Source organism: Dasypus novemcinctus, unplaced genomic scaffold, assembly GCF_030445035.2.
Source record: "Dasypus novemcinctus isolate mDasNov1 unplaced genomic scaffold, mDasNov1.1.hap2 scaffold_189, whole genome shotgun sequence".
Classification (NCBI taxonomy): Eukaryota; Metazoa; Chordata; class Mammalia; order Cingulata; family Dasypodidae; genus Dasypus; species Dasypus novemcinctus.
The window spans coordinates 332,331-476,509 of NW_026688167.1; the positions used below are offsets into that span (position 1 = coordinate 332,331).

General features: G+C 42.5%; 1 protein-coding gene across 2 annotated transcripts; it reads right to left on the reverse strand.

Annotated features, from left to right (window-relative positions):
* Positions 1 to 2,403: 2,403 nt before the first annotated feature.
* GLRA1 (glycine receptor alpha 1) lies at positions 2,404 to 95,776 on the reverse strand. 2 transcript variants are annotated; one of them, XM_004453452.3, is made up of 9 exons: positions 94,802 to 95,776; positions 63,549 to 63,676; positions 56,786 to 56,853; positions 35,185 to 35,408; positions 32,055 to 32,137; positions 30,847 to 30,984; positions 28,561 to 28,775; positions 15,736 to 15,882; positions 2,404 to 6,469 (listed from the first exon to the last, which is right to left on the reverse strand). In XM_004453452.3, the coding sequence occupies exons 1-9, from the start codon at positions 94,855 to 94,857 to the stop codon at positions 6,179 to 6,181; spliced, it is 1,350 nt and encodes a 449-aa protein (XP_004453509.1). In that variant the 5' UTR covers positions 94,858 to 95,776; the 3' UTR covers positions 2,404 to 6,178. The 2 variants fall into 2 exon arrangements, with proteins under 2 accessions (XP_004453509.1, XP_004453508.1); XM_004453451.2 differs by having other exon boundaries at positions 2,404 to 6,493; positions 94,802 to 95,697.
* Between the last annotated feature and the right edge of the window lie 48,403 nt (positions 95,777 to 144,179).

Genomic DNA, 144,179 nt, shown 5'->3' on the forward strand with positions numbered 1-144,179 from the left:
TTCACACCTTTCAGGGGTAAAGAAGGAAGTGACTACATGGTGGTGGGGGCTAGGAGTGGGAAACAACCTAACTGATGAATATGGTTTCCACTTTATTATCTTAGGGGGAAATCTAAAATTGGAGATTTTAAAAATCTATTTTTATTAATTTTTACACTTGAGAAAGAGAAGCGCATTTCGCTTGAAATATTTTCATTAATTCCAGGTCCACATGAGGAGCAAGTGAAGATGATTTGTCATAATCTTACCCTATAAACATTGAAGAGATTTCTTGACATAAAACATAAAATATATACCCTTTCAGAAAAAAACAGGAGCAGTGTTTTCTGATTGTAAGGAAAGTTTGTTGGCGCTCCAGGAGTGCAAAGCAATTTCGGAAACATTGCCAGGGTGAGGTTTTGTTTGGAGTGAGGTGGAGAGATCTGGCTCAACTCCAGCCTCACTTGCTATAATATTTCTTGTTTTTATTAGTGCATCTTAGCTGATGGTATGAATTTAGATGAACCCCCAGTGGTCTGCAGCATTCCCACTTTTTCTGCCTGTACCTGGAACTAGAGGTACAGGAACAAACAGGAAAATATTAAATCTCAGTGGAAGTTTCCTGCTATGATTAAATTATATGTGTGGGAGGAGGAGGGAGGGAAACTAGGCTGGGAGGGAACTTGGAGTTACTGTAGTTATTCCCCCCAGGAATATTTCACAAATTCTCTGATGCCTTTCTCTGATTTTTCCAGAGAGGTTCTGGAAGAGAATTCAAGTAACAGCCATGGGAAATGGGTTTCAGCATTTACAGGATACACAAGCTAAAATACCACAGGAATTTTGTCCTGATGTTTGATGGAATTCTCAGGTTAGAAGGTAGCCTCAGGGGCAAGTCCATCAGTGCTGTGAAATAACTTGATCTTCATGGAAAAGGACTAAGATTGTGATCTCCTTGAGGGCTAGACTTTGCTCTCAATCTTTTAACAATGAGAAACGTTTACAATATACTATGCCCTTTCTTCTTCAGTCTATCAAAATATCCAAGGTTGGGACTTGAAAAATCTCCTTCAGCTCCCCCCACATTTTTTTTTAAATGTGTGTGTGTGTGGTAAACAGGCCCAGAAAATCTAAGTAGCTTACCTATGTTCCCATGGTGAGCCTGAGGTAGTGCCAGATCAAGGGCCCACCTCCCTTTGATCTCTGTTTCCACTTCAGAAGGCAGATGTGTTAAAATAGAATACTGGACAATCTGAAGTTGATAAGAAAACACTGGAATCTGAAGAAAGGTGGAAAAAAATGGTAACAGTGAATTGTAGAGCAGGGCAGGGGTGGGAATGGGAGATCCATTATGCTTAGAGTTGGTATGTAGCCTGCAATATGTTGCTCATCCCCAGCTTAGTTAGCTGGTACTGTTCTGTAGCTGGTTGATGGTCTTATGTAGAATATAATTTTCATCACTGGGCTTTCCAAAGGTTATATTTTTGGCTTGCCATTCTCTACATTCTGACTTCTGGACCCAGTGTTTCAATGGAAATATTCCAGAACCATGAAGCACATGGGCAAGAGGAGGAATAGAAATTGGAACCCTAAAACAAATGAGATTGGAGCTACTGTGTGTGTCCATTCTAGCCCCATCCCATGAAAATAAATCAGTATGTTCTGAAAGTGTTTGGTTTCACAAAATGAGATACACAAACTGATGAAACAGGAAAGGCCAACAGAGATGGAGGTAATGGGGAGGGGAGAGAGGAAAAGAGGGAGAAATAATGGTTTGGATGCTAGCTGAAGAAGCCTTAATGATCTTAAAAATTATTGGGCAATAATTTCTGCTTTGCAACTCATTTTGCTGTTCCAAAGAATGATATAGCACCTTAATTATTGCTTTAAATAACCCCACAGCTCCATCAAAACAGCATGAAATAGCACCCATGTATTTGCAAACCTATCTCCTGCCATTCCTGTCTCTACAGTTTGAGAAATCCTTAAGGAAGCAACAGGATAATAATTTGTCAGTGGCATTATCTAGTCCAGGCCCTCAGGATTCTAAATTACTCAGGCCTAGAGGAGATGTTTGCAGAATGCCCTTGTCCTTGACATTCTGGGATCCTCATCTGGGACAAAGTCATCTCTTTCATTCTCTTAATACTAGGCTGGGCTGGGGAGGGGAGGGCATCAGTTCAGATTTTTAAAAAGTTTTTTATACCTATAGGTACTTCATCTTGCCCAAGGATGTTCTCCCTATACTTTGGGATTTCAGGATACTGTGAGACCAAAGCCTTGCTAACATATGTTTTACCTTACACTGATGCAAGTAACTTAAAAGAAAGCTCACTTTAAACAATGTGTATTTCTTTTACTCCTACCTTTGGCAAGCTTCTGTTTCTGGCTTCAAGAAAGATCTGTAGAAAAACAGAAGGGTTCTTTTTTTTTTTTTTTTTTTTAATTAGAGAAGTTGTAGGTTTACAGAAAAATCATGCAGAAAATGAAAACAGTTTCCATATTACATTTTACCCCCCTCCCCCAAGCATTCTTAATTAATTTCTAGAGCTGGTTTCTGAGAGAAGACTTAGTTAAGGGGAAGAAAAAAGCTAAATTATATTTTAAGAACATGCTTCCTGCTTGCCTGTTTAGAGAATTTTTGGTCTGGTTGGTTTATGAATTAAAGATGCTGCATTTCAGATCGAGGTCCCTTCCCCCTTTCTTAACAGACCCTACCAGGCCTTCAGAGTGCAAACCTTCTAGCCAATCAGGGAAATACAAGCCACAGAGAAAACTCAATTTTGCCTGACGCTTCAGAGTTGGGGTGGAGAATGTGCGGAAGGTACTTGTTGAAGAAATATCATGGCTTCCAGAGATGTATTAGCCCTGGGCTGGCCTTCCAACTGGGCTGGGAAATAGCTGTTAGTCTCAGATCTGACCCCCAATCCTAAAGCTGATTTAGACTGTACCATGACCAAGCCCTGCTTACCAGCTTCTAGTAAGGAGGCAGTCACAGTGATGGTATTTTTAACTTTATGATGATTGATGTCCTTTCTCCACTACTGTTTACCTTTAATAAAATGGAACAGAGGGAAAAACGAGTCTGCAAATTTTCCAAAGAAGAAAGGCAATAAGAATTGTGCATCACTGTGCACACCCAAAAGTGGGTTTAGTCCTCAAAGTGATATTAAACTTTGAGCTGTATGAACTTCCTATAGACGAGTCCAAGCATAGATTCACAGAGTAGTTAAAGCTAGGAGGGATTTGAGATTACTTATACCATTCTCCCTGTTGTGTATTTAGAGAAACTAAAGCTTAGTAATTTACCCAAGGTCACCACGGATACTGGTGGCAAGACTAAAATGCAGGTCCTCCTTTTCACTGCTATATGTGCCTCCACTCATTTATTTTCCTTTAGGGTCACTAAGTTTGAAAGAGTCTAAGAGAAGAGTCCAGTGACAATCTCTTTCTTCTTAAAGAGATTCCATTGTCTATTAGATGCTGTCAACTAAACCTGGCAGTTCCCAGTGGGCCCAGAAACTGAATATGGTGGCAGAAGTTTAAGGACCCAGCAGAGGCTGGGCAAATGGCCCAGTGATTCCTCTGTCTCAGAGTGATCCCAGCCACCTCGGATAAGGAGGCCGGTTTGGAATTTGTTGATTTTGCTGTTTGAGTGGAGACAGAATATCTTAGAATAATTGGTATGACTTTAGTCCCTGATGGAGGCCTTGGACCTCTGTTGTCTGAGTCACCTAAACTTCAGACATTCTCAAGTAAAGTAATGAGTAAAGTGTAGGGAAGGGTTTGCTTTTTTAAAATTTTTATTTAAAAAAAGTTTTTCTGCTTAAATAAAGTACCAGTGACATGAGCTAATAGCAACTCCAAAGACTCAGGCACCACCTTAGAACTGAGGGTTTTTTCTGCCTTAATTAAAGTGAATATAGTGCTTATGAAAAGTGCTAATAACAGTTCAGAAACTGATGCTCTACTTTTGTACTAGTTGGTAGTGATCGTTCAAGTCCCTCTTTTTAAACTTTTTCTCCTTTGGGCACATGTTTGTGGTAGGGAAAAGGAAAGTTTTAGATGAAAGACGACTACCCACTTGGCCCCCATCCCCTAAGTTTTCTTAGGAAAAAAGAATACCAGATTCTATCCTACATCATCCAAGGCTGGAAAAGCAACTTAAATTTCTGGTTTACAGATCAATAGAAGGGAAGGCAATGATTCATTGGCTTTGGAACCTGGATGTAAACAGTTTTTTCATTCAAGCCTCAAAGCCAAATCCATTTTTGGCTGGATTGTGCATTTTATTTGCCTAAATCACTCTAGACCCTTGTCTTGGCCTGCTTTTTTGGGGCCTGTTTAAGCATTAGCTATTTTGCCACGTGGAATGGGAGAAATTTCTCTGGGGGTAGGTCCTTTAGGGAGGAACTAGGCTTCCAGTGTCTCATCACTTCACTCCCTCTCCACCTTGCCCCAAGTCAGAGGTGCTCTAAAGACACAAATGAAGCTCCGGGCTTCAGTATGAAGTGATCGTCAGCTGTCTTGCCATCCTACCTACCTACCAAAGCCAAGATACTAAAGTGCCAAGAAAGAAATGGGTCCCAGCGTGCTGGTCAGGAGACCAAAGCAGGGAGAATGTCACAGACAATGGTGCTATCTTTCAGCACACCTATTTCAGGTGTAGTGGTGTTGGCAGAGAGTGGACAGAGGCCTGCTGGAGGCAGCTCCCCTCGAATTCTACCACCTTGGTTCACCTTGAAGACCACCCATCTATAAATAGTCATGTCCTTCAGGAGCCCCCTCACACACACACACACACACACACACACACACACACACACACACTTCCTCTCCTAGCCCCTCTCCTTTTATTCTGGAGTGTCCTTGCTATTTTGGAACATACAGTCCTGGCTCTTCAGAGTTAGAAGGAAAGAAAAATATTTGTCTAACTTTCCTAAATATTAAAGCTAAACTAAGCCTCACAAAAGGGGGAAAAAAGACATATAAAAATATAATGGGGTCATTTAGAATTCCCCCAAGTTTCTCACATATTTATTATGATATATGAAGTGTCAAAATATAATGGACAGACTTGCTGAACATTACTCTCTTCCCACCCATATATACCTAACTGCAGCAGCCTCAGCACTACCCTTTCACCTCTTAAACCTTCACTGTGTAGTGTCATTATATAATAAATCTATTTCATTCTATTGGCCCCATCTTCCCAAACATACACCCACTTGCAATTCCCAAAAAATAGACATTTTTAAAAAGTGCATCTGTTTACACAGTCTATCTGCATATTATTTTCTTGATATTATTACTCTTTGTTTTAACCATAAAAAAGATTGCATATTGGCAATATAATGAGGAAACCACGGCGGCCTTTTCTGGGTGGTGGTGGGGGGCAGGTGTCGAAGCACAGAAGCGAGAAGGCAGAGAGGGGCAAGTGCGGTTCTTTGCCTTGAGACATGAGGATTGAGGGGGAGCAACTTTGATTCTCAATCCTTGAATCTCTGAATTGTCCCATCTCCTTAGTCACTGCCTTCTCTCCAACTTTCCCCATTTCCACTGCCCATGCCCCATGCAACCCTCTTAAAGCAGAGGTGGAATGGCTTTTTGACATGTGTCCACCTGGGCTAGTACGAAGATAGGTATGGCAACTGGAGGGGTGTGATGTGGGACACACACCGGATCAAGTTTATTTGTGACAGTTTCCACTCTGGGAAAAATTGTTCATCACGTCTGTGACTTTAAAAATTTAAGCAGTTACTAGGCTGATAGGTTAAGAAACAAATCTTTTGTTCTTGTGGTTTTGCATTAGTATTAAGCATGAATATATATCATATATTACATTGCTTTCCTTCTGCTCTGGGGCAGACTGCAATCTCCTTCGAAACAGGAAAACTGCATAACCCATGGACTCAAATTTTTGAAAGCTGTTATCCCCCCACCCCTTCCTCCCAGCCTTCAGTTCCTATATTAGAAAAGTCCCTCCCTCCCCACCTCCCACCAGCCCACCCGAGGTTAAATAGATATTGCCACATTCTAAAATTCATGCATCGCTGCATTTTGCTATTGCACATATTGCAGAGAAAGAGAGAGTTGTGTATGTGTGGCCCTCCCTTTCTCCTCCTTCTTGTCCTTAGGCTCAGATTCCTGTGCTCTTCCCACCCTGCCCTCTCCCAGCCTCCCCCCGCATCCAGACACTTCACTGGTTGTGGACATCCTCTCTACGGACGATCTTGTAGATGATCCAGTAGAACATGTTGAAGATGAGGAAGGCCATGGGGAAGCCAATGCGAGATATTTTGTCGATCTTCTTGGCCCTCTGGATGAAGAGTTTTCGCATCTCCTCCGGGGACTTGGATGGCACAGGAGGGGGGTTGGTGGTGGTGTTGTTATTGGCACCCTTGACCGAGATGCCGTCCTTGGCCTGCAGACAGGCTGGGCCCATCCCATAGGCAGAGAAGTTGAAGCGGCCCTCTCCAGCCTCATCCTCCTGGAATAGATTCAACATGGGGCTCTACTTAAAATAAGACAGCGTCTGGGCACCCTCCCTGCAAGGCACTCCCCTGGGGACCAGGCCATGCCCATCTAGTTCTTTCTGCCACCCAGACCGCACCAGGCTCCTGAAGGCTATTGGCTGGCTGGGGAGTTCTGCCTTATAGAGGGGCGCCACTTGCAAGCTGAAACAGATGCAAACCAGGGGATAGGAATGTGGTTTAGAGCCCGGAGACCTTTGCTGCTCAAGCCTGGGCTCTATCGCATGCTGACTGTATCACCTTAGGCAATTCACTTCCTTCTCTGAGTCTCAGGGTTTTTTCCCATCCTGGTAAGTGGAGGATAAGATTCACCCCACTACCTCACAAGCTTCTCTTGACGATCTGGGGAGATTCTAGATGAGCAGATACTCTGGATGCTGTACTGGATTTCTGTTAGCTATTCAGAGGACAATTTGGAGAGATCCCCTGCTTTGCCTCTGTTACCTCCATGCCCTCTTCCCCCACCCCACACCCCAATTAATGACACCCCCTGGGTGAAGAGGAGGTGAATAGCCCAGGAAGGAGCAGGAGCTCTGGGCCTCACCTCCATCTCTCAAGCCAGGAGTTCACAGCTTCTTTTGGAAGTTCCCTCTGTGTTCCCATATCCCTGGTAGTTGTGACCTCAGACAGAGCTCTGGATTTTCAGACAAGTTATCTTTCAAGGCCCTTTATCGTTTGGCTCCAACTTACCTTTCTAGGCTCCCCCCAACCCCCCCGTACCAATGCTTTGCATCCCTGCCAAATTTTTTGCACCTTCTCAATCACCCCCTGGACATTTCCACCTCCTTGACTTATGTCCACTACCATAATACCTTCTACCTCTATCCTTCTAGTGCATCCTTTTCCCAACTCATGGCAACCTTGCCTGGTCTGAGTCCTCGAGGTACTATTGCCTGCTCTTATCATGTGCAGCCTTGTTATCCTCCCATGTGAGCTCCAGGGGGTGGGGCAGTGTTTTGGTCCTAGCTGAGCTGTTGACTCACTATGTGGCCCTGGGCAGGTTTCATCAGCTAACTCTGCCCTCCCGGATAAAGCTTTCAGGATAGGGACCCTATCTTCTCCTTATTCCTTGTTCCTGTGCAGGACAGGGCCAAAAAAGAACAAGGAACTCAGTATAGAAGCCACTGATGCCTCCACATCTCCACTCTTGCCACCCTCGCTTGGGCCACCATCTCTCGGCTGGACTTACTGTGACAACCTCTAGTTTCCCTGCTGCCACCAGTCTGGTCCCCAACTCATCTGAGTTGTTATAGCACAGATCTTACAGTTCTATTTCTCTTTTAATAGGCTGCTGTTGTCTTCAGGATAATTAATATGCTGAACATGGTGAACAGGTCTTGTAAGGCTGACCCTGTCTACTTCTCCATCCTCATCTTGTACCACTCTCTGCCTGGCATTCTATTCTCCAGTCAGCCTGAAATATTTCCATTCCTTGAAGGTGCCATGTTCCTTCTCTTTATCTCTGGGCCTCTGTTCAAGTTGTTCTTTCTACTTGCAACTCCTCTTTCTCCTAAATAATTTTTTTTTAAAAAAAAGATTTATTTATTTATTTAATTTCCCCCCCCTCCCCTGGTTGTCTGTTCTTGGTGTCTATTTGCTGCGTCTTGTTTCTTTGTCCGCTTCTGTTGTCGTCAGCGGCACGGGAAGTGTGGGCGGCGCCATTCCTGGGCAGGCTGCTCTTTCTTTTCACGCTGGGCGGCTTTCCTCACGGGCGCACTCCTTGCGCGTGGGGCTCCCCCACGCGGGGGACACCCTTGCGTGGCACGGCACTCCTTGCGCGCATCAGCACTGCGCATGGCCAGCTCCACACGGGTCAAGGAGGCCCGGGGTTTGAACCGGCGGACCTCCCGTATGGTAGACGGACGCCCTAACCACTGGGCCAAAGTCCGTTTTCCCTTCCTAAATAATTTTTACTCAGAAAACCTTCCCTGACCTCCCAAGCATAGGCTTAGTGTCCCTACTATGTGCTCTAAAAACTCCCTGTACATCTCTCTCTCTTTTTACTATTTTTATTTTAAAGGTCTTATCTCTCCCATTAGACTGGAAGCTCTCTGAAGGCAGAAGCAAAGTGGCATGTGTGCCAACTGCATCTCAACACTGCACATATGAACATAGTGCCTGGCACATAAGCGCAAAACACAGTAAATATTTGTTAAATCAATAAATGTTTATTTCTATCTTTACCAGCCCCAGCCTCCCCCACATTTTATTTTAGAGGGCTGTATCCCTATCATCAGAATGGTGTGAGATATATGATAAATGCTCAGGAAATTTTTGGCAAATGAATGCATTTGGACCAACACTTATTGCAGAAGTGGCAGAAGAGAGGGGAAAAGTTGTACTACAGTGCCTGGCAAATAGATGCTCAATAAATGTATATGGGGAGGCGAGTAGTAGTGAGCCTGTGCCAGGGCCAAAGAGAGGAGTAGGGAAACTAGCCAAATAACTGGACCCAGTGTCGAAAGGAGCCTGGGTCTGCCTATCAATACAAAACTGCTCTTGCTGGAGTGGAGCGGATGAGGGGACTGAACATGTTTTTTCACTGGGCCCTTGTTATACAGGGGGAGATACCATATTAAATTTCCTTATGGCTTTGGACAAATTGTCTGCCTCCCTCATCTGTTAAACGAAGGACTGGAAGGGGGTAGAGTTGTGGACTAGAAGGACTACAAGCAGGCTAGAATATCAATTTTAGTGTAGCTGGGAAAAAGGAAAAAGGTTTGCTATTCATATTCCACCCAGCAGGTGGCAGGAAATGAATGCCCAACTCCCTCTGGAGCTGTCTTGGGGTGGAGTGGGGAAATCTGGTAGTGTACTCTAGAACCCAGGGATGGTGGTGCTGGGCCTGCTGAGTCTGGGGCTCACAGGGGCTGCCTAATAATCTGCCTAATGAGGCCGGCCAGCTGAAGACCAGGTGCTTTCTGCCCAACAAATGAGGTAACATGGGAAAGGTGGTGGGAGCTGGGGGAGCCTGGCCAAGCTCGCAGGCTCTGAAAAACTCAGGTATCTAGCTAGTTCCTCTCCACTCACCATCTGGGCCTTAAAATTCCCTTTGTAACCTTTCTGCCAAGGAGGTTTCAGCAGCTCAAGCTTGCCCACTTCAGTGTAAAAGCTACAGCCAGGGTGGCTTACTCCAAGGAAGCTCTTCTTTGTGGTGAGCCCTATTCTGTGCTCTTGTAGTTCCTGATATTTGGGCTAAATTCAGAGCCCTTAAGAAAGAGGTCACAAATTCAAATGCATACCAGGGGCCAAGCAGGAGAAATGAGAGTATTGAAATGAGCTGGGGCTGAAAAATATCTCCAGCTAGAAGAGACAGCAGGGAATGTTGGGGAATGAGGTAAACTGGAGAATGCCTGCCAGTGCACTGAACTCAGTGGAGATGTGAATCCAGTTTGGCCAGATGCTGTGATTTTTCAAGTAAAGCCATTTTTAAATGTTCTTACCTTATTTCAGATTTTTGAAACACTGACCTGGCCAAACTAAAGATGTTTGCTGCCAAATCTAGTTCCTGACTACTAGGTTTTTTTGGTTTGGTTTTGTTTTTGATGTACTTGGGGATTGAACCCAGGACCCCGTACATGTGAAACAGGTGCTCAACCGCTGGGCTACACCCTCTCCATGACTACTAATTTTTTACTTCTGCCTTGGGATAAACCTTAGTTTTATTTAAGCTCTAAAAAAGGCAATTTTATTTTTTGCCTGATTTAGTATGGAAACTTTGACTAGCAGATAAGCAGTTTGTGGTGTATGGTCGATGCCATCAGAGCTCTTGGGGACCCTGGTGACTTTCTCGACCTCTCTGGCATCAGCCTCCTCCATCCGTTGCATGGGAGGAGCAGACAGGATGATCTCTGAGATCTCCAGAAGATGGTGTTGGAGAGTGAAGAGGGAACTGAGCAGGGAGCATCTCTCTGATCATTTGATACTGACAAAACTAGAACAGATTTGTCAAGAGGCCCTAATGGACTTACTTTACCTGGCCAGGGAGAAAGCTTTCATTTCCCTTCAGTGGGTAAGCAGGCCTTTGGTAGTACTAAAGGCCCACCATACTTCACATCTGCAGAGGTCTCCATTCACTTTATAGGCTGTGCAAATGGCGCCCCCTGGAGTTGTGCAGCAGATAATATGGTATTATAAACATGGCAGCCTACTAACCAAATATTTTGGACATAGCGTTCCCAAAGACATTTCTCCCTGACAAATGTATTAACCTTCTAGCAGAGTGTAGCAGTTTGATATGGTTATGAATTCCAAAGATAGATACTGGATTGTGTTTATAATCTGGTCTCTACCTGGGTGTGATTAAGTTATGATTAGGGCTTTTATTGGGCCATGTCATTAGGGCATTGAGTCCCCACCCCTTGGTGGGTAGGGACTCACAGATAGAAGGCATGGCAAAGGACAGATTTGAGGGTTTTTGATGTTAGAATTTTGATGTTGGAGTTTGATGCTGAAGCCTTAAGTTAGAGGCCCAGGAAGTAAGCTCACAGAGGAAAGAGAAGTGAGCCCCAGGAAGAGAGGAAACCTGAGCCCAGGAAGAAGCAAGCCCTGGGAAGAGAGGAACCCTGAACCCAGAGAGAAGCATGATCCTGGAAGGGAGGAACCCAGGAAGCCTGAAGCCTCACAGATGTTGGCAGTCATATTGTTCCAACATGGGAAAATAGACTTTGGTGAGGGAAGTAACTTTTATCCTTTATGGCCTGGTATCTGTAAGCTCCTATCCCAAATAAATACCCTTTATAAAAACCAATCAATTTCTGGTATTTTGCATCAGCACCTCTTTGGCTGACTAATACACTGAGGAAATGTAAAAAACAGTTAATCCATGAGGAAAAAAGGAAAAGTAAAAAAATAAACCCCAGATATAGTTGTGTTTGGCAGTTTCTTGCTTGGATTTTTTTTTAAAGCTAGGTATTCAAAGGACAATATAGAAGAACCATAACCAGGGATCCTTTAAGAAGTCCTGTCTAGCTTGCTATACCCAAGGTAGTTTCTTCTTCCAGTGCAGGTTTAGAAGGATGATGATAGATTGTTTTAACACCCATGGACATCTTCTTTATGGAACAATCTGCCTCCTATCTATGGTAAATTGCCACAAGTTAGTTGAATTAGATTGCTGCTCCTTGGGAAACATACTGATGGAAATCTGTGCATATATGATCAATTTAATTTTTGGCACTTTGTGGCAAGAGTAAAACTTCATGCTACTTTCACATTTGTAATTTAATCCTCACCAGAGCCAACAGTATGCCCATTTTACAGATGAGAAACTGGGCCCAGAAAACAGCTAGCTTGAAATCACATACCAAAGAGGGCTAAAGAAGCAGAGTCCTTTGTAATAGTGTATTGTAGCTGGAGAGACAGCTATTTTTTTTTTTTAAGACAGCTATTTTAAATAGGTTAATCTAAAGCTTTAAGGACCTTGGTGTGTGGCAGGTGTATGGCGGTGGTGTGCCTGACAGTTCATACTGTATGGTTATAAGTTGCTCTAATCTTCACTGGAAAGACTTGAGGCCAGACTCTGCGGGGGGAAGACCTTCTCTTTGTTCATTAGTTTGTTCATTTTTGTGTCCATTTGTTCAACAAAAGTCTATTGCATTTTTACTATATGTCAGACATCATGTTAGGCACAAGAAATACAGCACTGAGCAAAAATAGAGATGGTCTTTGACCTTATGGAGCTTATAATTCATTGGAAGTCACGAGCAGTAAACAATCACATCACTGAATGCATAATTATAAGCCAAGGCAAATGTTCAGATGGAAAGAAACCTAGTTCAATTAGAACATGGCCTTTGCCAGCACCCACAGTGCCTTTGTGGAAATTAGGAAAGGGCATCCCCCTCTCTGAGCATATGAATTAGAAAAAAGAACCCCTTCCCTTGGGTTTATGCAGCCCTTGCAAGGGAATGGCTTACTGAGAAGAGTGTCCCTTAAGCCAGGTGCTCTTGTAGGTTAGAATCTGCAAAACCAGACCTGACAACCTTGCATGAGAACTGTAATAAAGGTCTTAGACCTCAACTAGAAAGATGTCTCAGCTGAGAAATGGAAAATAATGGGTTATACTAATCGAATTGTACTGGAAGAGCAATCCAGGAAGAGAGAACAAGATATCTTAAGTCCCGTGTGTGTTTCAGGAACTATGAAAAACACTAACGTGGCTGGTGTTCTGAGAGCCAAGGGGAAAGTGATGTGAAGATGAGGCTGGAAAGGAAAGTAGGGTCTCTGATCTCCAGGAGAAAGAGCTCCTGCGCAAGCACAAATGTGCCAGGCTGTGGAGCCTCCTTGCTTTCACAGGCTGGACACCTCCAATGGCATGTTTTGGTTGGAACACAGCCTCTGAGTTAACAGAGGTCAGTGACTTTTCAGAGATGGCCTGCCAAATATTCCTTTATTCAACCCCTTCATTAGGTGAGACAGCTCACTTTGGGAGAAGATCTTTCTTATCCCTTTCCTAGGGGAGGGAAGCAAGAAGACCAGGAACCTGGAGATTCTACTTTAAGATCCCATCTTTAGTGGTGAAATTCTCTCTTTTAATCTCTAGGATGCTAAAACAAATACCATATATTGGGTTGACTTAAATAATGAGAATGTGTTGGCTCTTGATTTTGAGGCTAGGAGAAGTCCAAAACCAAGGCATCAACAAGATGAGGCCTTCTCCCTGAACACTGTGGCATTCTGGGGCTCTGGCTATCAGAGATCCTTGGTTGTTGGCTTGCCCATTCCATGGCAATGCACAAGGCAGCGTCTTCCCCTTTCTCTTCTGATTTCTGTTGACTTCCAGCTCTGGACTGTTCCCCGTGGCTTCTCTCCTGCATCCAATTTCCTTTGCTTATAAGGACTTCTGGTATATTGGATTAAGGCCCACTCTCATTCATTTTGGGCACGTCTTAACTAATAACAGCTGCAAACGTCCTATTTACAAATGGGTTCATACTCACAGGACTAGGGTTGGGGTCTGAACACATTCATTCCATCACAGCATTCTAAAAGCCTAAAGTCATTTCAGTAACAATACTAAGTTCATCAAAATCAGATACGGGTGTAGTCCATCCTGGAGCAAAATTCCTCTGTCTGATGGACCTGTGAAACCTAGAAAACAAGTGATCTGCTTCTAGTATACAATGGTGCGACAGGTGTAGGATAAATATTCCTACTCCAGAAGGGAAATATTGGGGATGAAAATAGGTGTCACCAGTCCCAAACAAGTCCAAACCCAGCAGAGCAAACTCCATTAGCTTTCAAGGTATGAGAGATACCTGTGGTTTGTGGCTTTGTTCTATAGGCCTGCTGGAGGCAGCCTCACCCCTTCCAAGTGCTTGTGCAGTGGCTATGTTCTCCCTGAATACTGGGGAGTAGCCCCCACCTCTGAGCAACGGAATGGCAGCTAGGTTTCTACCAATGCCAGGACACAGGACTCACCATCCACGCACAGAGGCAGACCTGCCCTTTCCACACACATGGGTGGCCTGCCCTTTTGGCCCAAGATCTTTTTAGTCCAGATGTCTGATTTCATGGTTTTGTCCTTGAAGGACATTCTTCCTTCAATTCATCCCTCTTCTGTCCCTTTCAGTAATGTCTGACAGTGGTTCTACTCATACAAATTTTCCAAAAATCTTGTCAGATTTGCGTGAAGTTCAATTGGGCCTAAGCCATCAGACAACAGAATTTTTATAGATTCTTATTGAATGACTGCATTTCCAATCCTTACTTCCACTGAAAGAGTTGAATGAATGCATGAGTCATATTCCTATTCTCCTAAGCAAAGGGCTGTTCAGCTAAACCCTTGCATAGAGCCACATTCTCTGGGGGCTCACTTTTTAGAAGCTCAGGGAAGTTCCTGACAGAGTTTCTTTGGGCCCTAGTCTCAGAACACACCATCTGGATAGTCTCTGGATTTTCAAAGTCATTAATTTTTGGTTTCTTTTTGCTAAAGAGTTTAATTTGCTGCTTATACCTTTCCTCTTATAATCTATTATGAGATTCAAGGAGAAACCAGGATATACATAGGAATATAAATTCTGTTGCTTCCACAGTTAGCTTGGAAATTGCCTCATCTGAGTATCCAAGTTCATCACTTTCAAGTTCTGCATTCCATCTGACATCAGAACACAGTTTGCCAAGTTCTCTGCATTTTATAACAAGGATCACCTTTCCTCTAGTTTCCAATAATACATTCATCATTTCCTTCTAAGCCTCATTGGAAGTACCTTTAATGTCTATATTCTTCCCAACAATCTCTTCAAAGTACTCTAGGGTTTGTTTATCAAGAACCTTATAATTCTTCCAGCCTCTACTCATTAACCAATTCCAAAGACATGTCTACATTTTTAGGTATTTATAACAGCAGTACCTCACTTTCTGGTACCAAAAATTGCTTTAGTTTCTCAGTTGGTAAAACATACACCTTGCAATGGGTTGGTTTAAACAATGGGAATTTACTGGCTCTTGGCTTCGAGGCTTGGAGAAGTCCAAAATTGTGATGTCAGCAAGGCGATGCTTTCTCCCTGAAGACTGTGGCATTCTGGGGCTGGCTGCCAGAGATCTTTGATTTTTGGCTTTTCCTTCCCATGGCTATACACATGAGAGTGTCTTCTCCTTTCTCTTCTGGTTTCCGTTTATGTCCAGTGTCTGGTTTCTTCCTATGGCTTCTCCTTCTATATCTGGTTTCTTTTGCTTAAAGGACTTCAGCCCTATTGGATTAAGGCCCACCCTCATTCAGTTTGGGCACATCTTAACTAATCACAGCTCCAAAGGTCCTATTTACAAGTGGGTTCATGGCCACAGGGCCAGGGATTGGGACTTGAACATGCCTTTTGTGGGGGACATGATTTTACCCCCAATATTTTCTTTTGGAATCAAGCCTATTGATATAATGTAGCCTTGCAGAAAAAAATGATTGATATCTTTCAGCCTTCCATTTTTGGATTTATCAGCTAGTTATTATCTTGGTCCCACCAACATTTGTTTCATCAGTTTTGTCTTTAGTTGTAACCTGTTAATTACTGTAGTGTTGTTAATGTTGGAAGAGTGACCACCTATAGATCCATCCAAGACATTATTTATAGGAGGGGAAGCTAGGACTTTAATCCCTATTTTTTTTTGTCGGCTTTATCCACTGAGAAGGATGATCCAGTAAAACAAGAATCACAAGAGAATGTTGCTTGGAATGCTCTCATTTACCATCAGCTCTCCCATCTTAGGCAGCGACCCAATGACTTACCTTATGATGTCTCCGCTTCCTCCTGAATCGAAGCAGCTCTTTGTGCTGCCGAGACACAAAGTTTACAGCAGCATATTCAAGCAGGGCTGAAAACACGAAGAGCAGGCACACTGCCATCCAGATGTCGATAGCTTTCACATAGGAAACCTGAGGTGGGGGTGGGGGTGACGAAGGTGAGGACAGGAAAGAAGAGTGAAATATTGAGTATGGTGGAATGTTTTCCACTTTTCATTACAACCCCATCACCACTGCTGCCCCTCTCCTGAGTTGACATGTGGGGAGGTGTGGGGAAAAGGGGAGGAAAATGGAAGAGAAGTGCATCAAGCAGACTAGGTAGATTATTGGGGAAAACAGAACGTGGTATCTAGAAGAGCACTAAAGAGGGAAGGATGAATTGTCTAGAATTATCAGTTAATGGAACAGAATATTGTGTTTAGTTGAAGGGTGATAGGAGCATACTGTTGCCCCTCGTACTAAAAGGAAAAGGAGGATGTCTGCAGTAATGGCAGAGAAAGGACTTCTGAAGATTCTCTTCTCCAAAAAGAAATGAGAACATTGGTAAAAGTCAGAATCCACTTTTTCAGAATTCTGTAGTTAACCAAAGACTTACAGCTGTCTGGTGAGTGTTTATTGAAGAAATACGGCTGAATCTCTGTGTGGTGTTTTAACTTGTCCTATTTACATCCTCGCCTTTCTAGCTCTGTGGTAGTCTTGAAAACCAACATCACACAATTGCAGTGAAAACCAGTGGCCTGGAAGCCACTGGGTAGGGCAGAACAGAGTTGGAGCTCCTTCAATGCCCAGTCCCAGAGAATGTCATCATTTGACCTGTCTGGGGATTCCCTGGAAGACCCCCTCCTAAGGTTGTATTTATTTAACCTGACTTGGAGTTGATTCAGTGCTAACAGTGTTTTCTCCAAGGGTGTTTGTTGAACACCATCAGCAACAATTGTTGAACATTAATCTACCCGAGGTAGTAGATAAGAGCTAAGGCAAACAATAGGTTAACCATAAAGCTTAAAAGGAAGAACTGTAGAATGAGATATCCATAAGTGGCTTTGAAAAGCTCCATCTTCTTGAGATCTAGAAGTCTACACACAGTTAGGGCTGTGTGCATGCCCATAAATACCTGAGAAGGCCATAAGTTCTCACCTCTGGTTAAACTTGAGACTTTCAGTAAACAGAAAGTGAAGGCTAAGGTGGAGTTGTAAACTGCCTAGCTGACAGCTGAATGTGTATCCAAACATGTACACAAGGGCCTGGAAGATTTAGTTCCATGCATCTAAGGAAATCTCTGTCTGCTCATTGACTGACTACTACGCTAACTAGCAGAGACTTCAGTGGCCCCACTCAACAAAGAATACAGACTGCACATATTAGTTCAGAAAAGCCACTAAATAATCGATAAGAACAATAGCAAATCCACAGGTGTGTGTGTATGTCCGTGTGAGAATCTGATTGCCAGAGTTGACTCATTAAATTATGTAAATACCCAGTTTTCAACAAAGAATTTACAAGACATGCAAAGAAACAAAAGTCTGACCCATACATAGGACAAAAAAAACCACAGTTAAAAGAAACTGTTACTGAGGAAATTCTGACATGAGATTTACTAGAGAAAGACCTTTAATCAACTCTTTAAAACATGCTCAAAGAGTTAAAGGAAACCATGAGCAAAGAACTACTGGCAACCTTGAGAATAATATCTCACCATGTACAGACTGTCAACAAAGAGGTAGAAATTGTAAACAGGAACAAAATAGAAATTCTAGAGTCAAAAGTATAATAACTGAAATGAAAAGAGACTGAACAGCAGGTCTGAGCAAGGAGGAAAAAAGAGCCAGTGAAAATGAAGAATAAAGAATCAGCAAACTTGAGATGATCCAGTCTGAGGAATAGAATGAAGAAAAATGATCAGAGCTTCAGAGACTTGTGAGAAACCAATATGTACCAACATATGCATAATGAGTCCCCGAGTAGAAGGGAGAAAGGCTCAGAAAGAACATTTGAAAAAATAATGGCCAAAAGCTTTCCCCACACTAAAACGTTAATGAAAACCATTAATTTACACATCTCAGAAGCTCAACGAGCTCCAAGTAGGATAAACTCAAAAGCAATCCATACATGGAGACATTACAATAAAACTGATGAAAGATAAAGACAGAGAATCTCGAAAGCATTATGTACAAGGGAGCCTCAATAAGATTAACATCTTGGTTCTTATTATAAACCGTGGGGCCAGAAGGCAGTGGGATGGATGGCATATTTAAAGTGCAGAAAGAAAGACTTTAACCAAGAATTCTGTATTCAGCAAAATTGCACTTTAAAAATGAAGGGAAAATTAAGACATTCCAGATAAACTCAGAGACTTCACTTGCAGACCTAGACTACATGAAAAACAAAGGGAGTCTTCCAGGCTAAATGCAAGGACACTTGAGAATAACTCAAAATCTCATGAAAAAATAAAAGGTACAGTAAAGGTAACTACATAGGTCAACAGGTATGACAGTATATATTTTTGTTTGTAACCTTTTTTGTCATTTCAGATTTAAAAGACAACTGCATAAAACAATAATTGTAAATCTGTGTTGATGGGCATACAATGAATAAAGATGTAATTTTTGTGACAATAACAGCACCAAGAAGGAGGGCAGAGATGGAGTACAAATTCTACATAGGAGCAAAATGGGTATAGTATTGTAATGAAGTTGGTATTAATCCAAATTAGATGATTATAAATCAACTGTTATTTGTAATCCCCAGGGCAACCACTAAAGGAAATAACAAAAATATAGCAAAAGAAATGACAGGGAAAAAAATGGTAGACTAGAAAATAACTAACACAAAAGAAGGTAATGGAGGAACAGAGACATAAAAAAGACATAAGTTATATAGAAAACAAACAGAAAAATGGCAGACATAAATTGTACCTCACCAGTAATTCTATTAAATAATGGGCTTGGGAAGAATGTGGAGTGACTGTCAATGGGCACAGGATTTCTTTCTGGGATAATAAAAGTGTTCTGTAATTAAGTAGTGGTGATGGTTGCACACCTTTGTGAATATACTAAAATCCACTGAATTATACATTTTAAAAAAGTGAATGGAGGTGAGTTTGGATTGAGTGTTATGATAATAGTAAGGGGAACAGAATGTTGAGTCTAAAGGGAGGGAATGTGGCATCGACTTTTAATAGTGTGTGGAGCAGAATGTTTAGTCTAGTTAAGAGTAGAGTAGAATGTAGATTCTAGCAGAAGAAAAAGAATCAGTCTATTGTGTCTACTGTTAATAAGTAAACAGAGCTGAATGTGTTGTCAGGTGCTAACAGTGAACAGAGCAGAATTGATTTCAAAAGTTTATAGTGAATGCAACAGAATGTGAGGTCTAGTGTTAATAGTGTAAAGAGAAGGCAGTTAAGTTTTGTCTTAAGGGTGAATGGAGGTACTAGGATTGATGGTGAATGAAACAGAACATCTTGTCTTACATTAAATGTTAGTGGAACAGTCAAGGTCATGAAAAACAAAGTACAGTGGGGAGGCTACACTAGATTAAAAGAGACAAAACAGAGAAATCATATGCAATATGAATCTTGATCGGATCCTACTCTGGATTCCCGTACCATAACTGTAAAAGACAGTTTTTTTTTCCGACAAATGGGAAAATTTAAATATGAACTGCATATTAGATATTATTTAATTAATATCACTTTTTAGATGTGGTAACGTCATCGTGGTCTTTATTCCTTTTTCAGAGGTGGAGTATCATGAAGTCTGTATCCTTCAGCAATAATTGCATATATTTATATCTGGCTATCTATCTATCTGTCTATCTATATCTATCAAATATGGCAAAATGGTAGCAACCTAGGTGAAGGGTATTTGGGTGTTTATTAGATATTCTTTCAACCTTTCTGTATCAAAATAAAAATGAATGGAACAGGATGGCAAGTGCAGTATTAATTGGAAATGGTTTAGAAATAGCTATGTTTAGTATAGAGAGTGAAGTAAAATATGTTAAGAGAAAATGGAGCAGAATGCTGAGTCTAGTTTCTAGTGAATGGAAAATAATGTGGGTCAAATAATAATAGTGAATGTAGTAGAATTCAGTGTCTAGCATTAAAAGCAAATAAAGGGGAATGAGGTACCAAGCATTAATAGCAAGAGGAATAGAATGTTGTGCCTTAAATATTAGTGAATGGAAAAGTATGTTGTCTCTGGCATTAATAGTAAAGAGAGCAGAATATTATGTCTAGTGTTAAAATCAAATATAACAGACGAGACCTAGGAATAAAATGTTACATTTATTGTAAGGATGACTGGATGAGAAGTAGTGTCTAGTATTAGTAATGAGTGAAATGAAATGCCGTGGCTGGTGTTAGAAGTGAATGGAACAGAATGATGTGTCTAGTTACAGTATAATCGTGAACGAAGCAGGGTGTGGGACCTGATTAGTGAATAAGGCTGTATCTAGCATTAATGATGAAAGGAGCAGAATATGGTTCAAGAGTTGATAGTGAAGCTAGCATTGAAAGTGACAGAATCAGGAGAGAACCAGCAAGATGATGGTGGAGTAAGTAGCTCCTAGAGTCAGCTCCTGCTACAGGGCAGTTAGCAAACACCCAGAGCTCTCTGGAGCTAGCTGAAGCACCTGTTTGGGGGCTCCAGGAGACCAGAAGAGCATCCTGCAATGTCCTTGAAGGAGTAGAAGAAGACTGTCCATCTGCAGAGAAGACTTGTAAGTAGAGCGCTCCATGCCCCTGAGGCTGGTGCCCATCCTCCACGGGAGGCACAAGTCACCACCAGAGCAGTTCCATGGCTGGAATTAAAAGCTCCACTTCCCCAAAATGGGAGAGGAAGAGACAGTTGGGCACCAATTTCAGCTACTGATGAGTAAATTCAGTGGCCTGCAGTAGGATCCTGAGAACAGCTAAGGTTTGAGCCTGTTCAAGTCAGAAAGAGGCTGGGAGCCACCATTTTAACTTTGTGCCTGGGACAAGGGGAAGTGGGGCGGACTGAAAATCCCAGGGCTGGTGGGGACTGACTTCTTTCCATCCAGATCAGATTGCAGCTCTATCTTAGGCCCCATTGCCACCTCCAGCAGGGAGGAAGTTGCGGGGACCTGCGCCAGCATCTCTAGGAAATTACCAGCCTGGTCAGGGAGGCCAGTGATTGTCCTATTCTGGCGGTATGAGCCGACCCAGGGGCTATTCTGTGGCTGGCGTTGGAGGTTCCATTTCCCAGAAACAGGGGAGGAGTAGATGGTTGGCTGCTGATTTCGGCTACTGATTAGTAGACTCAGCTAGCTAAGAGATACCCCTGGGAACAGTTGGGGTGAGAACCAGCCCAAGTCAGATAGAGGCCAGTCGCTGCCATTCTGACTCTGCCCCCCAGCCTGAGGGGATGCCAGACTGACTGAAACTCTCAGTGTCAGCAAGAACCAGTTTCTTTCATGCAGATCAGCCTGCAGCCCTAGCCTAGGCTTCAGCCCCGCCTCTGGTGGGGAGGAGCCCAAGGAGTCCTGCACCAGCCTATACAGGTAACTGCAGGTAACTTTGGCTGGCATAGACTGAAAATCAGAAGTCTACCAGGGCAACTGCGGTTATATTGGACCCACACTGCCTAGATTGCTACCCACATCTGCAGCTCCATTCCCACCCCAGGCAGAGTAGAAACGGATGTGAAGCTTCATCAGTCTCTCTCCACAACTACTAAGCCTGCACTTGGGTTATTCCACATAGCTGTGACTCTGTCCCTACCCCTGGCAAAGGAGAAAGTTAGAAGAAGCTTCACTGGTCACTGACTCAATGAGGGCAGCTTGAGCCTCCACAGTTTATAGCACCAACTATATGCTTGGCTCCTACTGCACAACCAGCAAGGGAAAAAGGGTAGGAAGCCCCAAACTAAAGAGAAAAACTGTACCCAGAATAAATACTCTAGTAAGCCAGATGCAAAGACACCAATAAAAAATTACAATGCACACCAAGAAACAGGAAGCTATGGCCCAGCTAAAGGAACAAGATAAGCCTCCAGTTAACATAAAGGAGTTGAGACAACTAATTATAGATGTTCAGACAAACCTCTTTAATAAATTCAATGAGATGGCTAAAGAGATTAAGGATATTAAGAAGACATTGGATGAGCACAAAGAAGAATTTGAAAGCATACATAGAAAAATAGCAGCTCTTGTGGGAATGAAAGGTACAATCAATGAAATTAAAAAAAACATTGGAATCATATAGTAGCAGATTTGAGGAGGCAGAAGAAAGGATGGGTGAACTTGAAGAAATGGCCTCTGAAAGTGAACATACAAAAGAACAGATGAAGAAAAGAATGGGAAAAATTAAACAAGGTCTCAGGGAACTAAATGACAGCAAAAGGCATGCAAACATACATGACATGGGTGTCCCAGAAGGAGAAGAGAAGGGAAAAGGGGCAGAAGGAATATTTGAAGAAATAATGGTAGAAAATTTCCCAGCCCTACTGAAGGACATAGATATCCATGTCCAAGAAGCACATCATACTCCCATCTGAAAAAATCCAAATAGACCAACTCCAAGACACATACTCACCAGAATAGGCCAAAGACAAATAGAGAATTCTGAGAGCAGCAAGAGAAAAGCAGTGCATAACAAATAAGGGATATCCAATAAGATTAAGTGCTAATTTCTTACCAGAAACCATAGAGGCAAGAAGACAGTGGTCTGATATATTTAAGATATTACAAGAGAAAAACTTCCAGCCAAAAATCTTATATCCAGCAAGACTGTCTGTCAAAAATGTGGGTGAAATTAGAATATTTACAGATAAACAGAAACTGAGAGAATTTCTAAGCAAGAGACCAGATATTCAGGAAATACTAAAGGGTGTGCTAGAGCCTGAAAAGAAAAGACAGGAAAGAGGGACTGGAGGAGGATCTAGAAATGAAGATTATATCAATAAAAGTAACTGAAAGTGTCAAAAGAGTGGTGAAAATAAAATATGACAGATTAAGCTCAAGTAGTCAGGAATAAACTTAACCAAAGATGTAAAGCACTTGTATTCAGAAAACTGCAACTCAATGTTAAAACAAATAAAAAAAGCCCTAAATAACTGGAAGAACATTCCATGCTCATGGATTGGAAGACTAAATATCATCAAGATGTCAATTCTACTCAAATTGATAACACCGATTTAATGCAATCCTGATAAAAATTCCACCAGCATTAAATAAAAATATTGAAAACACGATCACTAAATTTATTTGGAAGGATAAGGAGTCCTGAATAGCCAGAAACATCATAAAAAGGAAAAGTGAACCCTCACCTCCAGACTTTAAATCATAATACCTACCTATAGTGGTAAAAACAGCATGGTATTAGCCTAAAGACAGACACAATAGACTAATGGAACCAAATTTATGGTTCAGAAACAGACCCTCACAGGTATGGTCAAGTGATTTTTGACTAGCTTGTCAAACTCACACAGCTTGGGCAGAACAATCCATTCAACAAAAGATGCTGAAAGAATTGGACATCCATAGCTGAAAGAAGGAAAGAGGACCCCTATCTCATATCTTATCCAAAAATTAACTCAAAATGGATCAAAAAACTAAAACTAAAAGCAAGAACCATAAAATTCTAGAAGAAATTGGAGGAACATATCTTCAACCCCTGGTGGTGGGTGGTAGATTCTTAAAGGAAATAAGCAAAGGACTGAGTGGACTACTGATGTTTAATATATGTAGAAGTTTTAATTAGCTTTACTGTAAAGGTATGGAAATGTGTAGAGTGGATGGTAACACAGAAAAATGAACAAACAAAAGAACAGATGAAGAAAAGAACAGAAAAAATTGAACAGGTTCTCAGAGAACTAAATGACAGCAAAAGCCATGCAAATATATGTGTCACGGGTGTCCCAGAAGGAGAAGAGAAGGGAAAAGGGGCAGAAGGACTATTTGAAGAAATAATGGTAGAAAATTTCCCAGCCCAATTGAAGAACATAGATATCCATGTCCAAGAAACACAACGTACTTCCATCCGAAAAAATCCAAATAGACCAAGTCCAAGACTCCAAGTGAGTAACAGCTAGTTTATAAATGGGGATATGACTGAAAATGGTAGTCTAGTTATGTAAATGACAATTGACAGAATGCTAGAGAATAATCTAGGAAATGGATAGCACAGTAAACCAAGAGGTGGATGAGAATTGTGGTTGATGGTACAGATGCAAGAGGGTCCTTTGTTAGCTAGAACAAATATATATCACTATTGCAGGGTGTTGGGAATGTGGAAAAGCATGGGAAAAATACAGCTGGAGTGACCTATGGGTGGTGGCTAGTAGTAATAATATAATATTCTTGCATCTATGTGAAAGATGTACTATGTTGATATTGAGGTAGTATGGAAAATGTGAGCCAAATGTACACTATGGACATGGTAACAATCAGATGATATTTTATCTATAGCAAATGACACACCACATTGTGGTATGTTGATGAAGGGGTGTTGTTTGGGAATTCTGCACATGTACATGATTGTTTTATAAGTTTACAACTTCTGTCATAAAAAATATATTTAAAAAATAATAATAGGGGGAAACGGACTTTGGCCCAGTGGTTAGGGCGTCCGTCTACCATATGGGAGGTCCGCGGTTCAAACCCCGGGCCTCCTTGACCGGTGTGGAGCTGGCCATGCGCAGTGCTGATGCGCGCAAGGAGTGCCGTGCCACGCAAGGGTGTCCCCTGCGTGGGGGAGCCCCATGCGCAAGGAGTGCGCCCGTGAGGAAAAGCCGCCCAGCGTGAAAAGAAAGAGCAGCCTGCCCAGGAATGGCGCCGCCCACACTTCCCGTGCCGCTGACGACAACAGAAGCGGACAAAGAAACAAGACGCAGCAAATAGACACCAAGAACAGACAACCAGGGGAAGGGGGGAAATTAAATAAATAAATAAATCTTTAAAAAATAATAATAATAATAGGGTGGGTTGGGGGAAAAACACCAAATGTAAGATAAGGACTATGATTAGTAGTACGATTTTGAAAATATTCTTTTATAATTTGTAACAAACGTCTCATGACAATGCAAGGTGTTGGTGAAGGGTTGATGTATGAGACCCCTGTATAATGTTATTCATGTTTACTTTGTAAGTTCACAACTTTTACTATACACTTAATTGTTCATATATGTTCATATATAAATGATAAAAGGATAATAATAGGATTGATTAGGGGAAAAATACTTTGTTTAGTAGTAATATTTTGACAATGCTCTAATTATTAGTTAAAAAGGTTTAAAAACAATGCAAGTTATTGGTGGTAGGGTGAGATGTTATATATGTTTGATGTTATATATATTTATTTTGTAAGTTTCACAACTATTATACACTTGTTTAAGTATGTTTATGTATGAGTGATATATTTCAATAAATTTTAAAAAACTGAAAGAATCAGATGGAGGTATGTGCAGAAAAGGATAAAGATAGCAGGCAGGAGGCTGCTCTTTTTTGTAAGGGCCTTCTTGCTGGCATCCAGGAACTTGGATTTTGGGAGGTGTTTCCACCCTTCCCTAACTAATAACGTGTCACTCACTGTGCCTAAACTGTGTAAACAATATGGTTTATGCTGAATATCTGCTTGCCTTCAAGGAGTCTGGAGTTTTGGTCCATGCTAAGGAGAAGATGCCTATGTGACCAGCCCCAGTAAAAACCCCGGGTGCTGAGTCTCTAATGGGTTTTCCTTGGCTGGAACATCACACTTATCTGGCTGCATTTTCATTGATGGGGTAAGACTGTATGACTCCTTTATGACCCCTCATGGGGGTGCCCTGTATGACCCCCTCATGGGGGTTGGAAGAACAAGGAAGCCTGAACATGGATTCTTTCGGTCTCTGCTGTTTCTTTTCCCCTTATGATCTATTGTATATCCTTAATATGTCACTGTAATGAATCTTTACTATAAGTACAACCATATGCTGAGTTCCATGAGCCCCTTTAGTGAGCCTCCAACCATGGGGATGGATTGGAGTCCTCTAACACAAGGCATCAACCATTAATGGTGAAGGGAGCAAGACTGTAGCTAACATTAGAAATGAAAAGAAGATATGGTCAATTAATTTTTGACAAGTCTATCAAATCCACCCAGCTCAGGCAGAACAGTCTGTTCAACAAAATAATATTGGGAGAACTGGATATCCATAGCCTAAAGAAAGAAAGAGGACCCCTCTCTCACACATTATACAAAAATTAACTTAAAATGGATCAAAGACCTAAATATAAAAGCAAGAACCATAAAGCTCCTAGAAGAAAATGTAGGAAAACATCTTCAAGACCTGGTGGTAGCTGGTGGGTTCTTAAGCCTTACATTGAAAGCATGAGCCATGAAAGAAAACATGGATAAATGGGACCTCCTCAAGCTTAAACACTTTTGTGATTCAAAGGACTTCATCAAGAAGGTGAAAAGGCAGCCCACTCATTGGAAGTAAATATTTGGAAACCACATATTCAATAAAGGTTTGATTTCCATTCTATATACAGAGATCATACAACTCAACAGTAAAATGGGGAAGTGGAGTTGGCCCAATGGATAGGGCATCTGTCTACCACATGGGAGGTCTAGGGTTCAAATCCAGAGCCTCCTGACCTGTGTGATGAGCTGACCCATGCACAGTGCTGATGCGCGCAAGGAGTGCCCTGCCATGCAGGGGTGTCCCCCGTGTAGGTGAACCCCATGCACAAGGAGTGCGCCCTGTAAGGAGAGCCGCCCAGTGCAAAAGAAAGTGCAGCCTGCCCAGGAGTGGTGCTGTTTAAACGGAGAGCTGACACAGCAAGATGACGCAACAAAATGCGACACAGATTCCGGGTGCCACTGACAAGAATACAAGGAAACACAGAAGAACACACAGTGAATGGACAAAGAGAGCAGACAACTGGGGTGGGGAGGAAGGAGAAGGGGAGAGAAATAAATAAAAAATAAATCTTTAAAAAAACAAAACAAAACAGTAAAAGGGCAAGCAATCCAATCTAAAAATGGGCAAAAGATTTAAATAGGTATTTCTCTAAAGAGGAAATACAAATGGCCAAAAAGCAGATAAAAAAATGTTCCATATCACTAGCTACTAGGGAAATGCTAATCAAAATGACAATGAGATATCATCTCACACGGCACAGAATGGCCATTATTTAAAAAAACAGAAAACAATAAGTGCTGGAGAGGGTGCGGAGAAATAGGAACACTCCTTCACTGTTGGGATTGTGAAATGATGACACCTTTGTGGAGGACAGTTTGGCGGTTCCTCAGGAAGCTAAATATAGAACTACCATATGATCTAGCAATTCCTCTACTAGGAATATATCCAGAAGAACTGAAAAAGGTGACACAAACAGGCACCAATGCACACCAATGTTCATAGCAGCATTATTCACAATTATCAAAAGATGGAAACAACCTAAGTGTCCATCAACCAATGAATGGATAAGTAAAATGTGATATATACATATGAAGGAATATTATGCTGCAGTAAGAAGAAATGAAATTGGGACACATATGATAACATGGATGAATCTTGAAGACATGATGCTAAGTAAGATAAGCCAGACACAAAAGAAAAAATATTGCATGCTCTCATTAATATGAACTAAATATGAAGAATAAACACATGGAGTTAGAACATAGAGTATAGGTTTTTAGGAGATAGGAGGAGGGCTGAGATGGACTACTGATGCTTAATGTATGTAGAAATTTTAATTAACTTTACTGTAAAAGTTTGGAAATGGATGGAGTTAATGGTAATATATTACAGTGAACAATAGCTGGTTTATAAATGGCAATGTGGCTGGAAAGGGTAGTCTAGGATGCAAATGCCAGTTGATAGAAAGTAAAGAATAATCTAGGGACTGAATAACACAATGAACCCAGAGGTGGATGAGAATTGTGGTTGATGATACAGATACAAGAGTGTCCTTCTGTGAGCTGGAGCAGATGTATCACTATTACAGGGTGCTGGGAATGTGGAGAAGCATGGGAAAAATACAATTGGTGTGACCTATGGACTGTGTTTAACAGTAATACTGTAAGACTCATGCATCTATGCCAACGATGTACTGTTTTGATAATGGGGGAGTATGGAAAAAGTGTGCCAAATGTATGCTATGGACCATGGTTGGTGGTAACAGTCTGATGGTATTATTTCATAATCTGTATCAAATGTTCCACCATGGTGTGGTGTGTTGATGAAGGGGTGATGTATGGGAATTCTATACATATGCATGATTATTTTGAAGTTCACAACCTCTGTAATAAAAATGTTTAAAAAATAATAATGGGGTGGGTTGGGGGAGAAATGCAGCAGGTGTGGAATGTGGACTATGGTTGGTAGTGGGATTTTGACAATGTTCTTTCCTACTTTGTAGCAAGTGTTTTGCAGCAGTGCAAGATGTTGGTTGTGGGTTGATATGTGGGACCCTGTGTGATATGCATGTTTGTTTTGTGGGTTCACAACTTTTACTATATACTTATTGTTTATGTATGTTCATGGATGAATGTTATACTGCAATAAAAAATATAAGAAGCAAAAAAACATGAAAGGAAGAAAATGTACAATTGAATGTTAACAGTAAATGAAGCAGAATGTGCATCTACTATTGGTAGAGAATGGAGCAGAATGTGGTGTTTGGAAGCCTGTGGAGAACATAATGTTAAGCTTGGTGGAAGGTTTGATAACACAGAATGCTGGACCCTGCAAAGTGTAGATAAATAATGGCTAATTCTTGTGCTCCTCTTACCCCAGACAGGGTGGGGAGATGGGTGCCTTCCTTTCTGTCCAGTGCTCTGTGTTCTTGGGTGGTGGAACTTACCTTGGGCAGAGATGCTCGAGAGCCAGAGCTCTGGGTGGTCATGGTGAGCACAGTGGTGATGCCCAGGCCCACGCGGGCTGGTGCAGCATCCATGTTGATCCAGAAGGAAATCCAGGAGAGGATGACAATGAGCAGGCTGGGAATATACATCTGGATCAGGTAGTAGCCCATCTGTCGCTCCAGGTGGAAACGGGCCTCAATGCAGGTAAATTTACCTGCAAGAAATTACAATTAGATGGTGAAGTAGCCTTGTGGATGGAAACAAGGGCTTTGAGTTCAGGACAACCGTGGCTCAAGTCCAGTTCAGCTTCATGCTAGCTGTGTTTTGTACTGCTCTGTATCTCATTTTCCTTATCTATGTTAAACTGGGGATAAAAATAACATCTACCTCATGTGGCTACTGTGAGATGATGCTTAGAAAGCACTTAGCAACATACCTCACACAGAATAAATGCTCAGGAATGTTAGTTGATACCATAATCATCATCACCATCACTATTATGTTGACAAGAGTGGGCCTAAATGGACCTTTACTCTTCTGGCAGTTATCATCCCAAAGCCTAATTTGATTCTTGAAAAACTGTTCTTTTTTTCCTTCTTTCTTCATATAAGGATGTCCCCATTACCCACAGGGAAAAGTTCAAACTCCTTAGTCTGCCCTTCACACTTGAGCTCTAAACTATCTTTCCATCCTCTTATCCCTTCTTTTTCCATTCTAATCATGACCTCCTACACACCATCTCACCAAACTGTGTCCCTTGCCCTTTCACGCTTCTGAGCTTTTGGTCCTACTAATCCCTGTGCCTGGAATGCCCTTATTTCTTCCCACAACCAGCCAAAGAAATCCTCCTCCTCCATGGGTGTTTAGATGTGAAATCTCCCCCAGGCGGATGGCCTCTTTTTCTTTGTTCATGTGACCCTCAGAGCCTTTGAAGAATAACACAGTGAAAGCTTGGCAAGTTGGTCTCTTACTTTCCTTCCCTCCCTCCCTCCTCCTTCCTCTGTCCTCCTTCTCTCCTATCTAGATGCACTTGATTGTGAGCATCTTGTCTCCCCGCGCATCTGTGAATCCCTGTCCACTATGCTTCATCCTGTCCACTGGAACAGTTACTAGGGGATTTCCTAGTGCTCCCTGAATTATAAAGGCCAGGTGGGCAGCGGCTGGTCTTTCTTTTCTCCGTGTGTACCATGGGGCCTGGCAGAGAGCTCAGCTCTTACGAAATATGAATGGTGAAGAGCAAATGACATAATAAAGGAGGAATCGCTGCGTAAACAATAACAGGTGGTGCTATGTGAAGGTCGGTGGTGATTATTTGATTGAGGTGGAGCTATTACTCTCATGGCTGCTAATGGAAGTACCACTATTTCTCTGTGTCACAGCTTGTCCCAGGGATGAGGAGAGTAACTTTGGAGGTCTGAGACATCTCTTAGGTCACCCAGAAAGGGAAAGCTATTTCAGACAGACCAGAGCCCAGGCTGCCTGACCTTTCCCTGGCTCTTCTATTTCCATCAGCGCCTACAATGGTTTCTCTCAATCCCTTTCCCTCACCTCCTCCTCTCCTTGGCGCCTATCACCAATATAGTTCATGCCTCTACTCACACAACTAGGTGTAGACTTCCGCTTCCTTCCCAACTGGCATAACAGTCAACTGACTTCCACAGTGCTTCCATGAGCTCTTGCCCAGCCTGAGACAGGGTATTCAAAGCTTATCTTGATTAGTCCCAGGTAATTCAAGTATTAAATCACCCAGCAAATACTATGCAAGCCTTGGAAAAGAGAGTGTTGAGTTAAACAATTGTGGTTTCCCCAAATTGTAGCTTAGAGTCTAGCAGATTCTTTCCAACTTTACTAGTTGCTAATCTTCAGTGCTGCCTCTCAGCAACATTTTGCTGAAGTCTAATGTGAACATTCTCTTCTCCATTTTTGCCCTTACAGAAATGCCAGTTTCTCTTTGGCAGAGACTGCTAGGTGGCCTCCCAATATCGGTTCTTCCTTTCTGCCTTTAAGAACCCTGCTTTAGTCCTATTGGGCATATTGCTACCTAGAATAAAACCTATAACTTCCCATCTACCCTTATAATTAGTTATGACCTAAGCTTAAGTTACTCACCCCAGGACTCACAGGAGAAAGTATCAGAGCCACGTTTTAGTTTCTCTGAACCGCTAGGTAGTAAATACAAAGCTGTGCTCATCATGGGTACTTCATAAGATCTGTTGAATCCTTGATTGAATGAATGTTAGAAGTGGCCTCTGGCCCTGTTTTGCAGGGATCTGAGTTGTACCTACCTGTGTTGTAGTGCTTGGTGCAGTATCTCAAGTCCTTCTCCTCCTTGAGGATAAACTGGGGGAGAGTTAGTCCATCTGCCACCTGCACAGCTCCCTGCTCCTGCCACTCAAAGATGAGGTCATTCATGGTGTATCCGACTGGGATAAGATCAGTAGAAGGAGTAATCAGTACCCTGAGCACTTAGGTAAGCATATTGGTTAGGGTTAGGGACTCAGGGGAAATCATGGAATCATGTTGCTCCCCTTGTCCCTTCCCAAATGAGATGAGAACTGCTTTAATTGCTTAACTTATCCTGTTCCCCCCACCTGCTTCCTCCATGCTCAAATGCACTTGACACCAGCTCTTTTTGCTTGCACATCATCCACGAGAGCCTCCTCTTTTGCTTACAGCAGGTTTTTCTCTGGGGAACTACTCTGTTATGTGCTAGCTCGGTGAGAGTAACAGCTGGAGGTCAAGGTGTGGGATAGTGACTCAAGCTAGGCCAGTCAGACTCTCTTCCCTAGGACTTTGCCCTTTGAGTGAAGTGACAGGAGGTTCAGGATTGGTTTCTGCGATTCTCCTTAGAGATGATGCTCCAAGGAAATGGTCCATTACTGTTCCTGCTGCTTAAAGCTCCTCCCCTCGTTCCTGTCCTTTAGCTTTTCCTCTCGGTTCCCTAAGTAAGCCCTAGGTCCTTCCATTTAATTCCATTTTCAAGTTAGATTGATTTCAGTGTTTGTCATAAAAAAATTCAGCTACCCATCTGTTAAAATCTCAGTGTTCATGTGATCTCTATAAACCTTCTCAATACTCTCTCTCCTTCCTAACCAGGAAAAAGCATACCTTCTGCCAAGAGACCACTTGCTGCCCTAGTTTGAGTTCTTTGTGCAGTTGTATGTCTCTCCGGCTAAGGTGATCATCTCTATGAGTACAAGGACCATGACTTATCCAAGCTATTTCTTATAAGATATTGTGAGGACATTCAAAGGACCATGAACAGTGCTTCTTTGGAGAATGCCGCAAGCTTCCCAGCTTGGGCCTCAGTTTGACAAAGCAAGGGGAGTTACATTTCTAATGCATTAAAGCAAAGTCCCTCATCTAATATTTTGGGCTATTACAGTAATCCCCTGGGGTCCAGCAGTTAGGAACAGCTGAGTGGGAATTCATCCCAGTCCTGTGGGTTAATGGGAACCTGGATCTTTCTAGAGGCCTGGTGCAGGGGACTCACAGCTTTCAAGTTGCATGATACATGTCTGGACGTCCATGGGGAAATTCTTCAAGTCCATGGGGCAGGCCAATGTCAGAGTGATTCTGGGAAGAGAAGGGAGTTGAGTAATACTAGATCCACAAACCAGGGAGTCTGTCTGCATTCTAATTACTGTCAGAATTAGAAAATCAATTGTCCAGGAGAGGTCAAAAGATTGGGGAACAAATATTTATTGAATATCTATCTATCTATCTATCTATCTATCTATCTATCTATATATAGAATATATACATATATATATATTTCCATGTTTAGGATATGGAATGGAGGCTCAGAGAGGTAAAGTAAGTTGCCTAAGGTCACGAAAGGTCCACGGAATTTCTGGTTTCTTTGGAGTCTGGCTACTAGAGACCTGTCTTTGTGAGTTCCTGAAGGCCTGGAGCTCCCCAGGCCAGCTCTTCTACAGAGTCCTCAGGTAGGGCCAGAGCCTGAATGTTCGGTTGAGCAGAACCAGGCCTCAGGCATCCCCACGTGCCCCTGCAGCAATTCGGCAAGGGCTTCTTGGCTGCCTCCCTTCACAAACTGGGCTCATCAAAAGCTATCTCAAAGGGGGTCCCTGCCTCTTTGAGTATGCAAACACAGCTGATTCACATCTGTGGGCTCAAAGCCTGGGTCATTTGGGAAGTTGTAGGTGCCCCAGGCTTCTGGGCTGGCTGTTTATTTTGGATTGTTCAACTCTTGCAGAGGCCACAGTCTCAGAACCAAAGGAAGCCTCCTTAACAGAATTCAATGCCTGCTGCTCAGGCCGGGAGCCAGGTTTCAGCTTGAAGGGATTTACCAACATCCAAGTGCCTATTTCAGAGAATGGAGAAGAAAGGCTCTCAGAGTCACAAACTCTCAGAGCCCAGAGAACATTCAGACGGCTCCCTCACTTGACAGGTGAGGAAACGGGGGTGTGATGAGGGATAAGTAGGGACTTGCCTAAAGTCACACAGTAGGTTGACAGATCAGTGGGGATCAAAACCATGTCTTTTGGCCTTTGGATTCTGACTGCCAAGGGGGCTGGCTCACGTGCTTGCTGGCTGGCTCTCCAGCACTGCTATCTGGAAAAGCCAGCCCCTATGCCCTAAGGGGCGCCGAGCTGCTGGCACCTTGGCTGCACATGATGAGGCATGCGACCCTCCAGCTCTGGATTTGGGCCCCTTTAGCACGAGGAAGAAAGGAAGGGAGGGGGAGGGCATAGAGGAGGGGAAGCATGAAGGGAAAGTGAACGCAGTTGAGTTTCTGAAGATAAAAGCTCCAAAGTGGGGCATCTGTCACACCAGGTTAATTTCCTGAAGCTGAATGACCTTGGGAACGTCACTTTCTGCTGATTTGTCCTTCTGTCATGCTGCACTGGGGTTTAGCGTCCTGGAGATATGAAACTAGTTTGGCAGCAGCAAAATCCAAGCAGGGTGACCCCCCCTTCCCCGGCCAGCCAGGGCCTTGGTGAATGTTTCCTGAGCCCATCCCCATCCCCAACACCCTTCATTCTTCAGGTGCACTGACGGGGGAGGAGGCGGGCTCCAGGGTGAGGAAGGTCGCCACAGTCTGGCTGCTCCACATCAGCCTGTCCGCGGTGCCTCCTCTTCCCTGCCGTGGTCCCTAAGGCTCACCCCCACCCCAGCCTGCTGTCAGGAGAGTACTGACTAAATTTCATCACATCTGAGAGTGAGGACCTGAACAGCCTCTCCCCTGGGCCTGGGTGTCTAAGGCTCATCTCCCAATGGGAAATAAAAGGACTTATTGGGAAGCGGGCTTGGCCCAGTGGTTAGGGCGTCCGTCTACCACATGGGAGGTCTGTGGTTCAAACCCTGGGCCTCCTTGACCTGTGCGGAGCTGGCCCACGCACAGTGCTGATGTGTGCAAGGAGTGCCCTGCCACGCACAGGTGCCGCCCATGTAGGGGAGCCCCACGGGCAAGTAGTACACCCTGTAAGGAGAGCTGCCCAGTGCAAAAAAAAGTCTAGCCTGCCCAGGAATGGCGCCGCCCACACGGAGAGCTGACACAGCAAGATGATGCAATAAAAAGAGACACAGATTCTCATGCCGCTGACACAACAGAAGCAGACAAAGAAGAACATGCAGCAAATAGACACAGAGAACAGATAACTGGGGTGGGGCAAGGAAGGGGAGAGAAATAAATCTTAAAAAAAAAAAAGGATCTATTATTCCCCTGAGAAAGGAGTAGTGGGGGAAGAGGATAATTTTGGTCCCGTGCTCTTTTCTAGTCCTTTGTAATCAAAACATTCATTCGTTCGTTAAACATTTGAGTGCTTATCGAAAGCTGTGCATGGTTCTTTAGGCTCTGAACAGGCATCAGGTCCACACTAACAAGGATTTGAGTCTGGACTCAGCAGCTCACTAGCTCCGGGAACTTCGTTAAGCTAAACTTTCAGATCCTCACTTGTAGCATCGGCAAAAAAGGGCATAATAAAACTGGATCAGGGATGTTAGGAAGCACTCGAAGTAATATATGGGAAGTGCCCAGCCTAGCAGATAAATTCTTAATGAATGGTGGCTGTTATCATTCCATGGGTAAGCCCACTTCTTCACCTCAGGGACACTGTCATTTCCCCCTTGCCACTGGGGAGGACACTGGGAATTAGGTGAGGAGGGGTAGCTAGAGACCCTGAAAGCTTTGCCCCCCAGCAGGAAGGGGGACTCAGCCTTCTAGACTCCTGCAGAGCAAGTATGGGGCATAGAAAGGGTAACGGAAGGGACTGAGCAGCCCTGGCTGGTTACCTGTGGCCAGCACCGTCCACCTGGAAGGCCCGTTTGCTTCCTGAGGTAGCCGTGGTCTTGCAGGCTTTGTGCTTTTGCTCCTGCCGCTGGCCATCGCCTTTGAATTTCCTTTCTTCACCTTATTTTCTTGAAATGCTAGATCACCTTAGGGGCCTAGCTTAAACCCCACCTTCTCCAGGGAGGGTCCCTTGCTACAATGAACCGCTCCCTCCTTGCACTTCCTATAGTATTTATTCTTACTTGCTGAGAGTCAGTCACAGAGCTGGGCCAGCCTGAAGGCAAAGGTGTTGGGCCAGGGCCCGCTCACCTGAAGGCGATGGGCAAGGTCTGTTCTGAGGCTGAAGGGGACGAACCTGCACGGGACTCACCTGATGCTGTAGAGGACATTTCCATTGCGGGAGATCCTCAGCAGCTTGTTGTCTGTGGTGATCTCATGGAAGTGGGCCCCCTTCTCGTTGGCGAAGAACAGGTCGGGTTTCCAGATGGAATCCAACATGGATGGGTCCAGGTCCAGAGAGTCATCGGGGTATTCATTGTACGCCAGCCGGGGGTCGTTCCACTGCTGCCGCAGGAAGATGTTGACCCTATAGTCCTACGGCCAGGAGACAAGGAGTGGACCCAGGTGAGGCCCTGGGATGTCAACGCGGGCAGGTACTTTCCAAAGCCCTTCTGGAGGGTGCTATTGGAGTGTGGTGTATCTTACATGGGGGACCAGGGCGAGAATCACAATTACCCTCCAGAATCCCCCAAATGCCCCATAAAGGTCATTTAATTCTAAATTGGGGTTATTCGAGTTATTCTTTCTTTTGAAAAAGCAAAACTAGAGAAAAATTCAACGTTTGACCTAAGAAACACCTGCTTTCACCACCCTGTTAACATTTTGCCAGGTTTGCTTCATTTTTCTAAGATAAAAAGAATAAAACATTACGGATAAAGCTGAAGTCCACCTTTTATTATGAACCCCATCTGTGGAGAAATTCCTTTGCATACCAAGTTCCAGAGCCAATGTCTAGAAAGATTGAAGGGACAAAGGGAAAGACAAAAGCTGATTCCTGAGCATTCAAACCATTCTGCCTAATAGTGACGGGAGAATGGAGGGGGAACTCTATCAAGCACCTGCAGTTGTCACATATCACAGTTTTAGTACCAGTCTTCTATAACCTTAACCTGTGTTATTAGTTTGGGGAAGTTTAAAACATGCAGTGGAGTCACACTGTACTGGGTTCTAAACTCAGTGCTGAGTTTAACATTTATCTGATGGGACTGCAGAGGTGTCATTCCATAAAAAAAAAAAAAAAAGGATTCATGGATCAAATTAATTAGGGAAATGTTGGATTAAACTAAATGCAACAGGTTTCTTTATTGTATGACTTCTCGGAGACCTTAATATGCTTGTGAGTTTTGTGAATCTCTAAGAGGGAAATAGGATCACAGTACTTTCATGATTTATTTTGATTATAGAACTTCTTTTTGTGCATGATACTCATCTTCTACAGAACCTAGGTTGGGAATGCTGTCCTAGTCAAACTCCCTCCTCCCTGCCCTCTCTTTCCCCTTGCAGATAAAGAAACTGAAGTCCAGAGAGAATTGAGACTGGCTATTGTCACTCGGAAAAGGCAGGGGCAGAGCTGATCCTGGAACCCTAGTGTCTTGACTCCTAGCTGAGGGTTTGTTCAACTGCCCTCCTGATCTTAGAGGAATTGAGAGTCCATTCAGTTTCCATTCACAGCCAGAGAAACACAATAGTGGTGTGGGTAGGTCTCAATGATAGGAAGCTGGGCAATACAGTTAAGAAAGAAAAGTTTTGTTTTTAAAAAATTTTGTTAGAGAGGGATTGGGGTCCATGGATATTATGACATTGCGAGTAGGATTTGAAGTGTATTCGTGTTCTTCTGGGAAGAGGAGCCTAGCTATCTATGTTGGATTCCCAGAAAAGGTCTATGGCTTCCTGAAAGATAAGCTCAAAAGATCTCAGCTGAAGTTCAACTTTAAATGCTTCACTTCAAGGGATCATCTCTATACAGGAGGTCCTGTTATTGCTATTTCCCTGAGGGTGTTGGATAAATTAGTTCATACTATATTTCTTTCTTTTGTTAAGATTTATTTTATTTTTTAACTTCTCCCCCCACCCCCATTATTTGTGCTTGCTGTCTGCTCTCTGTTTGTTGCGTGTTCTGTCTGCTTATCTTCTTTTTAGGAAACAGTGGAACTGAACCTGGAACCTCCCATGTAGGAGAGAGGCACCCAATCACTCAAGCCACATCCACTCCCTGCTTGTTGTGTTTCTCATTGTGTCTCCTTATTGCATCATCTTGTGTCAGCTCACCATGCTAGCCCATTGTGTCAGCTTGCTGTCTTGCTCATCTTCTTTAGGAGGCACTGGGAACCAAATCTGGGACCTCCCATGTGGTAGGTGGGTGCCCAACTGCTTGAGCCCCAGGTGCTTCTCTATATTTCTTTTTTATTTATTTCTCTCCCTTTACCCCCCTTCCCAGTTGTCTGCTCTCTCTGTCCATTCACTGTGTGTTCTTCTGTGTCTGCTTGTATTCTTGTCAGTGGCACCTGGAATCTGTGTCTCTTTTCTGTTGTGTCATTGTGCTGTGTCAGCTGTCCATTTGTGCGGCACCATTCCTGGGTAGGCTGCACTTTCTTTCGCGCTGGGCAGCTGTCCTTATGGGGTGCACTCCTTGCATGTGGGGCTCCCCTATGCAGGGGACACCCCTTGTGCGCATCAGCACTGCGCGTGGGTTTGAGCCTTGGACCTCCCATATGGTAGGTGGATGCCCTATCCATTGGGCCAAATTCGCTTCCTTCTATATTTCACTTTGAGGTGCTATTTCTAAATCCTAATCAGTCTTTTATTTTTTAAAGGTTTTTAAAAAATGTTTATTTCTCCCCATTCTCTCATTGTTTTTGCTGTGTGTTTGCTATGTTTGTTTGTTGTGTGCCTCCTCTTTTTAGGAGGCACCAGGAACTGAATGTGGGACCTCTGATGTGGGAGGGAGGTGTCTATTGGCTTGAACCACCTCCACTCCCTGCTTTGTTGTGTCTTTCATTATGTTTTTCCTCATAACTCTTGTTGCAGCATCTTGTTGCGTCAGCTTGTCATGCCTGTCCATCACGTCAACTCTCTGTCTTGCTCATTTTCTTTAGTAGGCATCAGAAACTGAACCTGGGACCTCCCATGTGGTAGGAAGGAGCTCAATTGCTTGAGCCACATCCGCTTCCCCCTAATTAGTCTTGATCTGTCAACAACGGGAGTAAACTAAAATGACTCCCCTGCCCCCACCAAAATCCAATCTCTCCACAGCACATGCCTCATTCAGTTTGCCTACCAAAACATCGATAGTTTCATGAAATGTTACCAGGTATTTTATAGCATTGTTCTATAATTTCACTGATGCCTCTCCCTTCAGCCCCATAGAATATGACATTTGGTCTCATAATCTCATGTCTTATAAGTCCCCCAGTAGAGGGAGAATTCAGGCCAGGCCTGGATTGGTGCTTTGTATTTTCTGTTGGCAGTAACAGGCAGCCTGCAGCCTGGCCCATCTAATCAGTGTGTTAGAAACAGCGTCTCTTCCCTCCTTGGGTTTTACATGATATGTGTGTGTGTGAGAGACAGCGAAGAGCTGGCAAGTCATGTCAGAGCAAGCAGACTACGAATGATTGGGTGGAAAAAGACTCCAGCCCCCAAACCCCAGCTGCACTTTTGATGTTCTTGCCAGTGACACGTCTAGCCAGTTTATGTGGCTGGAAGGAAGAAGAGAAAGTGGCATTTCTTAAAGTGGTCTCTTAGGCACCAGGTACTATTCTAGATACTGTCACATGCATTTAATCCTCACAAAACCCTGCAAGTTAGACGTTCAGATTCCCATGGTGAGGTGTAAGAAACTGAGTCTGGAAAGGTTGAGGAGTCTGTCCAAGGCACAGAGCTGGTCCTGAATCTGCATCAGCCTAACACTTTAGCGAGTGCTCGTTCATTACGTAATGTGGTGTTCATAGCCTGTTCTGTGCTGGGCACTCCCTCGCATCTTCTCTTGCCTGGGCAAATTCAGCCTGCTCAGCTTAACCCTTCTGTCCCACAGGAGCCTTGATCCCACAGCTTCCCCGATCTTTTCCTTTTCTGATCTAGCAAGACTGAATCTCCAGAAACTTTAATTCAGCACTTCCTCAATGTGTGTGTCTTCTCTCCTGCCCCTAGTCAGTGTGCCTGTGAACTACCCAATACCCAGGAGGAGGCAAAGTCAGGAAAAGTTGGAGCAGAAAAAGTTGTAGAGCCCTAGACCCTGGGGGGTGGGCCTGGGGAAGGCATGTCCTCAGGGCACACGGCAATTCAGTGAAGGACCTGTTATGAGGACTGGATTTACTTCTCTGGACCTCCCAATTAAAAGCAGGAATTAGGCTAGACGTCTCTAAGAACTCTACCAAATCTAACAGCTAATAAAAATACTTTTAGGTTTTTAACAACAATTTACTGAGCATTTTCAAAATGCCAGGGAATCTGCTGAGAACACAAAAGACACATTTATGCAGACACACAGCCTACAGTACAATGATTACCCCACACTGAGATAAGGGATGTGGGAAGAGGAAAGTACAAGGTGTTTAGGAAATAGAGAAGACAGGTTCCCATCGAGACTTGAGATGGTGGTCAGAGAAGATTCTAGAAAGAAGTGATATTTAAGGTAGAACAAATCTGGTTGAAACAAAAAGGAAAAGAATTTTGAACAGATGGAATATCATATGGGAAAACCTAGAGGCAAAGCAACGGTGTGGTCCTTTGGGAAGAATCACAAGTAAACAAGTAAGGGAAGGAATGGGAGGGAGCAAGCAGGGCCTTGCAAGCCATAGTGAGAAATTTGGACTTCATCCCGAGGGTGAGCTATTTTATGTGGGGAAGGAACATTATTATATTTGCTTTTATTACTATTTTAGCAAATATTTTATTTTTTCTTATTACAGAAGTAGGGCATGTTGGTTGTAAAAAATACAAATGTACATCATCTAAAAGAGGAAAAACAAAATAAAAACCATAAGGTTTAATTATGAACTGGCTGATGAAAAGTTAGCGCAAGAGACCTGGAGAATGTACCTCGGTGTCCTCAGGCAGCCTGACTCATTGTCCACAAGTTGCTGTCATTGATTTTCTCCTTCCTAGTTGGTAAACAGCAGTGGGAAGTGCAGTTCGGAAGAAATCAATGTAATTGGTGTAATAGGCTGAAAGCTAAATGCTGTTTTTTGGCTTACTCAGCCCTACACTTATGCGGGTTGGTGTTCGACACGCTGGGGGTCTGTGTTCAGGCTCGGGGGCTGGAGGACTGACATTCGAACTTCCCCACCCCTGAACCGCAAGCTCCACCTCCAGCGCTTGGCTTCTGGTTCTCAGCTCCTCAAGGGGGCTCATCTATGCTGGAGGTGGGAGGCATTTCCATTCTCTCTCAGAAGTCTCTCTCAGAATTCCCTGATGGTCTGATTTCCAGTAACTGGGCAACGGTTTGCTTGTAAGGCCAAGATAGGGCATCAACTCATTCATTCATTCTCTCATTCAGCATTTATTGAGGCCTTCTATGTGCCACCTGCAGTTGGAAATGGCCCCCATATCTACCCTACCATATCTACTTTCAATTCTAACCTCTCCCAATCAACTCTGCTAAACTCAGCATTAGGATGAAATAGAAAGTATAAAGTGCTTTAGTAACAAAGGGCCTGTATGTGTGTGTGTGTGTGTGTGTGAATGTGTGTGTATTGGGAAGGGGAGGGAGGGCAAGAGGCATGCTCTTGCAGTCAGACCCAAGGAACGCTGCCCAAGAGGTAGACCAAGGAATAAGGCTCTCCTACCTTTCTAAGTCTCAACATTCCAGGTCTCAAAGGGGTGTCACTTCTCTTAAATCAATTCAACTCTATAAACATGTATTAGGAAGAGCAGAGGTACAGGGATGATGGAGACGCAAGGTTTTGGTTTCTGCTCTTGCAGAACTCAAATGATCTAGCGAGCAATGCAAGATGAGGACACAGATTGCCATACAAAACTGAAAGTGATAAGGCCATAGAGGTTCTAGCAAATAGCTGCTAGAAGTCAGAGAGATTATATCCAGCCAGAGAGACTGAAGCTGGAGATGCTTCTGGAGCGAAGATGGCATTTGAGATGGGCCCCTTGTTTGTCTCATCTCCTGAGGTTAGCGCCCCTGGAACTGGTGTTGTTCTGAGATATGAGTGATGGGCAGTTGCAGCTGGAAAGGAGGCCAGGCCAGGGGAAGACGAAGGACATAAGTGAGGGGTAGGGGCCTGGGGCAGGACGTGAGGACCGGGATGCAGTCTTAGGGTGTTTAGGATTAGAGTGTGTGGGCCTGGGGGCAAAAGGAATCTCCTGTAAAGGACTAGCACGTGCAAAGGCGTGTGCAGGCAGAAACACTCAAAGAGTTTGGTTTAGCTTCACCACCACCAGCATAAATGGTTACAGTTCCTCTTTACTGAAGGCCTACTTTACACCAAGGCATTGTGTTTTAAAATTATTCATTTCATCTTTAAAACAGCCCTATGACATATGCATTTTCAACCCAATTTTATAGATGAAGGAGGCTCAGAGAGGTTAAGTAGCTTGTCCACATTCACACAGCTTTGAGCCAGGACTGGAATTCAAACCTGGTGTGCCTGATGATAAAGCTCATGCTTCCGTTGACAACTCAAGCAGGGGAGCAATCTAATCACTTTGGCTTCAGGAAGATCACTGTGGCAGGAGAAACCACGAGGTATTGGAAGTAAAGAGAAGTCAGCTACAGATGACTTATTTTGAGACCATTACAACAGTCCAATTGAGAGGTAAGGGGGATCGGAGCTGAAATGGTGGGATGGAGAGTGGGCGTAGATAAAGAGTCATGGTTCTTTATCATCATCGAGTATAATAGTCTGCAAGTTTCCTTCTGTCTCAACTCCTCCATTTTACCGATGGCTCAGGGAGGGAAAGGGCCACCTGGGGCCACAGACCAGGTCAGTGACTGAGGTGGGACTTGCATGCAGGAATCTTGACCATCGTCCCATTTCTTCTACACACATGATACACCTCCAAGGGCAGCCCCAGGCCAACAGGAAGGGAACCAGGTTGGATGTGTCACTAGGCAGGCGGCATGTGGGTGTCCAGCTCTCCCTAGAGAAGCTCTGACGTTGGCTCGGCCCTGCAGGGCTTGGGATTAGGACGCACAAGAGCTGGATCAGTCAGCGGAGGGCCCCGGGGCTGCGGACCCGGGGCCCATTCAGAGCAGGGCACGCCCAGGCTTGGATCATGAGGTGTTGTTTCCTCTCCCACCTGCTGTCCCTCTCAAGCACGTTCCCAGACCGCTGAGGCCTGAGGAACCCAAAGAGTCGCAGGTGTTGCCTGCCAATGTTCGACGAGTCCGCCCACCTGCTCACAGTCCTGTGAGAGTGTGTTCTGGCTCAGCGGACACACGAAGGGTTTACTAAACCCTCACCGAGTACCACATGCTGTGCTAAATGTTTCATGGAACCCTTTTGCTCATTTCTCCCAGGGACACCCTTATACTGACAAACTGAGGCCTGGGGATTTTAAGTGCTTTGTCTAAACCTAGTGACAGAACAGAGACTCGAGTCCAGGACTGCCTGACTCCAAAATCCTATGCTCTTAAGTAGAAGACTGTATTAGCTAATCCTATTCATGTCTTTATTTTTCTGCATTTTGCTTTTCAAAGCGTCCTCACATTGGATTTTATTCTGAGGCTTGGTATGGAAGAAATCATCCCCGTTGGACAGATGCGAAGACTCAAGCTCAAAAAGCTCAGTTTCCCGCCACTAGTTACTGGTAGATCCAGAACTGGTAACAACAGTAGAAGTTATAATAATATAGTGAGACTTTACCACATGCAAGGAACAATGCTAAGAGATTTATATGTGTTATTTTATCTTCAAAATAATTCGGAATCATAGGTTCTATTATCCTAATTTTATAGAGAGGTAAATCAAGGCACACATCAATTAAAGTACCTTTCCTGGCATTATACTGCTAGTAAACGGCAACACTGGGATTCGAACTCAGGATTTTAATGCCAGAGTCCAAGCATCTAACCACTGGACTGCACTACCCAAGCGCTCCTAGAGTTGCTTTAAGTGATAATTCCATGACACCACAGTGCCGTCAGACACTGCCTCTGGCTGCTCGTAGGGGTCCCCCACTGACAGGAAGTATTAAAAAGGGTAAAGGACAAAAGCTTCAGCCCCACGTCCAAGAGTCCACTAGTACATCTACCTCATTCCTGATTTGATCCTTGAATGTGACCCACTGTCTGTCCTATACCCCAAGTTTTGTGCTGGTGAAAACCCCCACATCCCTCACCCATTGCCTCCTTGGCTTCAGATGCCTGCTTTGTGACTTAAACCTCTCCTCAGTCACCACCCCGAGTGGGGCATTCTCATTTGGAAATCACACAATCAGAGCTGCTCTTGTTGTAAAGAACTATAGATGGTCTCGACCAGTGAAGCTGAGCATCTATGTTTGTCTTTAGGGGATCATTAAAGCCCAGCATGAGTTTAATAATTACATAAAAATGCTAATAGCAGCTACTTTTATTGGATGTATAACTTTTACTAGAACTTCATATCTATGGTATCGCTAAATCTTTCATCAACCCAACATACTGGGTTTTATTATATTCATTTTATAGGAGAGGAAACTGAAATTCAGATAGGTTAAAGAGAGGTTAAGTATCTAGCCCAAGGTCACACAGCTATTAAGTGCTAGAGCAGGGATATGAACTCAGGACTGTCTGGCTCCCAATCTCATACTCTTGACAATTTCATGATACCTCTCTATTTCCTTTTCTTTTTTTTTTTAAAAACTTAAGTTCCTAGATGGGTAGATAAAAGAATTATAATAGATAGTATCCTGGCCCCACTGAACTCATGTGACAGAGGATGGCTTGTATTATTCTTATTGTCAGCATCAGGTGGAGAACTTTGGATTGGGATATTAAATAGTGAGTTGGGATTCATAACTAGCTGCCACAGAGTGCAAATTGAAGCATGGATGTTAAACTGGAAAGAGAAAAGGGGAAAGTGTGGGCAGCCATGGAGCCCAAGTAAGGCATGCCACCAGCAAACTTGGAAATGTGAGATATTAAGGTTGCCTTCTGAGAGTTGGACCAACAGAGGTGAATATGCGATGGAGGAGATTGGCAACTGCTCAGCACAAATCACGATGATCCACATGCAATTGCAATGATTTAGGACACGTATGCAGTTATAATCTAATAAGCAGAACCCTAGTTTATTGAATCGTGCCTTGTTTAAAGAACAGTTTTCTAGACATATGCAGACATTCAGTCTGGCATATAATAAAGGGTAGTTTGAGTAGTAGGAATTTGGTAGTTAATCTAGGATCATCCAGGGATAGAGTCATTTAATGTGTGAGGACACCTACTTTTTTCTTGCTGGAAAGAGGATTTTTGTGTGGTGAGGCAAGGATACTTTCTTAGACCTCTTTCTAGCCTCAAGACTATCTACTTTCCTTTCTTACAGATATGTCAAAGGAAACCTTTTGGTTGGCTTCCCAAGTATTCAGATAGTGGCAAGGGGATACTTTCATGGAGGATGTGAACATTTTTATTCAATGGAAAGCCCCACTGCAAATTAAAAGTACTTGGTAGTCTGATTGACCCACTTCAGCCTTTTGTGGGCTTGACGATCATGGGCCAGCCTTTGGGGTTGGATCTGGGTGAGGGATGGATCCAACGCTGTCATGAATTCACTGCTGGAATGCCGCCTTGGGTGGTGCACTGAGGGAGAGTCACCAGAAGACGGCACCAAGGCAGCATAGAGCCCTGGTTTCCCCTAGAACAGACTGTCAGGGTGCTTCTGAGGATTCTCTCCTGGGCTGTCTCTTAAGTCTTCAGTTTTCCAAGTCTTTATGATGTGTTGAGCCATATCTCGATGAAAGATTTTCAGCTGAGTTTCTCTTGCATCTCCCAAACACAAGAGTATAAGAAGTCCACACTAATCAGAGATGTTGTTAATAAGGTAAAGTGTGTGGGGGGAGAGGGTGGGGTATATGGGAATCCCCCTATATTTTCGATGTAAAATTTATATAAGCTAAGGCTTTTCTAAAATAAAATAATAACAACAAAAAAGAATGTAAGAATAAAATATGGATTAGGGTGGACTTACTGATATTCTACTATGGAACTATTGTGACTAGTAATGGAAGACATGGCAGCATTGATGTGGAGAAAGTGGACACGGTAGTTGCTGAGGGCAGGGAGAGGGAAGAGCAGATTGATGTGGGGGAGTTTTGGGACTTGGAGTTGTCCTGAATGATGCTGCAGGGACAGATGCTGGACATTAGATATCCTGCCATAGCCCACTAAATGTACTGGGGGAGAGTGTAAACTACAATGTAAACCATTATCCATGCAGTGCAGCAGTGCTCCAAATGTATTCACCAAATGCAATTAATGTGCCACAGTGATGAAAGAGGATGTTGATGTGGGAGGAGTGGGCTGGGGCAGGGTGAAGGGTATATGAGAACCTGTCATATTTTTTGAATGTAACATTAAAAAAAAAACTGCAAGAGTAATGAAAAAAAAAAAAGGGATCTCATCCACAATAGCAACAATCCAACAAAGCATCTAGGAATAGAACAAAAAAGAAAGAAAGTCCTCTATATTAAAAACAACAGTAACAACAACAAAACTTTGAAACTTTGCTGAAAGACATAAAGGAATACCTGTATAAATGGAGGGATATACCATGTTTAGAAAATTATGTAAAGATGACAATTCCTCTCAAACTAATCTATAAATTTGATGCAACCCCCAGTTAAAATCTAAAGGGATTTTTAATAGGCTTCAACAAGCTGTTATAAAGTTCAAATGGAAGAGAAAATGGGCAGGGAAGGTCAAGAAAACCTTGTAAAAAAGAACAGTTACAGAGGGCTTTTTCTACCATAGAAATATAATATTAAGTCACAGTAATGAAAACAGTGTGATATTGGTGCAGAAATAGACAAGCACAACAGTGGAGATTAGAGACTGAGGCTATACACAGACCTATGTATATGTGAGAATTTATTTCCAGTAGGTGGAGAAAGAATGGCTATTTAATAATTGGTTTGGAATAATTGATATTTAATTAGAAAAATATTAGAATTAAACCATTGCCAAATACTTTACAGAAAACTAAACTCTAAACTGACTCAGGAAATACCTGTTAAAAAAAGAATATTATTAAAAATTCAACATTTGCAAAGATGCTCAAATGCACTAGGAATCAGGGGAGTGCAAACTAAAAATGACAGTGAGGTATTATTTACAAAAGCCCTTTGGTGAAAATAACAAGGTTTGATAGTATCTTGAGTTGGCAAGGATGAAGAGGAATGAACACTATTGTGGGGAATGTAAATTACTGAAGCTTCTTTGGAAGGGAGTTGGGCCATATCTATAAAAAAGAACATGGCTTTTGATAAAGCAATTCCATTTCTAGAATATATCTTAGGCAAATGCCCAAAGATTTATGTACAAAAATGTTCACTTTGGCATTGTTTGCAGTAGTGAAAATGTGGGTAAGCCATCAGGAGCAGAGTGGTTATTCATGCCATGGAATTTTACCTGGGGCCCATGAAATCTGGAAATAAAAACAATATCATTTTGTCTTGTATTAAGTGTAATACTAAATAACCACCTATTATGTATTCACCTGTGTTTCCAAACTTGGTGGTGTGGAGAGAGTTAGAAAGAATAAGGTCAAGCTCTACGTGGTAATGTGGAGAGATTCCACGCATGGTGGAAGTGATGAGAGCAAATGGCCTATTCCTATCTATATAAAAACATGTACATGCACATAAATGTATGTGCAGTCAAGAAAAGATGACTGATAGGGTGATCACTAGGTTGTTTATTTGTAGCGGTAAACTCAGGATAGGGCAATGGGAGTTGGAGGAGAGGGCAAAAGACGGAGCGTTCCTATTTCTGTCTCTTCGGACTAATTCCAAAAGCTTATTTTTGTGTATTTTTTTTTAAAGTTCCAGACTTTTATTGTCCATAAGCCTACTGTTTTGAGTCAACATTGTGGCATGGCTATGACCTTGACATGGCTTTCAGGCAGAATGTGTAGGAAGGAGTTTCGGGTTCTGAGGAGGTTCCACAAGGGCAACTCTGGGGAAGCAGAGATTGAGGGAGAGCCCAAGAGAGTGAGATTCCTGGCTGGCGCCCTCTCCACTTCAGCCAGGAAATCCCATTATCTTCTTCTTCTTCTTTTTTTTTTTTTTTACATCAATTTTATTTATTTATGCAATTATTTATTTATTTTGACAACTCAATTGTATTGATACATATTAATCAAGCATAAATTCACCCGAAGTGTCTATCTGCTTCTTTAAGTGCTGCATAAGCTTTAGTTTTAAAGTGAACTGCAGAGGTGGGGCTGCTGTTAAAAACAACGCTTTGAAACCCACTGACCAGAATAAGGATGGTGCTGGCCCCCCACTTGGCTCTACTCCGAACACGGCTAGCAGCCTGGGCTCATTTCTTGGCCTTTCATCTCAAGATGGAAATCTATGACCTGGAGTTGAATTCTGAAGGGTACACCCAGGATAGTGAAGGGACTGAAAACGAGAGAGAATGGTTGAGGAAACCAGTCTTGGGGAGGGGGAAGGAGAGCCGACCCCAATTAGATGAGGAGTTTGGTCTGTGTGGCATTAGGATCAAGACTAAAAACCATCAATAAAGGGGAAATTTCAGACTTGTTCAAAATGGGCTGCTTTGGGAGGGGGTGGGTGCCCCGTACCTGAAGGTTTGCAAGCAGAGACTGGTTGGCCTTGATGTTAGTGGCAAGAATCCTGACAAGTCCATTCTTTCTACAAATACTGACTGAGCTCTTAAGACTCAGGTGGTGTGCTGGGCACTGGGAATATAGAAGTGATCGAGAGAGACAAGTTTCCTGCTCTCAACAAAAGAGCAAACAAGGCAACAGACAAACAGGTGTACTTTTAAAAATTGTGGATATTGCTCCAGGGACACCAGAACATGGTGACATGATTGGGGTGGGAGTTTAGATAGAGAGTTAGGGAGGGACACTCTGAAGAGAAACCTCAGCGGAAACCTGAAGAATGAGAAGGTGCTATTCCCACAAAGGTCTTTCTGGGCAGCAGGAACAGAACATGGCAAGAGCCCTGGCAAGATGGTGGAGGACTTGAAGCAGGAGAATGCTGTAGTCTGATGTGATGAAATGATTCCTCTAGCTTCTGTGGGAAGTGGAAGAAGATGTGGGGAGGGGAAGCAGGGAGACCAGGAAAGAGGCTGTTTCAGTCACGCAGGAGAGATTATGTCAGTTTTAGAAGCAGTTAACAGAGATGGAAAAAGTGGATAGATTTAAGTTGTGCTCTGTGATTCAAAATATCTGCTTAATTCTATCAATTCATCCCATAAACAGATTGGCACTGTGAAGAGACTGCTTCCTAACCAATATGTTAGCATTTATGGATGGCCATAAGAGGCTTTTAATCTCCTTATGTGGGAATTTAGTTCTTATACCTTGAGTCCTCATTTGCAAATACTCAAAGGGATGGATGGCCAAGGTCTTCTTGTGAGACAAGTTTTTAGCCTTTCCGAAATCCTCCTGAGCCCCTTGTTCCAAGCCGCAGTGCAGCACACCAGGACGCCCTCACCTGGCACCATGGTCACTTCAATCCTCAAACCCTTGGTCTTTGCCTCCCCTCACCCTCTCTTGCTCCCATATTTAATAGATGGATTAGGCCAAGAGCAGGGGCTCTGGGAGTCAGGCTGCATAGTCCAAGGGGAATGATAAATGTCCATGTCAATTATTGGCTGAAATTTCTCGGGTGACTCTCTGAGCCTCAGTTTTCCTGTGTATGAAATAGGATTATAGTATATGATTCACTAATCATGATGCCTGGGACTCTGAAAAGTGCTCAATAAATGACACCCCCAGTCTCTTTACTGCAGAGCTTTTAGAAAGACTTATCTTCATGCTGTCTTTGCTTTAGTTTGTCTTTTGGTTTCTCCATGTCCCTGAAATCACATTCTCTAGTTTAATTTATGCTTCCTATCCTCCCTCCTCCATTGCCAAGCCCACCAGATGCTGTTCTCTCTTCTTTTGACTTTTCTCCTCTTTTGGCACTGTTGGCCACTTTTTTGAACTCTTCTTAGCCTTTGGGTCATCTTCTGACACTGTTTTCTCTTGAGTTTCCTTGCCCTTTTGGGGCAGGTCCTTCTTAGTCTCCTCCCAAAGCCTCTCTTCCTCCACATTATTTCCTCTCTTGTGTGTCCTCTTTCATATGCATGTCCTTATTTTTTCAAGTTCTGATGACTCCTAAATGTAGATCTCCAGCCCTAAGGCCTCTGTGACCTCCAGCATCATGTCAGCAGTTACCATGTGGACAGCTAAACTTGGCTGTCCCGGAATCAGCTCTTTACCTACATATCCAAAACAGAACTTATTTCCTCCTTCAAACCTGCTCCTCCCCCACGTTTCCTTTGCTGGTCAATGGAATCACCTTCCACTCAGTTGGCCCATACCAAGAACCTGGAAGTCATTCCAAATATGTGCCTTTAATCCCCCTCATCCAAGTTCTGTATATTTTACACTAATATGTTTCTGTTCTCTTCTTCCTTTTTCTAATATAATGCTCTATTTTATGTCAGCATAATATTAGTTTATTTAAGATTTTTATTGTGTGCCTAGTATGTGCCAAGTTCTTTGAGGATATAGCCAGTAATAAAATGTATACAATCCTGGTTGCAATGGATTTTATATTCAAGTGCAGACTTTTTTTTTTAAGATTTATCATTTATTACTCCCCACCCTTCCTTGTTTGTTCTTATTGTCTGCTCTCTGTATCTGTTCGTTGTATGTTTGCCTTCTTTTTAGTAGGCACCGAGAACTGAACTGGGACCTCCCGTGTGGGAGGGAGGTGCTTAATCATTTGAGCCACCTCCGTTCCCTGCTTGTTGTGTCTCTCATTGTGTTTCCTCATGCCTCTTTGTTGTGTCAGCTTGTCGCATCCACTAGTTGCATCACCTTGCTGTCTTGCTCGTATTCTTTAGGAGGCACCAGGAACTAAACCCAGGACTTCCCATGTGGTAGGTGGGCACCCAACTGCTTGAGCCACATCTGCTTCCCCAGACTACTTTTAAAAAATTTGTAATAGGAATTGTAAACCAAATTGTGGTAGGAATTATAAAGCAAATATATAATGAGGTGAGATAGAAATGAGGACCACCTCCTCTTCCTCATTAGGGGGGAGAGACTGATTTGAGGCGGTGATATCTAAGTAGAGAAGCTAGCCAGGTGAGAAGAAGGAATTGGAGTGCTTCTTGTATAAAGAACAAGCATGTACAGAGCCCTGAAGTGGGAAAGAGTTGGTGTGTTTAAGGAACTGAGGCAGACCAGTATGGATGGAGGGTGGTGGGCAAGGCAGAGAGAGGCTGGAGGTGAGATTGGAGAGGTCAGCAGGGTTGCATGAATCAGAGTCTTGAAGGACCTGGGAGAGAGTTTGGATTTTATTCAAAGTACAGTTGGAATCCAGTGGAAGGTTTTAATGAGGATAGTACCACGATCACATTTCTACTATTGCAAAATTATACCAAAGCATTTTTGCAGTGTCTGGTACATAGCATATGTTCAGTAATAGTATTGGTTACTATTATGCATCCTGTACATGCCTCTATAATCTCACTCATTATACTATGGTATTAGTTTTGGTTTCCTTGTCTACCTTCTAAAAATACTATATTACTGGGAAGTGGATATGGCTCGCCTACCACATGGGGGTTCTGGGTTTGGTTCCTGGTACCCCTAAAGAAAACAAGCAAGACAGTGAGCTGACATGATGGGCTAGAGTGGTGAGCTGATGCAACAAGATGATGCAACAAAGAGACACAAGGAGGAAAACACAATGAGAGACACAACAAGCAAGGAGTGGAGGTGGTTCAAGCGACTAGGTGCCTCCCTCCACATTGGAGATGCCAGGTTCAGTTCTCAGTGCCTCTTAAAAAGAATATGAGCACACAACAAACAGACACAGGGAGCAGACAGTGAGTATAAACAATGGGGGAGGGGGGAATAAATAAATAAAATAAATCTTTAAAAAAAACCCAAAAGCAAAAACTATATTCTCCTTAAAAGCAGCAACCTACTCTGCACTGATGCCTGGTTCCTATTTACTTCTGGGAACATCAGCGGACTATACTTCTAGTTGGGCAAGGCCATGCTCGTATAGCGGAATGTGAGCAGAAGTGGTATGCATCACTTCTGGGTAGAAAGCATGTACTTGCCAATGTCTACCTTGATATGGCAATGCAATGTTGAGCCATCACATGCAGCACAATAGCCTTGGAGTGTTCCCCACATCGATAGCAGACTTTAGATGAGTGAGAAGTGAATCTTTGTTGTTTTAAGATACAAAAATTTGGGGGGTTGTTACTGCAGCGAAGCCTAACCTAATATGACTGAAACAGACCTCTACGCCTAGATCCTAATACCCTCTTCAGCAATATGGAAACTTAATAAATGGGGGTAGAAAAATAAATGAATAAATAGAGAACAGTAAACCAAGAAATGAGCAAAAATCCAGAAAGGCATTTCCTTATGTTCCTGTGCTGGAGTCTTTGGCAGATTAATTCAATAGTTGACAATCCCTTACATTATTTCTGTAACATTCACAAAGGGCTTTCACACCTATTACTCCATGTGATCCTGCTCACCATTCTGAAAGCTGATTCCTGGTGGAACTGATTCTCAGCAGGGTTAACTAGTGGCAGAGCTAGAACTCAAATCCTGGTCTTTCAACTCCTAGTTCAGGGCTCTGTCCATTGCCCGTTAATGTCTGCAATTAAGGCCAAAGTTGCGGCCTGCAGTTGGACTGAGTGTTTCCAATCTCTGGTGGTCCTGGCCACAGTGTGTCTGTCTCTGTTGTCTCTGTGCCAGACTAGCCCCACTTACGGCAAGAGAAGCTGGGGCACATGTCCTGTAATGGAAGTACTATGATTCATGCCCCAAGGGGGTCCATATTCTCTCTTCCTCATGTCTCTCTCATTTATTTACATATATTTCCACATGCATTCCAGAGCTATGCATGCCCCACATATACACACTCACAGCTACACCTGTGCACATGCATAGACATATACTGATACACATTTAAGTGCACTTTCACTTAATCATCTGTATTCATACGAACACATATTCACATGCATAAATACATATACACTGTGCCGACACAACTGCTAATACATATCTAAACATGTCCTTATATGTTCATGAATATCCACATACAAATACACGAACAAAAACAATATACTCTATGTTCGTGTACACTTAAGTAAAGTACTTCCACATATTCTGATGTATACTCAGCCACAGGTAGAGGCATATTCACACTTACACATATCCACATATACATATCCATGTAATGAATATCTACATATGCATTTATAAACATAAAAGACATTTCTAGCCATACTATACATGGGCATACACATATTCTTTGAGGTTGCATTTCTAAATGTATTCAATCTAGCATTCACATCTAGACGTGCCTATGTGCATATTTGAACTTGCATACACACACAATCCCACTATATACACATGGACATACATGCTGCAGAGACAAGTAGATACCCCAGTGCATTCTATAAGCATGTGTCCAGACAAGTTGAATGGTTTCCTCTGGATTCCAGCTCAGATCTTTCTCTTGTAGACTACCTGTTTCTCCTTTATCCATTCCTGTTCCAATCTCGACTTTCATCTTGCTGCACAGACTAAAAAAAGTCCCTGCAAAGGTAGGTGAAGAGCAGGCAGTTTCAGCCCTTCCCTCGTTGGGAATGGGTAGAGACCCTGTTGCCTTGCTGCCTGCCCCTCTCTGCTCTCAGGTCTCTTAGCTCTGGTGAATAAAGCCAGACCCCGGGAGGCAGACAGTCAGGCCTGGGGACTCCAGCTGTTTATAGAGAAACTCTGCACCCCCAACTGTTCTGGAGAATGAAGACAGCCTGGAAGGTTCCCGATGCTGGCATTATGTCCATATTATCATGGACCCAGGAGCACAACCAGCTCTTTGCATGCTTGGAGACGCAGAGAGCCCTGGCCTGAAAGTCTAGAGGCCTGGGATGTCTCTGCCACTAATTATCTGTGCAGCCATGGGCAAGGGCAATCTCCCTACACGTCTCCAGTTTCCAGGTCTGTTTCCAATAAGTTTCCCTTTCAGCTCTGACTCCCATTTGATGCAAGGGAAAAAGCAAGGGCTGGGCAATTCCAAACATCCAGGAGTTAAATATTTGTATTTGGCTCAGGAGAAAATGGACTTTGCTGTGAGATAGATCTGAAATCAAATCCCATCTCTGCCATTTATTAACTAACTTTATGTCCTTAGGCAACTAATCTAAACTTTCTGATCCTCAGTTTCCTCATCTGTAAAGTGGGGATAACATTTCCTTCCTCATGGGGGTTATTGTGAGGTTTAAATGACATAATATATGTAGAAGTTCTCCTTGCATACAGTAGCATTTAATATGTGGCTTTTGCTTTTGTTATTATATTACTGTAAGTCCAGTCTTGCCCCAAGAATATGTCTGAGTGACAAGAAAAGAGGCTTGGATGGCAAAGTGTTCCAAAGGGTGTGAATGGTTGATTGTAGGGGAGAAAGGAGCTAAAGGGTAGGGAATCCTTGGTCATTGCAGAAAGCACTAGAGTTAGGTTCATGTTACACCCATCTATGCTGTGTGACCTTGTTCAAGAGACTTTGCCACTCTAGACAATCATATTCCCTCTCCCTAAAATAAAGGACTGGAATAGACTACGGGATGTGCAAGCTGGAAAAAGGCAAGTCCAACCCTACTTCGAATTAATGTTCATAAATAAGGAGAAAACTGTGTTGCCTGTGGACTACCCCCAAGGAAGCACATCATTGCTGATCCTTCATTTCCTGCCTGAAGATTATTTATCTCCACTCCAGGGGACCATCTCCTCAGGTTTCCTTTGTTGGTTATCTCCATTATCAATATTTATTATTTCCCCTGAGGGGTTTTGAGCCTGTAATTATGTGGACTGGATTTCCACTTTTGATAGCACTTAGATTGTTGTGATTCTTAGTCCCCGATTTTTGTCCATTCTCTTTGATGTTGAAGCAGTGTGGTATAGAAGGAGCACTTTTCTAAGGTTATGAGAATTGAGTTTTAATCACTGTTGGTCATTAATTAGCTCTGTAGTGCAATGTTTCCAAATCTCAGTATCCTCAGCTATAAAATGGGAAACACAGTATCTGCCATGTTTACTTCACAGAATGGTTGTAAAGGCCAAGTATTTGGTGACAGTGGTGATTTGGAATTGTATGTACCCCAGAAAATCATGTTCTTAAAGCTAACCCATTCCCATTGTTGTAAACTTATTGTAAGTAGGATTTTTGATAAGGTGACTTCGGTTAAGGCATGGTCCAGGGTAGGTCTTAATCCTCATATTGGGATCCTTTATAAATGGGATGAATGTAGAGAAGAAAAGTCACAGAAGCAAGAAGGTGAATGCAGCAAAACCTGGAAGAGAAGGGAGAGACCACCAGGTGCTTCCATGTGCATTGCCATGTGACAGAGAAGTCCAGGATCACTGGCCTCAATTTGGACACTTTTTGCAGTCTCAAAACTGTAAGCTTGTATGCTAATAAATTCCCATTGTTAAAAGCCAACACATTTTATGGTACCTGCTTTGAGCAGCTTAGCCAGCTGAAGCAGTGAGAGAATCAAGCGAGAGAGTAAATATGAAAATATGTTGAGAATTGTAAATGGCATTTAATAATAGCCAATGCTCATTGCATGTGTACTTTTGCCAGGCACTGTGCTTAGCATGTTCCATTATTTAACTCTTCATCCTCACAACATGAGGTGGATGCTCTCGGGGTCTTCATTTTACAGCTGATGAAACAGACTTTGGAAGGTTATACTGCCCAAGGTCACAAGGCTGAACCTTACATTTTGCCCAGGTTTTGAAGACTGCATTCTAATGACTCTGCTATGCTATCTCTGTAGAAGGCAAAATGCAGCAGGAGTTAAGGCTGGAAAGGTAGACAGGAGGCCTGGGGGAGGGGGTCTATGAATAGCTCCAGAGCACACAGCTAATCAGTGATAGTGTTGGCGCTTCAGTGTGCAGAGTCTCCATCATCACCATCATTTCATTGAAAACACTTAGTAAGCATTTGAAAAGTATTTCCTGTGAAGAGTACTTTCCTATACATGTCACATATAACAACCTGATGAGGTCAGTATGTTAATCATGGATAGCAATTCACAGATGAGGAAACTGAAGCTTAAAAACATGCAGCAAATCATCTCCTCCTAGATACGGAGTGAACCCAGATTTTGTGCAACTCCAGAGCCTGGGTTTTTAACCACCACACAGTAGAAAGCATGTTCTTATTCTTTATGGACAATATCAAGGAAATACATCTTTATGTGGTCATGATATGGAAACAACAAGAAAGTATGGTATGTCCTCAAATGACCAGGTCCTTCCCATAACTCAGTGGTCTCTGACTTGGATTAAGAACTGAGAGGTGGAGGCGTCTTTGGGACATGGAGCTGCCCTGGATGGTGCTTCAGGGGCAATCACCGGACATTGTAAATCCTCACAGGGCCCACTGGATGGAATGGGGGAGAGTGTGGGCCATGGTGTGGACCATTGACCATGGGGTGCGGGGGTGCCCAGAGATGTACTTGCCAAATGCAACGGATCTGTCATGATGATGGGAGGGAGTGTTGCTGGGGGGGGGGGGGTGGGGAGAGGTGGGGTGGGGGTGGTAGGGTTCAATGGGACCTCATATATATATTTTTTTAATGTAATATTATTACAAAGTCAATAAAAAAAAACTAAAAAAAAAAAAAAGAAAGAAGAGCTGAAGTGTCAACACTCACTGCACAAAGATTATGAATAATGCAAACGTCCATGTGCTTCTTATCTGAGAGGGAGGAAAAAGCAGAGGTGCTCGTTAGGAGCTCTTGTAAGACAACCATTCCAAGTGTGGAAAGGGTTGAGAAAAATATTAAAGTACCAATACATTTATTTATAATTACTAATGTAAAGTTTGCTCCTTGCATAAGTTTTAAAAATGTGGAAATACCAAAAGAAGAACTAAAATTATCCATAAGTTCACCATCCAGAGATAATCACTATTAACATTTTGATATTTTCCCTTTCAGTATTTTTTCCTGGTGTAATTGTTTAATTTAAAAGTTTTATTATTGAAATTTTAAATACATATTAAATTAGAGAAGAGTGTTCTACCAACTCCAATATACCCATTTCAGCTTCCATAACCATTAGTCTTTTGCCATTCTGCAGTTAAACTATTTTAATTTTTAAATTGTTATTTTGGTTAATATACATATAACACAAAATAGTCCATTTTAACCATTTTTAAGTGTACAATTCAGTGGTATCATTTACATTTGCAATCTTGTGTTACCATCACCTCATCCATTGGCAAAACTTTTTCATCATCTCAAATAGAAAACTCTGTACCCTCTGTACCCTTTAAGCAATAACTTCCCATTTCCCACTTCCCCGGCCCCTAGTAACCTCTAATCAACTTTTTGTCTCTATGTGCAGTTGAATTTTAAACCTACAAACAGGTCTTTACATTCTTTTTTAATCTAAAAACAGCTTGTTCATGTAATTTTGTTTTGTATTCCTGGGTATTTGGCATGTTCTACCCCTGCTAGCTCTTTGGTAATTTTCAGATATTATGTCTTCACCAAAAACATCAATTGCCTAGGACAGTAAAATTGTGGAACCTCATGATATACCACTGAAGACCTAACACACACACACACACATACATACACGCACACACACACACCAGAGCCCTCATCTCCTTGGGGAAGACCAATACAGAGGCTAAATACTTCAGGAAGAGAGCTGTGCATCCCCAGCAGGAAATAGCACCTTGTGTTATGACTCACTCACCATAGTTGTCTCAGCAATAGAACCAAAGCTGTTGATGAAGATGTTGCAGCTCACATTCACCGGGGGACCTGCCAACCAAGAAAGATTTCTGTTCAGCCCCTTGGCTGTGAAGAAATGCATAGGATAGGACCTATTCCTGGGAATGCTGACCTTGGAATGGATCTTCCTTATTGGAGAAGACTCTTGCTTGCCCTCCACCCCACCGCCAAGCCCATAGGATTCTCACCTGCCATTTAACATTGCTATGCCAGACTCCCTGGTCCCCAAGTGAGCACCAGGTACAGAACACCAGAGGATGAGCCGAGATGTACTTTCATTAACACAGGATGATTCATCATCCTGCCATATGGTTGAAATCCCTTCCCCAAACCCCATTGGCTGACTTCTAATTTGTAGCTGAAATGTATTTACGGCTACAACATTTGGAGGCCATCTTGGGAATTGCAAGGAACAGCAAGTTCCTTGCCTTGAACTTATGAACCAAGAATGATTTCCTGAAAGGGCATTGATGGGAATTGCCAGCTGAGGAATCCAGAGGGAAAATCAAGGGAAGCCCACAAGTCTTTATTAAACACTTTCCAGGCAAGCTTTTCAAATCCTATTGCAAGGGACAGGAGAGAAGCGGAGGAATATTCCTGGCTATGGAATATCATTGCCAGAAAGACCTGTGCTAGTTAAAGTCCAATCTCCTCATTTTACACTACTAATTTTAGCAGCTACCATTTACTAAGGGGTCTGATACTATACTGGAGTGTTACTAACATTAACTCATGATAACTAAACAAGAAGTTATGCTTATTCTTCTGTCACTTTCACTTAACCTGTGTTTGGCGCTGGGGTTGGTGTATATTCAGGAGACTTGAATCCCTGGACTGGCCATATGCCAGCTGGGTCCTGAGCTTCAGCAGAGTTGCAACACCTACTCTCTGGTTCATTGGACTTACTCAGGTCAGCTAACAGGAAAGTGAAGATGGTCAACCACCATACCAGGGAACCAAGAGAGTCTAAAACTGCAAGCAGGAGAATCGCATTCATCAGCCATGTGGGATCTAAGCCCCCTCAATCTAGAGGTGGAGTGGACATCACCATCCCAGGGTCCACAGGATGAAGGAATAAAATATGGATTAGAGTAGACTTACTGGTATTCTACTATAGAACTGTTGTGACTCCTGCAATGGTAGAAATTGTATCATTGATGTGGAGACAGTGGTCATGGGAGTTGCTCAGGGCAGGGAAAGGGAAGAAGAGGTGTGATGTGGGGGCAGTTTTGGGACTTGGAGTTGTCCTGAATGATGTTGGAGGGATAGATGCAGGACATTATATATCCTGCCATAACTCATTGAGAGTGTAAACTACAATGTCCATGAGGTAGTAGTGTTCCAAAATGTATTCTTCAGGGAAGCGGATTTGGCTCAACTGATAGAGTGTCTGCCTACCATATGGGAGGTTCAGAGTTCAAACCCAGGGCCTCCTGACCCGTGTGGTGAGCTGGCTCATGTGTAGTGCTGATACGCACAAGAAGTGCTGTGCCACACAGAGGTGTCCCCCGCATAGGGAACCCCACGTGCAAGGAGTGCACCCTGTGAGGAGAGCAGCCCTGTGCAGCCTGTCCAGGAGTGGTGTTGCACACATGGAGAGCTGATGCAGCAAGATGATGCAATAGAAAAGAGACACAGATTCCTGGTGCTGCCAACAAGAATACAAGAAGACACAGAAGAACACAGAGCGAATGGACACAGAGAACAGACAACTGGGGACGGGAGAAGGGGAAAGAAATAAATAAAAAAAGTAGTAAACAAACAAACAAACAAAAAACCAAAATGTATTCCTCAAATGCAATGAGTGTGCCACAATGGTGAAAGAGGTTGTTGATGATGTGGGAGGAGTGGTGGGGGGTGGGGGTGGGGGTATATGGGAACTTCTTATATTTTTTAATGTAACATTTTTTGTGACCTATGTATCTTTTTAAAAAAAGAATTAAATTTAAAAAAATGAAAAAAAAGTTATAGTTATTGCCTCCATTTTATTGATGAGGGAACAGAGGCTCAGGGAGTTTATTTGCCAAGACCACACAGCTAGTAAATGGTTGAGCCAGAGTTTGAGCTCCAATTTGTCTAATCCCAAAGATGGTTGTATTAATAGCTATACTAGTAGGGAAGTGGTTCAGAGAAAGGAAGGGGCACGTTCAAGGTCACAGAGAGAGTGACAGAGTCCAGTTCTTTTTAAGTAGTGGGCTGCTACATGACCAGGCAAGAGGGCCAGCATAAAATAGCCAGAGAAGAATGTGAGATCATGGTAAAGAGGGATGAAGGTGGCAGAGTCCAGATAAGACAGAGGTTCTGGAGAGTGAGGCAGTTAGAAAAGGCCTCATGAAGGTGATTGCCTTGAGCTGACCTTGAAGGGTGGATAGGACTTAGATGCTAGATCATAATCCTTTATACGAAGATTGTAATTTGCAATTTGTGAATTTTTTCAGTTCACTTTCTTTTTGCTCCCCATAAGGTACTGATATAGGTGGGGAAGAATTATTTTCCTACTTCAGAGATGGAACACAGAGAATTTCAGTGACTCACTCAGGCTCATTTAGCTAACAAGTGTCGGAGTCAGGACTTGAATGAGTTTTCTGATTGTGGAAAGAAGGAAGCAGATTTCCTTGTGTCCTCTGGTGCCTGCTCTTTCCTGTCCCTCTGGAAAGCAGCCCAAGCATTTTGTCCAAACTCAGCCAAGATTTCCTGCTTTTCAGAAATCTTGACATGGAGGAGGGAACTCAGTCTTAGAGTGAAGATCCTGGTTTTCCCTCCAAAGGAGCGTTAGGACCTCAGGGTTTTCACATAGCTCCAGCACTGAGTGGTTGTTTGAACTGAGGCATGTTCTTTCCCTTTCCTGGGTCTCAATTTCCCCCATTGCTCTGGAGGGAGAATAGCTCCTGATCTGGGTTGTCACGCTTAGCTGGAATGGTTTAGATTTTGCCTATGGAAGTCATCCATTTGAATTACAGGGTTATAGGATTTCAGGGCTGGAAGATTTCTTAATGGTCAACTATTCAATTGCTGCCCGTATTCTAATCGGTAGTAGAATCACCTGGGAAACGTGTTAATCTGCAGATTACGTGGCCAAACCAAAGACACAGTGAACCCAAATCTTTGGAGATGGGCCCAGAATCTATTGTGGTTCTCATACACAGCTAGGTTTGGGAACCACTGCTGCCAACCAGCTACCTTGTCAAGGCTGGGAACTTAAACACCCCAGCAGCTGGAAACTTAATACATTTTCAGCAGCCTTTTTCATAGTTGAATAGCTCTGTTTGTTAATTTTTTCCCCCTTATGTTGAGCTGAAATCTGCCTCTTTGCTACTTCCACCTAAACAAAGGGTCATTCTCAATTTTTTTCACATCATCTAGACTCAGACCCAGGTTTTTCTTTACATTTAGATGCCCCAAAGAGTCCCTGTCATACCTTGAAATGACGTGCACAGAGTCCCTGCCCAGGAGCTGCAAGTGTCTGGTGCTCTGACTCCCATATAAATTAGAACCTGATTTATGTGTGCAAGAGGGAACCAGCCAAAAGGACCCTGTGGGGAGGTGCAGTTCATTGAAATAAATCTGAAATTAAATTATCCTCGAGAAAATTACACTCCGGCTGCCTTGGCAGCAGGATAATGTATATATTTCATTAAATATTAAAGTTTAATTTTGCTTTTGTGTATGTATTTGCATTGGGCTGTGCCCCTCATCCCAGGAGCCATTATAATAAACAGAGTCTTAGAGAAGACCCAGAATAGCACAGCTGGATCATTTTACAGATGCAGAAACAGAGACCCAGAAACTTTGTGTTATTTACTCAGTCACACACATCAGGTGAGCAGAGGGAGAACTGAAGTCCAGTTTTGGTGCCCCTTACTTCCATATTATGATCTGCACTGCCATTGTGCTCTGCAGAAAGTGCCTGCTGTTCCTGGCCAACCCACTATCTTTGGGAGAGTCAGGAACGGGGAAATTTTGTGGTGCTTGAAGGAAGTTGAGAGATTAATCACCTGGCAGAGGAGTTTTCAAACAAGGTAGGCTTCTTCCTGTTGTGTTGGGATCACAGGGGCTCCTAATCCGCAAGGCCTTTTCTGGAGCTCCACGGTTTGTGTGGGACTTTTGGAAATCTTATTTTTGCCTGGATGGAAGGGTCAAAGGGACCATGGGGCTAAGAGGCAGGTGGTCCCTTCCCGCCAACCATTTCAGTCCTCATCACAAGGAAGGGTAGAGAAAGCTTGCTTCCCAGGTCCTGGGAAGGCATTCTAGGAAGCTGTACCTCACCTTGAGTTGGGATGGGTTAGAGGGGATAGAGCCAGTGAAGGGCTGAGAGAAGTGTAGGAAATTATCTCATCTTGTGAACCTCAGGCCTGAATGTTAAGTTCTCAGAGTCGGGCCCTAATTCAACTGTTTTATAGACTAGGTAAAATTTTATTTATTAAAAATTTCAACTGTTAAGTAAACAGATTGATCAATTGGTCAATCAATCAATCACTGCTGTTTAGGGGAAGAACTGAATGAAAGTTGCTGGGATCAAGTCCCTGGTCTTGATGGCATGACTTGGGCAAATCACTTTAGACCCTAGCATATTCGCCTGTTCCTTTGTTCATTCACTTCTGAAATGTCTATTGAGGGCCTCCCTTGTGCCAAGCATGTGGTACACACAAAGGACAGGTAGCACCTGAACCTGAGTGCATGGACTTTCATCAATGATACCCTCCGTTCTCATGAGGCTGCTCTCCTTAGGATGGATTTCTGAGAGAGCCCACTAGGGGGCATGGTGTACTGGAATTCCCGAAAACTGCTGGGAGCAGAGGAAACCGAGAGGCCATGGGCCATAACCAGCTCTTGGACGTGTTCGACTTGGCCCAGTGTTTTTACAAAGACTTGATTTAGTCGCCAGTTTCGAAGATTTCACAAAAAACCCCAGACTTAGACCTTCTCTTGGAAGGCCTAGCAACTCAGGGCCTACCTGGCAGCCTCTGGCTGGAAGTGAGAAGCAGCTGCTCTTAGATGAGCCCTGCACTTTCTGGTTTTCTTTTCAGATGCCCATTCTGCTTCTTTCATGTCCAAAGCCTGGCTGGCCCGTCTAGGTATGTGAGGATGTGACCCTGGTGAAGAGGCTTGGGCCAAGTGTGCTGGGTCTTGGTCCTGACTTACCCATCCCTGGGGGGCTCAGGGCTGGGCTAACGGTGCTGGGAGCTCTGGGCTCAGGGGCAAGGGGTCAGGGGAGCCAAGGGGACTCGAGGTAAACAGGCCTGGGAGTTGGGCCCAAACACTAACTCAGTGCACCTGCCAGATCCTTTTCTATTTGAAGAGGCTTGTTTGGACACAGCACTCAGAGGAGGAGATTTGGAGAATGAGGGGCAAGTGAGCAAATATTAGGAAGCTATTACCAGCTGTCACATCCCTTATTTGGTCTTGGAGTCGAGCCAAAAGGAACAGTGAGGAAGGGCATCTAGAATCAAGAATTGATCAGGAAGCTGGCTGTGAGGCCTCAGAATAAGATTTTTGCAGGGGTGTTGGGAGAAAGGTCAGATGGCATGGGCTCCCAAGGAGGTCCTTGAGACACCAGTTATAAGAATCTTGCTCAGCAGGGTGAGACGGTGACAGTATCCTAAGGCATCACTGAACAACAGGAAGTGTTCACAATGAAGAATAGATGTTAAGGTATCGCAAGACTGTGAGAGTGGAAAGAACCTTCTTTGTAAGTTGGCTACCCACAGGGCAGATCTGGCTCACAGACATGTTCTGTTTGACTTTACATATTTTAAGAAACAGGAAGCTTCACATACAATCTTTTTTTTTTTAGGAGGTGCCGGAGATTGAACCCAGGGCCTTGTATTGTACGTGGGAAGCAGGCTCTCAGCCACTTGAGCTACATCTGCTCCCTCACATACAATCTTGATTTCTAGCTCCTTGTGGGATATAGGGTGACCTGGCAACATGGGCCCACATTCTTGTGGGGTAATTACAGGCTGGGGTTAAGGAGAGGCTGTCTCTTTACAGGGGCTGGTACCTCTATTTCTCCATAATCTCTGCCACTCCTTACTTCATTACCCTCTGCTTACCTCACTCATTTAAGTGACCTACCTAATTCCTGTAGTCATTTGAATTTGTAGCCCTGATTTAGACCAGAATGTTTCAGAGTTATTTATTAATCCATAGGAACCTTTCAGCAGATCATTTTAGTTGAAGTCCTAACTAAAAGAAGCATCAAATAAAAATGAAGCTGCTTGGGGAAAAGCAGGGATGGACTTGCTCATCGTGCCTCTGCTTCTCCCTTTTGGGGCCCTATTGCTCCATAAAGTCTAGTTTAAAAATGACTGCAGATATAGCCAACCCCATCAATGCAGATTTGAGGAAACCAGGGCCCAGAGCAAAGAAGAGGTTGATCCAAGGTCAGAGAGAAACTTTGTGCTTGAACCACAACTCAAACTCATTTCTCTACATTGCAAGTTCATTCTTCTCTCCATTCTACCAGGGATCGCAATTTGGTTTTAGTTCACGTACTGACTCTTGGCAACCAGATGTACTGTGGAGTTGGATTCTCTGAGGCTTTGTTTGGACTCAGTGGGAGAGAATGCTGAATTGATTAACAATGTCTGCCTCGTGTGGAGAAAAGAGAAAAGGAGAGTCAAAGAATCCATCTCAGGTAGTTGCTATCCACACACAATGCCATGCTGCTTACCCTATAATCTAGGAAAGGTTTCTCAGGAGGTCTGGAAAGAAAGTTTCCCTACCTTTAAAATTGGGTCTGATCCTGGCATCATATCCAGAGGTTCTCCCCATTAACTTATCCAGGAAATCCGAGGGTGACATAGGCTTGGGCGCAGAGCGGGCAGCTTCAGCCTCCTTGGAAGCAGCAAGACTAAGAAAAGAGAGAGGAAAGCAAAGGATTAATGAGGCCCCTCCTGGGCTGTGATCAGAGTCAGCCCTGTCAGCCCCTGTAGACCCACCAGAATCTTAGTAAGAAGGGTCATATGGATCCTTATTGAATCAAGGCCCAGCCAAACATCAGCCAGGGTGGGATACTGGCAGGCAGTCAAGTGGCTGATTGACCATGAAAAGCTACTGACTATTTTATGTCTGCATCTTTGGGATTTTGAGCAATTGCTCTTGGCTGCTGGGTCTCCCTGAAGAGGAGACTGAGGGTTAAGCTTCCACTAGGCCAAACCATGTGTTTCAGGTTCCTGCACTCTCATATGTCCATGGAACATCATAGCCAGAAAGAACCTTAGAGATCAAATAGTATAGCCTTTCTCTAAGAGTTCTCTGCAGAATAGGAGTCACTAGGTAAAAAACAAAAGTTGCCAAAGTCAAATGCATTTGGGAACAAAAATGTTATCAGACATCTTTACTGCAGGATTTCTTAGAACCTTTAACAAACTTACACATCTATGGTGTTATAGGACTACTGTCTTATGAAACACACACTTTAGAAAATGCCTGTTGGGAAAATTGAGGCACGGTTAGGGAAAGGGACTGACCTAGGTCCCAGGGTAAATCAGTGGTGGTGGACTGCCTCAATGTTATCAAGAGTTGGGTCATTTGAAATCGTCCGGCTGGGAATGCTTCTCACTATTTCTGTCAATGTCCCACCCCCACCCCCAACAAAGTGGTTTCAGGGCCTCATTGAATTACTAATGTCTAAGAACAGTGACAATGTGACCCTCTCTCCTGCCAAACTCTCAAAGATGTACAGATTTCAATAAAAGTCAAAGTTGGAAGCTCAAGAGTTTAAGAGATTCCAAGAATCAGTCATCTGGATTGCTTTGGCAATGGAGATTTCTTAGACCTGAAATCATACCCAGGAGATAGCTGGAACCTATGTGTAACTTAGTCATGTGTGCTTGTGGGACTGTTACGTTGGAGAAAGTGCATGCCTAGAGAGAAGTGTGTGTGTGGATGGAAGCTTCTGTGATCTAGCCCAGTAGAACACAGTTTTCCCCAAGGACTGTATTCAAAGAACCTTTCTTGTTCTCTGCCTCCATTGCCTTCTCTGAGCTCATCACCTGTAACCTCTGCCTCCATTGCCTTCTCTGAGCTCATCACCTGTAACCTCTGCCTCCATTGCCTTCTCTGAGCTCATCACCTGTAACTTTTTAGGTTATCACCTCTAAAGTATGAACTCTCAAATCTATACCACCACCCTGAGCTCTCGCCTAAAATCCTTTTCTTCATTTGCAAACACCTGCAAGTCATGTCCATCTAGATGTCCTGCCTGTGCCTCAAATTTACCTTCCAACCTGAAATGTCACAGCTTCCTTCCTAAAGTTGCTCCTCAGTTTCCTCAGATGCCCCAACAGTGGGGGTATATGGGGACCTCATATTTTTTGAATGTAACATTAAAAAAATAAAGACAAAAAAAAGGGGGGGGGGGGAAGCTTTCTTAAAATAAAATACAGTAGTTACCAAAAAAACACACTGGTTTTTAGATGATGAATAAGGATCTACAGATTATGCTATGTGGCTGGGGAGTCCTGCCTGATGCCTTCCTTAGCCTAAGTGAGCACCAGAGCCCAGCCTTTTCTCCATTCAGCACCAGGCTCGTGACTGCTATGCGGCTCTAGTGTGGGCAAAGGGGACACAGGCATGCAATGGGTGATTTATGACTTTTCTGCTGCTATAATTCACTTCTAGAACCTCTCTAGGAGTGGCAGTTATGAAGCTTTCATAAGCTCCTGCTCGCTGCAGCCCCTCCTTTCAGATAATATTTGGGGACATAGTACTCCTTCCCAGCACGTACTAGGCCACAAGCTGTCTGTCGGCCCTTAGGTCTCTTTCATAAGCCTGAATCTTATTAGATGGTACAGAGGGAGAATGAATTCATCCCAAATTATTCCATATCATTTGTAATTACCATAATGTGTCATTTAATACCTGAACTCTCCCCAAAGCCAAAGAGTCACCTGATTTTCTAGCTCTCGCAGCAGCAGTCAGGATATGCAGTAGGGTTACCTGCCCATTAGTTCACTAAAAACCCAGGCACAGTGAGCTGAACTGGAAGGAATGATGACCAAGAAGCCAAGGAACTGGCCTCAGGCCACTCAGCACGTTAATGAGAAAGAAGATTAGAACTCAAAATCTCGTGTTGCCTCATCCAAATGCTGCAGAATAGGGGAAGGTCTTGTAAATTGTGAAGAGTGTAAATAATGAAGATTGCTACTGTAACTGTTTTCCAAATTTGTTATATCCTGTTACCTCCCAGAGAATCAAAACTTCTAGAAATCCTGAAACACACAACTCTGATGCACCACATTATAAAATGGAGGAGAAAGAGCTGTGAATCACCAGCCAAGCCTCTATTTTGTCAAGTGATTCACAGTTGAATTTTTAGAAATTTTGGGATTCTCCAGTCCAGCCTCTCGCATGTCATATACCAGACGTGTCCTGGGTATCACTTTCAGTTTTTGCCCTATTTGTGAACCACCTCTTCTATTATTCATTTAATGTTATTCATTAAATTACCTCACTTTTAAAATTACACTTTAAAAAAAGGAAATTATATTTCTATTCACAAGTAGAAAACCAATATTACTTGTTATAGTAGGAGATAACCGTAATAATGAATACAATGAAAACAAAACAAGTAAAACAAAGATCTCTAACTTCTAGTCATATACTGCTGCTTGCCACTTGAGCCCGAGGCCTGCTCTAAGTTACAAAAGAAGATCAGCAGCGTTGGGAGGTGTTGGAGACATACTAGCACCTAAATGAGACTTTCTCCTTGAGCTAATTGAGAAGGATTGAAAGAGAATTGAAAAGATCAGTAGTTCGGTCTTGATTCAGTGTTACTAGTTGCTATTCAGTGTTATTGTGTGTGAACCACTTAAAGTCCTCTCCTATCCCCAATCCAATAGCTCCCCATTTTTTTCCCCTGGGTGAAGCCTCCATTTTAATGTCAAAATAGCCATGACCCTCACTTGATTATCATTGCAGATTTCTCTGTGTATTTAGACAGTACATTTTTTCACATTACTTTAAGGGCCCCCTATAGTAATTCTGTGCTCTGTGAAACTGTGGAGAGTAAATCTGCATTAAAGGGCCCTCAATGCATGTTAAGAACCAAGGCCTTAGGTGAGTTAGGCATTTGTTTATGGATGGTGAGCTACGAGGCAGAGAACCTAGAAGTGAATCTGAGAAACAGAACACTAATATTAGGATTTGCTGACCCGGAGAAAAGCATGTAAATGAAGCAAATTGTCTCAGGGATTAGGGAAATATAATATGTAGCTTAGATAGATTTGATTAATAGTAATTTTCAGTGAGGTTTTCTGGTACCAAGTTTTCTACTCCTCACTGAGAAGCTCACGGCAATCGATGCGCTGACTGGAGAGAGCTTTAAACTATCTATCACTTTTTAGTCAGACTTTTGTCACATTAGGAGACTTTGGTGCATGAAGGGTCCTTCTGTGATTCTTGATGGCAGAGACCATGGGAAAGCCCAGTTGTGAAGGTTCAACAGAGGGCTAGGGACAGAGTGACAGAGTGAACTGGGGGCTGAGTGGCCTGTGTGAGATACTTTCCTTTTTGGTTTTCAGTCTCTCAAGCTATAAAATGAGGGGATTAGAATGATCTCTAGAGTCCTTCCAGCCCTAAATGGTAATTATATGATGTCAGTCCATAATATTTTCTCTTTTTTTCTTTCTCAAGTGTCTGGTCTTGGGTATCTGCATTTGTCTGGACTCCTTTGGCAGGCATTTGAGTATATTTGCGCCTTGGTTCTTCCCCATCCAGCCTCAAGATTTCTCATCAATGAGCCAACATGTTTCTCAGGGATTTTTTGGAGGAAAGGACAGATCAATGCTCAGAGTCTCAGTCTCCAGTTGCAGCATCAATTGGAAATAGAGAATCAATATGGAGCTGTCAATCTGAATTCTGAATGAGCTGGGCTTGGCAATGAGACTGGGGAGAAACCATTTCACTTACAGCCGGCACAGCATGACACCCAATAGCCAATTGGGGTTAGCCTTGGAGTCCCCCCACAGACTCCATCTCCCAGGTGACATGGGCAGGGCAGCCTGGGAGGTCAGGAGTAGGTGAGGGAAGACAAGAGATGGAAGAGGAAGGGAGAAGAGGAACTAGGAGGTTGAGGGTAATCAGGTGAGGGAGCTGCAGGGCTGGAGAAGTGGTAAGTGCAGATTGAGAGGGTGTATCAGTTTAATATTACTGATGAATTCCAAAAAGAAATATTGGATTATGCTTGTAATCTGATCTGTACCGGCATGACTGAGTTATGATTAGAGCATTAGTCTCCACCCCTTGGTGGGGGGGGGGGGGGGCGGGAACGACTCACAGATAAAAGGCATGGCAGAGAACAAAGTTGAGGGTTTTCTGATGTTGGAGTTTTGGTGTTGGAGTTTGATGCTGAAGATTTAAGCTGGAGCCCTGGGAAGTCAGCACGCAGAGGAAAGAGAAGCCAGCCCCAGGAAGGAAGGAACTCTGACCCAGAGAAAAGCAAGCCCTAGAACAAAGGAACTTAGGAAGCCTGAACCCTCACAGACATCGGCAGCCATTTGCTCCAGACTTTGGTGAGGGAAGTAACTTATGCTTTATGGCCTGAATCTGTAAGCGTCTACCCCAAATAAATACCCTTTATAAAGACCAACCAATTTCTGGTATTTTGCATCAGTACCCCTTTGGCTGACTAATATAGAGAGCAAGGGAGGTTTTAGGGGGTGCAGGGGGTAGGGATAGGAAGAGGAAAGTGTGAAAGTGGAGGTGCGTGAGGTGCGGTGAGGTGGACAGTCAGGGAATTCAGTGAGTTCTGAGGATGGACACTGACCTGCACTTGATGGGGGGTGGGGGCTCCCAAGAGCGAAAGCTTCCAAAGCTTGGTGGAGAAAATGGCTCTTACAGTGATGCTTGAGGGTTGAAGGTTGGCTATAAAGCTGACCTGAAGAATTGAAAGAAGTTGTGTATGTGTGAGGGAGGCCAGGAGGGAGGGAAGGGGGAGGAGAGAGAGGGAGAGGGAGAGAGAGACGCAGGCAATAAGAGATGAAGACTGGACATGGAGTCCACGTGTTTGAGATCGACCCCTAGGGCTATGCCTTGTGGGTGTGAAAGTTAAGGGCAGATTACCCGCCCCCCCCCCAATCCATTTATATATTAAAAAAATCCATCCTAGTACCTCAGCATCTCAGCTATTTTCTGGTTAAATTGAATTGTGGCCTGGCCAAGCTGGGGAAATAAGCCCTCCAAATGGTTGTTGTCTAACTTGGCTTTAAGGGAAGTTGTCCTATGACTTGGGCCACAAAATCCCCTTTGCGTTGGCAGGGAAACAATCCACTGAGCTGGTGTATTAGGTATCCCCAAAGAAGAGGAATCTCTTCCATACAGAAAGTACCTGGTTAAATAGTCAGACATTGTTTGAAGGTCCATTCTGGGTTTCCATGTGCATTTATTACTACACAGTTACACAGGTCACTATGGAATACATGGGAGCTGGGAAACCTGCTTGTTAGTTTTGGCTCTGTCTCTAACTTTTTGTGTGACCTTGGACTAATTCCTTTCCCTAGAGGGTCCGCAGTTTCTTTATCCATGAAATGGCAGTTTTGGATTAGATAAGGCATGGTAAAAAGTTTTGGGTGTGGACTCCATTCATCTGGGGGTGACTGCTCAGAGAAAAGTTCTGGGGCCTTGTCTGAACCAGCAGGGAAGGGTGGCAGGATGGATTATCAGTCTCTGCAAAGATACTAGGTTGTGCTTTCTACTAGTCCTCTTGCTATAAAATCCCATGATCCTTACGGTTTATCAAGCATGTACTACATGCAGAAGGTACTGTGGGAGAGGACACAGATAAATATGTCACTGCCTACTGGAAAAAGCACTCCGTGTGGGCAGGGTGTGTGTTTGTTTCATTCAGTGCTAGCATGTAGGAGGCAATCCATCATTATTTGTTGATGAATGGTCTTTGCCCTGTTTATAGCTGAGTAGATAGAATTGATTAGGTAGATAAACCTAATCAAGGTGCCACCAGGCTTTGGTGGCATATGTAATTGGATTGCTATGGTGGCTCAGAGAAGGGAGGCAGTATTTGAGGGGAGGTAGGGGCATCAGGGATATTTCCTCAGTTTTATTAATTTTAGTCTCTGTGTACTTTTAGAAAGACCCAACATTTACCATTGTCCCAGTTGAGTGTTTGGGCAATAAAGCTTTCTTCCCTCCTGTTGCCAGTGGGCTTCCCTTGGGAAAGGAGTGGAGAGGTGTTAGGGAGGCTCAGTGTTCTGGGCTCTGGGAAGAGGTGCCGGGGAGTGAAGCTGGCCCTCTCTGGCCTTATGGACTGAACTAGTTTCCTGCCTCTGGCTCTGACCCCAGGAGCTTTGGGGTTGTTGTCACCAGTCAAAATGAGGTTTTCATGAGAAGTAATCATGAATCATGGTGGTCTTACTTATTCCTCCCCCATAGGCCCCACTGGTCACCCTCCACTTTGCCTGGGTTGAATCTTCAGGCCAACATCTGGCTTCACCTAACCAACTGTGCAGTTTCAATTTTATTTGACTGCAGTAAGGGGCTTAGGTTGGCTGGGGAGTGCCTGGCATTTTTGTTACTCTTGCTTCATGCCCTGCTAAGCACCCCTAGGTGCAGAATGCCGTAGCTGGTGTGCATGCCCTGAGCCCAGTTCTCCCCAGGGTTTCATGGAACACCCTTCCCGCTTCCTGTCCCACCTCCCACAGCTAGGTCTGCCAGAGTGAATCCAGGGTGAGTCCTGATCTGGGTAAAAAGAACATGTGTTTGAATATGATTCTCTTCTGCCAGAAAGATAAAACCCTGGATTCTTGGAGCTGGAAGAAACCTTAAGGGAAATCTGATTCTCTAGGAATGCCTTTTACTCCTTATTGCCAATTCCAGTCTATTCCTTTGGACAGGCTTCCATCCACTAATTTCTCTGCTTTATTTTGTAGATCCCTACAAAGCAGGGTCAGCACACTGTGCGCAGCCAGTGAGACACCTAGCAAAATTTAAGGAGACATTCATTCTCAGGGTCAGGCAAGCAACAACTCTGAACTTGCAGAGCCCTGAGAGTAGGTGCTTCCTTAAATTTTGTGCCCTAGGTGCTTCCTTTGCCTTCCCCTAGTCCTGGCTCTGCTAAGAGTCCTAGATCCTTATAGGGTAGAATTCCCTCTATAGTAATCAAGTGTATTCACCTGAAGAGGGAGCCTTTCTCTCTTTCTCACAGAAGTCCATGTCATTTCCAAAAAGCTTCACTTCTTTTTCTTATTTGGTGGCAAGAGAGCATATTCATTGAGCACCCACTGCACCTTACGTATGCTGTGAAATGCACATTATATATTTTGTCTCATTTCATCCTTCAGCAACCTGAGAGGTAGGAATGTCTACCCATATTTTACAGATAAGAAAATTGGGGGTTAAGGAAGGTGTTACTTCATCTGTCCAGCACTGGCATAACACACTCTTATTTGTTTAATTATGTCAAGGTTTTCTTTTTCTTAACTCCTTTCATTTTACCCCTTGCATATATTTCAAGGCTGGAACCATGGTCTTTTCTGGTCCAAATTCAGCACCTTCAGCTCTATAACCTTTCATTTCTTCAGAATGGGGGCAATCAGGCTCTATGCAGACAAGAACCTGAAACCATGGTTTTCACAAATTTCTTTCTGGTCTCTTAATAGACAGGGTTTTTATGAATCACAGTGGCTGGCTCATGGTCAGGGCTCAATAAATATTTGTTAAGTGGATGATATACACCTGGCATTCCAGAGGAAGCTGAATTTAGCTGTGCAGCCACTCGACCTCAGCAATACAATTGGCTGGAATCAAGCCCTTAATTCTGGCCCTGATACCATTTTTTCAGTCCCTGGGGAAGATACCTGATGTCCTCCAGGGAAATCCAAGGCAGGGGATATAGGAGCATCCACAGCCCTCTGTGGAATGCCTCCGACCCATGGCCTAGGTCAAATCTGTGTCTGTGCGTAGACCCTGCACTCCTCTCCCCTTATGTCATTAATCATAATCCCCCAATGACCAACTCAAAATCTCCTGACTGCCTCTATTTGTCTCACTTGGGGAAAATTTTCCTTTGCCTCTGACCTTCAGTGTCATTCTGCAGTCAGGTCCCATGAAGCATGCACTCAGTGGCTATCAGGTAGTTTACAATGTGAAGAACCCAGGGGGTAAGGCACCCCATTCCTCCAAGGTAAGAGGGCCTGCGGAGGAGGAGACCTATGGGGTTTCCTCTGCCTGAGTAAAAGCTCTTAGCAGGCCCTGCATAATTAGCATGCATCCCATGAGCTGTACAGAGAGCAAATGGCTCTCATTACCTTCAGTGCAGTTTTCTTTTTAATCAGATAAATCTCGCTGGAGAAGTGTCTTTGCAGAGAATGGAGCTCAGAGCTTCTGGACAAAAAAGGCTTTGGTCAAAAAAGACTGCATTGATCAGTAGGAATTGGTCGTTTGAGGTTGCAAAGGTCTGGGAGTATAAATATTGAGAACTAGTATAGTAGGAAAAACACAGGTGAAGACACTGATATTATATTAGCTAATGATAATAATAACTACCATTGACTGGGTACTTTCTAGGTGTCAGATACCTTACATACATTACTGTATTTAATCTTAATCCTATGAAAATGATATCCATTTTCAGAAATTTGTCCAAGTTCATGCAGCTTGTAAGTGGCGAAGTCCACTGGTCATTTGGTCTCTAGATTGTGCACTAGTAACTATCATACTCTATTGATTCTTCCAAGTGGTAATGATTTGCTATGTCCCTTTGGGGGGTCTGCTCCAGTTCATAATATAAATGTCTGCATGACACTTTGGAAATACTAGTGAGAATTCATGGAGCCCAGGGAATCGGAGAGTGTGGTTGAGAACAATATGATAATCACTTCCACATACTTCACATAGCACTTTCAGTTTATATGGCACCTCCAAATCCACCACAGCATTTAATTCTCACTCCCTCGCTCTGACAGCGTCTCCATGTACAGGTGATGGCACTGAGGTTTAACTGGAGGGTGGAAAGCCCTGCTCAGGGCCTCACCTGGTAGAGCCATCAAGGGCCTCCAAGATCTAGTCTGGGGCAGCTTCTGCGTTAAATGGCCTTTCCGAAAGAAAGGAAGGGGATGGCGAGCCCTTCTTGACTATAAAATTGCCTTTATCAGAATTTCTCTGTAGGAAATATGCCTTTCGTTTTTACTTTTCTCAGTCTCAGTTCTGTCATCTTTAAAATGCTACCTGCCTTTACCAACTTTGGGTGTTGTTTGGATGGCAAAAATTCATGGTGCCTTTACAGGTTCTGTGGAAATAAACTTGTTTCCTTTTTCAGATTAGTCAATCTTTCCATTCACTAGGAGTTTGAGTGAATGATGATCTCATTTGAGATAGTGTAAATTAATTTATCAATTGACACCATCATTGGTGAAATACCTACCATCTGTCAGGAATTGTGCTAGGTTTTGGAGAAGGACATAAAGCATAAAATTATAGCAGCACTTGTAACTGTCAGACATTACTCTTAAGTGTTTTATTTACATTATTTCACTTAACCCTCAAAACAGCCTTATGAAGTATCATTACCTCATCTTATCGAGGTGCATAGAGGTTAAATAATTTATCCAGATAACCCTAACTCCACAGACCTCTCTCTTAACTGTATCAATGACGAATATGCTACAGCCCTTGCTTTCCAGGAGCTCCCCAAATAATAGGGGGATTCCTACGTGTAGACAAATAAGTACCTGAATATAAGGTCTTGTTAGAAAATCTGTATCACTTTTCCTTCCCAAGTCTATAATAGCTCAAACCGATAGGGGAAAATGAGCCACACTGCAGTGAACCCATAGGAAATGTGTCAGCAAAGTGGGGCTGTTTGTCCCAGAGGCACAGGGGTTTGCCCAGTTGGGGTGCTTGGGTGTGTGTGGTCCTCAAGCATCCGAGCCTGTAATTCAAAGGAGGGTGATCAGAAAATAAACAAGCCTCACTGGGCACTGAGGAAGAAGTGATCTTAATTTGCAGAATGAGCAATTTGGATTAAAACCTGAAGCTGCCTTTAATAAGCTAAGTGACTGGTCTTCAGAAAGGGAGCACTTAATTGTGAGTTGAGAGGGTTTAGCTGAAGTGGGTATTTGTATGTAAATACAGGGTTTTATGGAGGCTTCAGGGCTCTAATAATGCTCTCTAAATAGCCCTTCTTGATTCCTCTGAATCCTCTAAGACAGAGTTAGAGCTGCAGCTATGCTCAGTGGGGTGGAACTTCTTTCTCTCACTCAGCAGGTTCCAAATCCTTGGGGAAGAAGTGGGTAGACTAGTCATAGAAGTATGGGACCTAGTCATCTTGTACATTGAAAATAAAAAAAAAAAGAAATGTATTGAACACCTGGTATAAATGATCTCTGTACATTACAATGCAAGGTCAGTAGGGACTATCATCTCTTTCACAGATGAGGAAACTGACTCATCAATTAAATAACAACAATTTGTAGTGGCTGCCAGTCATCAAGTACTTTCTAAGTGCCACGCACAGAGCTAAGAACTTTTCCATGCATGCGCTCTATTTCTTCCAACAACCCTATGAAGTTGTACCATTTTCCTCTCTATTGTCTAAATGAGGAAACTGGGACTTGGGAGAGGTTAAATGACTTAGTGAGGTGACTTGATGGAGTTGATATGTGAACCAACAGAGATAGAATTTTGGCATAAGCTATGGAGTAGCTGTTCAAATATGTTAAAACGGCTCACTCAACTCAAATATGCATTGTTAAAACTTTCTGCTCCTTTGTGGATTCACATAAGCTTCTATAAGGAATATTTACTCAGGAGAATTCAGGAGAAATGTCAGTGATGACCTGTGGGACATAATGAGACAGAAGGAAGATTGATGGGTGGTGAGGGGAAGACAAGTGACTGTAGTCAGTGTCCTTTCCTGGTTTCAGGATAAAGGCAGGCTAACGGAGAAGGGATCTCAAATGTGGGCCTTTCTTTTCCTGCTGGGATTTCTTTCCTTTCTACCCTGCCCTTTAGGTATCTTTCAGCAGGAGGTTCTCTTTGTAGCTTACAGGGGGACTTACAGAGGGTGTCTGAATCCCACTGCCTCCTGCTCCGTGTTCTATGTCTCAGGGGCAATGAGAGGGACCCCAGGGAACGGGATGAGCTGTAGATGCAGAGTCAGAAATCCTGGGTTTGACTTTCACCTGTTCTGATTCTTTCTTACAGTATCTTGGGCAAGTTCCCTACTTTATTTAAGCATCAATTTCCTTATACATAATGTGTAAATAACACCTGTCCTAACATATAAATTACTATTTGAAATCATGTTGACGGAAGCATAAGATAGTACACATATAAAAAAGCTTAATTTGGGGCTGAAATAGGGCATGCTTCAGGGTTAAGCACCAGACTCTGCTATCTCAGCTCCTGAGTTCAAAATCTAGGTTCTGCCATTTACCAGCTATGTGCCTTGGACAACTTACTTAACCTGTCTAAGCCTCTGTTTGTGCATCTGCATCTGGGGGCAATCATAGTTGCTGTTCATAAGATATTTGTGAAGAATAAATAATTCTTTTACAATGCTTGGCTTGATGCCTGGCACATTGTAAATATTCAATACACTTTTTTTATTCATTCAAAGAGAGTTGCTTGAGCAAATCTTCATGATGGGGATAGATCCATTAATATCTAGAGGCTTCTTTGTGCCTTATGCTTGAGTCTCACGACTGGAAGAGAACCACAGCTCTCTCAGGTGAGTCTTCTGTGCTTAGTAATTTATCTGTTACATCGTAAATTAATAACATTACTTTGGCATTTCAATCAATAGGATTAAGATGATCTGGTGGTAACAGAGTAGTAATTGCTGCTTCACAGATGGAAACTGTCCAGTGGCAAAAACTGTTCTTCACCAGCTGGATGGTTGCCCTCAGACCAGGTTCTTTAAACTTGAAAAAACAAGCAAACACATTTTCCTCTAGTTAAAGCAATAAACACACTTTGGAAAAATACAAAGAAGTTCAAAGGAAAAAAAAAACCTACCTGGAAATCCCATTATCTATTATAGATACCTCTGTTAACATATTGGTAAATTTTCTTCTTGTTTTTTTTTCCTTATAGATTTTAATCAGTTTTGTTTTCTGCTTTTTGATGGAAGTTTCCAAATGAGCATTCTCTCTTGTTATTAAATCTTTAGAAACACAATTTTAAATGACTGTATATGCCAGTGTGTGGATATATCAGTATTCATTTAGCCATCCCCCTATCGATGGACATTTACATTTTATTCAATTTTTAGCAATTATAAATTATACTGTGAAAAAGCCCCTTTGCCACAAACCTCTTTTCATGTCCTATAAGCAAAACTGCTGAGTCAAAAGGACTGAGTATTTCTGAGGCAGAAAGGCTCTACCAGCTTAAAGGAGCCCCTCTTCCTGCCCTCAGAAGCAGCATGGCTTCTCATTAAAAGTGAAATCCTCGTAAGGCAAAGTCTGACAGGGACAAGGTTGAAGGCAGTGGTGAGTAAATAAAAACTGAAGAGGAGAGATGGCTGTTGCTATCTTTTTCAGTTTTCTCCATTGAATCATATTGCCCATGAAGTCATAGGCACTGGAACTTGCTGAAGGGGAGAAGAGGAGGGAGTCTTTGTGATAATGCCCAGAAGCCCAACACTGCTTGGTGCAGTGTATTTCCTTTTCTACTAAATTGTCGTGCCTACCTCTTCTGCTGTGTCATAGTCAAAATTTTTTTTTCACCATGAAAGTACTTACAGAAAAAGAAACATTCCATAAATGCTTGAAAGGGAAGGGAGGATAGCATGGTGGATTCAAATCTAAATCAGCCAGTTGTTAGCTGTGTGATCTTGGGCAGTCACTTAATGCTTTAAACTCTATTTCCTTATTGGTAAGATAAAGGTAATAATGTAACTACTTCCTAGGATTGTTGGGGTTAAATTAGAAAATATGTGCTAAGTGATGTCTGCAGTGACAGACACACGTAGAAAGCACTTAACAATGTTAACTTTTATTAAAAATTAAAATTAAAGCTTCTAAGAAATGGTTCAAATTTTTTGTCACTAAAATTTTATGCCAGTCTAGGTTAAACCTAATAATTCTGAAGAACTTTGGGAAAATCTAAAGACTTAAAGAAGCAGATATGGCAGGAAATATTGAATGTGGACTGTACGTCAAATCTTGGCTAATTTATTATATTCAATTGCAGGTCCTGCATTTTAAGAGGGATATGAGCAGGCTGGAGCAGGTCCAGAAAGAAAAAACCAGGGTGGTAAACAAACTTGAAATTGACCTGTAAGGAATAATTAAAGACTGTGTGTGTTTGGCTCTGAGAAGACCAGCAGAAAGGATCATTCTTTACAAACTTCTGTTGGGCTGCCAGGGGAGAAGAGGGATCCAACTCTACTAAATAATATTTACTACCCATTCTTGAGCATGTCTATTTTCCAGGCACTGAGCTAAGCCCTTTGTTTTTATCATTTGATTTCCCTTTCCAAATCTCTAGGAAGTAGGTGTTTGTGTTCCTATTGCACAGATGAAGCCATTGAGGCTGGATAGGAGAAGTGACGTGTTTGAAAGTTACATGGCTAGTAAGCAGCAGGGTAGGAATAGAACAAGATCTGACTAATTCCTGAATTTGGGCACCTTCTCCAACAGCACACTGACATGTTCCATGACTGTGACAAGGACTGCTGAGTGGGGCTTTCAAAGTGGGGGTGGGAGGGTGGCTTTCTGATTCATGTGAGGAAACATTATTTTGATCATTAGTGCTACTCCACAATGGAGGCCACCTAAGTGAGTTTCTTGTCATTGGAAGTGTCCAAGTAGACACTGAACTTTTCCTCAGCAACATGCTGTAAGGATGAGTCAGCTGATGAGTGGGCTAGGATTGTGATTTACTGCTTACTTGTGTGACCTTGAAAGTTGCTTAATCTCTCTGAGCCTCATTTTCTTCACCTGTAAGTTGAGAATGCTATCTAACTTTAGAATTGTTGGAAAAGAACACAGGTAAATTGCTAAGCCAAGAACCTGGTATTCAGAAGTTACCCATTATACATTGATTAAATGAATAAACAATTACCTTTGTTCTTTCTGCTTGTATCTGTGGCTCTCATTTTTAGGGTGATTCTATCTACTCACTCCTTCACTGGGCTGAATTCCTGATTTGAAGATGTCACCCCCAGAATGAGTATTTTATTTCACTTCTGCAGAGGAAGGTTCCAGTCCGGCTCCGTTTCCTCAGGTAAATGATAGATTAGACTTAGATTGAATGGGGACAGTTGGAGTAATCAAAAGGAAGGACTTTTAGACTGAGGTCTGAAGTAACAGAATAGATATTATTGGGAGAGAGATTAGAATAGTTTTACCCTATTGATCAATTATTAGAAAGGTTTGATGAAGCCCCTGTGTGTCCACATGGCACCATGTGCAGCAGGGATGGCTGTTCAGTTGGAATCACCGTCCTTGCCTTCAAGGGCGCATTGGCCCTCTCAGACAATTGTGAAAAGGTTAGACAATAGAACTGGCTGTCATTCTGTGCTGTAGACTTTGGTTTGAATTATAGGCCCTGGGCAGTGAAAGAACTGATGCTCAGAGGTTGGAGATGATGAGTTTGTAAAATCTCCTTGTGGCCTGGAGTTTTTTTACCTTATAAGATCTCTTTCTGGCCTGGAATTTTCTCTGGCAGTTCCTAGGATTGTGCTGTGATGATGCAGTTGTAGCTCTCTTGGCCATCTTCTCTAGTCATTTCCCCAGATATCCCCCAGATCCTGGAGTGTGCTAATCCATGTGGGTCCTTGTCAAGCCCAGAGGAGGAGAGGCCATGCCTCAGAGGGGCCTCTCCACTGCCCTCCTCCAGGTGCCTATTCTGTAGACATCAGCCATGAGTCACACCAACATCAGCCACGGGTCTCACCATGGAATTGCCTGCTTGAGGAAAAAGCATTCATTGCTGGAATTCTGGATGTCTTCTCTTCTGGAAAGATAAGCAGACTCTTTCTGCTTTGGAAAAATGTCTTCCCTCCTTTTTCTTTTTCCTTCCTCCTTTCATCATTTGCTTCTCCCTTTCTGGTCCCATCTACTTTTTCTTTTCCTTCATTTGTTTCTGAATCTTAGAACAGTGGAGCTAAGAGTGATTATAAAAGTCATCCAGTACAGTCTACCCATCTGTTTTATAGATGAGAATACTGCAGTCCAGAGGGGAGAAGGGCTTTCACACAGTGGTTCTTGGCAGAGCCCAGAGGATACCTGTGATAAGTTCTCCTCCCACTTCTATTACTCTTTTTGCCTCCCCATTCCTCTACTACTTGATTTTTTTTTTAATTTTTTTATTTTTTATTGACTTTGTAATAATATTACATTAAAAATATATATGTGAGGTCCCATTCAACCCCACCCCCCACCCCCCCCTCTCCCCCCCCCCAACAACACTCGTTCCCATCATCATGACACATCCATTGGATTTGGTATACTACTTGATTTTTAATCCTTCTTGTTTCTTGTGCAATATTGTTTCTTACTCTTGCTTGTCTCTTCATAAATCCCATGGTGATAATTGAAAAGGAAATCAGGACCTTGGGTATCAGAACTAAGGTCAAGTTGTCCCTGCTTCTCATTCTCCACTGAAGGGGCTGTGATTGGGGTGAGCCCCTCAGTTTTCTTCTTCAGAGACTCTATTCCCTTAACCCTATGTCACCATATCTCTGGAGGGGTTTGCTTGGTATTTTTATGCATATGAAAACTTTGATACTGGATTAGCAAGGTCGCCTACAGGGGTTCCTCATCAGCAAAATGGATATGTTAATAGAACATACTTTATAGGAGTGTTATAAAGATTAAATGAGTTAATGCATTCAGAGCTTTTAGACACTTCCTTTTATACAGTAGGTTTTAAATACATGTTATCTGCCAATATTATTTTAAATTATGCGTATTGTTATTTAAAGGAATTCCTGTCCATAAGGCAAAAGATTGAGAGTTGCAGATGTCATTCTAACATAAGAAGGGAGTAGACAAATATGCATATAGCTCAAATAGATTCTTATTGGTAAATTAGGCAAAGGGTGACCTAACCCCTACCTACTGACTGTGTCCACTTTTTATCCTAAAGCACCATCTTCTCTCCAACTATTTGAATACAAATAGCAGCCCAAGTCCATGACTCATACTGAGAAAGAAGCCTTTTGGGACTTAAAGGTAGAGTTAGGCCATGCTCAGAACTGATCCAGTATATTAGTTTCCTGGCTACTAAAGCCAATACCATACGATGTGTTGGTTTAAGCAACAGGAGTTTATTGCCTGATGGTTTTGAGGCTAGAAGAAGTCTAAAGTCCAGGCATCAGCACTACAATGCTTTCTCCCTGAAGATCATGGCGTTCTGGGGTGGCTACTGGTGATCCTCGATCTTTGTTTTTTTTTTGTCACATGGCAACTTCTTCTTTCTTTTCCAGGTTCTGTAGACTTTTAGCTTCTCCTCCATGTGACTTTTTAAAAATATTCTGGGGCCTTCTCAATAAGGACTTCAGTATTAAGATTAAGATCCCATTTTATCTCAGTTGGGTCACACCTTATCTGAAGTAATTTCATCAAATATCCTATTTACAATGGGTTCACAGCCTCAGAAATGGCTTAATTTTAGGAACATGTTTTTTCTAGGGTATATAACTCTAAGCCATCATACCCAGTTTGACAAGTCCTTCTGGAATTTTCCATTTTTTTTCTAAAGACAGTGTCTCAGATGTAATAGTGGAATGCAGTATTTTCCAAATCAAAATCAGATCAAATCATTAGTTTTGCTAAATTTATGTAGCTTACTTTTAATTGGATTTTTAACTTAAACTTTGTCAGTATTATTAACAGAATTGGTAAATTCTGGAACCCAATCCAATAAAATTATTAACTACTAAAATAAAAAATAAATCCTGTACCACTGAAATTCATTTTGCACACTACCAGTGGAATATTCAGATTTTAGGGAAAAATGTCCTGGTGATAAGAGACCTGGAGTCGTCAGACCTTGTCTGGGCTGGGGACTAATTCACTGGTAATTTTGGACAAGTTCCTTTCCCAGTGGCCTCAGTTCTTCTCTGGGAATTGGAGGGATAGGGTCAGATAATTCTTCCCACCTCTAATTTTTGTTATTTTTATGAGCAGGAGGATTTTAAGAAATTGCATGCTAAATTGACTAGGGCTCCAGTCGCCCTGATTAGGACATGTCTCATCCATAACACTGTTCTAAAAACCCAAGTCTCTGATATAATGCTGGCCTTCTATTTTTCCAGTGACATTTTACTTCCAGCACAGTGACTTCAGTGGGAAAAGGAACTTCCATTTGCTCAGAAAGTTCCTCTAAACATACCAGACAGTGTCAGTTTCTAGGCCCATTTGGAGTTGGAGAAAATGCAATCAACTTGGCACTGGTTCACATCATTCCAAATGTTTTTTTCCCCTACCCGGTACAGGTTATCTTTTATTAAAGTGGGCTCCCATATTGATTGTGTGCCCATGCTCTCTGACATTGTGGTTTAAAATTCATTTTTTTTTCAGCTTTCAAAAGCATATTTTTTTCCTAAACATTCACACATTACAGAAATATTTAATGCAGAAAGTGAAAGTTCCTTATAGTCTCATTCTCAAGAGATAACACTGTAGAAAGTTTTGCATCTGTTTCTCTAACTTCTTTTCTCATATGAGAACACTAATACAGTTTTTTAAAGGTAAAAGTGGGATCCTACTGTATATGCTGTTTTGTTACTTGCTTTCCTCTGCATTTAATCATTTACCCGGACATTTCACACTGTTCTTCAGAGAGTGAGGTCACCTGCTTTTGGCACTGACTGGCTGTGTGACTTTGGATGAATGACTGTTTCTCTCAAAGTTTCAGTTTCCACACCTGTAACAAGGGACAGTCTTCTCTGTCTTGCTCATTCCATCTCATATGGCTTAAGGTTCAAGTGAAGTCAAGTGAGATAATGGGCACATGCGGAAGTGTAGGTGCCCCGGGCATGGACTCTCTTGAACCATTCTCTGTTCTATCACCCTATTTTATTGAGTTTCTAGTTCTTCTACTCCCTAAAATCATATAGTCCTCCAAATTATTGATTTATTTCTATCTTCCTCTCTCTAGATAGATGAGAGCTGATGTGTTCTGGTCATCTATCCCTAGAACTTAAGAACATTTGCTGGCCTATACTAGGAACTCAATAAACATTTGTTGGATAATGGACAAAGTATCACTTCCAGCTGGATTTCCCAGTGAGAGGAGGCCCACTGGGAGAGAACAAGGTAGAGCAGGCCTGGGCTGAGCCTAGGTAACAGGGTAGATGGTTGGCCCACCTGGTGTCCTTGAGTTTGACATCTTTGAGCCCGCCTGCTCTGCAAGCCTTTTTTCCCTGTCTGCATCACTCTCTTTTGGCACACTTTGCCACTTGGTGAATTAGTCATTCTTTATGGCCCAGTTTAAATGTCCCCATTCTTGAAATTGTCTCCAATTGTCTTTCCACAGAGTTAGTTAACCTCTTTTTATGCTCCTTCAAAACTTTGTGCCTGTCCCATTTTAACAGTAGCTATAACGCTTATTCTGGTTTGCAAATTTACTATGTATCCTGTGCAGTGCTAACACTCCACATGCTTTTCCCAATTTAATCTTTATGGCAATTTGTCAAGGAGGAATAATTGTAATTGCCATTTTACAGATGAGGAAAACTGAGGCTTGGAAATCATAAAAACAATCTTGCTACAAAGGCATATAGCTAGCAAGTGGTAGAACACGAATTCCAGAAAATGTTTGATTGATTCTCTAGCTAGATCTTTTAACTGCTGGGTCTTCTAGGGACCAACTTAATTTAAGAATTATGCAAAGATAGCTGAAAGGACCCATGGTCTTTACATAGTTCAAACTCAGTTTAGGGATGGAAAAACTGAGGCTCAGTTACAAAGCCAGTGAAATACTCACAAGGGGAGAAAAATTTTGTTCTAATCTTTAGGCTGTTGAATTTTGAGGCTTCATGGATGATTACATCTTTTCTAGGAGGTGTAGGCTTTTACATTCCAAGGAATATTCAATGAATTCAAGCCCTCTCTCTGGGTATGATATAATTTTTTTATTGACTCCTACAAAGTTTTTTATCCCCTTTTTTTCCACTAGATGTTTTTAGGTGACATCTAGAAAACTACCTGCACTGGAATCCAAGATTCCTGCACAATTAAAACCATTTTAGAAACTTCCCCTTGTTCTGGGGAAGGCACCTGTTTGCAGGTCTGAGTCATGGTGAAGATATATTATCTCAGAAGTGAATTTGGCCCAGCAGATAGGGTGTCTGCCTACCACATGGGAGGTCTGCGGTTCAAACCCCGGGCCTCCTTGACCCATGTGGAGCTGGCCCACGTGCAGTGCTGATGCGTGCAAGTGGTGCCCCCGCGTTGGGGAGCCCCATGAGCAAGGAGTGCGCCCGGTAAGGAGAGCCGCCCAGCGCAAAAAAAGCACAGCCTGCCCAGGAATGGTGCTGCACACACAGAGAGCTGACACAGCTAGATGACACAACAAAAATGAGACACAGATTCCGGGTGCCACTGACAAGAATCCAAGTGGACGCAGAAGACCACACAGCAAATGGACACAGCAGAGAGCTGGGGGTGGGGGGGAAGGAGAGAGAACTAAATTAAAAAAAAAAAAAAAGAAGATATATTATCTGCAAAGGCTCAGATGTTTTTAGAGACCCAAAGTTTGGACATGCCCTGCCAGAGAGGAAGTGTAAGGTTGAAGAACTCAGTACAACAGCTAAGAACCAGGGCTTTGCTGCCATGTCTAGCTCACACTGTCACTGTGACTCACTTCTTGGAGCAAAAAGGAGTCACAGTAAGACACGGCAGTGCTTTGGGTTTTGCTGGCCTGAAGCCTTCAGATTCTGAGCTTCTGCAGAGCCAGTGATGAGGATGGGAGCAGGCAGGTGAGGACAAAGTAATTCAACTGAACAAGCTCCACTATCTAATGTGCATGAACCAGTAGAACACTACAAGGGGAGTTGGAGCAAGTTGAAAACTCTGGGGAGCACCAATGATGTGTCCCTTGTCTTCTTGGTCTTTCACGTGTACCAAGAAATTCACTTGGTTCCTAGCCTTTGAAGGCCTTACAAGCCAGAGAAAATTAGAAGAACACCCAAATGTATGTAAGGCAAGTGGAAAAAATGGAGTGCAAAGGAGAATGTCTACATTTCCAAGGGGATATAGGCAAGAATACACCCAGTTGGAGGTAGGGACAGTGGCAATCCAGGAGATGCTTCGTGAGGAAATGGTGGTGGAGAAGGGTATTGAGGCATAGATAAGATTTCAGAGAAGTAGAGAGAGAATTAAAACTCATTAAAGGCTTTTACTCTACAAGAAAAGTGCTTGAAATGTACAAGGTCCTACAGCAAGGAAGTGACAGGATTCAAAATCAGAGCTTGTTGCCATGCCAACCAGAAATGAGGTGAGGGTTCTCCTCCAACCCCCAGATTTATGGAGGGAAAAAGGAAGACCGTGAGTAAAAGTAGGGGTGAGAATAGTGAACATATTACAGGAACCAATGAAAAATTCCGTTTGGGCTGGAGTTTGATTTGTGTGAAGTAAAGGAGCTGGAAATGGAGGTGGGGGCGGTATTATGGCAAGCTGAGAGTTTCATGGCACACCAAAACTCTCAGTGGAGGGCAGCACAACCTAAAAATTAATGAGATACATCTGTATGTACACTGAAAAGATATTGATGAGAGTGAAAAGCAAGTTGCAGAACCTAGTGTTTAGTGTAATCCCCTTGTATAAAACAGAAACTGCTTATTGTTTTATCACAGTGGTTAAATGCTTTCTGAAGCCAGACTGCTTGGATCCCAATCTGGAAATTCTAAGCTGTGTGATCCAAGAAAAAATCACTTAACCTGTCTGTTTTTCTCATTTTATCATCTGCAAAATGGAATGAATATACTTTATATGTACTTTATATGTACTCTATAATATTGTGCCGAGGATTAAATATATTAACACATAGTCAGATCTTAGAAAAGTGCCAGGCACATAGTAAGTACTCATGTTTTTGTTATTATTGTGTAAATAAAATCATTTGGAAGGATAGATATCAATCTGTTAAGTGCTTTAGCCTAGGAATTGAGATTTCTGGGTATTTTAGTTTTGGGTAGTTTAGTTTTGTATCTCTCTATTTCATATAAATATTTTACAGCAAATATTGTAAAAATAAGACAAAATGAAACAAAACAAAAAACAAAACCAGCAGGCCTATTTTAGAAGCTGGTGTTAGGAAAGTCTATTTCTACAGGATTTTTCCTTCTATTAGCAACAGGCCTGCTAGAGACACATTTGGAGGGGTCTGTGGTTCGTTCAGGGAGCTCCTGGGAATAGGTGTCTAAGGAAGCATTGTTTGGGTCCCATAGACCACATCTGGAGTAAAGCCTCTTGTTTTAATGAGCGCTGGCCCAGACCCCCTGCCTTCCCATCCTGCCCCTCCACCCTCGTCTGGACTGGGCATGGTTTCCTGGCCAAAAGATGTTCTCAGGAACCCTTCAGGTCTGCTTAGGGAGTGGAAAACCCGGGGCCTGTGGTGAGACCTCCAACCTTGCCAGCTGTGCTGCCTCTCTAGGCGCCCGTAAGGAGATCCTTAACAAAGGGATGACGCGGGCCTGGGCAGCTCCATTCTGTGTGTGAGGGTCGGAGAGTGAGACCTGAAAGGTCTGTGGTCTGAGAACTAGGGGCCAGCGGCTTTTAAGATTCTGTTTCCTGGGTTAGAGATCACTCTGCCCTTCTTTCTGACCTTCCAACTCAGAAGTTTTCTCCCATAATCCTAGACAGCTCTTTTAAATGAGTGATTCTGGTCTCCAGGCAGGTGGGGCGAAGAAGAAGGGATGAATTGCAGTGGTCCATCTCTGCCCATATGCTTTCATGATGCGGGCGGAGTACAATATCCCTCCTATGTGGAAGGTAGAAGTTGAATTCTCATATCTGCTTAAGGATGTATGTTAATTTTTATCTGAAACCCTTTATTATCTGGAAAAGCAAATCCATCTCTTCTCTGCCTCCATCTCCCTTATCTAGTTCGGTCTCCTCCTTTCACCACCCTGATTCTTGGAGTAACAATGGTAGCACAGTGTTTAAAAGAGCGTTATCTGGAATCAGACCTGTATTTGAATCCTAGTTCTGCCTCCTACTAGTTATCTGGCTTTGGGAAAATTATATAACCTCTTTAGGCTTCAGTTTTGTTCCCTGTGTAATGGGGATATAATAGTACTTACCTCCAGATTTTTTGTGAAGACTATGAGATGAGTCACATGATGTTGCACAGTACCTAGTATTCGATAAACACTCGATAAGTACTAATGGTTATTTTTAGAAAATTGTGGCAGTGAAGGCTGAGCTGGAGCATCAAGAGGCAGGGCAGAAGAGAAGGTTCAGGAAGAAAGGAATGTCTGCCTCCAGTATCTATTACCATATTACCATAAAAGATACTCATGCTCTGTGCCCCAGCAATTCCATTTCTTGTTATCTGTCTGGAGAAACGTCATATGTATTTACAAAGATGTAGGCACACTGTGATTATTGCAACACTTATGGTTAGGAAGCAATTGGTACATTTGTATCAGAAAACACTCTGCAGAGGATAAAACCATCAGGTGGAGCAGTATGCCTCAAAGGTAAGCTTCCCAAGACATACTGATATGTGAACAAAGCAATTGTTGAATTATATGGGCAATATGTTTCCATGACACAATAATATGTATATTTCTGTAAATATATATGTGTTTGTGTTTGAATAAAAATTTATCCAGAAGGATACCCCTTAAGGCAATACAGCTGAGTGGGACCTGGGATTGGATGTGGTTATCAAATGGAATTCTAGGCATAAATCTAATATTAGAATTCCTTAAAAAGAGAATGTATACATATACTGTACAATTAAAAGTGATCAAAAGCAGAAAAAGAAATGCCTATCTGAACAAGAATGGGAAAAATATGACTGTCAAACCAAAGACTGGTGAGAAATTCCCAGTTCTGCTCACCTAGGCTTCATCCCACCCCTGTACCCCTTGGCAGAAGGTGAAGCCAATTAACCTGGTACCTGCAACAGCTCACAGGGGCTGCAGCTTTAAGAGCAATAAACATATTGGAGGGGCAGTGTGGTGAGCTTGGAGCAAGTAGATCTGTGTTTGAATCCTGACATTACCTTGAGATTAACAATACGGCTTTAGGTGAGTCACTTTTCCTCTCCAAGTCTTAATTTCCTTAAATCTAAAATGGAGAAAGTAACCACTATCCTGTATCTATATTTAAAGGTGATCAGGAGGTTCATGGAATTGTGGATGTGAAATAGTCTACAAACTGTGAAGTACTTTTGTAAGAGTACTGCAATTCTGCCTGGCAGTGAGGTTTGTGACGCATTCCTCTGGAGCTGGGGAGTGTTGCAGAACTGAGCACACAGCAATAAACACGCAGTTCTCACAAGGCTGAAGATCATAGCAGCTACTCTCTTTGATGTATAAGATACTGAAATGATTTGCAGAAAGGCCGATAGGTCAAATTCATGGAGAAGGGAGGACATGGTCCTGAGGTCAGAGCGATGGTAGAACGGGGTAGCAGTCTCTGAACATCTGGGAGATCTAAGCAAGCCTCTAGTTATGCAAGGTTGGTAGTATCATATACTCAAGGTTAGTGAGATCAACCTTGGAGAAATAAACCACAGATCACCTCCTCTGACCACTAGATTCACCTCCTCTGTCAATCCCAACAGACTCTCACTTCTGTGCCCCAGAGCCCCGTGGTGCCAGGTTTCAAAGCTCATTCCTCGCGGGCCTCTTCCCTTTTATCCAGCATCACACAGTCGGGTTTCCCAGCTGTGTAAATGAAAGCTTTTGGTGCACTAGGAGTTCAGGGATGGCTCCCTGTGCAACCCTTCTCGAGGTGAGAGTGTGTTTGTGTTTATGAGGGGGAACAGTATGTGAGAAGACTGATGAAAGGGGAATACAGTGGTAAGGTCCACAGCATATGGGCTCTAGGGAGGACATGCAGTGGAATAAGTTTGGCATATGTGCATGGTTATGTATGGCTTTGCAAGTCCTGCAATTCACTCTATTACCTTGAGAAAGTCATTTATTCTCTCTGAGCCTCAATCTCCTCATCTGCAAAATAATTGGTTTGGTCTATGTCAAGGGTCCCCAGTCAGAACCACTTAGTGCCTTGATACCCAAACGCTGGGTCTGTGGAAGCATCACCATCAACCGAGGGATGTTACAGACATCCTGAGTTAGAATCTCCATTTTTGATGAGATCCTCGGGTTGAAAAGCCCTAATTAGAGAATCTTGTTAAAAATACACATTTCTGGGTCCCCGTTCTGGGAGATTCTGTTTCAGTAGTTTGGTATGATATTTGGGAATCTGTATTTTTGACAAGTCCCACACAGTTTGGTTTGAGAACTGTTGAATTATAGGACTGGTAAGGGCTCTTCCTGCCTTAAGACTGATTTTGTTGATACTTAAGAGTCTCTGGAGGAAAGTGTAATTCTTTGAGGATGAATTAGTGGGGGAATTGAGGATGGATCTTGCCAGGATGAGAGCAAAATCATGTCTTTAGGTATCTGTGGGTTGCTCAGTATATGAGACAAGAGAGAACGCTGCCTAGAAGATGCTGCCTAGTTCACCTCTGGGATTAAAGACCGGCAGCTCCCCGTTAAGAAGGTAAACTCATTTAGCTCCGGACACTGAAAACAGCCAAATTCAAAGGCAGTGAGTGCTAATCTAATTGCACTGAATTAGCCTCGGGAAATTCAACTTCAGAAATCCACAAAGGGATCCTTTATGAAGGATTTCAAAAGCTTTGGGGCTTCAGCACCCCTCATAGGGGCTTGCCTTACAAAGCAGAGGCACTGTGTGGAGAAGCCCCTCTCCCTGGCATCTCAGAGCAGTGTTCTGTTCTAATGAGCTTTCTGAATGAATTTTCTGGCTGGCTCTTTGGTGTTTTCAGTTGAGCATTAGGCTTTAACGAGGAGACTCTCAAGGCTGAGAGGCCATCAGGGATACATGCCATCAGTCCTGTGGACATCATCATGCTGGTGGCCTTGTCCGTGGCCCAGTGCATTTTCTGGCAGGTCCTCTGGCTCTGACACTCTCTTATTCTGAGGATCTCATTTCTTAAAACTAGTCTTTTACATAACCAAGGTGATTTCCTTTTAATAATCCTTTGTCGCATTGTGCGTGTATATGTTCTTTGTTCAATTTATTCATCATCCAATCCATAAAGAAGGAAAAGAAAGGTACAAATGAATTTATGGCATGATCCAGAGAGCTTACAAAGATCAGGTGGTAATTTGGGAATCAGGAAAGAAGGAAACATAGGTATTGGGAGGATTTGTCTCTGACCTGCATTTTTTCTACTCTTCTGCAGCAAATTACAAATTTTAATCCACAAAAGAAGCTTGCATTTCTTCTGCATTCCTCCTGGGAGGAGGATTTCCTGTCTCTGCTTGCACACTGCCACTGACAGGGAGCCTCACTTCCTCTGACTCTGCCCATTGCATGATTTGACAGAGCTGCTAGAAAATTCTGAACTGTATTTAGTCAGAATTTGTGTTTTTAAAAAAATTATCTATCAATTTTACTTGAATTCTTCCCTTGGAGCTATATAGAATAAATCGAATCTAATGTTTCCTGATATGGGGTCCCTGGATACCCAGGGGGTTCATAAAATAGTAATCAGGACTCAGCATCCATTTTAAACATTTCAAAGACTCTAACAAATTGCATATTTACTTCTGACAAAGCACTATAGACTAAGTAAAAAGCATCACATCTTTTTTTTTTTTTTCCTTAGGTCTACTCAGTGTGGTGGCATTTTGTTATCCCTTGATGCTCAGTATTTCTGGTAATTATGTTTTTGAATAACAGAGATGGGGGAAATAAGTTGAGGATTAATGGGATTCGGTAAACAAATTTTTAAAAACATAGGCTTTATGAGGGAGAGAAACCCAACAGATTCATTGGTAAAATGTTTAGAAAACTTTGGTCTCTTTTCACATGCCATTTCAGATCTAGAAGGGCAGTGATCAGGTGCATGTTCTCTTCATACTAAGTGCTTCCTTGGGGGAACTGCCATATTTATGGGATCTGTCAATAGATTGCACCTCAGTTGGGATAATTCTCCAAAGAGTGATGTTGCTTACTGGGATCCTCAATTCCTTCAGACTTTTGAGCCTGAATATAACTCAATTTGCTACTTCTTATAAGAGTTAAAATATGCTACAATAGCTGTAATCAACACTGTGCTATCAGGGGAGAATTTGGTAGAGATAATCCTGGGCTGACACAGCTAAAAAAGATGTTAGAGAGTCATTTATCAAATATCTTCATATTGCAATTGGGAAAACTGAGGTCCAAAAAGGTCATGAAGCCCTCTCAAGGCCATGCCACTAGCTAAGTTCTGGAGCCCAGATTTCCTATTCTTTGGGCCAGGGCTGCATTGCTCATAAAGCATGCTTCAAAACCTGCAGAATAACGTCAAGATGGCCAGGCGTGGAGACAGTGCCATCCATCTTAAAAATCATTCTGGCTTCTGCCAACTGGTGAAGGAAATAAAGTTAATGATGCCCACGTAAATGTGATGCTGTCGCAGGAAGCACACACAGGCTGCCTGGAGGGGCGCTCTGCAGATCCTCAGCAGAGGGGAAAAGGTTTTAATGTACTTTTAAATGGAGGACTGTCTCCCCTTTCTGTGAGGACAGTGATGGTGATATTTGCCACCTCTGTCTTCCCTGCAGAGTTCCTAGTTTTGAATTGGACACATAGTCATGTGATAAATAACTGGTGAAAAAACGAAGGCAGAGTCACCACTGAAGCAAATTCATTCTGAGTCTTTGGGGATATGGGCCCCTGTCTTTGAGGAAGAACTTATCAGAGGCTGAGGGGAAGTTAGAGGTGTCTAATTCAGGCATTTGAGTTGATTCATGAGAAAATTGAGTCCCCACAAAGGGAAGAGCCTTGTCAAGATCATGGTGAAGGATGGGAGCAGAGCTGAGTCTAGAAGCACAGGCTCTCAGATCATAACCCAACTGTTCTTCCCAGTGCAACATCTTTCACAAGGTGCCCTAAAAAATGAATTACCTAAATATTCCCTGATATGTTATTACCAGTTTTGTCAATATCCAGAAGTTTTGTGTTGGTTCACAACCCCATTGACCAGCCCAGGGTCTTTGTCTAAGTTGTCCCTTGGAATTAAAAACCTGATGTTTTATTTTCTCTCTGTCATGGTTCTGAAGCCCAAGAAGGGGGTGGATTGATTGATGTTTGATGGGGCTTAATGTAAAATTGCCCTAGGGGGCTTCTTTCCATAGGAAAGAGTCCTTGGTCTATTTTCAAAACTCCTAGACTCTATAGTGCCCAAAATGCAAAGATAAGATTAGAGGCAGAAAACAGCTATATCACCAGGAGGAAAAGATCAAGATGGTCATCTATCCCCTTGGCAAGCCTGAGAACCAGGAAGCCAGAATCAACACCTCAAGAGAAAGTTCATTTACCTTTCAACTAGGTGGTTTTTCAAGACTGAGATATAGAATAATTTATTTGCCATGTTTCTTTTGACCCTAATGTGGATAGAAACATCTTCCCTTCAAGGTTTAACCTTTCTTAGTAAGCGAGTACCATACTCAGTACAAAACCCTTTGCAAGGAAGCATGTACTAGAATGGGGGCTGGAAGTGGTGCATGAAGAAAATGCAATCATCTTTTGGGAAAACCACCCGTTAATTAGACCTAGTACACATACAGGTATCTTTTCTCTTTTCTTTTCTTTCTTTCTTTCTTTTTGCTTTACTGGGTGCTTTATGTATTTCATGAGGGATATTTTCTTAAAGAAGTTAGATTTATCTCTTCATTATAATTAGGCATCAGAATATCTGATTAAAAAAACTTGGTCATTCTATATTAGTGGTTCTCAACTGTAGGCAATTTGTTCCCCACTGTCTGGAGACATTTTTGATTGCCATGACTGGGATGTGGGGTGCTATTGGCATCTGTAGGTAGAGGCCAGGGATGCTGCTAAACTCCTGCAATGAACAGGAAAGCCCCCGTGACAAAGAACTTTCCAGTTCAAAATGTCAGTAGTGCCAAGGTTGGGAAACATTGTTATATATCATGGGCCCATTTGAATTACTTAGAAGGCACAATAATTTAGGGGGACACTGGGCCCTTCTTAGTCATATACCTCTGTTAGGACTCTGGAAATCAAAGCCAAGTTCCTTTTGGCTTAAAAGGAGATTTGTAAAGAATGTATTTGTACCATAAAAAACATATATTTTCTTATTGATTTTGACCAATCCTCAAATGAAAATAAAGAAACAAAATTTAGGTTATTGAATCCTAGAATATTACTTAAGGAATTTTAGAGCCATAGCCTTCTAAAATATTGGAGCAGGAACTTCAGCCAAATAATCTCCTTTTACTTATGGAGACAGTTAATCAACACTGCAATGCTGTTTGTTCCCCAGGACCCTGTATCTCTTTTCCCCTCAGCTCTTTCTAAGGCTTCAGTTCATTTTCTGTGTCGGCACTGTAGGAGATTTCTGCCTCACTCACTTCAATTGTTGTTTTGTTTGTTTTGATGTCATTATTGCCATTTTGCTGGTTGTGTGCTGATGCTGCAGCACTTCTGTTATTGAGAAGCCTTCCTTCCCTGGGCCCCAAATTTCCCCAACAAAGTGAGCAGCTGGCATCATTTAATCTAAGCAGTACCTGTGTGCCTTAGATGACTGGATTGGTTCATTCCAACACGATGTCTGTCCTCTGGGGAAGAAGGGATTATTCACACAGAACTGCTAGGAAGCAGCCAGTCTCCATTGACCCCCATGTATATTCTAATGAGCCCTCAGATTTTAATACTTTTGTATTTTCACCTAAAATTTTTTAAAATTGAGAGATTAAGAAATGAAAATACCAGTTGAACAAAGGCAGCCTACTCACTTTACCTCCTTGAGATCTTTCTTTTTCATCTCCCTGGAAAAATTGTGAGGGTATTTCCCTAACTCAATTCCTATTTTCATTATTTTCATGTTTCAGAAGTAATCGTTCCTATATTTTGCAAGTGCAATGGTACCACCCCCTTTTCCAGCTCTTCATAGTCAAGACTCTTCTTTCATTAAAACACATGGAATTATATTCACATTCATTGTAGCTCATGTATGTTTTAACCTGTGTAGGGGAAAGAGATGTAGAGTGATGCTTCCTTATAGGCTACCACCAGTTTACTTGAAGAATTAACTCAACCTTATCAAAATGATTACAATGCAAATCTTTTAGAATGTATCTCCTTTTTGTGAAAAGCAATGTCTGGGAGAGGAAAATCAAGCATTGCAAATTGCTCATAAAGAAAAAAGGGTTAGGAGGGGATAAGATGTGCTGTGCTTGGTACTATTAATTTGCTTCTTAATCTCTTTGGTTCAGTTCTGTCTCTGGTAAGCCAAGCAGAGAATAAATTTGCATACAAATGTTACCAAATTTGCCATCGTCCCAGCATTTTGCACTACTACTACATGTCAGGGGAGAAAAGATCTAATTTTATTAAGTTAAGAAGACATTTCCTGCCCTTTCCTTCATAAACTAGCTACGTTTTGTTACATTTCACCAGGTCATGGGTTGTACTTTTTATTCTCACTCTCTATTTGCATTCTGATCTGTGGGCAGGACTGTGGCCTATCAAAGAATTATTTGAAATGGAGATTAGAAGCTTTATCATTGGGTATCTCAGAGAAAGGGGGTCTTTTTCTACCCAAAGAGAAAGGCATGAAGAGAGGCTCACATGTAGAACCTTACAATGGGTGTCATTCATTTAATCAACCAATGGATTAGTCAAATTGGTTCATATGTATAGTTTTCTGCAATGTAACAAAACAAGAATTATTTGCTGGTTTATGAGAGGAGAGGATAAGATTTGGTGGTTACTTATTTAAAAACAACCTGGAGTTGGGTTTTCAAATGACTGTTAATCCAATGCCTTGGTAAGACATGAGAGACAGGCATCTAAAATGAGTAAGATTAATGATTCCTGCAGGTCATAGAAGAAGAAGAATTTTTTCAATTCATGTAAATGGAATTTATCATAACCATCTCTGAATACAGCATGATTCACTCACTTATGAAAGGACTATCTATTTCAATACTTTCTGAAGAGGTGATTTTTCACTTTTCACTTGAACTAACATAAGTATGCAAGCCTGTAGGCAGAAAATTTTAACCTGGGAGACAATGAATGTGGGTACTCAGTTACTGAGTCAGGGATAGGCATAAATTAAGAAACAAAAACAAACCAGAATTGCCAATCAGTTCAGGATCTGCAACTGCTGGATTAACAAAGTAGAGTTTGGAAAGGTGGGGGGCAAGAAGAAGGAGTCAAAGTTTCAAAAGGAAAATATTTCCCAGTATCTATTCCTAAATAGATTCTTTGCACCAAAGCGAGGGCTTTACAAGCTGAGATTATTAATACCACTCATTTCCAAACACTAAACCTCAGTCATCACCCCTGCAGAAAAAGAAACAACAAAAAAGGAGAGAAAATGAAATGTTCTGTGTCCAGCGAGTTCGAGTGCAACCTTCTCCGTCACCGCTAGTTGTCACTTGGCTCCCAAACGCGAGAGCTGAGGTTTTCGGCACTGCGGTTAGAGAGAATGCAGTCCTAATTAAACTGAGTAACTCTTAAAGCTTCCCCTTAAAGTCCTCAGCAGAGTGTGAGCCAATATTCAGGGGGGCTGGGGGCCAGTGGTGAGGGGTGTAGCGGGTGGAAGAACAAACAAACAGCAAGAAACAAACAGCTGCCAGAGCAGCCACTGTCTCAGACCTCCACGCACAAGCCAGACACCCTGCGGGCGGCGGAGGGGGGAGGGAGGGGGATGAAGGACCCGATTGCAGCGGTATACAACACCCCCTCCCCCCAAATGAGGGGGCCTCGGACAGAGTCATTCTCCCTGCCTCTTCCCCCCATTTCCATCAGAGTGATGTGGTCAGTAGAAAATAGCATACCTGAAGAATACAATGGTCTCCCAAAGGTAGAGTCGAAGAGTATTGAAGCTGTACATTTTTCAGGTCCTTGTGCTTTGTAGTCCACGAGTTATGGGGGCAAAAAATGTTTCAAATTGGAACTTAGAAAACCAGCGAGCTATTGAAAAAGAATCCAGATGTTAAGAGGAGGTGGGACAGGGATATGGGGGAAGAGCCCCAGGGGAAATTGGAGCAAGGGATTATAAGGTACCACGGACAGCGTCGGCCGCGAAGCGTTTCAGCACCACGGAGAGCGTCCAGCCCTGCTTTTCAGGAGCGCGAAGAGTATTGCTGTTTGTTAAACTCCAGCGTGTCTGTTGGCTCCCTGCGGCGCTGGGGAGGCACCTTTGGGGGTGGGTATATTTTCCTTTTTACTCCTGTTTTTCTGTTTAAACGGCCAGCTCCATGCAAGAAAAAAAAATCTTCTGTGGAGATTAGAGCGCTAGCCTTGGACCGTTAGATTGGGCGAGCATCTTAGGTAGAGAGAGGGCTTTATGCCCCTGGGCTGGCCTGAAGGGGTGGGTTGGGGGTAGGGGCTAGGAGAAAGCGGTTGACGGCGCTGCCTTCAGTTAAATCCCAGGGAGAGTGCCAGGCTGGTGCATCGCGACTGAGTCCCGGAATCTCGTTCCCCTGCCTCAGACGTGCCCGTCTGCTGTCGCCTTGCGATTCCTGTTTTCTGCTCCCAGCCAAATAAGTTATGATCGCTGCAGGAAAGGTGTCCCATCGCTCGGGGCTGCGGGCATGAGAGAGCTCAGGACAAGTTTCATGGGCTGCCGGGGTCCATGGCGACCCCGCGGGGTTCAGGAGTCCAGAGGTTCAGATGCATTTCGGTTTTCTGTGCCCTCCCATCTTCCTTTGGCCAGGACTCCCTCAGATCTTCAGACTTTCTTACTGCATTAATTTAACAAACTGGCGTGTGGGGGTTGGGGGGGGGCGGTGGTCGATGGGAGGGGGTGGAGAGAAAAAAAGGGGGAAAAACTCCTTAGTATCTTCAAACCCTTCCCACTCGCGGTGCTCATTGGCCCGCGGCTGCAAAAACCAGATCCTCTCCCGGAATTTGGCCAATCGCGTATTAGACTCTGGATTCAGTTTAACGCTTAGTGTGCTGGAGGAGATCTGCGCCCCTTCAACTCTGAGTGTGAATGGTGGGATAGGGGAGGTTATGGAGTTAATCTTTGGAGCGCTCTCAAAATATTTCCTTGAATTTTAAACAATGTTGGTGTGTGTGAGTAAACCCCCCCCCCCCCCCCCCCCCCAGTTCAGACGTGCTTCTTGGCTCAGTTTCTCATTTTAAAAGGGTAGAATTGAACAGGATCCCTGAGTTTCTTTTGAGCTCTGAAGTTAAAATATTTGGCCCTGGAAAGAAAAGAGAGGTTTTCAAAAAGAAGTCTGGTCAATGATAGATATATTGTAGCTAGAAAATGCAGGAGAAATTCCAGGGTCACCGCACAGCACCCTTTCTGGAAATAAGGAAGATATACCCTCTTCTAAGAGGACAGGAGACAGTTTCACTCACATCTTATAAGAGAAATTGTGCCTTGTTCCAAATTAACGGCTGAGCCAAGTTGTACACACAGGTGTCCAGTAATTACTACTCTCTCTCTCTCTGTTTTCTTCCTCCTGCCTTCCTCTTTTTTTCCCCACCTTATTTGAGCCTCAGAAATCAGCCGTATATTCCAGTCTAGCATCCAGCTTGGAGAGTGGAGTTAATCAGATTTCTTCTGAGCTATGGGACCTTTCTGGATTAATAGCTTCTGCAGGATTTTCTCACTGATTTGAACTCTCTGGAATTCGGGGAGGGGTAGGACTGCCTCCTTTCCCAGCAGGCTCCTGAGAAGGAACAAACCTTCTTAGTAGCTTTAGAATACCCTCTTTTTGAATATTTGGAGGCTGGATAGCCCTTGAATAGTTCTTATCAGCTCAGCTTTCTCCAGGTCCAGGCTCTCTCCCAAGGAAGGAACTCTGGAAAGCTCTGACTGCCAGTCTCCTACCAGCAGGGATTCTCCCCACAGCAGTAACACACCCCACACCATTCTCTCTTTTATTGGCTCAAAGAGTCAAGACTGGGGTAGGCTGCTGAGAATTTCCATGGAGTTTTGAGTGGTGACTGAAAAGGAAGTTTTGCTTTGAAGGTGTGCACTCACGTGAATCTGATTATCTATATATCTGCTAGCTTAACCTTTATTACTATGTTTTTTATATGCCAGACACACTGTGCATTTCATATAGCCCCATTTAATTATCACAGTCACACCTTGAGTAAATACTATTATCTTTAGCTTTGTGCATGTACTTTTGTACATGTATGTGTGTCCATCTGTATGTATGTTTGGGCAAGACCAGAGGTGTATCTCTGTGTGTATATATATTAATTTGTGATTTGTACCCTACCTAATCCTGAAGTGGATTTGAGGTGGGTATGTGTATTTATGCATTTGTGTTTGTAAATTGGCCTCTGTCCACATAAGCATATATATATGCTTCTGTGTGTGTCAGTGTGGTGTCCCTAGAGGTCTCGAAACAAACTGTGAGCTGGCAATTTTGTCCTTGCTCCTGACCTGGTTAGGAAGCCCCTGTACAGGGAGGTGTGGATACAGTGCATAGAAGTTTATTTTTCTTCTCCTTCAAGGGATGCTGTGTGTGTGTGTGTAGGAATGTCTCCAAGGATGTGACTTGTGCAGAGGATAAGAATAATTATTACTCGGGGTACCTGTTTTCTAGGAGGCTTCTGTCTGTTATGAGGCTGATACTTTAATCAGCACACACAAATTGAGCTTGTGCCAGGCACTGGGGATATGACTATATGTAAGATAAACAGTACTTTGAACTCATAGAACATGCAATATTCTCAGGAGTTCAATGGAAAAAGTCCTTGGTGATCATTCCTCTACACTCTTTACCTTATACTTCACATCTTCCTTATTCCTCTAGACAGTATGCCCAAATCTTCCTATTCTTGTGTAGGTCACTGCTGGAAATAAACAACTGTGAACTTGGAGGTCAGAAATTTGTGTTCTTATTTTTAGCTCTTCTTCAAAAAGTCTGGATGATGTTAGACAAATGAGTAAACCTCTCTGGGCATAAGTCAAATGAGGACAATGATGCCCACTTTTTTCACTACAAGAAGTTGCATAGAAGAAATATTCAGGTCTAATCTTATTGTGACTTATTATGGTGTGAAATAAAACATCTTCATGGAATGCAAAGGATTGGCTGCAATGGATGGTCCATTTCTATTCCCCCTCCCAGATGGCTTCCTTGTCTTTTTACTCATTGTTTTTACTCATTGTCTGCTTGTTTTTTCCCCTCTCAGTTTCTGCTCATTGTCTGCTTGTTTCTTCTTTAGGAGGCACCAGGAATTGAATCTAGGACCTCCCATGTGGGAGGTGGGCACCCAACTGCTTGAGCCACATTTGCTCTCTGCTCGTTTTTTGTTGTTGCTCAGTGTCTACTCATTGTTTTGCTTGTTGTCTTGCTCATTGTTGGCTCATTGTTTTTTTTCTCATTTTCTGCTCATTGTTTTTTCTCATTGCCTGCTTGTTGTTTCTTTGTCTTCTTTAGGAGGCACTGGGAACTGAACCCAGGACCCATGTGGGAGGTGGGTTCCCAACTGCCTGAGCCACATCTGCTCCCCCTGGATCATTTCTATTGATAAGTATTCTGTGTATCCTAATTCCAGTGTAATTCCAATACTTGACTTGTTCCTTTTAGGTCCCAGTAGCCAGATATGAGCCTTACTAAGTATGAATAATTTTTGACACACCATGAGACTGATTTTATTACTAAAGAGTTTCATTCAATGAACATTTACTGAGCATTTACTATGTGTCAGGTGCTATTTTAGGCACTGGGGATACAGCAGGGAACAAAACAGGCAAAGATCCCTATTCCAATAGGATGTATCTTCTAGTGGAGGGTAACAGATGGTAAATGAGTAATATATGATGTGTCAGTTAATTACAAGGATTAAAAAGAAAAGAAGGAGGGTAAGGGGAAAAGTGTTTTTTGGAAGTGGTATTTTATATAAGGAGGTCAGGTCAGGAATGCATTCTGAAAAGGTGACATTTGAGCAAATAATTGAAGGAAGTAAGGGAATGATCCAGGTGAACCTCAGGTAATGGAGGGAAAGCATTCCAGATAGTGGGATAGGAATAGCAAATGCAAAGGTCTTGAGAAAAGAGTATGCTTGGAGTGTACAAGAAACACCCAGGAGGCTAGTGTGACTGGAATGGAGTGAGTGAGAGGAAGACTGAGAAGAGATGAGGCTAGAGAAGTAGTGGGGAGCTAGATCACTTTGGGTTTTATCTTGAGTGAGACAGGAGGTCACTGGGGGTTTTGAGCTGAGGAATAACAAGATCTAACTCAATGTTTTAGCAGGCTTAGTCTGGCTACTATATTTACAATAAAATGAGCAGAACACTTTCATTAATATGAAAGCAGGGAGACTAGTTAGAGGGAAACTGAAAAAAAAACACTGTATAAGAGATTCTTGGAGATGGTCTTCTTCAAAACTTTAATTTATAGAAGAGGACAATTTTGTCTAGTGAGGTCAAGATAACTGGTACCCTAATTATAGCTAAAGAATCTTTCCACTATTATTATTATTTTTTTGCTCCAAATAAGATGAAGCATATTCACAGAGATGGTCAAGGCAATCTATGCAGGAAGAGACTATTTGGCTTGTTACTGGTATATGCCCAGCATCTGGCACAGTGCATGGCACATAGGAGGGGCTCAGTAAGTAGTTCTTGCAAGAATGAATTAGTGAATAAATGAACTAAGGACATAATGATTCATGTTAAGGGCAAGAAAGGAAAGGAAGAGGAAGGAACAGTGTTAATCAGGTGAGATAATATATGTTGTCCTGAGCTACTAATGCAATTAACACAATGACAAACCTCTGTTCATGATGACATTCACAGAGGAGAGTCCTGAATGCTTCAACATGCTTTGACAGGCTTCAATGATACTTTGTAAAGAGAGATGGATATTTGGAGCAACTGAGCAGCTTGCCTAATTGTGCTGAAGTATTATGATGAATATGGGTCTGAAAATGGGACTGTGGAAGAGGCTTTCCTCCAAGGAACTGGAGGCATACTGCCAACCTTAACGCAACTCAGAAAATGCACTTGTTACCTTTTTATTGCAAAGCAATTGTCTGTTCTTTATGCTTTAAAGAAGGGAAGTCAGAACCACCTGGGAAATCTGAGCAGCACCAGGAGAAGTTTTAGTCATGAGGAGTAGATGCATAAAATGTCAAGAGACCTTTCCTCCTATTTTACTGATTAATCACACAGAGCCCAGGGATGAGGAATGACTGACTTAAGTTGCCTCTATAAAACTGAATTTAGAAGCCAGGACTCCTGTCTCTCCAGACTTTGCAACCCTTCACTCTAAGATCTAAAATAGAAGAAGAGAAAGTAAGATCAGTAAGGATGAAATGCCTCTTAGGAATGCTGATCAGACCCTGGCTTTTTGCCCAGGGACTTCCCAATTTTCTTTTACCATCAAGTTTATACTTGTTCTCTGGGATCTGGAAACTTGACATCTATATGAAACTTTTCATTCTCTCCTTGTGTTTCATTTCCATCTTTCCCTCAGATCTTCTCTGACTCTTTTCTACTACTTTCTTCACAGTCTTCTCTTAAATCTTCTTTCATGTTTATTCAGCCATGTCCTTATTGGGTCTTGCATCTTCTGCTGCTTTCCCAAGTACTTTGCTATTAAAAAGGCTTGTTGGGGAGCAGATTTGGCCCAACTGATAGGGCATCTGCCTACCACATGGGAGGTCCAAGGTTCAAACCCAGGGCCTCCTGACCCTTGTGATGAGCTGGCCCACGCACAGTGTTGATGCGCCCAAGGAGTGCCATGCCACACAGGGGTGGTCCCCGCGTAGGGGAGCCCCCCACACAAGGAGTGCGTCCAGTAAGGAAAGCTGCCCAGCACACACAAAAAAGTGCAGCCTGCCCAGGAATGGCGCTGCACACACAGAGAGTTGACACAGCAACATGGCACAACAACAAAAAAAGAGATACAGATTCCGGGTGCTGCTGACAAGAATACACGTGGACACAGAGGAACACACAGTGAATGGACACAGAGAGAGCAGACAACTCTGGGTGGTGGTGGTAGGGGGGTGGCGGGGAAGGGGAGAGGAAAAAAAAAGGCTTGTCAGGGAAGTGGATGTGGCTCAACTGATAGAGCATCCGCCTACCATATGGAGAGTCCAGGGCTCTATACCCAGGGTCTCCTGACCCGTGTGGTGAGCTGGCCCATTCACAGTGCTGCTGCATGCAAGGAGTGCCATGCCACGCAGGGGTGCCCCAGCATAGGGGAGCCCCATGTGCAAGGATGCGCCCCCCCAAGGAGATCTGCCCCATGTGTAAAAAGTGCAGCTTACCCAGGAGTAGCGCCGCACACATGGAGAGCTGACGCAACATAAAAAGAGACGCGGTTTCCCAGTGCTGCCTGATAATACAAGCAGACGCAGAAGAACACACAGCAAATGGACACAGAGAGCAGACAATGGGGCGGGGGGAGGAAGAGAAATAAATAAAATAAATCTTAAAAAAAAAGGCTTGTCAGAGGATATGGTTTTTCTGAGTTTGCTCATTCAATTATTCAAAGATATATACATTGAATACCTGTCTTGTGTCTGTCACTATGCTGAGGTTTTACATATCTAACAAAAGACTTTTCATTCAGTTTTCAGCAAATATTTATTCACTACCTTCTATGTGCTAGAAATCATGCAATATGGTAGCACAAGATGGTGTTGCTTGAGAGAGAGGTTGTGAGGAAAAGAGATTCTTGTACTGAATTCTTAAAACCAATTAAAATAGAAGTCCATGCATATGTATAATGCATAAGTTTTGGTAAATTATTTACAAAATGAGCATTAACTATTATCAAGACTTAGAATATTACCAGCACCCTGGAAACCTGCCTTATATCTCCTTGCAGGCCTTATCTGCCAAACGTATTTACTATCCTGACCTTTATTACTCCTATTATGCTGGGTTTTGCCTAAATGACACCACCTTTTTTCATGACAGGGGTTGACTAGTAATTTTTCTTTTTAAAAGTGTCTTTTAAGGTTTTGGTTTAATAGTTGCCATAATCTTAAAAATAAGTTGTGTGTTTCCTCTTTTTCTGTTCTTTAGAAATGTCTATGTAATTTGGTGTTATTTTTTTCTTTAAATGTTTAGAAGTGTTCATTCATAAAGTAATCTGAGCCTGGAGGTTTGTTAGAGGAAGGATTATAAAATCCATCACACAAGTTACAGATTCAATTATATAATAGATATATGACGATTCAGATTTTTTTTTCTATTCAGATTTTATATTTCTTCTTGTACTGATTTTAGCAAGTTGAATTATCTAGGCATTTGTCCAGTTCATTTAAATTTTTGTTTTTATTTGCATGAATTTGTTATAATAGCCTCTTATCTTGTTAGTGTCTATTGAATGTGTAGTGATATCTTCTCTTTTGTCACATTAGGGATCTGTACGTTGATCTTGTTAGAGTCTACAAAATCTGTAGTAATGTCTACTGTTTTATTTTTCACATTAGGAATGTGCACTTTCTCTCTTTTGATTATTTTTTTCTAAGAGATTAGCTGTTTTATTGCTCACTTCAAATAACCAGTTAAAAATTTTCTATGGTACACGTTTAAAAAAAATTTTATTTATTTACTTACTCCCCCCCCCCAAGGTTTATTTTTTTGCTGTCTGTATTCTGTGTCCATTCGTTGTGCAGTTTTTTTGTGTCTGTTTGTCTCCCTTTTTTGCATCATCTGCAGGGTGCAGGCCAGCTTGCCTTCACAAGAAGACCCTGGGACATGAACCCAGGGCCTCCCATATGGTAAACGGGAGCCCAACTGATTGAGCCACAGCTGCTTCCCTATTTCATAAATTTCTGTTCTCAAAATCCTGTTTTGTTTTGGATTTAGTTTACTTGTCATTTTTCTGACTTCTTAAAATGGATGTTTAATTTTCAACCTTTCCTATTTTATAGTATATACATTGAAGGCTTTGAGTTTTCCCCTGAGCTTTTCTTTAGCTGCATCACACAAGTTGTGATAAGTTGTGTTTTCAATATCGTTCATTCAAAATATTTTCTAATATCCTCTGTGCTTTATTCTTTGATTTTTTTTGAGTTATTGAAAAGTGTACTGTTTAATAATGTCATTCCATTGCTTCCTGGTTTCTATCATATCCTTGAAAAGTCAGCTGAAAATCTAATTTTTGATCCTTTCAAGTGAATATATCTTTTTTTTCTTAATGCAACTCAGAGAATTTACTTTCTATCTTTTTATTACAAAACAATTGTGTGTTCTTTGTGCTTTAAAGATGGAACTTCAGAACCACCTGGGAAATGTGAGTGACACCTGGAGAATTTAAATTATGACATCTTTTTTTTTCCTGGTGGTTTTTAAAGGAATTTTCTGTGTTTGGTTCCCATGTTTGTTTGTTTTTTTAAAGGTTTATTTTATTTATTTCCTCTCACTTTACGCCCCTCCCCCCCCGCCATTGTCTGCTCTGTATCCATTTATTGTGTGTTCTTCTGCATCTGCTTGTGTTATCAGGCGGTGCTGGGAAACTGCATCTCTTTTTGTTGCATCATCTTGCTGTGTCAGCTCTCCGTGTGTGCAGTGCCACTCCTGGGTGGCCTGTGCTTTTTTCACATGGGACAGCTCTCCATGAGAGGTGCACTCTTTGTGTGTGGGGTTCCCTAAGGGGGAACCCTCTGTGACACGGCTCTCCTTACATGCGGCAACACTGCGCGTAAGCCAGCTCACCACATGGGTCAGGAGGCCTGGGGTATAGAACCCTGGACCCTCCGTATGGTAGACAGACACTCTATCAGTTGAGCCATGTCTGCTTCTCCCCGTGTGTTTTATATGATGTGCCTAGGTTTGTTTTCTTTATGAATATTCTGCTTGGGGTTCATCAAGTTTTTTGAATTTTTTTGCTTCTTCCTCACTCTATCCTCTCCTTCTAGAACCCCAGTAGTAGACCTAGAACATATTTTAGATCATTCTACCATATCCCATTTGCCTTTTTATGCTATTTTCTATTCTTTTTTTTCACTTCTTTCTGCTTTAATCTGGACCTTTTTTCTTAAAAACTCTTCTCACTAATCCTCTTTTCGGCTGTGTTTAGTTTTTTTTTTATTCCCCCACTCCCAGGCTTGCTTGCTGTCTGCTCTCTGTGTCCATTCACTGTGCATTCTTCTGTGTGTCTGTATTTTATTTTTATTTTATTCCCCCCCCCCCCAGCCTGCCTTGTGGCTTGCTTGCTGTCTGCTCGCTGTGTCCATTCACTGTGCACTCTTCTGTGTTTTTACTTGTCTCCCTTTTTTATTGTTGTGTCATCTTGCTGACTTGGCTCTCCACGGCACTTGCGGGCCAGGCGGCTCTCCGTGATGCGCGGACGAGCCTAACTTCCCAAAGAGGCCCTAGGATGCGAACCCAGGGCCTCCCATGTGGTAGACGGGAGCCCAACTGATTGAGCCACAGCCGCTTCCCTGTTTAGTCTTCCTTTATACCTATCGAATTAATTTCAACTGCTTTAATTTTCAGCTTTAGAATTTCCACTTGCTTATTTTTTTCTTTTAAAATAGATTCCAGTTTCCTGATGAAATTATCTATCCTTTCATCTATTTTCTGGAACATATTAATGAATATTATTATTTCATGTTCCTGTCTGATAATTGGAAAAAATTCAAATGATCTATAGGTATGACACTATTGCCTGATTTTTATCTTGGAATTTTGTCATTGTGCCTGTTTACTGGCATGCCTGGTATTTTTGGAGTGAATATCTTAAGTTGTATATGAAAAATTATAGTGGCTCTAGATCATGTTTTCTTCTGGAGAGGATTAAATTTTCTGGTAAGCAGGTAGAACATGGACAGATCACCTTGATTATATCATGGATCAAGATGATTTGGAACTGTGTTTCAGGCTTTGAGAAGGGTGTCTGTTTCTGGTTTGCCTTGCTCCTTGAGATTAGCCCTTCAGGGTCTCAACTGAAAGCCAGCATCTCCACTTGATCCCTGGAGTCTAATTTTTGTTTCTTCAACACTGTGAGCCTGACAAATCTTCGCTTAGCTTAGAAGTACAGAAGTACTTCTTGTCAGCTGCTTTTAAAAATAATCATTTTATTTTATAATAATTTTAGATCAACAGAAATATTGCCATATACTCTTCATCCTGGTTCCCTTAATGTTAACATATTGCATACCATGGTACATTTTTCAAAACTAGGAAATCAATATTGGTACATTACTGTTAACTAAACTGTAGACTTTATTTGGATTTGCTTGTGTTTTTTCCCCCTTAGTGTTCTTTTACTGTTCCAGGACCCAGTCCATGGTACCACATTATACCTAGTCACTATGCCTCCTTAGTTTCCTCTGAACAGTAACGAAGTTTTAGTTTTTCCTTGTTTTTCATGTCTTTGGCAGTTTTGGAGATTATTGGTCAGATATTTTGTAAAATGTCATTCAATTTGGGATTGCCTGATATTTTCCCTTTAGTTAGATTGAAGTTATAAGTTTTGGGGAAAATATCACAGAGGTGAAGTGTCCTCATCACATGATATCAGGGGGTACATCATATCAACATGTCTTATTGCTATTGATGTCAACCTTGACAAGTTGGTTAAGGTAATGCCTATCATGTTTCTCCAATGTAAAGTTACTATTTTCCCAATTCTATATTCTGTTCCTTGGAAATGAATAATTAAGTTTAGTCTATACTCAACTGAAGAGAAATTAATTTCACCCCCTGGAAGAGGTCATAAGCTACTATTTACTTGAATTCTCAACCTCTGCAGCCTAAGGTTTGACAAATTAATTGATGTAGAATGCTGAGTTCATTTCCTTATGGTTCCTTTTTTCCTGGGATCTTGGCTTCTTAGTTTCTGACTGCCTTTGACTAATGTTTGTGTCTTTGTAAACCAGTTAAACTGCTGTAAACTATAGGCCACTGCTTTCTGTTTTGCCTTTGTACCCTGCAATGGTAAGCAGAAAAACCCTGTGTGGGGAAACCATCAATGTAGGACCCACCTCAATGTGTTTTCTTTCTCTGTGACCATTTAAGTCATGGCTTCCTTGGTTCCATTGTCTTCAGATACCTGACTTTATTTTTAATCCAGCTTTCATAGTAGTTTTCAGTAGGAGGGTTTGTTTGCTAAAAATTATTCTGTCAGCAAGTGCGTATAGCTCAGTGGTTGGGCACCTGATTCCCATGTGCTAGGTCCTGGGTTCAATCTCCAGTAATTCCTAAAAAAATTATTCTTTCATAGTCAGGAGAAACTGAGGAGCCACTGAAGGACTTCTGTCACTATTCCGCACCATTTCATGGTTCCCCTCAACTGGTTTGCTTTTGGTCCATTTTTATATATATCTCTCCTTATGCTTTATTCAGGGATTAACTGTTACTTTTCTACTTCTTTTCTTCTATTAAGCATTTTTTTTCATCTCTAGCTCCCCAACTCTTAGTCTGTTCTTCATACATCAGCCAGAGAAATCATTAAAATTAATATTAAATTGTTTCATTGAATTTCCTTTGCACTTAGAATGAAATACTATTTCTCAGCATGGGCTTATATGACCAGCTCTGACCTCCCTCTCGGACCATAACTCATGCCATTCTACCCTTCTTTCATCAAACTACAGACCATTTTTTACTCTAGTTCCCACATGATGGTCTTTGGGCCCAGATTTTCTTATGGTCAGTCCTTCTTGTCACTCAGATCTCAGGTAAAATATTACTGCCTCAGTGAAGCCCTCTATGACCATCCTCCCTAAAACTATACTATCATTCATTCTGTTTTTTTTTTTCAAAAAAATTAAAACTATCTTCTAAAAATTCCTGGTTCATTTATGTATTTACTTACTCCTTTTAGAATATAAGCAGCACAACAATATGGACTTTCTTCTTTCCCACTGTATTGCCAATACCTATAGTATTTTCTGGCACATTGTAGGTTGAGCAGATGAATGAAATCCTACGGGTTGATTTAATATGTGACATGCACTTGGTTTCAGGTATCTGATACATTCTCTCATATGGGGTAGATCTTATTATTGTTCTTATTTTACAGAATAATGTGTACAGCACAGAGAGATAAAGAATCTTGTTTTGTTATAGCAGGTGATTGGTGATACTAGGGTCTAACTCCAAGTCTGCACTTCTAACACCTAAGATCCTTTTTTTTAGACTTATGATCTGTAGTGAACACTTTAGCCCTATGTTATAGTCAATTAGGTTTTCTATTATTTTTACATGTGGCAACGATCTCTCAATTAAAGAATGGTTCCCTTAAAAAGAAAACTAATGACTTTACTGTGGATTTCCATTTATTGGTTTCTACCTAGGTAGTTGTAAGAATAGATATCCATTGTTTTACCCACCCAGCATCCATTCCTTATTCTTCTGGTAACAGAACCTGAATTTTCCTTAAGAAACATCCCTCCCTCACCTACTGTCAGTCCAAATGGATTGGGCAAGGTCAGCCCAAGATCCAGGTGGTGGTAGGGCCTGACTCAGGACTGGTTAATCAATGTACTCCTATCCTGGAACAGGGACTTCCTCAGGAATAAACATGTGAACCAAGGCTACCCAGTCTCAGTTAACTCAAAGTCTTTCTGGAAAGAGGCTTGCTTTTTTCCTTATAGGACTTAGTGCTTTGCGGATGCAAATAGGAGAACCCAGTGCCTCTCTTTCTCCACCACCACCAAACAAAACAAACAAAGCAAAACAAAGCAAAATAAAATGGATGAAACCAATACTGAGGAAACAAGAACTTAGAGTTGCAGAGAGGCAGATTCTCGATGATTTTGTTTGAGTACCTTCATTCAACCAATCTCAAACCAGGATCTACTCCAGCCTTAGCTATATGCACCAATTAATTTATTTTGCACTTAGCCAATTTTAGTTGGGTTTCTCTCTCCCTTGGATCTAAAGGATCCCTGATTCATATAAGGTTCCATAAATGACTATTGATTGTTGATTGACCATGTGGACATGTACAGTATCCGTCCAAGAGCATATCCATGATTAAAGGCAAAAGGGTGTCTGGTATAATCTTGCAGAAAATCTCACCATGCATCTCTGTCAGGTTTCTGTGTCAGACCCTTGACTCTACATGAAACTGTCTCTTCGTTTCTCAGGTGTTGGTAATAGTGAGCCAGAGGGAGAGATTACTGATGCTTGGTTATCAATTAGTGAAGTTCTAACTGCAGGAAAACCTCTCAGGCATGCCTTAAGTATCCTTACATCTCAGTGGGCCTTCTCCTCTAAAGGCTTAGGTGGCTGATAATATGCTTGAGCTGTTGATCCTTTCTTTGATCATGTCTTATAGGATTATTCTGTAATGAGATGGTGCCAAGAAATTGGGGTTATTTGGTTGCAATGGCTCCCATGAAGACTGTGTTACTTGGCTCTGGCATTTCAGTTTTCCTTCTTCTCCCTCTGCTTGAATAGAAGTCTCTCAACGGGGCTATAATCAAAGCAGGTGTCTTCTGATTCATCCAGCTCTCGCTACATTGTGGATGTCTCAGGGTAGTCTCCCAATCCAAGAAAACAGGGTTTAACAATTCCCTACACATGCGGGGGCAATTCCTTCTTATTTTTATTTAACTTTAAAATCCTTGCACCCGATCCTCATGGCAAATTGGGGATAGTCAGGATAGGTGTTATTAGCTCCATTTTACAGACAAGGAAAACGAAGTGTGGAGCGATACAGCTACACTGTAGCAGAGCCATTCTAAGTCCAGTGCTCTCATTATTACCTACCCCATAACCGTCTGATCACCCAGTTCTTCAGAGGAGAGATGGTCAGTATTACTACCCATTCTTCAGCACTTAACATCACCTCCTTAATGTCATCTTCACATATCACCAGTGGAAAAGATTGCTCCTCTGAGCCTGCAGAGCATTCTTTCAGGTATTCTTACAGTTTCATAATTTTCTACCTTGTAATATAAATATTTGCATATTTTTATCTTTTCTCCTGTATTTTAAGCTCCACAGTACCCACTGAACCTAGATAAGCAAGTGTTTGATCTGTAGTTGGTATTCAGGCAATGTTGATGGAGAGTATAAAGAAGTGAATAAATGTCTTATTATTGTTTTTTCCCTTTTTTGGGGGGTGGGTGGGATGTCAAGTAGGAGTGGTACATTTGAAGGGACTAGAATTGCTTTTTCTTTTTCTTTTTGGTTGTTCTTTATTTTTATTTATTTAATTCATTTTTAAAAAATATTACATTCAAAAAATATGAAGTCCCCATGTACCCCCCCACACCCCTTACCCCACTACTCCCCCTATAGCAACATTCTCCTCCATCATCATGACACATTCATTGCATTTGGTGAATACATCTCTGAGCATCGCTGCACCTCATGGTCAAAGGTCCACATCATAGCCCACACTCTCCCACATTCCATCCAGCGGACCATGGGAGGACCTGTAATGTCCGGTAATTGTCCCTGCAGCACCACCCAGGACAACTTCAAGTCCCAAAAACGCCTCCACATCTCATCTCTTCCTCCCATTCCCCACACCCAGCAGCCACCATGGCCACTTTTTCCACACCAATGACACATTTTCTTCGATTACTAATCACAATAGTTCATGAATAGAATATCAGTAAGTCCACTGTAATCCATATTCTATTCCTCCATCCTGTGGACCTTGGATTGGTTGTGTCCACTCTACATTTATGTTAAGAGGGGGCTTAGATTCCACATGGATGCTGGATGCAATCCTCCTGCTTTCAGTTGTAGGCACTCTTGGCTCCCTGGTGTGGTGGTTGACATTCTTCAACTCCATGTTAGCTGAGTGGGGTAAGTCCAATAAACCAGAGTGTAGGAGCTGAAGTCTGTTGAGGCTCAGGACCTGGCTATCATATGGTCAGTCCAGAGATTCAGATCCCCTGATTATACCTTAAACCCCAGCACCAACTACAATTCTGGTAAAGTAACAGGAAAGGCTTGTGAAAAGAGATCACACCTGAGTCAGCTCCATCACACAGAAACACCAACTCCAAAGAAGGGCCAACTGACATGGCACTGAACTCCATCTGCCATGACCGTAGAACCTGTGGGTCTCTGTAGCTCTCAGAAGAACCAATACCTAGGGTTGTATCTACTTTATCTGTCTCTGGGACTCTACTCAGGTGTGCATAAGGGCAACCCCTCTGATAACCTCCCAGCTCTTTTTTAGAGACTTCATAACCATATAAAGTCATTTGTCCTTTCCATTTCCCCCTTGATTTAGGTCAAAAAGCATTTTTAACTGCTGTTATTATACGTAGACAGAGATATTCTGCTGGTCCAAGTTGAACCTTTTATTCAAGGTCATTTTCTAGTTACGTCATCAGCTGGTACTTGGTATTGATCCCTTGGCGCTAGGGAGGCTCATCCCCGGGAGTCATGTCCCATGCTGGGAGGAAGGCAACGAATTTACATGCTGAGTTTGGCTTTGAGATTGGCCACATTTGAGCAACATGGAGGCTCTCAGGAGGTAACTCTTAGGCACAATGCTGCTCTAGGCCTTGTTCTTATTTCAGGTGCACAGGCTCACAAGCATAGCCATTAGTATCAGGGGCTCATTGTAGGACCTTCATTCTTTTTTTGGTCTTTGCCATTGCACTTGGGGGATTGTTGCTGTTCCTTTAGGGACTGTGATAGAGCTCCCCTGGCTAGAATCTCAGCATCCCTCAGTTGTTGTTTTAAATTGTATCCACTATGAAAATATCCAAACATTTTTATGTACCCTGGATATATGCCCTGTAGAACTCCCTGCCAACCATGTGTCCTCTGTCAATAACATCACACACCTGTATTCCTCTGCTGCCCTTGTTGAATTCTCTATGATCCAGCTTTTTCTATCCTACTTAAAGGACTGTTATGTGGAAGAAGAGTTGGATTTGTTCCATGCTATCCCAAAGGAAAGAAATAAGACCAAATAGGTAGAAATTTCAGGGAGATATTTTTAAGCTCTGTGCAGTATTTCATATAGTCAAAGATATCCAGTGTTGAAGGGAATGTCATACAATATAAATAAATCTGTATCACTGAAGATAGGAATGCTGGAACTGGCAAGCTAGTCAAGAGGAAATTCAAGCATTGTAGGAAGGATTGAGATTCCAGACTCCCCTCCTACTCACATGGCAGTATTTATGTGATCTTCAGTGTAGTTGGCTTTTGAGTGCTCTTGGGAGGAATATTTATATTCCTTACTCATTTTCTATACTCATTCCTTACTCATTTGCTATAGACCCACTAAAAATATAGGCTCTGTCTACTCTACTTGCTGATGTGTAACCTTGGCAAAGTTGCTTAACATCCCTGAGCCTCAGTTTCCTAATCTGTAAAAGAGTGATGATGGCAAAAATACCTATCGCATAGGCATGCTATGAAGTCATGCCCAATGAGCACTTAGTATGGCACATGACCTAGAGAATGAGCTGATTAAAATTGTTATTGTGGTGGTGCTCAGTACCACCTACCACCCCCATTCCACCCAATCCCAGGTCTGTGTTCTGCACTTGCTGGGGGCTGTCTCCCATCCTTTTCTCCTGGTAGCCTCTTGGGCCTTGGGCAGAAGAACTGGGAGCAGGTACTACTGAGACCCCAGAGTTTCCTTCTCTGAGCAGATAGCTGGCAGCTGACCATGAGACTAGACATCTGAGGCTTTGAGGCCTCTGGCTACTTTCCAAAGCCAACAATGCAAGATAAAAACACAATATCATTTTTCCAATCCCTTATGGATCCTGGCTGCTGGCACTCATTAAAGGCAGTTTTCTCCAGGATTTTGGAAGCAAGGGGTTCTTTTTTGTTTTAAAAGCTTAAAGTCTAACATTGGATTCCCAAAAGGCTGACAACAGTTTCTTTGGTTCCCCCCCAAATCCCTGACCTGAATTTTCAGTGGCTGGGTTATTAGTGCATCAACAAAACATGTGCCCTGGGAATAGAAAGTCCATTTTTGTCCTTCAGTCATTTAGAGAACAGTAAGAGAAGAACTTGGGTCCTCAGCCCAATCCTTGTTTGAGGGCAAAGTTGCTCCATAAGTAATTTTCTGTCCTACAAGTTTTGAGATTTAATAAGAGAGGAACAAAATTTATTCTAAGAGTCTCTTATGTAAATTCTTCTTTTATATAAGTTCCTTCATAAGAAGTTATTACACATGGTAGATACTTAATAAATGTATGTTTTACCTACTTAACATCATCTCCATTTTAAAGAAGAGGAACAAGGTAGTGTTATCATCACTGCTTTAAATTAAAGAAACACAGAGGTACAGTAACCCACCCCACACAGCAAGTTAAGAGGTCAAGTTGTAATTCTGGGGCAGATCTATCTGATCCCAAAACTTGGGTCCTTTATGGTAAATCATGCTATCTTCTAATCAGATGACTAAAAGAGAGATTATGTAGCAGTTTAACATAACACATTTGAGGACAATCTCAGACAAGATAGCATACTGGGGAAGTGAATTTGGCTCAACCGATAAAGTGTCCGCCTACCACATGGGAGGTCCAGGGTTCAAACCCAGGGCCTCCTGACTCAGGCAGTGAGCTGGCCCATGCACAGTGCTGATGTGCACAAGGAGTGCTGTACCAGGCAGGGGTGTCCCCCACATAGGGGAGCTCCATGTGCAAGGAGTGTGCCTTGTAAGGAGAGCCAACCCATGCAAAAAAAGCACAGCCTGCTCAGGAGTAGCGCCACACACAGAGAGCTGATGCAGCAAGATGACGCAACAGAAAAAAAGAGACACAGATTCCTGGTACTGCTGACAAGAATCCAAGTGGACATAGACAAACACACACAGTGAATGGACTCAGAGAGCAGACGACGGGGGGAAGGGAGAGAAGGGGAAAGAAATTAAAAAAGCATACATGTATAAAGACCTAATTTATGATATAAAGACAGTGGTAACCAGAGGTTCTAAGGGGAGGGAGAGGGAAGACTAGGTGTAACATGGGGCATTTTTGGGAATTGGAAATGTTCTAATGATATTGCAATGATTGATACAGGCCATTATACATTTTTGTCAAAACCTATAATATTATGCTGTGCAAAGTGTAAACCATAATGTAAACTAAGGACCATGCTTAGAAGCAATGCTTCAATATGTGTTCAATTGTAACAAATGTGTCACACTAATGAAAGATGCTGTTAATAGAGGAAAGTGTGTGTGTGTGGTTGGGTATATGGGAATCTCATATTTTTGATGTAACATTTATGTAATCTAAATTTCCTTTAAAAATAAGAATAAAAAGAGCTAATATATATATCTTCACATTTGGCACTCAGGCCAATCCTGAGAGGCCGATATACATATCTCTGCTTTATAGATAAGGAAACATGTCCAAGAGCTTAAGGAGTTTGCCTGTAGTAGCTCAAGGAATAAAGCTGGGACACATCTTACATACTTCCCCCCGCCCCCAAAACCACAGCTGCAGCCATACCAGAAATAAATTTTAAAAATAATCCTCAAAGTAAACATTTTTTCAAAGTGCTGTCAGTACATTTGGACTCTCAGAAATACAAGGTTGGGAGAGCAGGCTGTAGGTACCCTATTTTAGAGATGAGATAACTGAGGCTAGAAGGTTTGCCTAATGGGAAACAATGAGATGGTGGGCAAGATGGGTCAGAATCAGTTTTTTTCATTCATGTGGCATTGGTTCTCTTCTATTTCTTTCTTTTTTGTTCTGCTTTATCTTCCCTATCTCTTGGGTCATTAGGTTGCTTTTGAGCATGCAGGGTGTCCACTCTGGTGCTTCTTTGGGTTTGTCATTCCCAGTCTTCATTATGTCAACACATTGAATGCCAGGCACTATGGTAGTTGCTGATAGAAGAATTGACCCAAAAACATCATATTCAGCTGTAACTTTCTCTTCTCAACTCCTTCTTTCTCCCCCAACCACACTTACTGTTACCTTTCCTACCTCTCTTGGGTCTCAAATATCCAAACACTGATCTTATAAATCAATCATGTTTTATCGATGTTTATTAGCAACCTGAAGTATTACCCTAGTGTAACAGAGGTCAAGGTGAGGGGGTGCAGCGATGCCCAGAGATGTACTCACCAGATGCAATGGATGTGTCATGATGATGGGGGAGAGTGTTACTGTGGGGGGAGTGGTGGGGTGGGGGCGGTGGGGGTGAATGGGGACCTCATATTTTTTGAATGTAATATTTAAAAAAAAATGAATAAAAAAAAAAAAAGAGATGAGTCTTTGAAATCAGTGTACATTCAAGTGCCTGGCCCCTAATTAGCTGTGTGACCTAGGGCAAGTTAATGAACACTTTTCTTTTTTTTTTTTTAAAGATTTATTTATTTAATTCCCCTCCCCTCCCCCAGTTGTCTGTTTTCTGTGTCTTTTTGCTGCGTCTTGTTTCTTTGTCCGCTTCTGTTGTTGTCAGCGGCACGGGAAGTGTGGGCTGCACTTTCTTTCGCGCTGGGTGGCTCTCCTTACTGGGCAGCTCTCCTTACCAGTGCACTCCTTGCGCGTGGGGCTCCCCTACGCAGGGGACGCCCCTGTGTGGCACGGTACTCCTTGCGCGCATCAGCATTGCGCATGGGCCAGCTCCACACGGGTCAAGGAGGCCCAGGGTTTGAACCGCGGACCTCCCATGTGGTAGACGGACACCCTAACTACTGGGTCTGTTTCCCACACTTTTCAATCTTAGTTTCCTGATCCGTTAAATGGAGAGAACAAAAGTGTCTAACTTATAAGGCTATTATGATGATTACAGAAAAGAATTAATATAAACCATTTATTTCAATGCATGTGTTCTTTTATTATTGTAAGTGCCAAGAAGTGGTAGCAACATTAATTGGAAAGATAAGACATGCACCCAATAAAATAATTAAAATATAAAGCAGGGACTGTGATTTAATGACTGCAGAATCCCTACTGCCTACCTCAGTGCCTGGAATATAGTTGAGATTGCAGGTTTACATCTATGGGTACCATCCATTGAGTGTTTTTTTTGTGTGTGCAGAAGTGTGCTAAGAGCTTAGCATGTGTTGTGTCATTTACTCCTAGAAAAGTATTTGGGTTCTCATACAGATGTTACAGGGGATGAAACTGAGGCTTGGAGAATCCAAGTGATTCTCTCAAGGTCACAAGCTACAGAGTAGTAGAGTCAGGGTTTGAAACCAGTTATATCTGACTTGCAAGTCTGTGCTCACTTGCTTTTATTTGATCAGTGATTTATGCATTCAGGTTGTGGCAGGTTGAAGCTGGGTGGGCCTCAGAAGGTCATGTCCTTAGAGCTAATCCATTCCTGTGCATGTGAACTTTTGCATTGTAGATGGGACCTTTTGATTATATTCAGTTAAGGGAATTTCCTTTTGATCAGATCACTCTAGTAGGGCATGACCCAGGGTAGGTCTTAATCCTTTTACTGCCATCCTCTATTAATGGGAGACACAAGCAGAAGCATACAGAAAAGCTGCAGAGAAAGAGATACACTGAGAGGCTGAGAGAGAAGTCTTGGAGGCCAGAGGCTAGAATTAAGAGAGCACAGAAGCACAGAAAGAGGCCCCTGAGAGGCTGAAAAAGACAAGGCTTGGAGGAGAGGGGTGAGACAAGCCATATGCCTGACCTCCCACAGCTGAACTGGGGGAGAAAGTAAGCCTGGAGGAGAAGGCAGAGATGGGCAGAGCTGCCATGAAGCCCTGCCATATGCCTGATCACCCACAGTTGTAACTTGGTGAGACAACATCTCTTGATGATGCCTTTATTTGGATACTTCCATGGTCTCAGAAGTGTAAGCTTTTAACTTAATAAATTCCCATTATAAAAGACAACACATTTCTGGTATATTGCTCCCAGCAGCTGTTAGCAAACTAAAACACAGGCAATATAAAGAATCTAAAAAGTATCTCCTCTGTGGAGGGAGTGGATTAAAAGCTGGGAATGCAGGGAGTGGGGGGAGACATGATCCCTGCTGGTAGGGAATTCATTGTCTGGGAAAATGGACTCCTTTTGCATAGAGGGGGAGATGAGTGCAACAAAGGGGGCTGTGCAAGGGCTATGGGTACACTCCACAGGGACTTGCTGCCTCCTCAGTATTTTTATGGGGAGGATATTGTCACCATGGCCCAGATATCAGGGAAAGCCTCCTGGAGAAGGTAAAATTTAAACTTTGGCAATGAATAAGTGGTAGATCATAGAAAGAAACTCATTTTGGAGAGTAAGCTTAGCAGATGCAAAGGAATGAATAGAGGCAAGGGGGTTGGAAGGGCAGAACTCTCTTAGGACATAGGCTTTGGGTATCAGAGTGTACAGGAAAGCAGCAGGGAATAAAGCTAGAGGAAAAAGTAAAGATCAAACTGCAGAAAGTGCTGGAGATCAGTTTAAGGAAGCTGCCTGTAAAGTAGGCAACACTGAGTTAGAAAACACAGGCCTTGGTATGTGGGCACTTGCATATTCAAAAAGGGTTTGCTGTAACATGAAAAGTCCATAATGAATTTGTAGCATTTTATTTTTCTATTTTTAATTTTTCTGAGACTGTCTTCCTTGCCAGAGGAGGAAGCTGTGAACTGCAGGTGTGTAGACAGGGTCAGGAGAGGTCAGTTTGGGCAGTGAGAGTTTTGGTGTCCCATCGAACAATATACTAGAACTCAGCTGTCTCATCCCACTTCTCTTCCAGAGAGATTGTGAGAATCAATTTGGGAAAGCCCTGTGTACATTTGGGGGTGACTATCACTTAAGTGAAAAGATAGGTGTTGTTTCTCTGATGATTGTGCCAGGGGCCAGTCCTGGTGCTTCATGGGCGCTCCTTGGTGAGGCCCTGCTGGGCATTTTCTGCAGTTGCATTGCAGCTACATTGCCTTACATGGTTATTCCACCAACTCCTAGTGAGGCTATTGAGTTATTGAACACTCTGGGAGCACTGCAGGTGGGAGCAGCTCCCGCAAACAGTATTTGCTTCTTTGTGACTACACTGCAGTCTATAAAGGAAGGACAGTCTCCGTATTTATGTATGGATTTCCAAAAGAAGGTGGGAGCAAGAAGTTGAGAGTGTAATGTTATTTCTTTCTTTTTAAAAATACCTTCAAGCCTGCTCTGTTCCCACTGTGTGTGATGTACTATAGTCTATGGCCCTGGAGAACTGGTTTCAAATTCATACTGGGGGTGGGCAATGAGATCTAGTGTTAAGAGCACTTGATTTGGAGTCAGAGTTCCTCATTACACAGTTGTCCATTAACCTGTCAAATGCCTCTTTAGCTTTTGGCTGGTCTTAGAGCAACTCAGTGTGGTGAATACTAGTCTCTCATGATGTCTAGAGAGAATGTATGTCATTGGTTAAGAAAACAGGAGAACAATCACAAGACTTAAATAATGCAGTTCTGTAGATTGAAATATTTTGAAGCCAGGAGTGGGTGGGGATAAATGTGAAATAGCTCCTCAGTGGTGCAAAAGTCAGAACTACTAATCTGAATTATTCTCTGACTCCACAGGTCTTCTAGAAATCCTGGTCCACATCTCCTTCACATAGAAAAGCCTAACAAATGACGATACGCAATCATTAACTTGGGAAACATTTGAGAAAACAAGACGGGTTGAAGCCTGTGGCATGGTGTTCCTGACCATTCACAAGCTAGAAGCCACAACACCCAAACACCCTTATTTTCAGTCAGTCTACAGTGCTCTTCTTGAATTTTATGCCTAATAAAATCTTAGACATTCGGAGTCCTGTTGATAGTCCATGTCCTCCTTAAAGTTGTCTCTGTGCTCTCTTTGGATATTTTTCTCCTGCTTGTGCAAACCCATAGCACTTTGCTTGTATTCTATCAGTTCTCAGATTACGGGCTTCATAGGACTGGTGGCCTACCAGATGGCTTTACATAGACAATGACAGGGAATTGAATAGAATTGAAGTACATTGTGGGAAGGTTACTCCTTCAGTTTTCTGTTCACACTAAGGAGAAGGTCTCATGTTGATGCACTATGATGTTAACACCTTTTGCCACTTGCTGGTCTTTTTTTGTTAAATAAAGTCTGAGCAGGCCTCAGGCTTAGAGTCTAGCAGGTAGTGGTAAGTAGTTAGAATTAAATAACACTGTTTTGATTATATTGCTTTTATTTATGTTCATCTTCTATTTTTGGCAGCTAATGTGGGCTTTTCATTTGAGTGTTATAAATTTAAGGAGATATTTATTTTTAAAATTTTTTAGAGTTATTTTTTATTTATTTCTCTCCCCCACTCCTTCTCTTCCCCGCCCTCCCCCCCCCGCTTGTTGCGTCATCTTGCTGTGTCAGCTCTCCGTGTGTGCAGCGCCATTCTTGGGCAGGCTGCACTTTCTTTCGTTCTGGGCAGCTCCCCTTATAGGGCACACTCCTTGCACGTGGGGGTCCCCTACGCGGGGTGTGGCAGGGCACTCCTTGCGCGCATCAGCACTGTGCATGGGCCAGCTCGACACTGGTCAAGGAAGCCCGGGGTTTGAACCACGGACCTCTCATGTGGTAGGTGGATGCCTTATCCATTGGGCCAAGTCTGCTTCCCCAGGAGATACTTATTTAAATAAAAAGTGAGTCACTGGAAAAATAAAGGATTGAATAATAGGAAAGGTTTCCCACACATATGGTTAGTATCGTGGAAGCTGTTACACAGTAATTAAGATTTTATTGAAACTAATTCTTTAGAGGTGGATTAATTGGTTATGTCTCCTTTTTTCTCAAGACTGAAGGAAAGGGTATACCCCATTCATATTAGAAATATTCTGGTACAGATATTGTCAAAATACCACCATGGACCAAATCCAGCCTATTATCTGTTTTTGTATGGCCTGTGAGCTAGGAATACATTTTACATTTTTAGATGGTTAAAAAAAAAACAAAAGAAAGGTATTTCCTGACACATGAAAATTACGTGAAGTTCAAATTCTGTGTCCATAAAGTTTTATTGGACCATAGCCATGCTCATTTATTTATATATTTGTATGTTGCTTTTGTGCAGCTATGGCACAAAAGAGTTCAACAGTTGTGACAGAGGCTGCCTGTCCCACAGAGCCTAAAATATTTACTATCCTGTCTTTTATGGAAAAAGTCCATTGGCACTTATTATAGAAGTTCTCTGAACTGGGGGTCAGGAGGCCTCAGGTTGATCCCTGAGACTCCCACTTTGTTATTGGGTGACTTTGGGCAAATCAAATCCTTTCTCCAAACCACGATCTTTTAATCTCTAAAATAGAGGTAACCATAGTATCCACTGCATGGTGCTGTTGTGAAGATTCAAAGTATGTGAGTCTACTTCATAAATTGAGATATTTCTATTTCCCTCAATTGTTTTAAGTTTTGTGAAAGGCACTGTGTACTCATAAATACTAGTTCTTCATATTTTCCAATGGATTCTGGAGGTCTCTTCTGTTTTTAAGATGAGATTATTATTTTTTCTTTTTTTCCTGCTTTTATCATTTATCATATCACTATTTTTCTCTATTTTATTCCCTTTTTTCTTCCTCCCTGGGGATTAAAAACCCCTCTCTCTTTTTTTTTCTTTTGAACTTCCCAATCTTGGCCACTGCAACTAACCCTACCCCAACCCCAGGACTGTTTCTGAAGACCAAATTGTACTTAAGGAAATACTATCAAATAAGAAACAAAAATATTTCAGTTCAGTGTTTCCCTAGATTTGCTTGTGCTAGAACATACTTAGCTTCTCTTTGTCCTTATAAAATAGAACCAACTTAGGTCAGACAGGAAATTTGTGCTAAATTTCAAGTGTGTATGTGTGTTTGTATACATGTATGTGTAAGTGAGAGAGATGGTCCTTGGAGGAAGAATGCTGCAGAAAGTTATTTGGCATTCATTGAGTGCTTACGATGTACTGGGCATTGTGCTAAAGCATTTTATACCCACTGTCTCATTTAACCCTCTCAATAAAGTTAAAAGGGAGAAAAAGTTATTGTCCCCACTTAATAAACTAGGAAACTGAGGCTGAAGGGTGAAGTTATTTGTCCAAGATCTCCCAAGAGGAAAGTGAAAGTCCGTGGATTCATCTTCATGTCCCAGCTTTGCTTGAGCTGTAGTTGCTGTAGGCTTAACCATAGTGATATACCACTACATGCCCCTGGGAAGATTTTTCTGACCCAAACTATTGTGGTCGTTTGAGACTGTATGTACCACAGAAAATCATGTTGTTAGAGCTGATCCATTGCTGTGGATGTGAACCGATGGGGGGTGGAACCTTTTCATTAGGTTATCTCAGTTAAGGGCCTTTTGATTAGATTACTGCAGTAAGGCCTGGCCCATGGTGGGTCTTAATCCTCATACTAGAGTCCATTATAAGAAAACGAAATTACATGAAGAGAGAACCTTTAAAGCAGAAAGCTGAAGGCAAGGAAGCCTGTAGGAGAAGGGAGAGCCCAGCAGATGCTGCCATGGGCCTTGCCATGTGACAGAGGAGTCCAGGATCGCTGGCAGTTGGTCTTCACAGAGAAATCATCACCTGATGATGCCTTGATTTGGACACTTTTTCTGAGTCTCAGAACTGTACGCTTGTAAGCCAACAAATCCCCATTGTAAAGGTATATTGCTGTTGGTAGGCTAGCCGACTAAAACACCCTGACTGGGTGGATTGGTTGCCTCTTATTTGGGCTTCCAGAGCCATGAGGTCCCCCATCCCCCTTCTCATGACACTACACTGCAGTTGCCTGTGTAGTCTTCTGTCTCCCAACTAGGCTCTAACTCTGAGGGAGGCAGGGACTTTGTCCTTCCCATTCACTGCAGGACCATCAAGCTCTGTACAGGACTGATACCAAGTGAGTGCCCACACTTGTTCATTAAATCAATGAATGAGTAAAGGAGTGTAATATCACTCAAGGTGTTCACCTAGTATCTAAGAGGAAGGAAGATGATATAAAAATGATGTACTCATACTCAGGGAAGGCTCGGGAAAAAAAATGAAAAGGGAAGTGGGACAGCCTGAGCATTCATTTCAGTTGGAAAAATGAGGCAACATTACATTAGTTAATATGCATACATCGAGGAGAGAAAACATGGGACAGTCTGAATTTCTTCCCAATTAATCCAGCATTTCCCCAACTTCAGTCTTTTGTATTCTATCTTTGCAAGTTTTGCTGTCTGTAAACCAGCTATATTATGTTTCACTAGTTTTCTTAAAATCTGCCCACTTTTTCCCATATAATAAACTTTTATTTTAAAATGTTTTATTTATTTATCTATTTATTTTTAAAGGAAGTTTTAGAATACAGAAAAGTTACATTGAAAGTATGGTGGATTCCCATATACCCCATTCTTGCCTCTCACATTGTCCCCTATTAATAATATCTTTCATGAGTGTAGTGCATTTGTTACAATTGATGAACAAATATTGAGGTGTTGTTACTAACCAAGGTCTATGGTTTCATTATGGTTTACACTTTACACTGTATAATTTTATGTTTTGACAAAATGCATAATGGCCTGTAACCATCATTGCAATATCATGCAGAACAATTCCATGCCCTAAAAATGCCCTATGTTCCACCTTTTCTTCCCTCCCCTCCCCCTCAGAACCTCTGGTATTCACTCTCTTCATATCAATGTTACAAGTTCTTCCATTACTACAATAATAATGTCTGCTTTGGTCCATGGTTGCATTCCACCCTTATGTTCATTCCTCAATCTTGAGGATTTTGGGATGGTGATGACTGCTCTGCTTCAGATTAAGAGGGAGTTTAGATCTGGGACAGATAGAAGGAACTGTTTTGCTTGCAGTTGTAGATACTTTTTGTTTTTTGGGATGGGGTTGTCCATCATCATCATTTTGTTCGTTGTCCTGGGCAATTCTGGTGAACTGGAGAATAGGTGTTGGCTGCCAGGGCTCAACTGGCATATGAACAGACTGAGGATTTAAGACTCTGTGACATATATATAGTGGATATAGTGCTAATTATAGGTTCAAATAAAAGGGTAAAAGAATCATGTATTGGGAGATTACATATGAGTCTAACTCTGTTATACTGGGAAGATAGTTTGTCACATATTCCAGAATAAGTCTCACCTTATCTTGAGGCTCGGTTTACTGTGAGAATCTGCTTACTTTTTTTTTTTTTTAATACCCACAGTTTACTTTTTAAGATTTTAAAAAATCCCTTCTTGCCACTTGCTTGCTGTCTGCTCTCTGTGTCCATTCACTGTGCGTTCTTCTGTTTCTGTTTGTCTCCCTTTGTTGGGTCATTTTGATGTGCCAGCTCTCCATGGGCGCGCAGGCTGTGAGCTCTCCGTGGTGTGCGGGCCAGCTTGCCTTTACAAGGAGACCCTGGGATGCGAACCTAGGGCCTCCTCCCATATGGTCGACGGGAGCCCAATGGATTGAGCCACAGCCGCTTCCCGAATCTGCCCACTTTTAAAAACATATTTATTCATAAAGGAATCTTTTAGTACTACCATAAATAGAAAGTCAATATCACTTGTTTTAAAAAGTGGGTAACGTGAAAGTCAATAAAACAAAAATTAGAAAAATTAAATTACATTCTAGCCAGGTATTGTTGCTTACTAAGGGTCTGAGCCAGGGCCTGCTCTTTTGTGAAAAGGATGATTAAGAAGTGGTAGAACAGTGTTAAAGACACCAAACTGAGGCTTTCCTTTTCATAAGGAGAAGAATTTAAAGAGAATTGGAGAAGAAATGACTTCTTCAGTTAATGACTCAGGGTTATTTACCATTGAGTCCATGCCCTAGCCAAAATTATTGCTTGTACCACATAAGGTCAGCATTAAGCTGATTGGAAAATGCTGAATCAGTGGAAGGAAGTAGGTCCTGCTCTCTCCTTGGGCACTGTATCGTAGACACTTCTGCGGAAAGTGATCTTTCTCCTTAAAAGAAACAGGATAGTTTATTTCTTTCTGTCTCCACCTTACAGCTTTCTTCCCAGGGGAGGGAAGAGGGCTAAAGGTGGCTGCCATGCTTGGTGTCCTTTGGCTCTCAGGCACCTGTGCTTCAGGTCTTAGGTTCGCTGCAGGTCAAACAGGAAAGACCCAGAGGTGAGCAGCAGTCCCCAGCTAGAGGAGTTAAATGGAGGGGGTCTGGTAACCTCTGCAAACAAAGAAAATCTACTTGAAGTCACCTCTTCAGCCTAGAACATTTTATTCTAGTGAAATCTCTCTCCTGCCCCAATTCACTCACTGTAAAAACCAACATAATTTATCTTCTGGAGGGAAGGGCGCAGACTTCAGCTCAGGTTTTTTTTTTTTCCTTTTTGGCTCAAGCAACAGCTCAGCCTAAGTCACTTGAAGAAAAAGGGAAAAAAGGCCTACAGCAGGTTGCCAGATTGCAACTTTGGAAATAAAAATCAACGTGGGTGTCATCCCAAAGGTTGGGAAGAAGATTGCTTTAGTGTTCTTGAGAGGCAGGAAAGGAGGTTTCCACATCAGTGCTTTGTTTGTTGGAATCACTTACAAGTCTTAGGATCAGGGGACCTTGGAATTCTGCACTCTCTCTTATAGGAGAGTGGGAGGCTAGCACTCACCAAACACCTCCATGGCTGGTGGGGTAACAGGGTATGCCCCACTGTCATCTCATCCCCACAATAACCCAAAGAGGTAGGGAAGGATCAGCCACCTATCATAGATCAGGAACACTTCACCCAAGTTCCCACAGCCTCTAAATAGCAGAGCCAGGACTGGACTATGCTCCCCCTGATTCCAAAACCAATGCTGTTTTACCGCTGTCCTTTCAGATTCTTAGCAATAGAAGCTGAGATTTGGAAGAACCATTGAGCCTCTATATAATTTTCTACACCTGGTAGGCTCTGTACAAAATCGCCAACATATTCAGCCTCCGCTAGACTCATTGTCCTATGGACAAAGGACATTAGTTGTTAGTGTGCTTTTACTGTAGTAAGATTCCCCTCTTTTCTTTTGTTTCCCTGAGAGCCTCCTTATTCTCCACTGGGCTTCTTATCAGAGCCCCGTCAAGTGGGGTTGTCATTCCTAGCTTCCCTAGCAAAGGGACCCCAGGAAGCTGGACATTCAAGAATCTCTTTTTGTGTGAAGGCAAACCAAGATATGATTGCTTTCCTTTCAAACACATAAACCCTACAGGATTTATTCTTTTCTTTTCCTGCTGCCAGGATTAAAAAAAAAAGTTTCCTGGACCAAGGAGGCTATTTATTACAGAGCAGATGAGAGGAGTCCAAGGTGATTTATTTAGTCTGTGCAGGGGCTAAAGGCCTATGTTAGGTCAGGCCAAAGGTGTTCCCTCTCTGGGACAGGCAGACAGCTTGGCTAGACACTAAGAAATCACAGCCCTCTCATTAAGGCTCCGTGCAGATGGTGGCACCCAACCTGCCCATACTTGCCCGCAGAGGCTGGGGCATGCTGGGGCAAAGGCCAGATGACTGGGATTTCCCTGGCCGCCTGTCCAGTGAGTGATGGTCCTTCATTAGGGGCTGCTGGATGCTGCAGAGGATGCTTTGGTGAACACAGTCTCCTTGCAGGGAGGGGACATGGGTTTGGTTGTTTGTACTAATTGTCTTAGTTTGCCAAAGGGCTGCAAAGTAGCAGAAATATGCTGGCTTTTATAAAGGAGATTTATTTGGGGTAAAAACTTACAGTTCCTAGACTGTGGAATGTCAAAAACAAGGCATCAGCAGAGATGTTTTCTCACCAAAGTCAGAGTCAGCTGTCACACAGTGAAGCTAGACCGCTGCCATCTCTACCAAGGTGTCTGCCTTCCCCTCCAGAATCTACCATCTCTTGGGCTCAGCTGTGGGCAACCAGGCACAGCGCTGGTCTCTTCCCAGCCTCCCTCTTAGTCCCGGCTGCTCCGCTGTCTACCTGAGATGGGCTGTGAGCTCAGGCAAATGGCAGGGCTCTGTCTCCTGAGCCCTAACTGCTCCGTGGGCCCAGACCCTTGGGGGTCTCTTTCGCAGCCTCTGGCTCTAAGGGTTCGACTCCAGCACTTCTCTCAGCCTTGGGGCTTTCTGTTTTCCTGCAGTCCTCTCCCTCCCAGGCAGGATCAAGACAGTGGCTCCCTTTTCCTCTGTGTGTCTGTTTACATCAGACCCAGCAAGAGGAGGAGACTCACCCTGAGTCATGCCTCACTGACGCGGTCCAGTCAAAAGGTGAGCAGAGAAGCAGATGTAGCTCAAGCAATTGGGCTCTCATCTACCATATAGGAGGTCCAGCGTTCAATATTAGGGCCTCCTGGTGAAGGCAAGCTGGCCTGTGTGGCGAGCTGGTCCATGCGGAGTGCTGGCCCACACAGGAGTGCTGACCCATGCGGAGAGGTGGCGCAGCAAGATGACACAACAAAAAGAGACACAGAGGAGAGACAATAAGAGACACAGCAGACCAGGAAGCTGAGGTGGCACAAGAGAATGATCCTCTCTCTCCCACTCCGGAAGGTACCAGGATGCCTAATGAGAATACAACAGACGCAGAAGAACACACAGCGAATGAACACAGAGAGCAGACAATGGGGATGGGGGGAGAAATAAATAAATCTTTAAAAAAAGTTTTCACACTCACAGGAATAGGTTAGTTTAAAGATGTAATCTTTCCCTTTTTGGGATTCATAAATGAATTTCAAACTGTCATGCCAATTTACTCCATTAACTTGATCAAGACCTTCCTTCTCTGGTCTTAGTTTCATTTTCACTAAGAAGGGGATGATTGTACAGGCCCTTTTAGTTCATACCGTTCCTGAAAAAGAGAAGTACAGACGTGTGCACACACAGAGAGTTTCTATCCTTTATCGGATTTGTACACTGCAGCCCTGGGTTAAGCATGTAGCCTTGTGCCTTCTACCGGAGTAAACAGAATTGACCCCTGGATCCTGTTTACTGGGTTCAATTTCATGGTCCTCTCTGGTCTTCTCCTAGTCCCAGGTAATGTCCCTTAACTACTGCTCCTTGGCTCTGGCAGTGCCTCCTCTAGCAGATAGTCTGGTGTGTGGGTTATGAGTCTGCTGTGAGAGTCTGTAAACCTGGAGGCCCGGCACCATTGCTTAACTTGCTTTGGCAAGTTTTCTAATTTGTAGGTTTGTTTCCCCTTTTAAGATTCTCCCCTTTTTACATTTCAGGATTTTATGAGCCTGAACATGAGATGAAAAATGAGGAGGCTGTTTGCAAAATAGCATGGAAATATGAGGTAGTGCAGTGGGGTGGTGAAGACAAGAGGATCTGGCTGGGGCAAACTGCCGGGATCTGCTTCCTGCCCCTGTTGCTTCTGCTCCTGTGACCTTGGTCCATTACCTATCCTTTCTGTCAGAGGAAGAAAGTGACCATATTTATCCCATAGAGTTATTGTGAAGATTAAATGCATTTACATATATTAAGCACTGAGAAGAGTCTGACATAGAGTAAGAACTCAGTAACTGCTATTATAACTGTATTATTATTACTGATAGTGTGGGCAGCAGATTGTATAGAGAGGGAATTTCAAGTAAGGCCTAGAGGGATGAATCAGGCAAGGCTTCCTGGTGGGGAGAGGCTTTAACTGGTTCTTTGAGCTTGGGTTGGGGGAAATTCTGGGTAAAGGGAGAGGTGCAGGCAAATGCCAAAAGATGGAAATATTGATATTGCCAGGGAAAGGGGGGGAAGAGAAAGATGTCTTAGAGAGAAATAGAACTCTGAAGTTTTGATTTATTAAGTGATTTTTCCTTCCTGAGTTTGTGTGTGCACACATGTGGGGTGCCTTTTGGTTTTATTGGCTGGGACCGGGCTCTCCCTGACCATATTTGGGGAGGGAGCTATGGAGGATAAAAGCAAGGGCTTTGAATCCAGGCAGACCTGGATTTGGACCCTCTGTTCCTCACTGGCAGAGTGACTTTGAGCAAATTATTTAACTTCCTTGAGTCTCAGTTTTCTCACTTGCAGGGATGGCAAGAAAATTAATTTCTCTTTCCTTCCCCCTCCCTCCCTTTCCCTTTTTCTCCTTATCCCCAATCCCCCAACTTCTTATCTTCCTCTTTCTTCTCACCTCTCCTCATTCACCCTCTGGGAGAAGGTCTTCTCTTGGTCTATTCCCACTGCTGCTACCCATGAATACATCTAGTTGGTAACTTCTGCAGGGTACCAAGGAGTTGGTATCATGGTAGAAAACTGCAGATTCCACTGAAACAAGAAAAAAGCAAATTTCATAAAATTGGAAAGGCCTGAAGTGGCTCTTTAGCTTGGATCACAAGCGGGGGGAATTGTGAGAGCTGTTTGGCAGCTTTTTTTTTGTTATGTTCTCATAGAATTTTAGTCAGGTTGACAGTATAAGCAGCTTAGCACCATTGCCATCTGCCCACTCATTGTATATGTGTATGCAAACTGCACCCCCAGTCACTTAAATTTGTGCACCTTGAATCTAGTTTATCCTTTTTCTTCTTTGAAACCAGGAAGCTGAGGTCAAGTGAGCAGAAGTGCCTTGCCCAAGGTCACACAGTAGCTGGGCTAGACTGTCTGGGTACCAAACCTGGGCTCTTTTTCCTCCTAGAGAAAATGGTATCTAAAGCTTCAGGATTGGTGTTGGGAAGGGGGAAATGCTTTGCAGAGACTAGGAAATTTGTCTTATATTAATAATTGAGGGCTGTTTTCCTTAGATTGAATGACTATTGGCTCTTTGGCTCATGGTCATAACATCCCGAGGATTGGATGTTTCTCACCATCCTTTTCAGCTTGGTGGGAAAAGAAAAAAATATAATTACAAGCCCATATCTGAAAAACATGCACAAAGGGATTAAAAATTATTCACTACGATAATGCAGTATGCAGAGAATGGGGACAAAAAAGGTCCAAGTCATTAAAAAAACAAAAAACAAAAAACAAATAGCAAAATGCCAGATATAATTCCTGACTTATAAGCAATTACTTTAAATGGAAATTGATTAAACTTTCCAATGAAAAGGCAGACATTGGCAGAATTCATAAAGAAGCATTATCCAACTATAGGCTGTCTACAGGAGACTCGCTTTAGATCCAAAGACACAAACAGGTTGGAAGTGAAGAATGGAAATAAAAAAAAAATTATAAGCTCTGAATTTCCCTGAGAACCTGCCACTTCGGCTCCCCTGCCTGCTTTTAGAGCCCCTCCCGCGCGGGTGAGTTTTTAAACATGATGAATTACCGTGGTCAGCAGCAGCGGTGCGTGGTGCCCAGGGGAGTGCCCTCGGCTCCTTGGCCAGCCTGCGTTTCTCCAGCAGGACAGCCTGCTGCATGTGTCCCTGCATAGACGTCGTTGCTGCTCCTGCTGCTGCATTCTCTCTGCCCGAACAGAGGTGTCGCAAATGACGGAGAAGAACGTGTCCACTCCCTGGCCTCACATGGTGGGAAACAGAGGTGGGTGTTGCAGAGAACTGGGAGGGACTGCTTCTGGGCACCTGGGCTTGAATGAATTCCCTTTCCTGGATATTTGTTTGATTTGTTATATTTCATAGGAATGAACTCAATTGGAGGCTGTGTTATAGACAGGCCTGGAACCTTGGCAATTCTGTCCTAAAGAGAGAGTTAATAACTGGCATTCATTTAGGTATTTCAGAAAGCATTTGTCGAACCTCTATTCTCATGCTGCATGCTATGGAGGGTACAGAATTGAAAGACAAGTTCCTACCTTCTGTAATTACATTCTAGTGGAGGAGCACTACAAAAGTTAGGTAATGTAAGCCTATGGGAGAGGCATCACAATGTGGCCTATTAATCCATAAGTAAGTGTTTCTTGACTGCCTACTGTGTGCCAGACACTGGTTCATCGTGGCTAAGACTCACTAGTCAGTGAAGGGGTCTGGAAGAAGGGAAAATCCCAGCAGGGTACAAAGTTTCACGAACTAAAATCATGATCGTTGTCATAATAGCAGCCAACCTTTATTCATCACCCACATGGTACTCAACACATCACAGGTAATCTCCTGATCAGCCTATGAAGGAGGAAAAGTCATAATCCAAGTTTAAAGATGGACCCATTGCTCAGAGAGTGTAAGGACTCCCCAAGGTCACTAGCTGATAAGTGGCAGAGCTAGGATTGAATCCCATTGTTTATGACTCCAAGGCCTTAGTCCTTAAAGATTGGTTCCTATGGTGGGAACTGAGTTGGAATTTGAAGGACAGTCAAGGGTAAGGAGGAAAGATTCTCATGGATTGAGCATCTCCAGAGGATTGAACTTTCCTAAATACTTTAAGCTTCCCTCCCATTCCAGAGACAAAATAAAACTTATCCCAACTGAAGCTTCTAACTGCCTCCCTGGGCCTTCCATGCTGCCCCATTGGTTCAAAGCAAGGACATTAACTTCTCTATCACTAAACTTATTCCTACAGAGGAACAATCAAGAATTCCATCTCCCCAAACACACTTTCTGCATGTGCCATATTATGGCCTTTAGGCTGCCTGGCTCCACCACTTGTTACCTGCATGACTTTAGCAAGCTGCTTGATCTTGTTGAGACTTGGTTTCTTTATTAATGGAGATAATAGTAGCTACTTTCTAGGTCGTTGTGAGGATTAAATGAGATAATATTGAATGCATAGTTTCTACAACATAGTAAATGTTCAAAAAGTAAGCTTTTCTTAATTATTATCCTGTACATTATATTTGGTTGTATTTTGACTTCCCTTTCTCAACTTTTATTGCCCCAAGGTACTTTTTTACTTCACAGAATATAGGATCAGAAATATACTATGAATCAGTAAACAAATAAATGTCTCAGGAGATGTTTTCATGTTTTTATTAGCTGAGCAGGACCTCAGCTAACCAATAGCCTCTCATGCTTTAATCAGCTATGTTTTTCTGTTTTCTTTTTTGTTTATTTTTCACTCTTACTTACCAATCATTGACTCATTTCCTACAAGTTGAGTAATAGTGCCAGGTATTTAAAAAATTATGGTTTTACAATGAAAATCTTTTAAAGTACAAAAAAAATAAAGAGAATGGTATGATAAACTCAATTTTAGCAAATATCAACGTTTTGCTCATCTTGTTTTACCTGTCTGCCTAGTTTTTTTTTTAAGCTGGAGTACTTTAAAGGAAATGCCAGAATCATGTCATTTTTTAATGTAAATACTCAATATCTAGCTTTAACTGATAAGGGCTTAACATTATCATGACTTACAACATTTCGTCCTTAACATCAAATAACCAGTCCATATTCAAACTTCCCAGATTATCTCAAAAATTGTTTTCCTTATATAGTTAATTTGTTGAAATTTGAATCTAAACAACACTTATGCATTGTATTTGGTAACAATGTCACTTAAGTATTTTCTAATAGTATACCCTTCCCTACACCTTCTAATGCCCTTGACTTCTTAGAGACATTGGGTCTTTTGTCTTGTAGATTATCAGAGTGTGGATTTTGCTGGTTACTTCTTTCCCAGTGTTAAGTTGTTCCTCTATTCCTGGTATCTCTTGAAAAGTCTTGGTTTGCCAAAGGCTGCCAATGCAAAATACTGGAAATGGGTTGGATTTTACAATAGGAATTTATTAGGGTAGAAGCTTACAGTTTTAAGACTGTGAAAATGTCCAAATCAAGGTGTTATTAAGAGATGTTGGGGACTGGATGTAGCTCGAGTGGTTGAGCACCTGCTTCCCATGTACGAGGTCCCTGGTTCAATCCCTGGTACATCCGAAAAATAAGCAAACAAACAAATGAAAAAAACAACTTTCATTGGAAAGCAGATGTAGCTCAGGGCTGATCGCCTGCTTCCCCTGTATGAGGTCCTGAGTTCCATCCCTGGTACCTCATTAAAAAAAGAAAAAAGAAAAAAGAAAGAGCTGCTGTCTTACCATGTTGCAGCTGTGGGCGATCAGGCACATGACATCATCTAAAGAGGGTTTCTCTCTAGTGCAGCTGTGAGTGATCCAGCACATGGCAGGGCATATTGGCAACCTGCTCATCTCTCTCCTCTCTTGGCCTCTTTCGGCTTCCAGCTGCTCCATAGGCCTAGCCTCTTGGGGGCCTCTTTCCCTGCCTCTGTGCTCTGCTTTTTCTAGCCTCCACCCTCTGGAACCTTCTTTCTGTCTCTTGAGGCTTTTGTCATGTTGTTTCTGCTTTTAGTCCTCTGTTTATACAGGACTCCAGTGAGAGGATTAGGACCACCTGGGACCCTGTTATCTAATCAGAGGTCCTTCACTGAAGCCACTTAATCGAAAGGTCCCTTAAATGAATTGAACCCAAAAGCCCCACATACAATAGGTTTACATGTACAGGAATAGATGAGTTTAAGAACATAGTTTTCTGGGGTCCACAAAATACTCAAACTAGGGCAGTGGCATTAAATCTAGAGAAATGATTATTTATCAGGTTCAATTTTTTTAGGCTAGATGACTTTTTTTGAAGTTTGCTGGTTGTCTTAATTTCCATGTTGTCAGTCTGGTCCCACCATGATCATCATCAACATTTCACCTGATAGGTTTAGCATTCCCTGATCACCTTGTCTAGATTAATCTTTTCATTAGTGATTGCAAAATGGAGATTTTCTAATTCTTGTGTTCTTTCTACACCCTCTTTGAATCCCTCTCCTGTCCCACTCTTTTTCATGGCATTCAGATACTTTCAAAGGTGGACATATAGGGGGGGCATTCTAATTTACTTCATAGAAGGAAGCAGGGTTGGCTGCATAACATTCAATAGGTATCTTTTAAAGAATATAGATCTCAGGGTTCTGCTCCTGTGGATTTAACTCAAGAGATCTAAAGAAGGATCAGGAAGGGTTCTTAGATTTTATTTTATTTGTTGTTGTTGTTTTTTTTAAAGATTTATTTATTTATTTATTTCTCTCCCCTCGCCCCCCACCCCCACCCCGGTTGTCTGTTCTCTGTGTCTATTTGCTGCGTGTTCTTTGTCCGCTTCTGTTGTTGTCAGCGGCACAGGAATCTGTGTTTCTTTTTGTCGTGTCATTTTGTTGTGTCAGCTCTGTGTGTGTGTGTGTGCGGCACCATTCCTGGGCAGGCTGCACTTTCTTTTGTGCTGGGCAGCTCTCCTTACGGGGCACACTCCTTGCATGTGGGGCTCCCCTACATGGGGGACACCCCTGCATGGCACGGCCCTCCTTGCATGCATCAGCACTGCGCATGGACCAGTTCCACATGGGTCAAGGAGGCCTGGGGTTTGAACCACGGACCTCCCATGTGGTAGATGGATGCCCTAACCACTGGGCCAAGTCCACCGCCTTATTTTATTTGTTGAAATTTATTTTGAACTATATTGCTTTTTAAAAAAATTTTATTTTTTTAATGTCTTTTTTTAAAAGATAAATAGTTCACATAATATGTTACATTAAAAAACATAAGGTTCTTAGTTTTTAAATCAGGTTGCTATAATGTAGCTCCTGAGGAGGGGGAGCTCTGTTGTCCACTACTGCTTAACTTTTGGGAGAGATGAGGTATTTTACCATGTGTGCATATCCTTTCTTGATGGGGCACCAGACTGGGGAAAGCAGCTGAAATGAGTTGCTCCTCCCCTCCCCCCCCCCCCCCCCCCTCCGCCTTGGCCTCCCACGCAGTGCTTCACTTGGAATCTGTGCCTGTACTCTCCTTTGCTGATCCTGGACTCCCTCATTTCATGAACCTCAGAAGCCTCAAGCTGCATTAATGCATCATTCTTTTGTGCCCCTCCCCAGTCTAGATCCAATTACTATGTGCTATTAGGACTTGAGCATGATGATGGAGGATTTTCTAGGATTATACTCAACATGTGACATTCAATTACTACTCCGCAGGAGGGCAGAGGTTAGCCAGGCAGGGAGCTGGAGGATACTGATAGGATTTCAAGATAAGGATGGTAAGGGAGTGCCTCAATTTCTGAAGGGACTGTATAGTAAGGCTATCTAAACTTCAGAGCAAGCTTGCCAAAAAGCATATCCTGGAATCCCATGTCTGAGGATAGATTTCAATAAGTCTGGGGTAGAGCCCAGGAGTTAGTATTTTTAATAAGATCCCAGTAATTCTGATGTCTGAGGTCCATGGACCATAGCTGGAGAATCATTTTAATGGGTCTTTGTGGTGATTTGAAACTATATTGTACCCCAGAAAATCATGTTCTTAAAGCTGATCTATTCCTGTGGGTGTCAACCTGTTTTATGTACGACCTTTTGATTAGATTACTTCAGTCAGGCATAACCCAGAGTGGGTCTTAGTCCTCTTACTGGAGTCCTTATCAATGGGATGAACAAAGAGAGCAAGAGTGAGAGAGAGCCTGAGAGAGAGAGAGAGAGCAAGAGTGAGAGAGAGAGAGAGAGACAGAGAGACATGGAATCCAGAAGTTGAAAGCAGTAAGATGAGGAAGAGAAGGAAGAGATGAGCATACACTACCATGTGCCTTGCCATGTGGCAGAGGAGCCGAAGGTTGCCAGGAGCTGGTTTTCAGGAAGAAAGCATTGTTTGTTTGTTTTTTTTTTTAAGACTTATTTATTTGTCTGTCCTCTGTGTCTATTTGCTCCATGTTCTTTTGTCCATTTCTGTTGTCAGTGGCATGGGAATCTGTGTTTCTTTTTGTTGCATCATCTTCTTGTGTCAGCTCTTCATGTGTGCGGCACCATTCTTGGGCAGGCTGAACTTTCTTTTGCACTGGGCAGCTCTCCTTATGGGGCGCACTCCTTGCGCGTGGGGTTCCCCTGCGCGGGGACACCCCTGCGTGGCACGGCACTCCTTGCGTGCATCAGCACTGCATGTGGGCCAGCTGCACACGGGTCAAGGAGGCCGGGGTCTGAACTGCGGACCTCCCATGTGGTAGACAGACACCCTAACCACTGGGCCAAGTCTGCTTCCTGCATTGCCTTGATAATGCCTTGATTTTTGGGCTTTTTCCAAGACTCCAACCATAAGCAAATAAATTCGTATTGTTAAAAGTCAACCCATTTTATGGTATAGGCTTTCAGCAGTTTAGCAAACTAATACAGTCCTCCAGAAACCTCTGTCGCTGACAACTCAAAGTCATCTAGGAACTAGTGAAGGGTGTGAAGAGTGTGCTGACCTGAACGTGGGGGACTCAGGGTCTATTCTAACTCTGTCAGTGTTCCCCAAGGGATCCTGGGCAAGTCCTTCTCCTCCCCAGGTCTTATTTTTCCTTTAAGTAAAATGAGGGGTTGGATTAGATCTGTGGTTTTCATATTTTTTAAAAAACTGGATTGTTTTTTTTGTAATCCCCATATTTAAACAGATTAAATAGGGGCTGGTCTGGGGGCCTAAGAGGCATGGAGTTAGACGGTCGGCTTGTTTCTCTCATGAGTCTTTGGGGCTCCTGCCTTCTGACATTCGTACACAGCTCCAGGCCTTTGTAAAACCAATTTGAAAACCACGGATTGGGTGATGGTTGAGGTTTCTTCCCACTCTACCTTTCACTGATTCTAAGTTTGATTTTTCCATAGATGAGCAAAGCACCAATCCCAGGCAGCTCTCTTCTAGTGAATTTAATGAGCACGAGAGAGAATGCTGTAGGGCAAATCGTCTCTTCCAATAGAAATCTAATCTACATGCATGTCTGCTAGGGAAGGATGGATGGGTGGGGCGGGGTGCTCTGGGTTCTTGCTTTGAACAATGCATGGAGCTAGGCCTCAGGGAGTAATGTTAGACACAGCCCCTTCTTTCAAGGAACTAACCTTTTAATTGGGGAGTTTCCAACATGCAAAAAATGAACTAATTAACAGTACATGGGAGTCTGGATTACAAAATTGGTGCTATAAAGAGAGACAAGTGTGCATTGAGGAATACACTGATAGCTTGAAGAATGACGTGGATTTATTATCATTTTTCATAAAAAGGAACTTGTATATGTATTGATATTTATTCATTAGAAAACACATGTGTTAGGTCTATTACAGTAGTCCAGTTTACATTAAGAATGATCTATTGGATTACATAACTGGCAATTTCAAGGTTCACCCAGCTTCAGGCATGGCTGGATCCAGAAGCCTAAGCTTTGTCATTAGGGCTTTCTCCCCATTTCCTGGTTCTACTTTCCTTTGTCTTGCCTACATTATATGTGATACATGCAGGGCTTCTCCTTATAGTGAAAGCAGCATTTAATAAGCCTCCTAACATTTCCTGACTTATGATCTTTTCAGCTTGAAATCCTTGAGGCAGAGCAAGGTCCTCTCTACTTCCTCACTTAGAGGAGACTCTGGCCCCCAGTGAGCCATAAGCTCTCCTTGGAAGCATTCATTGTGCACAAGGGTGGCCTGAGTTATATGGTGATGGGGGTCGGATAGAGCACTATTTTTGCCCTGCCAGAACTGTTCTGGAATGGGTTGATCCCCAAAGGAGAAGTGAAATGTGGGAATGCAAAGGCAACTGCTGTCCACAAAAAGTATGGAAATGAGAAAGAACAAAATCACTGGTAGTCCAATGCTGAAGAGATGCACACAAACACACACTGTGCAGAAAGACGTTATGTCATTTTAAGTGAAAAAAGTCATTATAGAAAACCGTTCATACAATAACATACCATATGGAAAAAGTGTAAAGTACATATATATTCTGTTTTATGTGTATAAATATATACACTTTGAAAATATAAAAATGAGATGTATTATTTTACTGTACAAGGTTTTTTCCCTTGACAATCAGTAAGTGCCATCCTACACTAGCCTTGTCAATACTTTAGAATTCGCTCATCCTGGCTTCCTTTAGGACAGTTGGATGGCATGGATGGAGCAGGCATTGAGATCTGCTGCTGTTCCTGCCAACTTGCATTTCAGGTCAGAAGACATCTAACTAGCTTATCTTTTTTTGTTTTTTTTCCAATAGGACCCAGTCTCTTGCGTACCAGGCAAGCTCTGGGAGTTGAGTAGGACCTTTAAACAGGAATGTATCGACTCCTTCTGAAATAGGAAGCTCAAGGCCCAGGCATGTATATATAACTTTTGTCTCAGCAACCTTCTGCATAGCAGGCGTTTTTGGGGTCAAGTCTGAAAAGATCAGGAACAAGTACAAGCTGCAGGAACTGCTTGGGGAAAGTAGGCTGTTCCGAAGGCAAGATTTGGGTTTGGGTTTGACAGTCACTTCCTCTGAGACTCCAGAGGAGCCTTATGTACCCTAAGGGTCCAGTTCTCTTATTTACCTTATTGAACTGCTGCAGATGAAACGGACGAGGAGAGGACATTTTATTGGAAGGGAAACAGCGTAGGCTGAGATAAACGCCGCTTGGTTTTGGGCTCTGAGGAGGCCTGGCTCGACCTCGCCGAGGCCTTCTGTAACAGCACTGTGGCTCCGTGGAGGACTTTTGGGCACTGTGTTAGGCTAGAGGAGGGCACGGTTTTGGTAAGCCCCTTGTTGCACAGGCCACCACTTTACTTCTGGGAGAGGGCTGATCTGTGGGCGAAGGCACAGGGCTAGGAGCTCAGAGAGGAGAGAAACCTGGGTGTGGCTCCTTTAGAGCAGGACATTTCAAATAAACCAGACAAAATGATAGTTTGGCTGTGGGTTCTTTTTTCTCCCCGAAAGATGTTATACTTGCATAGGAGAGCATGGAGGTTGTGGGCAGAGAGCCCGTGGGGTCAGACTACTTAGATTTGAGTTACTTCATCTTTATAAGCCTCTGTTTCTTCAGCTCTAAATTTAAAAAAATTAAGAATTAAAAAAAAGAGCTACCTCATAGGCTCCTTGGGAGTATAAATAAGATAGTGAACATAAAAAATTCTTAGCACAGTGCCTGTCAGATTGTAAGTGCTCAATAAATATTAGCAGGTGCTATTAATAGATCTTAGAGACAAATGCAGACTCTCCTCGATTGAATCAGAGGTAAGAGTCCTCCCTTTCCTGCCACCCTCGTCAAACTGTTAGGACTCCAAGGAGTATAGTTTCAAAATCACTCACTAGAATATTTTATTTTATGTCATGCACACATAATTGTACATGAATCATTGGAAAAAGAATGAAGAGTCCCAGCAAGTTGTAGTAGAAATAGCACTCAACTGGAACTTGCAAGTGCTGCATTCTATACTGGATTCTTTCCTAAAGTCTGAGCCTTTGAGAAAATCCCTTCAGTTCTCTGGGCCTCAGTTTCCTCATTTGTAAAATGGGCTAGGTGGCCTGTCTTTAGACTGTTCCCAGGTGCAGGTTCCAGAGAAGTACTGGCAATTGCTGTGAGGGGCTCAAAGTCCCCAACTCTATTTAACCAGATTAATTCAGGTTGTATCAGTTTGATATATATATAGGGCTTCTAAGTAAGATACCTTTTGAGAAGAGAGTTCTGTTAATCATAACCTGCTGTGATAGTTACTTTCTAAAGGTTCTTGCACCTTTATCATTGTATGGTACGGAGTTCAAAATCTGAGGGGCAATCCTGTCTTTTTGTCACAGTATCGTTATGATGGTGGGACCCAAGAGAGCAGTCTCATAAGCGTTCCTCGTTTTGTGGATGAGCAAGGTAAGACACAAAGTGCTCAAGCAACCTGTTTAAAGGCCACCAGTCAGGGGCAAGGCTCAGTATATATTCTGGGTCTCCTACCTCTATTGTTCATTTTACTCCATTGCTCTGCCTTTTGTAACTCCTGGATGCTGCATTTTATAAAAAGGGGCCACCACAGGCTGGGCGAATTCAGTATTCTGGCTCCCAATGAGCCGCCCATCTTAAAATAACATCTGCACTCTGAGCGTACATCTCAGACACATTTGTCATGAAAGAAGGGCTGATAGACATCCAGTGTTCATCTGACCTTTAAATTACCTTCCTCTTTACTTATCAGTTGTGACTGGTCAGCTGCTCTTTTAGAGAGTGGGTGGGCGGCCATGAGATTAATCAGCTTTACCTCCAGGAGCTGTGCAACTTGTCCCACTCCAACCCTGTGACTTGCAGAGGCCCTCTCATCTCCAAGTGCCTTAACCAGGACCAGAACACTGGTTAATAAGGCAGGATCAGTGCCCTTTATGCCCAGATATAGGATAAAGACAGAATACCTGACAAAGATTGGGAAGGAGGCCCAGGCTTTGGGACCTTGGAGAAGTCCCTCGGTCTCTGCCTTCTCAGGATCCTGGGATGTTTGAGATAATCAAAGGAAAAGTTATATAAGTTGATGGAAACCCATTAGTCAGGGATGGGCCAATGTAAGAAGTTTTGGACTGGGTAACCATTGCGTTGTGGTGGTAAGTGTGTGGGCATTGGATCCAGCAGACCTGGATTTAAATCTCAGGCCTGGCTCTTACAGGACAGAAAGTGTTAAAATAATTGTGAAACTTTGGTCAGGGTACTAATCTCTGTGACTCAGTTTCTTCATCTGGATTAAGGAAATAATAGTGCCAAACTTTCAGGATTATCATAAGGATAAGGATAGTCAACTTGACAGATGCCTATCATCTAGCAGGTGCTCAGAATGGTAGTTTTTATTGATGTGAAGATATTTTGCAAAACAAAGGCCTAGGGTTAACAGGATGATCTATCCCCTTTGGACCAACTGATAACAAAAAGTCATTTCACAAAGACAAATAATTTTGAGTAGGAATGAATACTGAAGTTTTCTTTGGTGGTTTTATCTGGTCGATCTGTTTACTTGTCCTCTACTAAGAACCACCTGATTGTTGAATAGAGGAACTGAGTCAAGGACAGGCTAAAGGTCACATTTGAAAAAGACTTTGAAGTCTGAGTTGTTGGGAAGCAAATGCATGAGCTGGCTGCCCATGTAGATAATGGTCTTGGAGTGCATGAAGAGAAGTAGCAGGCTGAGGATGAGGGAGGAAATGGTCCTCCTTCATCCTCTTCTGGCTGAGATACTTAGACATCTGGGTTCAGTTCTCTAAGAGTCTCATTGTCAAACCTGAGTGTGTTCTGGAGAAGGTAATTGAGATAGGAAGGGTTTGGAGATCTTACTAAATGGGGGTCAAGGAAAAGAATGGGAGATTTTTATCCTGGAGAAGATCAGTGTCAGGGCAATATGATGTCCTTAAATCTCTGAAGGGCTGCCATGGATAAGAGGGAGATAACTGGTTATGGGACACCAGGATTGGGAGATCGGGGGAAGCAGAGTCATTGTCTTTTGGAGCAACTCACAGGGAGGAATACCCAGCTCAATTTAAGAATATTCCTTCTAGCAATGAGCTACCTTTTGAGGTAGTGAGTACCCTGGTAATGGAGATATTCAAATGGAGGACAACATGAAGCAGTATAGTATGAAGGTTATGAGCATAAGGTCTGGTGTCAAATTAGGTTCAAGTCCTGGCTCTGCCATCTACTAACTGACTGTGTGGGCAAGGAAGTAAGCCTCTCTAGACATAGTTTCCTTAGCAATAAAATGGAGATCATACTTACTCTAGTTTCTAGGATTGTTGTGAGGATTAAATGAGATAATATACATAAAACTGTTAACAGTTGCTGATACTCTTATTTTGATTATTTTTCAAGGATATTGTGCTCACCAGGGTTTATCTCCCCTTCTACAGTTCTTGCATTCTGTGATTAAACAGATGCTTTCCCCCTTGGTTGTTCTCCTTTGTTCTCCACTTTGAACCAATTGCTATTTCATTGCATTTTGTTAATAATATAATTCTAGAGAAAGCTGGCCTGACGTGATTGTTTTTTTTTAGTGTTTCTTCCTCATTAATTTACATCTTCTTTCCCAGCTGATGAACATTTTTGCTTAGCGCAAGCTCATTAATTTTCCCTCCCCCCCCTCATTTCAGCAACACAATTGAAACAACATTAATCTGATATTTAGTGAGAAAATGGAGTTTTATAATGGGAAACACTCCGTTTGAGAGTTAATCTTTGATTTTCATCTTAAAAGAATGTTTTTAATCCTAATTTAATGATGAATTGCCGTCACTTGTCTTGGAGGAAGGTTTAGGAAGAGAGGGGATAATAGGTGGGATTACAGAATTTTAGAGCCAGATTCTCATCCAGCTCCCTTCTCTTATAGATGAGCATCTTGGGCCTCAGGGAGGTCGAATTACTGGCTCCAGGCCACCAGAGAGTAAATGGCAGAGCTGTAGGTGTATGAATCTCTTTTTGCTGTGCCAAGTTGCTTTTTGTGAATCCTGTTTCTCTACTGTCTAACCTGAGCTTGGCAAGTTGTTGTTGTTGTTTAACTTAAATGAACTTCAGTTTTTTGATCTGTGAAATTTCTATGATGGTAATAGTTCCTTTTAAGCAATATGGGTAGGATAATGTAAGTAGAGCAGTTACAAAATGTCTGGTACCTAGTAGGCATAGAAGGCACAGTTGTTGAATGAAGTAGTAACAATGTAGGGTTGTTATTATTCATAGTTATTATTTACTTGAGTGCTTTTCCCACCTGTCAGGCCTGCACTAAGCCCTTTACTTGCTGAGTTCTCTAAACAACCCTAGGAGGTAGATACAATACGTCTCTATTGAATCTCAGGAACTTCAAGTGGCTAGAGAGAAAGGTGATAGAGTAGGGGTTCTTAACCTTTTGTGTTCCATGGACCTCTTTACCAGTTAGGTGAAAACCATAGACCCGTTACTAAGTCCACACTATACTGTGTAATATTTAATAAACATATCACACCCACACCAACACATCCCTACAAAAATAATGTTTGTTTGTGTTAAATTTAAATTCAAGCTCATGGACCCTTTGTTAAGAACCCCTGGGCTAGAGTAGGGATGTTGGAGATCAGGGATGCTGCTAAATATCCTATAATGCACAGGACACACCCTGCCCCCAGCTAGGATTATCTGGTACCAAATGACCATGGTGCTGAGGTTGAAATATCCTGCCTGTGATTTGATGTTCACAACAAAGTATATAGCAGGAGGAAGGGAGCAAATATCTAATAAGGCTAATGAGACCTCTTTTGTGCCAGACATTGTATTGGGCTAAGAGTGGGAAACAGATTTTAACCTTCATGCTAATTTGATCAGTTGTCAGGGCTTCTTGGATCACTCTACTAAAGAGGATCCTGAGGTTTAGCAGGGAAAGAAAGTTGTAATCAATTGGTTCCCACCTTGGCCTTTTGAGCTGTATGATGTTGCGCAATTACTTAATCTTTCTATGCCTCTGTTTCCATATCTGTAAATGCTGATATAGTGACATTTGATTGCCATGAGGATTAAATTAATTAATATAGCTAAAGAGCCTAGAGCAGTGCCTGGCATGCAGTTAGGTAACATCATCTTCTTCTTCATTATTAAGGACATAAAAATCTAGCCATGTATTTACCATCCTTGTTTCATTTAAATTTTATACAACATCTTATTTAAGTAGGCAAGGTATGCATAATTGGCCCTCTTTTTAGAATGAGGAAATTGTGTTTCAACTTGGTTAGAGAGGACAGAGAGATGATGCAGAGAGTTTAGCTAGCGAGGGAGCTTTCACAGAGTGCCATCCTAATTCATGAAGTGTTTTCTCAGCCAGCTTTATCCCTTACCTCACTCTAGAATGTGTATACAGATCCTCAGGGGTTGGTCTTTACTGCACAGTTGTATTGTTCAGGTTTGTCTTGAGTTGTGTTCTTGTTGTTAGACCGTAAAGGGCACTTTGGCACTTACTGCTATGACCTGCCGTGGGGCTTTCAGAAAAAGGAAGAAGTAGAATCATCACTGAGAGCAGAGGTTCACATCTAGGTAGCTCACATATAGCATGTTTTGTTTGTCTTTCACAATTTTAAAGTTTGAATTTGTAGTCAACATTTAAAAATCAAGAAATAGCACTTAAAAATTTAAAGCTCCACTTCCTTGAAAACGACGCTGTCTAGCTACATTGGACCTTCATTACTACATGTTAACAATTGGCTGTAGTAGCTGCTATCCTCCTTCAGAGGCCAACCTTGCTAGTTTGCCCCACTCCTCACTGTGCCTCATAGTCTTCTCAACACTGAGAATGATTGGCAGCAGTGATCTCTTCACTCACACTTGGCCCACTTCACTTGCTTCCACCACCTGCCTGCCTTGCAGAACCAGTCTAGAGCAGCCTGTAAAAGAACTGATTATGGTAACCTCTTACATTCAAAGCACTTTCAGGTCCATTGGTCTTTCACTACCTGTGAGAAAGGACCGTTTTTTAGATGAGGAAATAGAGGTTCTGAGTTAAGCAACTTGCTCAGGATCACACAGCAAATTTACTTGTACAATGGGAGCAGTTTTGTGGATGCTTGAGCTTTGGATTTGTTTTTTAATAGACTAGGAGAACATGGAAGCAGTCTATATTTTTTGAGGGTCCTCTGGTCCCACAACTATGAAAAGAGAAGGCTGATTTAGATTACTAGTTCCCAGACTTAATAGATTTCTAAAATTTCTAAAAAATTGGGGGATCCCAGAATAGCATTATCTACTTTATTGTCAACTTTTCATTTTGCCGGGTAAGAATAATCAAAACAAAAATAAAACAAATTATCTATTATCACCATCATTGAATAAAAGGATGGTTATGTTATGGCTATGAATGAAGGAAGATCATAATCTCTTTGTTTTCTCATTGCACCATGGCAGATCCAAGGACTAGTATTTAGGAAATCGCTTGGTTGGTGGATTGTCAAGGTTATTTTCAGCTTACTCCTTGTAGATGTTTCTTCTTTTCTAGTGCTATCGTAAGGGCCATTTCACTGATCCAGTGCCAAAGCAATATCAGAATGCCAGGGAGTGTCATTGGGCACATTCCCTTCTGGTCTTTATTCACTCCTGTTTATAGATCTCCTGGCTTGTATTAGAGGAAAGAACCCAACTGGCCCTTGTGAAAACATTGCCCAAAGGTTGAGTTAATGGCTGACCACAAATGGAGCCTTTACTGAGTAGAGCCCAAAGGGGGCATACAAAAGAAGCTGTACACGCAGGGACTGCCTACCTCAGAAAGCAGTGACTCTGAGAAGACACTCTTGGAGAATTGGAGAAAAATAGGGTATTATTTGGAGGCTGGGAGGCAGTGGTTGAGTTTTGGTTTTGCTACCAATTTACAGTGCAACCTTAGACACATTGCCTTCCCTCTCTGTGCCTGAGTTTCCTTCTCTATAAGCTGAAGGGATTGGATAGGGTGATCTTTAAGTTCCCTTCTATTATAGTTCTGACACGCTAGGATTCAACTTAACTCAATTCATAAAATCAAAATAGAATTGGGGAAGGCCCTTAAAGGTCATCTACTAGAAGTATGCTTGTGTCACCTGCTCTTTTCAATTAAATGCAAATGAAAACTACTCAGTCACAGGCCTTGAAGAACAACAGATTGTTCCTTCTGGCCTTAAAAGCAGGGCTTTGTTTGAGAGAGGCAGAGCAGCTGCTTGTGGAAGAATCAGGCTGAGGTTTTGGTAGATTGGGAGATGGCCTCATTGTTTCATCTGAGGGCAACTTTTCTCCTTATCTGGGCTGCAAGGCTGTCACAACGTGGGAAGAAGGGTGTTCATCTTTCTATTGTATTTATGACCTAGTCCTTCTTTTCTTTTTATTTTCAGCTAGGTACAAATTATGATAATCTTGCTAGGTATATTTCCCTGCTGAAATTTTTTCTTCTTAGGAACCTCTGGGACTGGGGGGATTGGGAGTGGGACTCACTGGTTCATGAAAGTTAGACTGTCAGGGTTGGAGGAACTCAGAAATAATGCGTCTGGGTCCCTATCTGAAGCTTGAATCTCTCCTATCAAATGCTTGTCTCCTACTGACCTGGGAAGCACACTTCATACTTTGGCATAACACTGAATGATGGTTGAATTTCTGGTGAACTGAAATCTCCTTTCTGTGATTCTTTTTACTTATTGTTTTTGGCTATATCCTCTGCAAGCACTCAGAAAAAAATGTTTCCTTCTAAATTTCAGGTCTGCCCTGCATCTGTCCCCTGTGTTAAGCATTCCCTTCTCCCTCAGCCATTTCTCTTATGACATAATTTCTAGACCTCTCATCACCTAGATTATTTTTCTAGGGGCCCACCCTAATTTACTCACTCACTTATTCATTCAACAAATATCTATTAATTCTCTATCATATGCCAAGCATTGTGCTGGGTGCATTGTGCTAGGTGATGGAGTGGTGAATAAGACCTGGTTCCTGATCTCTGGAATAAGATAGGAAAAACAGACATTGAGCAAATAATTCTGAAGCCAAGCTGAGCTAGTTTGAACTCCAGCTCCACCGCTTACCATTTGGTGACATTGGACAAGCTGTTTGACCTTTCTGTTCTGTAGTTTCCCAACCTTTTAAATGGGGAGAAATAATACTGGCTATTAGGATTATTAGGAATTAATGAATGAAAAGTGCTTAGAACTAAGCTTGGCATAGTAAACACCGAAGAAATGTCAGCTGTCGTTACTACTACAACAGAGCAGAAGATGATGCTCAAGTGCATAGACTGTGGCATCGTAGAATCATGGAAGGCATCCCCAAGAAAGTAGTTTTAAGTTGAAACTTGCAGGGTGAGCTGCAACCGGCCAAGTGAAGCAGGAGAGGAGAGCAGTATAAGCAGAGGAAACAACATGTGCAGTTTCCAAGGAGGGCAGGCATGGGCATGTGGTAGGGGTAGAGGGAAAGCCAAT

What these genes read in the sequence shown, in the direction of transcription:
- GLRA1 (XM_004453451.2), bottom strand. Translation starts at nt 94,857, where the DNA reads ATGTACAGCTTCAATACTCTTCGACTCTACCTTTGGGAGACCATTGTA. An exon ending in CTATTGCTGAGACAACTATG is followed by an intron (nt 35,409 to 56,785) that starts GTGAGTGAGTCA and finishes TCCTGGCCGTAG; the next exon opens with GACTATAGGGTCAACATCTT. An exon ending in GGAAGCGGAGACATCATAAG is followed by an intron (nt 6,494 to 15,735) that starts GTAAGTCATTGG and finishes TATTTTAAGTAG; the next exon opens with AGCCCCATGTTGAATCTATT.